Raw genomic sequence first — 144,179 nt, 5'->3', positions numbered from 1 at the left:
AAGCGTGACCATCGAACAATCAAGCGTTTCATTCAAAATAGTCAACAGGGTCGCAAGAAGCGTGTGGAAAAACCAAGGCGCAAAATAACTGCCCATGAACTGAGAAAAGTCAAGCGTGCAGCTGCCAAGATGCCACTTGCCATCAGTTTGGGCATATTTCAGAGCTGCAACATCACTGGAGTGCTCTAAAGCACAAGGTGTGCAATACTCAGAGACATGGCCAAGGTAAGAAAGGCTGAAAACAACCACCACTGAACAAGACACACAAGCTGAAACGTCAAGACTGGGCCAAGAAATATCTCAAGACTGATTTTTCTAAGGTTTTATGGACTGATGAAATGAGAGTGAGTCTTGATGGGCCAGATGGATGGGCCCGTGGCTGGATTGGTAAAGGGCAGAGAGCTCCAGTCCGACTCAGACGCCAGCAAGTTGGAGGTGGAGTACTGGTTTGGGCTGGTATCATCAAAGATGAGCTTGTGGGGCCTTTTCGGGTTGAGGATGGAGTCAAGCTCAACTCCCAGTCCTACTGCCAGTTTCTGGAAGACACCTTCTTCAAGCAGTGGTACAGGAAGAAGTCTGCATCCTTCAAGAAAAACATGATTTTCATGCAGGACAATGCTCCATCACACGCGACCAAGTACTCCACAGCGTGGCTGGCAAGAAAGGGTATAAAAGAAGAAAATCTAATGACATGGCCTCCTTGTTCACCTGATCTGAACCCCATTGAGAACCTGTGGTCCATCATCAAATGTGAGATTTACAAGGAGGGAAAACAGTACACCTCTCTGAACAGTGTCTGGGAGGCTGTGGTTGCTGCTGCACGCAATGTTGATGGTGAACAGATCAAAACACTGACAGAATCCATGGATGGCAGGCTTTTGAGTGTCCTTGCAAAGAAAGGTGGCTATATTGGTCACTGATTTGTTTTTGTTTTGTTTTTGAATGTCAGAAATGTATATTTGTGAATGTTGAGATGTTATATTGGTTTCACTGATAAAAATAAACAATTGACATGGGTATATATTTGTTTTTTGTTAAGTTGCCTAATAATTATGCACAGTAATAGTCACCTGCACACACAGATATCCCCCTAAAATAGCTATAACTAAAAACAAACTAAAAACTACTTCCAAAACTATTCAGCTGAGTTTTTTGGGTTCATTGAGAACATGGTTGTTGTTCAATAATAAAATTAATCCTCAAAAATACAACTTGCCTAATAATTCTGCACTCCCTGTAGATACCAACAGAATAATGATCATAGACAGAGACCAGAGAGAAACTCAAGATTAGAAAGAGAATACAAACAATATAACTATACCAATAATGAAAGATACTACCCGAGTAGATCCAACAATAACTATTTGAAGAGAAGGGAAGAGAAAAACTGGAGAGTCCTTTTAAGGAACAGATTGCAACCACTAGCAACAGGCAGAAGTTTAGACTCCGCAAGAATTAATGAGACCCATAGCCAAGATATAACACATGCTAATTTTTTAGGAGAAACCCCCATTGCAGAAACATCTAAGGGAAACATCACAGACAGGGTACATCTGGCGCCTCTAATGAATTTAAGAAAAAGAACATTGGAGGAAAGAGAGGAGAAAGGAACAGAAAACCCAAGAAAATTGAGGGAAAGGAGGGACCAGAGATAAATATGAACGACAATGGGGTATTTAATATCAGTAGCCAACCACTTTCAGAGGAAGAAAAGAGAGTATTAAGTTTAGGACTATCTTTCGCACCTACTTCAAGATTGAACAAATTTGAGACTCATATTCATATACATACAAAAAGTGGAGGTGATAGAGTCACTTCCACAAAAGAATGCGGTTTTAGCACTCACTGTCTTAACCTCATATACGGCGTTTACTTCCAGAGTGTAAAACTTAACTTTTATTTATTTGACTAAAATAATTGGAGAAGGGGGAAAAAAGGGGGAAAAACATAAACGATTAAAAGCCTAGGATAAAGTAGTCTTGTATAGACTGTATTATATGCAATAATCTGTGTAAATAGGCCTTTGGGGTATGATAGCCCAGATAATTATATTACAGTATAATCTATACAGAAATCTATGCGGTACACCGGTTCAATTAAATAAGGCTTAGTTAATATAGTGTAGATTATTGTAGCAATACCCTGTATGGAGTTGCTTAAGCTCAGATTAGTAGTGCGGATGTCTTGTACAATAAGTAATCAGTTAAATACTGATACAATATGTTTATGTATACATATTGTTATCATCCATCCTCTGAGACTTTTATTTATTTTGGGTGATCTGTTACATATAGGGTAATCTACACATAAATTACTGGATTTCTATTGGTTGTCTTAATAGGAGGAACACTAATTGTTTTGGAATACAGGGATATTTCTAGGGTATCTGAGATAAGATAGTTGCCAGTATTGTCCTTCAGTTCTTTATTGTTGTATCAGTATAAGCCACTTAACAATGGCTGTGTTGTGGCTGCTACTGTCTTTGCTTGCACTCTCTTTTGTGTTTACTTATCGTAGGGTTATAGTCAAGTAACTTAGTTTGATTGCATTATAATATCCCACAACCTCTTATCTAATTGCGTTTGACCCTCTGGTCTATGACGGTTTTGTATTAAGAATAAACTAGAATGTGTCATGAATTCTCCGTTCATCGCCGTGTCACCGCGGCTCCCGGAGCTTCTCAGTGTGGATGACGTCACGTCGCTTAGCAACGTGACGCATCCTCTGACACACCCCTCTGTATTCGTCACCGCTCCTGCCTTTAAACTCCGGCGGGAGATCGTACTCGGGGCCTGTTTGTTTGATTCCCCGGCATCTGTGAGTACTTGAATATATTGCTTCTCTTGTGTACCGACTTCTGCCTGCCTGACCTAGCTCTTGTCTAATCCCTTCTACTGTTGTTTGAATACCGACTCCTGCCTGCCTGACCAAGCTTTTGCCTTACCCTATTACTGTTATTTGGATATCGACTACTGCCTGCCTGACCTAGCTTTTGCCTGATCTCTGCTTCTGATTTTTGGATACCAACTTCTGCCTGCCTGACCTTGCTTATGCCTTATCCTTAAACCTTCTCTTGGATTTATGTTACAAGCCTGCTTAAAGGGACATTTACTTTTACAAGCTGCAAAAGAGAACTTTGTCTTTTTGTTTGTTACAAGCCTGCTTAAAGGGACATTTACTTTTACAAGCTGCAAAAGAGAACTTTGTCTTTTTGTTTGTTACAAGCCTGCTTAAAGGGACATTTACTTTTACAAGCTGCAAAAGAGAACTTTGTCTTTTGTTTGTTACAAACCTGCTTAAAGGGACATTTACTTTTACAAGCTGCAAAAGAGAACTTTGTCTTTTTGTTTGTTACAAGCCTACTTAAAGGAACAATTATTATTTCTTGAAACCTATCTTGTCTGTTTCCTGAGTGGGTCACGTCCTGGTTATTTCTCAGTGTGCTAGCGTGTGTTTTTCTATTCACACTAGCAGTTGGGTTACACCCCGGACTGATTCCTATACGGCTGACATTACAAACAGGCCTAAAAATGGACCCCACTGAATTATCCATGGCCGTGGCCCACCAGGGACAGTTACTAGGATCTCATGCCACTCACTTACAATCCCTGGACACTAAACTTGATCAAATAACTGCTTTATTACAAAATTTGGTTGCTACTACACCTCCCAATCCTAATCCCAATCCTAATCCTAATGAGGCATTACCCCCTTCGATTTCAAACAACCAGTCTCAGGTACAACTGAGTCCCAGGATACCCCTTCCAGATAAATATGATGGGAATCCTGAAGAATGTAGGGGCTTTCTCAATCAATGTCGTCTCCATTTCCGAAATAGCCCTACTCTGTTTGCTACTCCCTCTTCTAGAATAACATTTCTTATATCCTTAATGAAAGGAAAAGCTTTGGCTTGGGTATCACCTTTGCTTGAAAAGAATGACCCTATACTTCTGGATGTTGATACTTTTCTCTCTGTATTTTCAAATGTATTTGATAAACCTGGAAGGTCATCCGCTGCTGAAGCTACTCTCTTGGATTTACGTCAAGGTAGTCAACCAGTTTCTCAATATGCAATTGAGTTCCGCACCCTGGCCTCTGAAACTACCTGGAATCAGGGAGCTCTTAGAGCCGCTTTTCGTAAAGGACTTTCAGAGCGTCTCAAGGATGAATTGGTGTATCGGGAGCTTCCAGAATCCTTGGAAGCCTTAATAAATCTTTGTATCAGTCTCAACGCCAGATTTCGTGAACGCCAACAAGAAAAGGATAGAACACAGAGGTCATCATCTCGAACTCCTTTTCGTTTGGCTCCTCGTTTTTCTAATCCAGTCACTCCTGCCTCTCCTACTCCAGATCAGGCTGAACCCATGGAAGTGGGAAGTATAAAATTAACAGAGACTGAACGCTTGAGAAGACGTTCTCTTGGCTTGTGTTTGTACTGTGGCCTTAAAGGGCATTTATTAAGGGATTGTCCTACCAGGCCAGTAAAAGCCAGGGCTTAACTCTAGTCCAGGGAACTGGGTTAAGCCAAAACAGTAGTCATTCCCTATACAAGAAACTTTTTGTTCCAGTAACCCTTCAAACCGGACATGGTAAGATTCATACCCAAGCTCTTATCGACTCTGGTGCTGGAGGAGTGTTCATTGATTCCACATTCGTCTCTACTCACTCTATACCTTTACTAAAGAAAGAGTATTCAATTTCAGTTTCTACGGTCAGTGGAGATCCATTGGGTTCCGGATACATTCAGTTTGCTACTCAACCTTTACTTCTCACTGTAGGAATACTTCATTCCGAGACAATCTGTTTCGATGTCATTCCCACTCCTCAATTTCCCATTATCTTGGGACTACCCTGGCTCCAAGTGCATAATCCTACTTTTTCTTGGACTTGTGGCGAACTCACCTCCTGGGGATCTACATGCCTGACTAAATGTCTTCAAAAGATCACCAAGTTACCACTCACTATTGCTCTCACAATCGAAACTCCCGATTCTCTACCTATGCCTTATCATGACTTTGTGGATGTTTTCTCCAAAAAGGAAGCTGAACGTCTTCCTCCTCACCGCCCTTTTGATTGCCCCATTGATCTCCTTCCTGGGGCTACCTATCCTCGAGGCAAGACATATCCACTTTCTAAACCTGAAAACGTGGCTTTGGAAGAATATATTAAGGACAATCTGGCTAGAGGATTTATTCGACCCTCCTCTTCCCCTGTAGGGGCTGGTTTCTTTTTTGTAGGAAAGAAGGATGGTGGATTACGACCCTGTATTGATTACAGAGGATTAAATCAGATTACCATCAAGAACAGTTATCCTCTACCCCTTATTCCTGAACTTTTTACTTATCTTCAGGGAGCTACTATATTTACTAAACTTGATCTACGTGGTGCATACAATCTTATCCGTATACGACAAGGAGATGAATGGAAGACTGCTTTTAACACTCGATTTGGGCATTACGAGTATTTGGTCATGCCTTTTGGGCTATGCAATGCTCCAGCGGTTTTTCAACATTTTGTGAACGAGATCTTTCGTGATTTTTTGAATATTTTTGTCATCATATACCTTGACGATATCTTGATTTTTTCTCAAAGTCACCAAGATCATGTGCACCACGTCAGGAAAGTACTTCAACGTTTAAGAGATTACCATCTGTTTGCTAAACTGGAGAAATGTTCTTTCCATCAAAGATCCATACCCTTTCTGGGTTATGTAATATCGGCATCTGGATTTGAAATGGATCCTACTAAACTTTCTGCCATCTTGGAGTGGTCTAGACCTGATTCTCTGAAGGCTTTGCAACGTTTTCTGGGCTTCGCCAACTATTACAGGAAGTTCATCAAGAATTTTGCTACTATTACTTCTCCCCTTACTTCTCTCACTAGAAAGGGGCAAAATTGCAAAAAGTGGCCTCCTGAGGCTATAGAGGCTTTTGAGTCTCTCAAAGAAGCTTTTTCTTCTGCACCTATTCTCCGTCACCCAAATCCAGATTTTCAGTTTATCCTGGAAGTTGATGCTTCTTCTGTTGCTGCTGGAGCTGTTCTCTCTCAACGAATACCAGAGACTGGAATGATTCATCCTGTTGGATTTTTCTCTAAAAAATTCACTCCTTCTGAATTTAACTATGACGTAGGCAATAAAGAGTTGCTTGCCATTAAAATGGCCTTGGACGAATGGAGGCATTGGCTGGAGGGTACTTCTTTGCCGTTTACCATACTCACTGATCATAAAAACCTTCTTTATCTCCAAACGGCCAAACGATTGAATTCCAGGCAAGCACGCTGGTCGTTATTTTTCTCCCGGTTTCTCTATAATTTGTCTTACATACCTGGTTCAAAAAATATTAAGGCAGACGCCCTTTCCAGACAATTTCAAGATACCCCAATTCCTGAATCTGGTACCATTCTCCAACCTCATGAAGTCATAGCCCAGCTAACAACTTCTTGGTTACAAGAATTACAGTCCGCTCAAAGGAATCTTCCTTTGTCCTGTAAACCTCCTGATGGTTTACTCTTTGTTCCTGAACGCCTTCGTTCCAAGCTTCTATTTTGGGCTCATGATAGTCCCCTTTCTGGACATCCTGGTATCAGTATCACCATTCGAAATCTCAAACAGCATGTCTGGTGGCCTACTCTCTCTCAAGATGTTAAAGATTACGTCTCAGTATGCACACAATGTGCCATAAATAAGACTCCTCACCAACTTCCTTCTGGGTTGCTCCAACCGTTGCCCATACCTCATCAGCCTTGGACGCATATATCCATGGACTTCATTACCGACCTTCCTTTGTCATCTGGAAACAACACTATTTGGGTAGTGGTCGACAGGTTCACTAAGACTGCTCATTTTGTTCCCTTACCAGGATTACCGTCTGCTAAAAGACTTTCTGAACTTTTTATTTTGCATATTGTAAGAATCCATGGATTTCCTCTGGATATTGTTTCAGATAGAGGGGTACAGTTCGTTTCCCGATTTTGGAGGTCACTTTGTAAACATTTTGGAACTTCAATTTCCCTGTCTACTTCTCATCATCCACAATCTAACGGCCAGACTGAAAGGGTAAATCAGTGTCTTGAAACATATCTCAGACATTATGTGGATCATTTTCACTCTAACTGGACTTTTTACCTTCCTTTGGCTGAATTGGCTCATAACGCCCGGTATAATTTCTCCCTTCAGACATCTCCTTTTCAGGCGGCTTACGGATTTCAGCCCAGAACATTTCCTTTGCATACTTCTTCCACAGAAAATCCTGCTTCTGATCTTTCTGCCCGAAGATTAACCCGACATTGGCGAAGAATACATCGTATCCTCTCTGTAACTTCTAAACGTTACAAGTTCTTTTCAGATCTTCGACGGAAGAAGGCTCCCAAGTATCGTCCTGGCGATAAAGTTTGGATTTCCTCTCGTTTTCTTCGCCTGAAACAACCTTCTACCAAACTGGGACCACGATACGTGGGTCCTTTCCGAATACTGGGTCAAGTGTGTTCCACTGCTTACCGAGTGGCTTTACCTAAGACTCTCAAAGTCCATCCGGTATTCCACGTTTCTCTTCTAAAACCCATGATGTCCAACAGGTATTCTAAACCCCTTTCTAAACCTCCACCTCTGTTTGTCCATGGACATCCTGAGTTTGAGATCAGTCATATTCTGGATTCCAAACTCCGTGGCAAGAAATTGTATTATCTCATTCATTGGAGAGGTTATCCAGTCACGGAACGTTCCTGGGAGCCAGCTCATCAAGTAAATGCTCCTGCTTTAATAAAGGCCTTCCACAAGTCTCATCCTGCTAAACCTGGTCCTATTCCCCGGAGGGGTTCTTGAGGAGGGGGGTGCTGTCATGAATTCTCCGTTCATCGCCGTGTCACCGCGGCTCCCGGAGCTTCTCAGTGTGGATGACGTCACGTCGCTTAGCAACGTGACGCATCCTCTGACACACCCCTCTGTATTCGTCACCACTCCTGCCTTTAAACTCCGGCGGGAGATCGTACTCGGGGCCTGTTTGTTTGATTCCCCGGCATCTGTGAGTACTTGAATATATTGCTTCTCTTGTGTACCGACTTCTGCCTGCCTGACCTAGCTCTTGTCTAATCCCTTCTACTGTTGTTTGAATACCGACTCCTGCCTGCCTGACCAAGCTTTTGCCTTACCCTATTACTGTTATTTGGATATCGACTACTGCCTGCCTGACCTAGCTTTTGCCTGATCTCTGCTTCTGATTTTTGGATACCAACTTCTGCCTGCCTGACCTTGCTTATGCCTTATCCTTAAACCTTCTCTTGGATTTATGTTACAAGCCTGCTTAAAGGGACATTTACTTTTACAAGCTGCAAAAGAGAACTTTGTCTTTTTGTTTGTTACAAGCCTGCTTAAAGGGACATTTACTTTTACAAGCTGCAAAAGAGAACTTTGTCTTTTTGTTTGTTACAAGCCTGCTTAAAGGGACATTTACTTTTACAAGCTGCAAAAGAGAACTTTGTCTTTTGTTTGTTACAAACCTGCTTAAAGGGACATTTACTTTTACAAGCTGCAAAAGAGAACTTTGTCTTTTTGTTTGTTACAAGCCTGCTTAAAGGAACAATTATTATTTCTTGAAACCTATCTTGTCTGTTTCCTGAGTGGGTCACGTCCTGGTTATTTCTCAGTGTGCTAGCGTGTGTTTTTCTATTCACACTAGCAGTTGGGTTACACCCCGGACTGATTCCTATACGGCTGACAGAATGTAGTGTAATCAAGCTATTTTTCTTTCAAGTTTACATATACCTTATTCAATTCAGTATCATAATCGCTAAGTGTGCATTGAAGAAGCCCTAGCTATTCTGTATTTCCACGTCAAACTAGTAATATGGTCTTAAGCATAAGAGGTAATTTTTATTTTTTTGTGCAGCAGGGGTTTTCGTTGTTATTACTGTGTAGATCCCAGTACACTGTTAAGTGGTGTTGTTGTTTATTGATGTGATTGAATCAGAATATTGTGGTGTAACAATACCACTACACAGTGTGAAATACTTGGGTATTATGTTGTGCATCAGTTGTGATTTTTGAATTTCATTAAGTTTTAATGGTACTACTTGCAATATTATGCAGCAACTGAAGCAATTGTTATAGTAAGTTGTATTTTGCTGAATTCGAATTCCCTGTGCGTAGATAGTATCACTCTAGTGCAATCACTGTTAACATTTCAAATATGAAATTCTATTCCCCAAATGAACCGTAATGTAGTTCATTTAAATTTATTGAGACAGCAATCGTGTGTCTACAGAGAGCTCGCTACATGTAACTTGATACCCTGTTACTCTTTGCCCTTTAGTACACTTCTATAGTATGATAGGTTCTATTGTAACTATCGTTTACTCATACACAAAATGGTATCAGGCTACCAACATGTAGTTTATTCTGTTGGTCTGTTATTGTAAGTCAATCTCTTGATTATTTATCTGAGTTGACAGTACTCTGTGTAATTGCTGGTTATACTGGTAGTCTAAATTAGCCCAGTTACCCATGTGCATATCTCATACAAGTTTTAGCCGTATTGTAACCATTGGTCGTCAACTTATTACTGTTCAGCTCTGAAGCGATTATGAATCTAGGTTACTGATATAAACGGTATTGGTTAATGAGCCTCCCTCACAGGAGTTTCCTAAGTGGTGTACCACGCTGACAACCTATTGATGCCGGTGAGCCACAATAAACATAACCGACTACTATGTCCTAATTTTTAAAAAAAGAGCTTAACATTGCTCTATCTCTACACCTAACGCGTTTCGCCCGTATAGGGCTTTATCAAAGGCGGCGGGCCGCCCGTCTCTGAGAAATTTAAACCCGGTATGGACCGGAAGTTCCGCCTTAGAAATTTTCTGATTCGGCAAATCCGCCTGTCACTCAAAGTCCACATTTTGTCTGGTTGTGGGTCCCGGATGTTGTTAAGGAGGATATTAGTATATCGGCTTAAGGTGGAATGTATTTAATTAAAGTCAATTTGCTGTAAGTTTGTTATTATGTCTTTACACAGAAGTGACAATTCATTCCGATATAGTACCATCCATGGCAAATTTGTTTAATCGTATCTTGCATAATTTCAATTACATGTATTTTTTCGATGTGATAATACATATGTCTATTTGTTTTGAGCTGTATGTAACTTAAGCTGTGATAGGGTCCTCGGATCGTATGTCCCTTTCTGTACTTATAGTCTAATGATGTGGGTACCTATTTAAAGGTCGACTGGTATGGTGGAATCCTTAATCAAATCTTAAGATGACCGTATCTGTATTGATTTTTACATTTTTTATGAATCCACAAAGTTTTTTTGCTAGAAATTTATATTCAGGTAAAGAGATCTTGAGTGGCTAATCAAATAATGATTTTAAATTTGGAATCACTTGTTCTGATATATGATGATCTCGTCCTTACTTCCGATGTTTTGAAAAATTTATATCAGGGAAGTATTTCCTACGATGTAATAAAAGTGAGTAATAAGAGAAATTGTGTTAAAATAAGAGAGTTCATAGTTGGCTATGTTCTTTTTATATATATCTTTTATTCTATATTCATATATAATTTTATCCCATAGTTGTCCTTGTTCTATGAAAACATTTGGCTAGTGATTTTGTGTGAAATGGTTAATAATAAAAATGTGCTGATCTTTTGTGCTATTGGTGACATGGTGTTTTCGTGATTAAATGTGAACAGTGAGCAGTGTGATGTGCCAAGACAAATAAAAATCTCAAAAGCAGAGCCTAGGTCTACTGTAATAGCAAAGGAAACCTACAAAATGTCAGAAATACTAACTAAGTAAATAGTGAGGTAGGTAAAAATGTTCAATAAAAAGATGTTTATTAATACGTGATGGTAGGTGTTGCGTATCTCGACGTGTTGTGGTAAATGTGTATCTCCTGTAGTAAGTGGATGATACAGTGATATAAAGTGATAACTGAATTTTTATGTTCCCGTTTTTGTTTAAAGAAGAGGGAAAGTGGAATTCCTATACTGTGTGTAGCATGGAAAAGATGTGATAGTAATTTAATCTACAAGATATTCCCTGAATGGGGAATCTCAGATACCCTAGAAATATCCCTGTATTCCAAAACAATTAGTGTTCCTCCTATTAAGACAACCAATAGAAATCCAGTAATTTATGTGTAGATTACCCTATATGTAACAGATCACCCAAAATAAATAAAAGTCTCAGAGGATGGATGATAACAATATGTATACATAAACATATTGTATCAGTATTTAACTGATTACTTATTGTACAAGACATCCGCACTACTAATCTGAGCTTAAGCAACTCCATACAGGGTATTGCTACAATAATCTACACTATATTAACTAAGCCTTATTTAATTGAACCGGTGTACCGCATAGATTTCTGTATAGATTATACTGTAATATAATTATCTGGGCTATCATACCCCAAAGGCCTGTTTACACAGATTATTGCATATAATACAGTCTATACAAGACTACTTTATCCTAGGCTTTTAATCGTTTATGTTTTTCCCCCTTTTTTCCCCCTTCTCCAATTATTTTAGTCAAATAAATAAAAGTTAAGTTTTACACTCTGGAAGTAAACGCCGTATATGAGGTTAAGACAGTGAGTGCTAAAACCGCATTCTTTTGTGGAAGTGACTCTATCACCTCCACTTTTTGTATGTATGCTATTGCTGTGCGGTAGCACCCCTCCCCCTAATAGTACAGATTGATTTCACATTAATGAAACACTATTGACCACTATAGAAATACTGGGGAGTGTGTCTGAGTGTAGTGCCATTGCTTAAACTCGTTTCCAATAGTCTTAGCTATCTGGGTTATCCAGAATTCTCGAGTAATAGAGCACACCGACCTCTACAAAAATAGTCACAAATATGGCATTTCCATGGGACCTAGACAGACAAAATAGACAGCAGAAAAGAGCAGCTGATCTAGAAGAAATCTTTGAGGATGGCAACATTTCTAAACCACAGAATACAGTAACCTCGTTAGATGGAGCCCTTAGAGAATTACATAAGACCATGTTTAAACAAGATAAAGTATGGTGGAATCGCCATTTCTTCGAGAAATACATCCAAAAGAAACTCATACCTAGAGGTCTAAGAATCCAGTTATTCCCGGCATACGAATTTAAAAATCAACAACTCAGTATAGAATGGGAGGAAGCACTCTCAGAGTGTTCTACCAAACTTATGAAGATACTCATGAAAAATGACCAATCAGAATATGACCTATTGGAAGCCAAAATAAAAGAACAGAATGAAATATTAAAACAATTTCAAGACAACTCAGAATTTGAAAAATCATACAAAACCTATCAGAAAGAATTGGACAGATATGAACTAGAACTAAAAAATACCAAACAAGGAAAACTAAACAGAGATATTAATGACTTTAGTAACAACAGAGTTTATAAGTGGCGCAATAGATCATTCTACAGACAGCCGAACAAAAACCCAAAGGTAACCATTGTGGAGAGTGACGTATCAGACACAGATGGAGAGGAAGGCAGCTCCGGTACAGCCACTCCCATCCCCAACAAAACATTAACAGTAGCCCCAAGATCATCCAGCCGTAACAAGAGGAAGGATTTTTTAGAATCAGGCGGGGAAGAAGACAGACCAGAAGAGGGGGGAGGAAAAAACAAAAAGCCGGCCAGAGGGAGGACATTCCAACAATCGAACCACCAGAAGAATGGGAATCAATACAAGAGGACCCCCAGCCCGTTCTCCCAAATACGTCTGAATCACTAAGGGTTATCAATCTATCAGACATCCAACTTTCAGAAAGTCACATCTGTCTATTATCAAAGGGACTTTCATTCTGTCCATCACAAACAGTAGATAAATTCGAAGTCATAAAAGACATTCAACTATACATACGTAAACTGCTCCTAAAAAAATTCTTTACAGATAAAGAACCAGAATGGGGCTGGAATTCAGAGGAAATCCAAACAATTCAAGATTTACAAAGTCTATTGGATGAAAACGATCCAAGTATGAACAAAAAATGGAGAAATAAAATCCACAACAAATCTACCTTTGTACCACAAAATGTGAATGCCCCCCAATTGGACATATTCAATGAGATGGTCTGCAATGAAATCACTAGTTTGAATATACCTCCCAAGATCAATAATCTAACCTACAAAGAGAGACAAGCACTACAAGAGATGCAACATTGGGATGAAGTTGTCATTAGAAACTCAGATAAGGGTGGCAACATTGTAATTTGGCCCCTGACATTGTACCTAAAAGAAGTATATAAACAACTGAAAGATACAACCTGCTATGTGAAATTGTTCAATAACCCAACAGCTAACATCCACAAGAAATACAACAAGCTGATCACGGAAGCCGCATATGAAGGGGTTATCAATGAAAAAGAGAAAAAATATCTGAACGTAACAAAACCAAAGACTGCAACATTCTATCTAATACCGAAGATCCACAAGAATCAAGAAACTCCACCAGGAAGACCTATTGTGTCCGGTATAGGCTGCCTCACTGAAAGAGCAAGCGAATACATAGATTTTCGCTTAAGAGACTATGTTGCAGAGCTCCCCTCATACGTTCAAGACACCATGCAGGTGCTTCAGAGACTCAACAACATCTCTTTAAATAAATCAACATGGCTAGTAACAACGGACGTTGAGTCATTGTATACTTCAATTCAACATAAAGATGGTTTACAAGCAGTTCGTTACTTCTTAGAACAAAAATCTGAAGAGGGAAAACCGCATGATGATTTCATCCTTAACTTACTGGAATTTGTACTAACCAACAACACATTCATCTTTGACAACCAACACTATCTACAGGTTCGGGGCACTGCCATGGGCACTGCCTGTGCCCCGACCTATGCTAATCTCTTTTTAGGATGGTGGGAGGCAGAAGAAGTGTTCACTGATACAAACAACCTATATACAGACCTTATACCCATGTGGATAAGGTACATAGATGACATCTTCTTCATCTGGGAAGGAACCCAAGAAGAACTTTTGACATTCTTAAATATACTGAACAGGAACAACTTAAACATCAAACTTACGTATGAAGCGAGCCAAAATGAAATAAATTTCTTAGACCTCACCATTAAAAAAGATCCTGAAGGCAACATCCAAACAGATCTGTATAGAAAACATACAGCAACCAATAGCATCCTACACAGTACAAGTGCGCATGCACCAGGCACCATCCGAGGTCTACCAACGGGTGAATTTCTCAGAACCAGGAGAAACTGCTCGGAAGATACCACATTCCAAATACGAGCTAAACAAATGTCCTCCCGGCTAATAGAAAGGGGCTACAGCAAAAGGAAGATCAAACAGGCCAAATATAGAGCCCAGAGAACAAAAAGACAAGAACTATTACAAAAAAAGACCAAAACTAATGATAATAAACCTAGGTTGGTCCTTACATACAATTCACAAACTTCGCAAATAGTACAAATTATATCAAAACACTGGGATATCTTAATGACTGACCCCACACTGAAAAGATGTTTAGGAAACAAACCAGCTATAAGCTACAGACGAACCAAAAATCTAAAGGATCTACTAACGAGTAGTCACTTCCAACCGAAGAAAACAAAAACTGCATTTAATCCAGGATGTCACAAATGTGGAAACTGCAGCACGTGCAAATACATTAAGAAAACAACGAATATCACAGATCGTTTTGGCACAATACATAAAATCAGGAAATATATCAGCTGCCAGAGCGAAGGGATAATCTATGTACTTCAATGCACATGTGACAAATACTTTGGCCTCGCTTCCATTGAGTCGTAATTCAGTTTGCGTGCACTCGCAAACCGTTAAATATGCTGTCGAAAGCAATAGCGTTTAACGACTGTTTCCAATGGCGCGTTATACCTCAATATCGGCTGCCGGACTTCGGCTGCCGAAAAGATTTTCGCGTCCCATAGAAAGTAATAGAAGCCGTTAATCGATAAATTATACCAGGTTTCCATTGAAAGCGCTAACCGTTAATACACTGTCGGAGGCTGTCGATACATTGAGAAATATTACCCCCAGCTCAACTAGGTGTAAAGGAGGAAAAAAGAGCTTTTTGAGGCCTGTTTCTCATTGAAATAGCAAATCACAAAAAAATTATGAGTGTTTCAATGTACAAATAACATTATATATGCTACATTTATTGGTCCTATGTATAGGAATATTTGCACCCATGTTGTCATAGAAATTTCAATATGTATGTGCATATAAAAATATATGCAAGCACCACAATTATGGAACGACCTCCCGCACACTTTCAAACCTTCCCCATGCCTAATATCCTTTAAGAGATCCCTCTCTACATATCTCAAAACAGAATGCACCTGTCATTGTTGATTATATATTTCCTACCGGTTCTATGTTAAATTTTTGTGCATATATGGTGTATTATTATTTTTTTTTATTTTATTGTACCCATTGTATCAATGCAATGTTTTGTGGACCCAGGACATACTTGAAAACCATAGAAATCTCAATGTATCTTTCCTGGTAAAATATTATAAAAATAAATAAAATATCTACCTATTCAAAATGAAACCTTTGCCCAGGGATGCTATATATAATCTCAATACATATAGAAAAATAATTCAAAGGAAATAAGTTGTTTATCATGAAGATGAGTTTTATTATTACAGATTTACCCTCATTCAAATGTAATTTTCAATGTGAAAATCATATTTATTCAATACAAAACGATGACACATTAAAGTTATAATGTGTCATAGTACTAATATTTATAAAATATATGTAATGTCATGTCTGCTAAAGCAGATAATACATTTGCAATATTTAGACTATTAACCAAAATACATAAGTGCTTAATATTACATACTTCAAGAGATATGAAGTATTGTCTTTAACATGGAGTTATTGAAACATTTTAAAAGTGCATTGTGCATTGGTCCCAGGGAGAGTCTGTGTCTGTTCATATGATGTCAATTAAAATGTATTAATCACCTCTATATCATGGCAATCACATATATGTTGTATATACATCAGTGCATAAATATCCTAAAGATACATTTATCTAATTATTCTAAATATTGAATAATAATCTTGACAAAAAGGAGTGCATTAGTCATGATAGGTATTAGTCATGATAGGTATATATTTCAGATATTACATTCCACATAGGACTATAAGAATGAATGCAAGGTATTTGGCCATATCAACAGGAAGGAGTATTTACTTTTCAACTCTTCTATAACTGTATAACCCTTATTAGCTTCATCTGAAGGAGCAAACAACATATGCTTGTGGAATATAAATCATAACATTTACACATGTCACGTTGACTTATGTTAGATAGCATATACTGTATAAATTTCAGACACGTATCCCCAAGTATTCTTAAACGGCATAATATGATATCCTCAATAAAAGGACACATAAATTTATCAACAATGTACACCTGCATATTAATTGATATCATGTGAAATAAAAATGAATAAAGCTGTTCATTTTTAGCAGATAAACAGCTATTAGAATAATATTAAGATATATGTTCAAATTTGGATTAGAAAAATGGATGCATATTTATGAGATGAAAATCGCACTTAAAAAAGTGCTTTAGTGCAAAAATTAGATATGATATATCTTGGGTTGAAAAAAAAGAATATTAATTAATTCTTGCGGCGGGATTTTGCCTTTGGAGGAGAGGTACTTAGGGGGGCAGTGTGGCGTCTTGTGCGACGCCCACCAGCTGAATGTGAGGCTAATAACCGCGATTCAGGGTCCTGCAGGGAGATGACAGAGGATGCAAGGGAGGATGGAGTTTGGGGCCTATCCGCGAGCCTCTCCACTGCCTCTGCCAGGCGGACGAGTGAGGCATTATGGATGTCCATTTGGCTCTGTATCCTTCTCAAATCCTGCTGCTGCTGGAGCCTGGACAGCCTAAGCTCTCTATGTATGAGCCTCAGTAGATCATCCTGCTGGGACTGTGCCGGACCCTGTTGTACATTTGGTGTCTCAGGAACTAATAATTGGCTGGTTCCAGGGCTGTCTCTCCGTATTGGTGACTGTGAGGTTGTCTGTGATGGCACTGTTGGCAATACATTGGTGGGTGCAGTGGGTGGTGGTGTGGATTCCTGTTGTGCCATAGGAGTGGGAGGCATATAGTACAGATGATGCAGATCTGTATGCTGCTGTGGTGGGTGCATCATCTGCTGCTGAGGATAATGATGTCGTGGTGGGTGCATCATCTGTTGCTGAGGAGGATGTTGTGGTGGGTGCATCATCTGCTGCTGAGGAGGATGTTGTGGGGGGTGCATCATCTGCTGCGGTGGGTGCAGCTGTGGGGGCTGTGCCATTTGTTGCTGCGAAGTATGCATGAACTGCCATTGTTGAGGAGGATGAGTCTGCTGGGGTTCAGAACCCAAAACATGAAATGTTGTCTCCGAAGTAGATGGAGAAGGGCATGATACATCCTCCACCTCATATGCCCTAGGCTGCTGCATATCATCTTCTAAGAGGCTGATATAGGAGGTAGTGTCACCATAGATATCCTCATCCTCCTCAGTGAATGTAGGAACATCCTGCTGTGGTGTTGGTGCAGCTTCATACTCCTCCTGTTCGGAACCTACAAATAAATATACGGTATGTTTACATTATCTATCTAATAGAATATATTACTTTGTAGCATAACAATACAGACTATTATATTCCATATTTATGTGTATATATGTACACACACACACATACACACACACACACACACACACACACACACACACATACACACACATACACACACATACACACACATACACACACACACACATACATACATATAGTGTGTTTGGGATAAAATCAAAGCATATATGACCATAACTGAGGAATCTTTATAGACTGTGTCTTAAAGGAACATTGTTAAAGGGACACTGTACCCAAATATTTTCTTTTGTTCAGATAGAGCATGCAATTTTATTCAACTTTCGGATTTACTCCTATTTTCAAATGTTCTTTATTCTCTTGGTATCTTTATTTGAAATGCAAGAATGTAAGTTTAGATGGTGGCCCATTTTTGGTGAACAACCTAGGTTGTCCTTGCTGATTGGTGGATAAATGCATCCACCAATCAAAAACTGCTGTCCAGAGTTCTGAACCTAGAAAAAAAGCTTACATGTCTTATTTTTCATGTAAAGATAGCAAGAGAATGAAGAGAAATTCATAATAGGAGTAAATTAGAAAGTTGCTTAAAATTGCATGCTGTATCTGAATCACAAAATAAATATTTTGGGTACAGTGTCCCTTTAAGGACAATGACACATGATTTATATGAAATGCTTAATATTCTTGGATATTATATTATCAATATTCTTGCTTGTCGGAGCAGATATACAATACAGAGTGCTTGCTGAACATATTAAATACAACTATGTAAATTTAGATTCATAGCTAAACACAGATGGGTATTTATGATATACAACATATATACATCACATATATGGTTATATTTAATATTGAATATTCACCTTCATACACCTCTTCAGGTGGCACAGAGGTGTCCATTGTCCCCTTACATCCGTAAACAGATTCATCCGAGATGACATTGGACAGCATCTCCTCCCATGACCTTAGGTGTATTCTCTTGCTAGGACCACCACCTGTCCCACGTGCATATTTGGCCTGCTGTGCCAGCTTAGCTTTGGTTTCCCTCCTGCAGTCATGATAGCGGTGTTTAATGCTGGCAGTAGAACGATTACGTCCTAAGCAGCTGACTGCCACTCGAATCTCCTCCCACAGCTTATTCCGGACAGCCGGCCTCAGGTTAGGGTTCTCCAGCTGAGCTGCCCTCTCCAAGTATGCCTCAACAAGAGCCTCCTTTTCCTCCTCAGAGTACCTCTCCTCTCTTAGCCTGCCCTTCACACCTGAAGGGCCAGCAGACACAGACTCTCCCTCCTGTGACTGGGGACCAGCCCTCTCTACCTCCTCTGTCCCTGCAGGCTGTGACAGGCTACCACCAGCCCCACCCCCAGTTGCCACAGTCTGCCCCACTTTCCCTTTTCTTTTTGTGCCTAGCTGAGGCTGACTCCTCCTCACTCCTCCCACCTCCATTCCTCTTCCACCCTCTCTCCTTCCCTCCTCTGCCAGGGTTTGAGGAAGGACAAATCCTCCACCCAAACCTCGGCCCCTATTCCTGCCCATACTACTCCCTACTTCCCCCCTCCCCCTCCCTCTATCCACCCTCACCACTGCCCTCCCCCTAGCCACCCCCTTCCCAACTCCACTAGGCCTATCCATCCCTTTCTCCTTCCTCCCTAACTCTAACCTAACACTAAAGTCCCTAGCTTACCTAACTACACTAATTCACCTAACTAAACCCTAAATTAAATAGCCCCAAAACTAACTACCTAACCTATCTAGACCCTAACTATCTCTATTCTATATCCCTCAAAATAAAAATAAAATGTGGGGGTGAAAATAAACAAAGGGATGTAAATGAAAAAGGAAAAACTAAGGAGGATTAGAACAAAATTATAGAAAAATAATAAGGGATGCAAATTAAGAAAGGGGTGAGCTATATAGTCAAATGAAACAAAAAATATGGGATGTTAAAAAAAAAAAAATAGGATGGGCAAAATGTATATATAAAAAAACAAGTTATATAGTGAGGAAGGGAAGGGTAGTCAAAGGGGGGATGGGAAGTGGAATAAGGGGATTAATGAAAGGAGTAATAAAGGAAGATGGGGATATGGGGGTTAATGAAAAAAAAAATGTGAATGTGTTTGTATCAAATAAAAGTGTGTATGTGTGTGTGTGTGTATTTGTGTGTATAAACTAATGTGTGTTAATTAACTAATGTATGGATGTGTGTGTGTGTGTTCCTAATATTATATTAGGCCTACAATAAGAATATATGAAAATCAAATATCAAACTCTCCACTAACTCTCAAACAACTCTCAAAAACCCAAAACTCCTACCAACGCAACTAGCTCCCGTGTCTTTCTCTCTAGAGGCGATCACAGGTAAAGAGCGCAGGCGCAAACCGTTATTCTTATAGACAGAGGTCGGGTTACCATGGCAATGCACTTGTTATGGCGCGCTTTTCGACAAATCCGACATCGGTTGGCAACGCAAACTTACGTACGGCCGAAAAGAGCGACTGCGCGCAACACGCTAATCTTTTCAATGGAAACCTGGTACTAAAATGGAGCCGTAAATTACTTTTAGCTGTCGTCCGCTTCGGTAGCTTACGGCTCCATTTTTAACGACTCAATGGAAGCGAGGCCTATGTCGGTATGACGACCAGAAAATTAAGAACCAGATTAATGGAACATCTAAGGAACATCAAGAATGCAAGAAAAGACAAACTGGATGGAAAATCTATCACCACTGTAGCAGCACATTTCCTGGAATATCACAACTCAAAACAAGAAGATTTGGCCTGTTGGGGCATAGAAAAAGTGAGCCTAGGGATAAGAGGAGGAGATCTTGAAACTGCTCTACTAAGAGCAGAGAGCAGGTGGATATACCAACTGAACTCAGTATATCCAATAGGCCTTAATGAACAAAATAATTATTTCACATTTTTATAAAATACGAAGAAAAAGACCAATTACTGATTTTGCTGCCCCAAAAAAACTATTTTAGGCAAACACATATTTTGCATCAAAACTCCAATTGAATTAACAATGGGGAAATAACTAGAAAAATCATACTAGGATGATGAGAAATCTTCATTTTTCTAAGACAAGCAATAATTACGTCCAGATGACAAGATACATCAATAAAAATTAATACACTACCAAGAAGTAGACTAAAATGAGAGTTATTATGGTAGTTGGATCAAATAAAGAACCATAGAAAATACCTTATGAGAAAATAATATAAAAAAAATTTCCAAGCATAAAGACAACACACTGAAGCTTGTCACATTGTGCACTAAATCACCACTAACACCCACCGGTCAATTTTTCTATAAGGAACCCCCATTCAGGGAACACCTTGTAGACTAAATTACTATCACAACTAACACCTATTGGTTAATTCTTCTATAAGGAACCCCCATTCAGGGAATATCTTGTAGATTAAATTACTATCACATCTTTTCCATGCTACACACAGTATAGGAATTCCACTTTCCCTCTTCTTTAAACAAAAACGGGAACATAAAAATTCAGTTATCACTTTATATCACTGTATCATCCACTTACTACAGGAGATACACATTTACCACAACACGTCGAGATACGCAACACCTACCATCACGTATTAATAAACATCTTTTTATTGAACATTTTTACCTACCTCACTATTTACTTAGTTAGTATTTCTGACATTTTGTAGGTTTCCTTTGCTATTACAGTAGACCTAGGCTCTGCTTTTGAGATTTTTATTTGTCTTGGCACATCACACTGCTCACTGTTCACATTTAATCACGAAAACACCATGTCACCAATAGCACAAAAGATCAGCACATTTTTATTATTAACCATTTCACACAAAATCACTAGCCAAATGTTTTCATAGAACAAGGACAACTATGGGATAAAATTATATATGAATATAGAATAAAAGATATATATAAAAAGAACATAGCCAACTATGAACTCTCTTATTTTAACACAATTTCTCTTATTACTCACTTTTATTACATCGTAGGAAATACTTCCCTGATATAAATTTTTCAAAACATCGGAAGTAAGGACGAGATCATCATATATCAGAACAAGTGATTCCAAATTTAAAATCATTATTTGATTAGCCACTCAAGATCTCTTTACCTGAATATAAATTTCTAGCAAAAAAACTTTGTGGATTCATAAAAAATGTAAAAATCAATACAGATACGGTCATCTTAAGATTTGATTAAGGATTCCACCATACCAGTCGACCTTTAAATAGGTACCCACATCATTAGACTATAAGTACAGAAAGGGACATACGATCCGAGGACCCTATCACAGCTTAAGTTACATACAGCTCAAAACAAATAGACATATGTATTATCACATCGAAAAAATACATGTAATTGAAATTATGCAAGATACGATTAAACAAATTTGCCATGGATGGTACTATATCGGAATGAATTGTCACTTCTGTGTAAAGACATAATAACAAACTTACAGCAAATTGACTTTAATTAAATACATTCCACCTTAAGCCGATATACTAATATCCTCCTTAACAACATCCGGGACCCACAACCAGACAAAATGTGGACTTTGAGTGACAGGCGGATTTGCCGAATCAGAAAATTTCTAAGGCGGAACTTCCGGTCCATACCGGGTTTAAATTTCTCAGAGACGGGCGGCCCGCCGCCTTTGATAAAGCCCTATACGGGCGAAACGCGTTAGGTGTAGAGATAGAGCAATGTTAAGCTCTTTTTTTAAAAATTAGGACATAGTAGTCGGTTATGTTTATTGTGGCTCACCGGCATCAATAGGTTGTCAGCGTGGTACACCACTTAGGAAACTCCTGTGAGGGAGGCTCATTAACCAATACCGTTTATATCAGTAACCTAGATTCATAATCGCTTCAGAGCTGAACAGTAATAAGTTGACGACCAATGGTTACAATACGGCTAAAACTTGTATGAGATATGCACATGGGTAACTGGGCTAATTTAGACTACCAGTATAACCAGCAATTACACAGAGTACTGTCAACTCAGATAAATAATCAAGAGATTGACTTACAATAACAGACCAACAGAATAAACTACATGTTGGTAGCCTGATACCATTTTGTGTATGAGTAAACGATAGTTACAATAGAACCTATCATACTATAGAAGTGTACTAAAGGGCAAAGAGTAACAGGGTATCAAGTTACATGTAGCGAGCTCTCTGTAGACACACGATTGCTGTCTCAATAAATTTAAATGAACTACATTACGGTTCATTTGGGGAATAGAATTTCATATTTGAAATGTTAACAGTGATTGCACTAGAGTGATACTATCTACGCACAGGGAATTCGAATTCAGCAAAATACAACTTACTATAACAATTGCTTCAGTTGCTGCATAATATTGCAAGTAGTACCATTAAAACTTAATGAAATTCAAAAATCACAACTGATGCACAACATAATACCCAAGTATTTCACACTGTGTAGTGGTATTGTTACACCACAATATTCTGATTCAATCACATCAATAAACAACAACACCACTTAACAGTGTACTGGGATCTACACAGTAATAACAACGAAAACCCCTGCTGCACAAAAAAATAAAAATTACCTCTTATGCTTAAGACCATATTACTAGTTTGACGTGGAAATACAGAATAGCTAGGGCTTCTTCAATGCACACTTAGCGATTATGATACTGAATTGAATAAGGTATATGTAAACTTGAAAGAAAAATAGCTTGATTACACTACATTCTAGTTTATTCTTAATACAAAACCGTCATAGACCAGAGGGTCAAACGCAATTAGATAAGAGGTTGTGGGATATTATAATGCAATCAAACTAAGTTACTTGACTATAACCCTACGATAAGTAAACACAAAAGAGAGTGCAAGCAAAGACAGTAGCAGCCACAACACAGCCATTGTTAAGTGGCTTATACTGATACAACAATAAAGAACTGAAGGACAATACTGGCAACTATCTTATCTCAGATACCCTAGAAATATCCCTGTATTCCAAAACAATTAGTGTTCCTCCTATTAAGACAACCAATAGAAATCCAGTAATTTATGTGTAGATTACCCTATATGTAACAGATCACCCAAAATAAATAAAAGTCTCAGAGGATGGATGATAACAATATGTATACATAAACATATTGTATCAGTATTTAACTGATTACTTATTGTACAAGACATCCGCACTACTAATCTGAGCTTAAGCAACTCCATACAGGGTATTGCTACAATAATCTACACTATATTAACTAAGCCTTATTTAATTGAACCGGTGTACCGCATAGATTTCTGTATAGATTATACTGTAATATAATTATCTGGGCTATCATACCCCAAAGGCCTATTTACACAGATTATTGCATATAATACAGTCTATACAAGACTACTTTATCCTAGGCTTTTAATCGTTTATGTTTTTCCCCCTTTTTTCCCCCTTCTCCAATTATTTTAGTCAAATAAATAAAAGTTAAGTTTTACACTCTGGAAGTAAACGCCGTATATGAGGTTAAGACAGTGAGTGCTAAAACCGCATTCTTTTGTGGAAGTGACTCTATCACCTCCACTTTTTGTATGTATGCTATTGCTGTGCGGTAGCACCCCTCCCCCTAATAGTACAGATTGATTTCACATTAATGAAACACTATTGACCACTATAGAAATACTGGGGAGTGTGTCTGAGTGTAGTGCCATTGCTTAAACTCGTTTCCAATAATCATATTCATATACAGCAATTTGTTAGGAAACTGACTTTAAAAAGATACTTTCTAAAAAACCCAATTGAGTGGGATAGGAATCCACCACCAAAAGACAAATTTATACACACAGATTTAAAAAATAAATCTAAGTTCTATCCGACAAATGACAAGGGTAAGAATATTGAAATCTTCAAAAAATCAGTACTAAAAGATTTAGAGAAATTAGAACAAAAAATCATTGCCAAAAAATCTTAATAGACTAGAGAACGAAGCTCTCAGAAAATTAAAAGATAACCCAGACATTATTATAAAACCAGCGGACAAGGGAAGAGGAGTAGTAGTTATGGATAGAACTTACTACTTAAGTGGGAGTCGATAGGAGCCCCCAGATTGCAAAAAAGGTGGTTGAGTGCTAGCAACGGCTCTGAGTCGTCGTTAGCACTCAAAATTAAAGCACTTTTTTTTCATTGTTGCATCTGAAACAGGCTATTTTATTACAATATATTGCCGGTTTTATTTCCAAGATGAAAACCACCCCTGTGTATTTGCTCATAGACCCTTGTTGCTGTCCACAAGGTAGTTTTTTTGTTTTTTTGTAATTGATCCTTTAGTATCAGATGTCTGCAAAACATTCATTTGATGCTAAATATTTTGATTTAGCAAAAGAGGTATAAAAATGGAATTTTAAAATATCCAGCAGATCATATTCAAATTCAGTTTAAAATAGTTCTTGATGGAAAGATAAAATAAAAATTAGTAAGTCAGGTGACACCAACGTCACCAGAGTACTAATAAGAGGCGCCTAGGGCAGATGTACCACGATGGAAAATCTTAAATATAGTACAATTTAAACAAAAGTTACCATAGATGCTGTAAATGGTAAAATGCTGTACAAAGATGGATAAAGCTACAATACAAAGTGATAAAAACAGGAATCTCAATCCTAACAGTTCGATGCAAAATACAAAGGACAATTCCAAAGATAGAAAAAGACCAGAAAATGATGGTTATGTGGATATATATGAACTATATTAGTCCAATATAAATGGTTAGTTGGTCAAGTCCAGCAAAGTCTGATTATTAATACCAAAAGGATATATATAGTAGGTAATATTTCAGGACAAAGTAGGCTGCTCCTCCAGAGTGTTATGCCAGGAACACAGGTAGAAAATATAGAAGAAAATAGATAGAGGGCGCCACATGGTGCAGATCATATGAGATAAAAAACAAAGCAGCAGTATGATCAAAGGAATCCTACTCACAAATTGTAGTGCACATAAGAGTGCAATAATCGCAGTCCGGAACCGCACGTCGTCCGGTAGACCACAATGGATAGATTTCACCGATGGAGGTCCTCGTCTCACCAGGGAGAGTCCAGGGATACCCCAGAGTTGAAGTAGGTGTGGATCAGGACACCACAGGTCCAACAGGAGGTCTGACAAGATGCTTGAAAAGGTGCCAAATGGATATATCAGACCAAAACTCCAAAAAGAATAAGTGTAGTCGGCAGCAGATAGAGAGTTAAAAATGTTTAAAAGTTTAATAACAATAAAAACAACAGCAACGCGTTTCTCAGTGCTACACACTGTTTCATCAGGCTTATTCTTTTTGGAGTTTTGGTCTGATATATCCATTTGGCACCTTTTCAAGCATCTTGTCAGACCTCCTGTTGGACCTGTGGAGTCCTGATCCACACCTACTTCAACTCTGGGGTATCCCTGGACTCTCCCTGGTGAGACGAGGACCTCCATCGGTGAAACCTATCCATTGTGGTCTACCGGATGACGTGCGGTTCCGGACTGCGATTATTGCACTCTTATGTGCGCTACAATTTGTGAGTAGGATTCCTTTGATCATACTGCTGCTTTGTTTTTTATCTCATATGATCTGCACCATGTGGCGCCCTCTATCTATTTTCTTCTAAAATAGTTCTTAGTTGTTTAATTTTGCAAAAATCATCCCTGCTTTAGCGATAACTTTTCATGTGCACATGAGTCTCCGAGCATGCATGGCAGGTCATGTGCACATACACCAGACACCTGCGCATGCTGCAGGTGTTGGTGATGTCCTTTTCATATGCATGTTTGCTAAAATAACACTCGATAATTATCTAACAGATATTATAGACAAAGGTCAGGATGATTTTCTTTGTGCTGGTGCTGTTTGGACTATGGGCTGATATTGAGAGATATCATGCAAAATATTTGGTAATTTTTTAGACCTTGTATTGTAATGTAGGAGTCTCTGTTTCTGTGTGGAACTCAGAATGCAGGAACAGATACACAAAACAATGAAAGTTTTTTAAAAAGCTTTACTAATTGATAAGCAAAAGAACAGTTGGTATTTTAGATGGAAGATCAGAGTAACAGCAAGTTTGAACTATTGGTGAGACTGACTTTGGATACCAGATAGGTACAGCATCAGAAACAAGGTGAGCATAGAAAGGTATCAGGCAAGTTTGCTCAGCTTTCAGGAACCAGGAGAACATGTGCAAATGCAAGGTAAGTATGCACAAGTATCAGGTAAGTATGCCTGGTCTCTGGAACAAGGTGAGCATACACAGGTTTCAGGTAAGTATGCGTGGTCTCTGGAACAAGGTGAGCATACACAGGTATAAGGTGAGTATGCGTGGTCTCTGGAACAAAGTGAGCATACACAGGTATCAGGTGAGTATGCATGGTCTCTGGAACAATGTGAGCATACACAGGTGTCAGGTAAGTATGCGTGGTCTCTGGAACAAGGTGAGTATACACAGGTTTCAGGTAAGTATGCGTGGCCTCTGGAACAAGGTGAGTATATACAGGTATAAGGTGAGTATGCGTGGTCTCTGGAACAAAGTGAGCATACACAGGTATCAGGTGGTTATGCATGGTCTCTGGAACAATTTGAGCATACACAGGTATCAGGTAAGTATGCGTGGTCTCTGGAACAATGTGAGCATACACAGGTTTCAGGTAATTATGCCTGGTCTCTGGAACAAGGTGAGTATACACAGGTATAAGGTGAGTATGCGTGGTCTCTGGAACAAAGTGAGCATACACAGGTATCAGGTGAGTATGCATGGTCTCTGGAACAATTTTAGCATACACAGGTATCAGGTAAGTATGCGTGGTCTCTGGAACAATGTGAGCATACACAGGTTTCAGGTAAGTATGCCTGGTCTCTGGAACAAGGTGAGTATACACAAGTATAAGGTGAGTATGCATGGTCTCTGGAACAAAGTGAGCATACACAGGTATCAGGTGAGTATGCATGGTCTCTGGAACGATTTGAGCATACACAGGTATCAGGTAAGTATGCGTGGTCTCTGGAACAAGGTGAGCATACACAAGTAGCTGGTAAGTATGCTTGGTCGCTTGGACAAGGTGAGCATACACAGGTACAAGTTAAGTATGAGTGAGTTTCTGGAACAAGGTCAGTATACACAAGTAGCAGGTAAGTATGCTTGGTCTCTAGAACAAGGTGAGCATACACAGGTACAAGGTAAGTATGCAAGAGTTTCTGGAACAAGGTGAGCATACACAAGTAGCAGGTAAGTATGCTTGGTCTCTAGAACAAGGTGAGCATACACAGGTAAAAGGTAAGTATGCAAGAGTTTCTGGAACAAGGTGAATATACACAGGTAGCAGGTAAGTATGCTTTAGCTTAACAGGAAAGGATAATTAAGGTTGAAAGACAATAACTCAGTCCAGAGTGAAGGGCAGAGTGAGCTTTTATAGGAACTCCCACACCTCTAGGTGGGAGTTCCGGTAATTAGGACATGGCCCATTTAAATTCCGGGAGTGTGCAGCTGGCCCACCTAGGGGAGCTGCAGGCAGGAGCAGGAGGAGATGGGTCTTGGCATCCCTCCACGTGGGACACAGAGGCTGCCGCAGTTACTCTCAACGTTCACTGTGACTGGAGGGACCAGACCAGAGCTCCCCGGGTAGGTCCCTGACAGTTTCACATAAAGAATACTACATAGCAACATAAAAAATTTTCAAGATAACATTTGTGTTTCTAAATTGTTTAAAGGACCTCGCCATACCAACTAGACTTCTTAGAATATCTCTCCTGAGCTGTGAGGTTTTGAGTAGCAGGCCCTATGTGTTAAAAGAACTAATGGGAGATAACAGGGGCAGTTTCTGTGTGTTTGCTCGTGAGGTGATGAGATTTAGTCTGAGTGAGTGCAGGTCATTGATCATCTGCTGCAGGAACAGATATGCTCCAACTATCTTGATTTGGGCTTTTGTTTCATTAAAGGGACATGAAAGTCAGAATTATACTTTCTCGATTATACTTTTATTATAAAATGTACTTTGTTCATTTGGTATTCTTTGTTAAAAAAACATGTGTACATATCCTCAGCAGCAGCAACACACTACTGAAAGCTAGCTGGTGATTGGTGGTAACATACACATGTATCTTGTTATTGGCTGACCAGATGTATTTGTATAGATCCCAGTATTGTATTGCTGCTATGGACTGACTTTAACTATATGTTTAAACCCTTTGCAGTTATATGCATTATAGCACTCTTTTTCAAACCTGTCCTCGGGCCTCTCCAACAGGATTTCCTTGGATTAGAGCAGGTAAAATAACCGTTTAATAATTAGCTGATTGTTTCACATGTGCTCCAGTTCAGATATCCTTAAAATATGGCCTGTTAGGGAGACCTAAGGACACGTTTGAAAACCAGTACATAAGAACATTTTTTCTTGCACTTTTATGTCCCTTTAAACTTAGTATAAAGGTTGTTATCCATATTGTTCTTATTGTGACTTGTATCCCAAAACCATTGTTTATGTTTAAGGTTTGGATTATTATAAACTTTTATGAAAGTCACTCTTTTCCCCTATGCACCTGATTAATCTGTGAGCAACATAGAAGAGGATGCTGTGATATCTACTTACTTGTAATATGTTAAGGGTGTTGGCTTATATTCACAAACAAACCAGTGCAAGTAAACTATGGGTTAGACAAAGCTCTGCAAGGGTCATGTGAGGGTTAAGTTTTTTTCTTTTGTTTCATTTTACAGAAAGAGATACACAAACAGTCTGTGTCTTGATGATTTTAATAAAATATTTTACTTAGCTTACCACAAACTTTCCAAATAAGTAAACCAGAATAAAGGGACACTAAACTCATTTTTTTTTCTTTCATGATTCAGATAGAGCATGCAATTTTGAGCAACTTTCTAATTTACTCCTATTATCAATTTTTTCTTTGTTCTCTTGCTATCTTTATCATATACAAACGGCATTCAGGTGGTTTAGCAGTGGTGAGGATGGAATCAGATTGCAATAGGCTTCTTTTGAACTCATAACTATGCGACCCCTATTTATTCCCTTTGCAACCGGGAATTTCACTCTGAACAGAAATAGACCCTTTTTTGAGGGGGGCAAGGTGGCGCATAAAAAGAGCTTTCAGTGGTTGACAGTTTTCTTCTTTAGCTAAGACCAAACGTATATATTTTTCATTGTTTTTATTATTTTAACCTGTAGCTATATCTAAAATGATGCAATAGGGTAATTCTCATTTGCTATAGCAGAACTGCCCAAATTCTCAAAATTGACCCCCAAAACTATATATATATATATATATATATATATATATATATATATATATATATATATATATATATATATATATATATATATATATATATATATATATATATATATATATATAAAATGCACAAATTTCCCAAGGAGGAAGAAGCAGAGACTGGAGTCCCAAAACTTGGTATAGTAGTATTTATTCATTCAGCAATGTTGCCAGGTATACGGTGAATCACCAAAATGACACCTGACGCATTTCGCGCATGCGCACATGCGCTTCATCAGAGGCTGAAAACTAAGAGTGTAGCTATACCTTTATACAGACACACTGCCAATCAGGTGATATTGAAGATCATATCGAGGCCACAAAGGAATATCATGTCAAAAATATGGGCTCAAATTAAGACGGCTTGTGGGTCTATACAAAGATTAGTGTTTCATAAATTCAAACGAATTGCACTCAAAAGTATAAAAAACATAAAAATACAAAAATATGTAAAAAACACAAATACAGAAAAAGAAGCAACTCATCAAGTGTGTAAGACCTAAACAATTCTTTTTTTATATATATATATATATATATATATATATATATATATATATATATATATATATATATATATATATATATATATATATATATATATATATAGATGTTAAATCAAAAAAGGATTTAAATACATACTATATAAATGAATAATGATCTCTAAATAAGTAACAAGTTGGGGACCAATACTATAAAAATAGAAATAAGTCCTAAAACACTAAATAGAGGTCATAATCTCATAAAAAATAATAAATAAAAATTATATGATATAGAGTTTTTGTAATCATACTATAAGGAGAAAAATCAATAATAAATTAAATCAGCGCTGCGGAATCTGTTGGCGCTCTACAAATAACCGATAATAATAATAATAATAATAAATCAATAAATAAATAAATGGCTAATTAATAAGGAAAAGGTTAGATAAGGTAATAATGAAAGTGTGCACGTAATATGACCTATGTATATTTACTTAGTATGTAATTTATTATTCAGTGAATAGGTCTACATCCATTCTTTTATTAATACCTTCAGGAGTCCTAGTATGTAATTTGACAATCCAAAATATTTCCTTCCTTCGGAGGTTTTCTCCCTATCACCCCCTCTTGGATGCTTTCTTATAATGTCAATTCCTATACATGAAAAATATTTGGAGCCTATACCATGGTGTCTAAAATGTTTTGCTACCAGAGTTTTTTGCTGTTTATCGTCTAAAGATCATAAGTGTTCGCAAATCCTATCTTTGAGGGGGCGAGTCGTGATCCCAACATATTGTTGGAAACAATAAAGACAATTTACCAGATAAATAACATATTGGGAAGTACAATCTATTCTATCCCTAATCTGAAAGACTTGTTTAGTCACATTAGAAGTAAACGTGTCTGTAACAGTGATGCAAGTACAAGCTTTACAGGGGATATGGCCACATTTAAAACAGCCTACTCTTGGGCTAAGCCAGTTTGTGTTATCATTACTTGTTGTATGTTTACCAGCTACATTTTTTTTAGTGATACCTGCTAGTTTAGGTGCCTTCCTAGCTACACACTTTACTCCCTTAGATAGTATTTCAAGGAGTCATCACCTTTCAAAATGGTCAAATTTTTTTTCACTATATTGCAGATTTGTTGATTTTGTCTGCTAAACTGAGTTATAAACAGGGTATTCTGATTTGGAGTGTCAGTACTACATCTATTAGATACAGTTAAATTATTCTTTCTTGATGTAAATAGTTCTTGTCTATCCATTTGAGCAACCTGTAATTCCATTTTCTTTAATGAGGCTCTATGATAACCCCTCTCAGCTAGTCTAGAGGTCAATTCTTGAGCTTGTACATGATATTTAGTAACATCAGAACAATTTCTACGTAAACGTAAGTATTGTGCTTTAGGTATGCCTCTCTTAAGATGAGAAATATGGCATGAATCTGCACGTAGTATGGTATTGCGTGCCAAAGGTTTACAAAAAGTGGACGTAATGATTTTACCTAGTCTAAATTCAATTCGCAAGTCCAAAAAATTAATACTTGTAGTGCTGGACTCGGCTGTAAACGTTAGATTCTATTCATTATCATTCATGAAACTCACAAAGGAATCAACCATATGACCTTCTTGTGTATCCCAAATAATGATAATGTCGTCAATAAAACGCCCATATAAAATGACATTGTTTGCATATGGGAAAGTATCTGCAAAGATGCGGTTCAGTTCAAGCCAACCCATGTAGATGTTTGCATAGGCGGGGGAAAATTTAGCCCCCATTGCCGTACTTCATATCTGCCGTTAGTAGTCCCCCTGAAACATAAAAAAGTTGTGCTGTAACAAGAATTCAGTTACCTGGACAATAAATGAGATAAATTGGTCCCCATAATTTGAATGTCTGTGTAACATATAATCAATGGCTTGGAGACCCAATGTATGGGGTATATTAGAGTACAAAGCCGTCACATCTATGGTGACCCAAGTGTATGTATCCTGCTAAGTGATATCTTTTAATTGCATAATTAAATGTGCACTATCTCTAATATAACCTGGTAGGGCCAGCATTATCGGCTGTAATATATGATCAAGCCAACTCCCTAACCTTTTGCATAGTGACCCATTTCTGACGACTATGGGCCGGCCCAGTGGTTTTTCCAACCGTTTATGTATCTTGGGTGCTATGTGAAAGTAAGGGGTGCTTGGTTCTTGAACAAGAATATAAGAATCTAATTCTTTACCCATAAAATTATGCTCAACCGCATGATCTAATAAATGGGAAAGTTTGTTCTTAAAGGAGTGGGTAGGGTTGAAGGTCAATTTAGTATACAAGCAAATGTCACTCAATTGTGAGTTAACCTCTGAAACATAATATGTTTTATTTAACACTAAAACTGCACCCCCCTTATCTGCCTGAGTGATGATTACATCATCATTCTTTTGTAATTTGGATAATGCCTGTCTTTGTTGTTTGGTGATATTATCATGTATTATGAATGGAAAATTACTTTCAACTGACCTAAATAGGTCAGTAATTTCTTTTTCTACAACTCTCTGATATAATTCTAACAAATGATGTCTCGAATGTACTGGATAAAAGTGTGAGGTATTTTTGAAAGAAAAAGAAGTGCAAGTATCCAAAAGTGAATCAGTATGTCTGATTGTTTCTTGTAAAGAAATCAAATTTGTGAGATGTGTTAAATCAGTGTATTTTAAGCCCACTGACTGACTGTGGGTCAAGATTAGTGCGTCTTCAGTGGGTTGCGTGTCCTGTTGGTGCAAAAAATGTTTTTTCAAAACTAACTTACGGACAAATTTATTAATATCAATCAAAGTGTTTACTAAATCAAAATTATGTGCAGGTGCATATGACAAACCTTTGTTAAGAAGATTAGATTCTACATTAGACAATTCATATTCAGAGAGATTAATAACAGCTATTTCTTTACTGTTTTTCTGACCCTGCTGGGGTATCGAAATATGGTTTCAATTTTCTTAGGCGTACTAGTTTGAGTGGGCTGTTTGACTAGTGCCTTAAGTTCCTTGGTGCTGGGATCTAAACTCCCTTGATGTAACTCAGGGGTATCTGTCACTTGTTCACCCTCTGTGTTAGATCCACTAGTGTCCTGGTAATCAGTATCAATACTAGAAAAGGTCACATGTCTGCTAGTACTGTTCTTGGTCTTATTGCCTTTTTTGTTGTTTTTAGATTTGTTTCTCACATTAGCTGGCCTATTCTGTCTATTAGACTTATGTTGTTGCCAGGAGTAGACTATATCAAGTTCATATCTCTATGATATCATAAGTTCACATCTCTATGATATTTTTGTACTTTACGATTAGACAGAGTAGTATCCAAATTATCAATAGTTTCATTAAGTTTTTTGGTATAGTCTAAATATTTCTGTGTGAGTTCAAAAGGTTGGAAATTCACAATAATCTTATTTATATCAATCAATATCAAGTCCCTTTCCTCTTTTTTATGTTTTAGTAACTGTTTCATTAATATAATGGAACAGCTAGTTAAGCTCTCATTCCATTCCTCCATGAATTTCTGATTGTTAAGTGCAAATGAAGGAAATTTTTTCATACGCAAACCCCTTGGAACCCTATTTTCAGAAATATAGAGTTCCAAAAATGCAATATCCCACCATAAATTGGTTTCTTTGAATCTAAACTGTTCCTAATGGCAAGTGCATCCTTTTCTCCACTACCTATATATAAATATATATATATATATATATATATATATATATATATATATATATTTAAACAACCCAATATATTGATCTAAGCCCATTTTATTATATGCCATGCCACCATTTGACCGCCAAATGCCATCATGTAAAATAATAGTTAACATTTTCACAAACTTTAGGTTTCAAAATAAAAAAATTACACACAACTAGTGCAGTCATAAAACAAAATGGCTGGCATGCATGGCTTTGTAATAGATTTACACATTCCATAAAAACATGTTTTCTAACTGTACATTTTTTTTCTCAGAAAATTGGCATCCTCTTCTTCAGCTAAGACCAAACGTACATATTTTTCATTGTTTTTATTATTTTAAACGACACTGAACCCATTTTTTTTTTCTTTCATGATTCAGATAGAGCATGACATTTTAAGCAACTTTCTAATTTACTCCTATTATCAATTTTTCTTTGTTCTCTTGCTATCTTTATTTTCATAGCAGGAATGTAAATCTTAGCAGCCAGCCCATTTTAGGTTCAGCACCATGGAAAGTGCTTGCTTATTGGAGGCGTACATTTACCCACCAATAAGCAAGCATAACCCAGGTTCTCAAACAAAAATGTGTCGGCTCCTATGCATCACATGTCTGCTTTTAAATAAAGATAGCAAGAGAACGAAGAAAAATTGATAATAGGAGTAAATTAGATGAAAGTTGCTTAAAATTCCATGCTCTATCTGAATCATGAAGGGAAAAAAATTGGGTTTAGTGTCCCTTTAAGGTCTTAACCTGCAGCTATGTCTAAAATGATGCAATGGGGTAATTCTCATTTGCTATAGCAGGACTGCCCAAATTCTCAAAATTGACCCCCAAAACATAAGAATGACCTTGGACAAGCATTGGGACATAGTGAAAAGTGATCCTACCCTTCCGTTTGGACAGATGAAAGGACTGCAAATAGGATATAGAAGAGCAAGATCACTGCATGATATGTTAATGAAAACGGATCCTAGGTCCAGCAACTAGAAGAAGACCTGGCTGGACACTATGAAACCTGGCTGCTTTAGGTGCCTTGGATGCACCACCTGCAGTGCTCTGCAAACGGGTCAATATTTCACATATCCAACCAAGAAAATGAGGTACAAACACGAGTACAGACTTGCATAAATAAAAAGAGAGAAGTGTTCAACCTGAGAATGAACAATAGCATAATAGCTTGTTCTATGGCTAGTTACCACCCAAGAAGCAGCCTCTTTTTGCTCAACATGTGCCTTTCACAGAGAAGAACTTTCCTGAAGCATATCAGTCTGATCCTGGCTGCACAGTACAGTCCAGCCCCGAAATACCAGACAATCCCTCTCTGAACGAGAGAAACAGCAAAACCCCAGACGTACGTTTCGGCCTATTGTGGGCCTCGCCAGTGAGGTGCAGCCATATCCCTCTAGGCACACTGAGCAATGGGTCCATGTCTGGATTCCCGCATCACACTTAGGGAGACTTCTCTAAGTGTCATAACTTGCATAAATAAAAAGAGAGAAGTGCTCAACCTGAGAACGAACAATAGCATAATAGCTTGTTCTATGGCTAGTTACCACCCAAGAAGCAGACTCTTTTTGCTCAACATGTGCCTTTCACAGATAAGAACTTTCCTGTAGCATATCAGTCTGATCCTGACTTCACAGTACAGTCCAGCCCCAAAATACCAGGCAATCCCTCTCTGAACGAGAGAAAGAGCAAAACCCCAGATGTATGTTTTGGCCTATTGTGGGCCTCGTCAGTGAGGTGCAGCCATATCCCTCTAGGCACACTCAGCAACGGGTCCACATCTGGATTCCTGCATCACACTTAGGGAGACTTCCCTAAGTGTCATCCAGGAAACAGCCTCTTTTTGCTCAACATGTGCCTTTCACAGAGAAGAACTTTCCTGAAGCATTTCAGTCTGATCCTGACTTCACAGTACAGTCCAGCCCCGAAATACCAGACAATCCCTCTCTGAACGAGAGAAACAGCAAAACCCCAGACGTACGTTTCAGCCTATTGTGGGCCTCATCAGTGAGGTGCAGCCAAATCCCTCTAGGCACATTGAGCAATGGGTCAGACTTACAGACTTACCTGCACTACCACACATGTGGTTTATCTCCTACATTTTCCATGTGACCTCTTCTACATAGGGAAAACCACAGATGATTTGAGGGCTAGAATGGCCAATCATAAATTGGCCATAAGATTGGCAATACAGAAAGGGACCTCAGACCAACCGGTGGCCAGACATTTTGTCCAGAAAGGACATACGGTGGTTAACCTTAAGTATACCATTACTGACCATGTCCTGCCCCTACCACGAGGGGGGATAGGGGCAAGGTCCTGCTTCAGAAGGAAGCCAGTTAGACGTACAGGGTGGGAACTATGACCCTGAATGGCATGAATTCACACCTGGATTGGCATTGCTTCCTGTGAGGACATATTTTGAATTGTGCCCGTGAGTGGATACTCCACTATATAGGGCCTCCTGCTGCGGTGGTTGATGTGGGATTTTTATGTGTGTATTTATTTTTATGATTTTTGTCTTTTTGCTTTATTTTGGTATTTGCATTTTTAGTTTTTGATCCTGCTTTTGTTTTTCGGTTTTCCCCTTTTTTCCTCTCTTTGTGTAACCTTATGCTAGTGGTCAGTTGGTTTATGGACATAGGGTTTGGCATGATGTCCCTGTGTCTGCATCTGTATTCTGCAGGTTAACCCACTTGTGGATTTTGTGCACATTTTTTATGGTAATTTTGTATGAATTTTGATTGTATTTTTAAGTGCTGCTATGCTTAGCACAATATTTCTGTATACTCATTGACCTTCTGTTATGATTTTGGAGCCTCGTTCTGTTTGGTATTTTTATCATTTTATTGTTACATTTGTATTTATGTGTTTTATTTTTATTTATGTGTATTTATGTGTTTCCTGCTTTTGTAGCTTTAACTATATTTGTATGTTTTTGATGCCCTTATGTTTCTTGCCTTAGCTTGGAGATCTTTTTGCATCTGAGGATTGGGCCTGATTAGGATGTGATTGGCTGTTCCTGCCACTACCCCGTGCTTATGATCCTGGGGGTTGTTTATATGAGGGTTGCCATGACAACCAGACTGTCAGCTATATTATGCTGTCTTGGCAGGTGGAGTCAATCACCCTTATCTGGTAACAATCCAATGTGGGGCTATCCTCAGTTTGTTTCATGTTTGTTCCATGCCTGTTTTGGTTGTATGATCCTTAGAGTACTTTAAAAAATTGTTAGTTCACATATGTTATGTTATTTAATTGACACTAGGGAGTCTGGTTACCGGGTCGCCTTCTGATGTCAGCCGTTGGGAGTGGCACCTCTGATTGGGGCTCGGTTCTGGCGCACTTGTGAGGGTTTATAAGGCACGGTGGGGACAAGTAGATGGTTGCTATTTTTTTGGTGTCTGACGAAGGGGGTAACACATAGAAACATAGATATTGACGGCAGATAAGAGCCATAGGCCCAGCAAGTCTGCCCGACCTTACCTAACAGTATAAACTTATCTAGTTCGTAGGATAGCCTTATGCTTGTCCCATGCATTTTTAAAGTCCCCCACAGTGTTTGTTGCTACTACCTCTTGAGGAAGTTTATTCCATAAATCAATCACTCTTTCTGTAAAGAAGTGCTTCCTCAAATTACTCCTGAATCTACTACCCTTTAGCTTGAGCTCATGACCCCTTGTTCTTGAATTTTCCATTTTATGTAAAATACCCACAGCCTCAGTTTTACTAAACCCTTTAATGTACTTGAAAGTTGCTATCATATCACCTCTTTCCCTTCGCTCCTCTAAGCTATACATATTTAGGTCATTGAGCCTATCCTGGTAAGTTTTATTTTTTAGACCATGTACCATTTTGGTAGCCCTCCTTTGCACAGATTCAAGTTTGTTAATATCCTTCTGAAGATATGGCCTCCAGAACTGCACACAATACTCAAGATGAGGCCTAACTAATGATCTATAAAGTGGCATAAGAACCTTATTATTTCTGCTGCAAATACCTCTACCAATACATCCAAGCATTCTGCTAGCCTTATTCGCTGCATTACTACATTGTTTACTAAGGTTTAAATCATCTGAAATAATAATTCCCAAGTCCTGTTCCTCATCTGTAACAGTCAGTAAAGTGTCATTTAGTCTGTAATTAACATTTGGATTTTTCTTCCCTAAATGCATTGTTTTACACTTTGCTGTGTTAAACTTTAGATCCCAGTCGTTTGTCCAATCCTCCAATTGTTGTATATCACTTCTCATTTTGTCTACCCCCCCTGGAACATCCACTCTGTTACAAATTTTTGTATCATCTGCAAAGAGACCTACTTTCCCCTGTAGCCCTTTGCTGATATCTCAGATAAATATGTTAAACAAAACAGGCCCCAGAACTGACCCCTGAGGAACACCACTAGTAACAGCCCAAAACGTTACAAGAAATAAAGGTAACGATTTGAATATCCTGGCAAGTGCATCCTTTTCTCCACTACCTATATATATATATATATATATATATATATATATATATATATATATATATATATATATATATATATATATATATATATATATATAAACACAACGTAAGACATTGATCTAAGCCCATTTTAGTATATGCCATGCCACCATTTGACCGCCAAATGCCATCATGTAAAATAATAGTTAACTTTTTCTTGAACTTTGGGTTTCAAAATAAAATTATTTACACACAACTAGTGCAGTCATAAGACAGAATGGCTGGCATGCTTGGCTTTGTAATAGATTTTTGGTAATTAGAAGGCTGGTAATTACAGCTGTGCACCACACCTCTGAAATTTATGGCAGTGAAGGCGTTCATTAGTTACCTGTTATGGGTAAAATGTATTTTAGTTCAGTGATTTCCCTGACACCTACCACCGCCCTGATCCCAGCCAAACATCTCTCTTCCATCCCTCCCTCCCACTGGTCATCAGCATCTTCCACCATCTTAAGTTGTGGCAGCCAGTCTACCAGTATGCAGTTAGGGTTGTTGTTGTTTTTTTTTTTTAATTATTTATTTTCTGTAGTGTAGGGATCCCCCCTCACCCTCCCACCTCCCTGATCACTCAGAAATAGCTCTATCATCTCTCCCACCCTACTGCACCTCCATAATTGTTACGAGCAATATGCCAGTGTGCCGTTTGGGGGGATAAGTCCATTTTACTTTTCTGTAGTGTAGTGATTTCCCCTCAGCCATGCCACCTCCCCCTTCAAGCGATAATCTTTAGGGCACCACTGCCCCTCGGATTCCCCTTTTCCATAGTGTAGAAACCCATCCCTCTCCCCTTCCAAAAATATTTCCGTAGTGTAGGAAACCCTCCCCTCCCACTGGTGATGGACCGCCCACTTGCCTCCCTCACAAAACTCCCTCTGCACCCGATATTGATTTGAAATGATCTTCATATAGTATGGCAGCACAATCAGCACTCCCTTACTATATGAGGGCAGACATTAACAAAAAGAGATGGCTCCATGCCATTTCTAGCTGTTGGGGTTCTGATCTCACTTTTTATGCAGATCACTGTAGAAGTGCAGGATTCCCCATACTCAACACACATACATATGTAAATGTATGCCCTGGCTACTGCAGACGGCCTATACAATAATGAGGAATAGAGCTTTAATGAATCAATACCATGTATGCCAATACATAGACAAACCTCTACTCTTTATTTTTCAAGACTCATTATCCTCAGGCATAGTACCCCAGGATTGGCGTAAAGTTGATGTGGTGCTACTCTTCAAAAAGGGAAACAGGGATGATCCAGGAAGCTATAGACCAGTTAGTCTGACATCAATAGTGGGAAAGATATTTAAAGGGATTAGAAGGGACTATATTGATAAGCATATTCGTATAAACAAGATTATGAGTTCAAATCAGCATGGTTTTATGAGCAATAGCTCAAGTCAAACTAATCTAATTAGATTCTACGAGGAACTAAGTAAAAATATAGATACAGGGGAATCAGTTGATGTGATATACTTAGATTTTGCAAAAGACATTTGATACAGTGCCACATGACAGATTACTGCACAAAATTAAGGGACTGGGACTATCTGAAAATGTTAGCTCATGGATAAATAACTGGATAAAAGATAGGGAGCAACGAGTAGTAGTAAATGGATAATACTCAGATTGGACAAAGGAAATCAGTGGAGTCCCCCAGGGATCAGTGCTGGGTCCTGTTCTTTTTAATATTTTTATTAATGACTTGGTAAGGATTAAATAGCGACATCTCTATTTTTGCAGATGATACTAAGTTAAGTAAGGTCATTAGGTCAGAGCAGGATGAACTTTTGTTACAAAGGGATCTACAAAAATTAGAAGTATGGGCAGGTAAATGGAAAATGAGATTTAATACGGGAAAATGCAAGGGTCTACATTTTGGAAGTAAAAATAAGCAGGCAATGTGTTATTTAAATTGGACAAGACTTAACCAAACAGAGGAGGAAAGGGATTTGGGAGTAGTAATAAATAACAAGCTAAAGATGGATGCACAATGCAGGACAGCGGCTTCTAAGGCTAATAAGATACTAGCATGTATTATGACAGGCATTGATTCAAGGGAGGAAAGCATAATTCTGTCACTATATAAATCCCTAGTAAGACCTCACCTTGAGTATGGATTGTAATTCTGAGGATCCGATTGCAAAAAAAGATATTGCAGAACTAGAAAAAGTTCAGAGAAGGGCCACAAAGCTAATAAGACGAATGGAGAAGATTATATGAGGAGAGGATAGCCAAATTATATCTGTTTTCTCTAGAAAAAAGGGGCTTGAGAGGTGACATGATTATTTTATATAAATATATTCAAGGCCCGTATACAGAGATGGCAAAAGTTCTGTTTATTCCAAGAAAATTGTTTGTGACAAGAGGTCACAATTTAAGGTTGGAGGAATTAATCTCCTGCAACGGAAACATTTTTTCACTGTGAGAGCAATACAATTGTGGAACTCATTACCAAAGGAGGTAGTGAATGCCAATACCCTAGATACATTTAAAAATTGTTTGGATACATTTCTGGCTAGAAACAAAATTCATGGATATGATTTCTTGAATTAAATGGGTCACCATTTAGTGGGATTAATTTAAGCGCAACTGGAGCTCTTGAAATTATTAAATTGCTTCTTGTCGTCATTTTTTTATTTTTTTATTATTATACAACATGCGTGGTCTGCAAATCTACCTTCCCAAAGAGGTATCTGGCAAGAGGAAAAAATAACTATTAAATCTGCACTTCCAATATATGTCCAAATACGATACAGCTTTTAACACTGAAGTCCTCATTTAATCACTTAGAAATATCACATTTAGAGATTGGATTAGATCATTGATGGACAACCAGTATAATTTAAAGGTACTTCTCAAATTCTATATTCCAAAAAAGTTACTCTTCTACAGGATTGAGTAAAAGTATTCAAATCCATGGTTTGTGATCAAAGTAAATACTGAAGATATTTGTTTTCTAGAGGTAAACACAGGACATTTATTCTCACTCCAGAGGAAAGCATGGAGGATCCAGGAACAACTCATGTAAATACAAGTAACTCTCCTCCTCTCCAAACAAACAAACATTCACTACAACTGAAGTCAGTGTTTTTAATTTCCAGCTTACAGTGCACTTAGGAACCCACATGTTTAGCACAAGTCATGTAGGACAGGGGTCAGCAACCTTGGACCCCCAAATGTTTTGGAATTACATTTCCACTGATGCCCCGACAGCCTAAAGAGTGTCTGAGCATCATGGGAAATGTAGTTCCAAAACTTCTGGGGGCCCAAGGTTGCTGACCCCTGATGTAGGAAACTCCTCTTGTGTAAGCAATCCTGTTGTCCAGCATGCACTTTAGCTTCCTTGGTGCATTTTGCTACACAGGTATAACCTTTTATTTCACTAGTTCAGCCAACGGACTTTAGCACACATACTATCAGCTTATTTTGTTACCTTTAAATAAATGAGAGATTACTTCTATGATTCAACACAGGCACAAAACTCGAAATTGGTTAAGTGTTTCATCATATTTGTTAGGCAGAATTCTAGCCACATTAATCCTAATAAAATGTTACATAAATTCTCGTTAGTGTATGAAAACTTGATTGGCTCATTCAATAACATTCAAATTTAGATTCAGACTATAAAGTCCACTGTAGTCAATATTTAACTGCTAGTTTACAAGATCTAAGGACACATGACACAACTAGTGTGCAGAATAAATAATTACTTTACAACTGCATAGTTTGATAAAATCAGACACGGGAATAAACAATCATTTAAAAAAAAATCTATAAAATTATCAAATTATTTCATAACACTAATAAATTACATAAAATTGGCACTTTAAAGAGGGAGGCCCTGTTTCTATTGATTACAATCAAAATATTTGATTATTATTATGTACATTTTTTTTGTTTATTTTCTTAAGTATTTTTACTTTAAACCCTTAAGGACCGGGCATTTCAGGCAAAAACTTCCCTAAAAAACAGAGCATTTTTAGCATTTTTGCCATCACTACATTTAAACAGATATAAAGCCTTTTTTTATATTTACCTATCAAAACTATATATTTTTTTTAGTAGACAACCCAAAGTATTGATCTAGGCCCATTTTGGTAAATTACATGACACCATTTCACCGCCAAATGCAATCAAATTAAAAAAAAGTCAACTTTTTCACACAATTATTTACATTTCATTATTAATTGTTAAATTATTATTTAACAGCTTGTGCAATTATGGCACAGATGGTTGTAAAAACTTCTCTGGGATACCCTTTGTTCAGAAATAGCAGACATATGATTTGGCATTGCTTTTTGGTAATTAGAAGGCCGCCAAATGCCGCGGTGCACCACACTTGTATTATGCCCAGCAGTGAAGGAGTTAATTAGGTAGCTTGTAGGATTAATTTTAGCTTTAGTGTAGAGATCAACCTCCCACCTTACACATCCTACCCGCTGATTCCTCCTTGACCCCCCTCAAACAGTCCTATTCCCTCCCCCACCACATAATTGTCACCACCATCTTAGTACTGGCAGAAAGCCCTCTGGCAGAAAGCCCTCTCTGCATCGGCAACTCTGCAAATCTATTTCTGCAGTGCCCCACTCGTGGGGCATTCAGAAATAGCGCAATCTCACTATTCTGAGCGAGATAGCTGAAGAGAGAAGCCAAGGACTGCAGCGGTGTACAGGGTACGTCGCTGGTCCTTACATAACTATCAGTGTCATTAAGGGGTTAAATTGCAAAGAATAGTTGATAAAGTCACAGGTAGCACATTACCAGCTACTACCTGCTTAAAGGGACATTAAAGTCAAAATTAAACTTCAATAGATTGGATACAGCATGAAATATTAAACAAATTTCCAATTTACTTCTCTTATCAATTTTGCTTTGTTCTCTTAGTATTCTCTGTTAAAGAGTAATCTTAGGTGACCATAGAAGCGTGCACATGTCTCTATCTGGCAGCAGTGTTTGCAACAATGTTTATAGCAATGTTATGCACAGATACAAACACAGCTGCCCTAGACTGCTAAAGACACATGCGCGCTCTTGAGCTCCTATAAGCCTACCTAGCGTTACTTTGCAACAAGGATATCAAGAGAACAAGGCAAATGTTATAATAGAACTACATTGGAAAGTTGTTTCAAATCACATGTTCTACCTGGATCATAAAAGTTTAATTTTGACTTTATTGTCCCTTAAATTAAAAAGTATAAAAATGACTTAATTTAAAAGTATAACAAACACTTTTACACTTATAAAAAGTAGCAATAACACAACATACATGTCCAGTGTAGCCATAATGCCTCTGTTCTAATCCCAGAGAGACACATATACACATATTTCTATGTTTTATAACACAACCAGTTAATTGCTCCTACAGGGAGTGCAGAATTATTAGGCAAGTGAGTATTTTGACCACATCATCCTCTTTATGCATGTTTTACTCCAAGCTGTATAGGCTCGAAAGCCTACTACCAATTAAGCATATTAGGTGATGTGCATCTCTGTAATGAGAAGGGGTGTGGTATAATCACATCAACACCCTATATCAGGTGTGCATAATTATTAGGCAACTTGCTTTCCTTTGGCAAAATGGGTCAAAAGAAGGACTTGACAGGCTCAGAAATGTCAAAAATAGTGAGATATCTTGCAGAGGGATGCAGCACTCTTAAAATTGCAAAGCTTCTGAAGCGTGATCATCGAACAATCAAGCGTTTCATTCAAAATAGTCAACAGGGTCGCAAGAAGCGTGTGGAAAAACCAAGGCGCAAAATAACTGCCCATGAACTGAGAAAAGTCAAGCGTGCAGCTGCCAAGATGCCACTTGCCACCAGTTTGGCCATATTTCAGAGCTGCAACATCACTGGAGTGCCAAAAAAGCACAAGGTGTGCAATACTCAGAGACATGGCCAAGGTAAGAAAGGCTGAAAGACGACCACCACTGAACAAGACACACAAGCTGAAACGTCAAGACTGGGCCAAGAAATATCTCAAGACTGATTTTTCTAAGGTTTTATGGACTGATGAAATGAGAGTGAGTCTTGATGGGCCAGATGGATGGGCCCGTGGCTGGATTGGTAAAGGGCAGAGAGCTCCAGTCCGACTCAGACGCCAGCAAGGTGGAGGTGGAGTACTGGTTTGGGCTGGTATCATCAAAGATGAGCTTGTGGGGCCTTTTCGCGTTGAGGATGGAGTCAAGCTCAACTCCCAGTCCTACTACCAGTTTCTGGAAGACACCTTCTTCAAGCAGTGGTACAGGAAGAAGTCTGCATCCTTCAAGAAAAACATGATTTTCATGCAGGACAATGCTACATCACACGCGTCCAAGTACTCCACAGCGTGGCTGGCAAGAAAGGGTATAAAAGAAGAAAATCTAATGACATGGCCTCCTTGTTCACCTGATCTGAACCCCATTGAGAACCTGTGGCCCATCATCAAATGTGAGATTTACAAGGAGGGAAAACAGTACACCTCTCTGAACAGTGTCTGGGAGGCTGTGGTTGCTGCTGCACGCAATGTTGATGGTGAACAGATCAAAACACTGACAGAATCCATGGATGGCAGGCTTTTGAGTGTCCTTGCAAAGAAAGGTGGCTATATTGGTCACTGATTTGTTTTTGTTTTGTTTTTGAATGTCAGAAATGTATATTTGTGAATGTTGAGATGTTATATTGGTTTCACTGGTAAAAATAAACAATTGAAATGGGTATATATTTGTTTTTTGTTAAGTTGCCTAATAATTATGCACAGTAATAGTCACCTGCACACACAGATATCCCCCTAAAATAGCTATAACTAAAAACAAACTAAAAACTACTTCCAAAACTATTCCGCTTTGATATTGAGTTTTTTGGGTTCATTGAGAACATGGTTGTTGTTCAATAATAAAATTAATCCTCAAAAATCCAACTTGCCTAATAATTCTGCACTCGCTGTATGTACATCACTACACTATAAAAAGGATTATCTCTACTGATATTTATAAAACAATTTATAGAGAAAATAACTCATAGTGTAAACCATTTACAAATCTAGACAAGTCAGAAGACTTGCTTTTCCCACAGAAACTCTCCGATTACACTGTTTCCAATGCAGCAAGGGATTCTGGGTAAGACATGCAAATGAGTTTCACAATGACTCACCTTTTTACTTTTAGCCTGCTTTTTAAGGCAGACTTCCCTTTACGCCATAGCATCGCCGCATTACACAGCTTTTACGCTTAGCTAGGGTTAGTACAGTGATTCAGACCAATCCCAGGACAGCCGTTTCGTGGTTATTACCACTCATCAGCTGGGAGTAGGTTGAATCACTGCTTGGAAAAGTTCATTTCTGGGGGAAATACAACAACAATTAAAATTATGGGGAGGCGAAAAGTGAGCTGAACACATTAGTAAGTCAATGATAAGAGGCATAAATGTGCAGCCACCAAGCAGCAGCTCACACCCTGCTCCTGAGCAAATTCGATACTGGAAGTACATTTAAAAGTTGTTTAAAGTTGTATGCTATATCTGAATTGTCAAAGAAAAAAATTTGGATTTCATGTCCGTTTAAATCCAATTTTCAGTAAGACAGTAAAGTCAAATAATAAGTGAATAGGTGTGATATGTTAATTTTAGTTATAAAATGGAAGTTTAAGAAGGTAAAATTCTGTTCTTCTTGAAATTCTGTGACATCTTATAGTAAACTAGTCAAACCCAGTTATTAAATGCACATTAAAACACTAAGGGGCGGTCACAATCTTGTTGCTAAATTGTTTTACAGCAACAGCTTTTACGCTTAGCTAGGGTTAGTACAGTGATTCAGACCAATCCCAGGACAGCTGTTTTGTGGTTATTGCCACTCATCAGCTGGGAGTAGGTTGAAACAATGCTTGGAAAATTTCATTTCTGGGGGAAATACAACAACAATTAAAATTATGGGGAGGCGAAAAGTGAGTTTAAAATCCTCCACTAAATACAAAATGTAGAGAAAATAACTCATTGTGTAAACCATTTACAAATCTAGACAAGTCAGAAGACTTGCTTTACCCACAGAAACTCTCCGATTCTGGGGTGAGTCATTGTGAACCTCATTTGCATGTCCTACCCAGAATCCCTTGCTGCATTGGAAACAGCGTAATCAGAGAGTTTCTGTGGGTAAAGCAAGTCTTCTGACTTGTTTAGATTTGTAAATGGTTTACACAATGAGTTATTTTCTCTACATTTTGTATTTAGTGGAGGATTTTAAACTCACTTTTCGCCTCCCCATAATTTTAATTGTTGTTGTATTTCCCCCAGAAATGAAATTTTCCAAGCATTGTTTCAACCTACTCCCAGCTGATGAGTGGCAATAACCACAAAACAGCTGTCCTGGGATTGGTCTGAATCACTGTACTAACCCTAGCTAAGCGTAAAAGCTGTTGCTGTAAAACAATTTAGCAACAAGATTGTGACCGCCCCTTAGTGTTTTAATGTGCATTTAATAACTGGGTTTGACTAGTTTACTATAAGATGTCACAGAATTTCAAGAAGAACAGAATTTTACCTTCTTAAACTTCCATTTTATAACTAAAATTAACATATCACACCTATTCACTTATTATTTGACTTTACTGTCTTACTGAAAATTGGATTTAAACGGACATGAAATCCAAATTTTTTTCTTTGACAATTCAGATATAGCATACAACTTTAAACAACTTTTAAATGTACTTCCAGTATCGAATTTGCTCAGGAGCAGGGTGTGAGCTGCTGCTTGGTGGCTGCACATTTATGCCTCTTATCATTGACTTACTAATGTGTTCAGCTAGCTCCCAGTAGTGCATTGCTGCTCCTTCAATAAAGGATACCAAGAGAATGAAGCAACATTGATAATGGATGTAAAATTGGAAAGTTGTTTAAAAAGGTATGATCTATCTGGATCATGAAAGATCTGTCCTACTAATCAGCATAACTGGAAGCAACTGGGCCCAAGGGTATAGCTGTCATTCATGGTACCCCCAATATTTTGACCATCTTTGTGGCATTTATGGTTTTATAACTGAATCCAGTGCTTTTATATTTCAGGAAGCCAATATAAGTGTAAGAAACCAAACGGTATTCTCAAGCTTTGGTCCAACTAGTATCTCTTGTAGTCTTGTATTCTACCTCATTTGAATAGATATTTATTGTAGTGAAAAAACACAGCACAATTCAAATCTTTGTAAAGTTATTATTTGTTAGTATTATGAAAAAAAAAAAATCACACTCTTTTAAGTCATTGCCTTTCTATTGAACCAAAAATGATTGCACAAAATATTACCATACTGAGAGAACAGATTTATTTATTTCCATTTTTATCACATTAATTATCTTTACTGCAGGTAAAATAGTTCAAAAAAATAGTGTGTGATATACCAAGGCCTCTTCGCACAGGATTAAGGGACGCATAGGGCTACAATGATTATACACAAAATTATATTTGTAATAAAATAAGTAGAATGTGAATTTAAAGCACGGTTGCTATTTTCAGATACATTTAAAGATGAGCTGGAACAAGTTCAGTTTTGCCATTTTCTGTAATAACCTGAACCAGACTACCAGACTTCGGCCTACTCTTCCCAGTGGTCCAATTAAAAAATGTTCTATAAGAAACAAAATAAAAAAATACAATTAAAGAAATAGTACAAGAAAATTTAACAGACATGTGGCAGAAAGTAATAAACTTAAAGGACCACGTAATACAGTAGAATTGCATAATTAACAAGTTCAATTTCAAATAAGCAGATTTTTTTTTTCTGACAAATGTATTTTTCCCCCAATTAGCTGGCCCCCTGTAATATGTGACAGCAATCAACCAATCACAGACTAGTAACCTATACACTGAACTTGTGCACATGCTCAGTATGAGCTGGTGCCTCAGAAAGTGTGTATAAAAATACTGTGCAAAATTTGATAAAAGTGAATTAGAAAGTCTCTTAAAACTGCATGTTCTATCTCAATCATGAAAGTTTAATTATAACTTTAGTGTCCCTTTAAAGGACATTCCAGCCCAGATTGGAATGCACGTGGATGCATTTCCGTTTTGAATAGAGGCATTTTTTTAATGTACAGGTATTAGCAAAATGCTTCTTATAAAAGTTATAGCCGTTTCATAAGTGTATTTAAGTATGCACCGTGCACCAGCCTTTTAAACAACACTTGCTCAGAGAGCCTGCTTGTATCATCTGGTAATGACTCAATTTGTTAACTTCTTTTATGATCCAAGCCACACTGACACTGAGCAGCTGCAGTATTTAAAATGCTGGTGCATTGAAAATATTTAACTATGCTTCACATGCACGTGCAGAGAAAAATGTTAACACTAAAATAGTGAAACATTTTAGTGGAAGCATTTTTGCCAATACGTGTATATTGTAAACATGTTTCTAATCAAAGATGCAATTCATCTATGTGTATTTAAATTTTGACCGGAATGTTCCTTTAATATTAAAAGAAAATCTCTATTTATGGGAAAAAGTTGAAAGAAAACAAAATGTATGCTTACCAGATAAATTCCTTTCTTTACTGGCAGGAAGAGTCCACAACTTAATTCCTTACTGTTGGGAAATACAACACCTGGCCACCAGGAGGAGGCAAAGACACCCCAGCTAAAGGCTTAAATATCCCTCCCACATCCCACATCATTTAGCCGAGGGAATGAGGAAAAGTAGGAGAAACATCAGGGTATAAAGGTGCCAAAAGAAAACAAAAAGGGAGCCGCCCAAATAAATTCTTACGTGCGGGGTCGTGGACTCTCCCTGCCAGGAAAGAAAGGAATTTATCTGGTAAGCATACATTTTGTTTTCTTTCAAAAGGCAGGGAGAGTCCATGACTTCATTCCTTACTGTTTGGAAAGAATACCCAAGCTCCAGAGGACACTGAAGGAATAACAGGAGGGAACAAGAAAAGGTCTGAGGGCACCACAGCCTGTAAAACCTTTCTCCCAAAGGCTGCTTCAGCCAAAGCAAACACATCAAATTTGTAAAATTTAGAAAGAGTATGCAAGGACGACCAGGTAGCCGCCATTCAAATGTGATCCATAGAGGCCAATTGCCTCCATGCACTGAGCCACCAAAAGGTCTTAAGGAGGCCTGGAGGGCAAGACACGCTGTTGTCATCTTGCAACGTCTCTGATCTGAAGAAAGATCTTCATGGACATCGAGTCTATGACTGTCCAGGAAATTAACCCCGGTACTTGGTGTAAGAGAATTATTTTCCAAGTTTATCTTCCATCCATGTGACCGAAGAAGACTTAGAAGAAATTCAGAGTGATCCCTTGCCAGACAAAAATATGGCGCCTGTACCAAGATATCGTCCAGGTAAGGTGCTACTGCAATAACTTCGGTTCTGGTCACCGCCAGAAGAGCACCCAGAACCTTTGTAAATATCCTTGGAGCAGTAGCTAAGCCAAACGGAAGTGCTATGAACTGAAAGTGCTCATCCAGAAAGGCAAACTCCAGGATTCTTTTGGATCGGAACATTCAGGTATGCATTCTTCAGATCGATGGTAGTCATAAATTGTCCTTCCTGAACCAGGGGAAGGATCAATCTGATTGTCTCCAACTTGAAGGAGGGGACACTTAGAAACTTGTTTAGGCACTTCAAGTCCAGAATTGGACGAAAAGCTCCCTTCTTTTTGGGAACCACAAAGAGGTTTGAATAGAACCCCAGACCTCTTTCTGATGTAGGTACCGGGATTGTTACTCCTAAGGAGGCTAGATCCTGTACGCAATCTAAAAAGGCTGTCCTCTTCTCTGGTCTTGTAGACAGTCTAGAGAGGAGGAATCTGCCCGTGGGCGGATGAGATTTGAATCCTATCCTGTATCCTTGAGATAAGTGTTCCCTCTAAGGCTAGTTTTGTGAGCGGCCCAGCAGTGAACGAAGTCTGGATTTAGAAACCATATCCGTGGACCAAGACTTCAACCAGAGAGCCCTGCGAGCTAGGACTGCAAAGCCTGAAGCCTTTGCGTTTGGGTGTACAATCTGCATATTCGCATCACAGATAAAGGAGTTAAGTCATTAATCCTCTCCTGAATATCCTCAAGGGGAGATTCAACCTCGATAAGATCTGACAGAGTCACACCAGTAGGTGGCTGCCCCAGCCACAACGGCTACTGCTGCAAGCGGTTGGAATAACAACATTCTTCTTAGGTAACTTTCCAACTTCTTGTCCATTAGTTCCCTAAAGGAAGAGCTATCTTCCAGAGGGATAGTGGTACACTTAGCTAGTGTCAAAATGGTGCCATCCACCTTAGGGATGGAACCCCACAATTCCAGCTGAGAATCAGGGACCGGGAACAACTTCTTAAAAGTTGACGAAGGGAAAAAGTGAGTTCCAACTCTTTCCCATTCACTACTGATAATATTCGCCATGCGAACTGGGACAGGGAAAGTTTGAGGGGCCTTTCTGTCCTCATAAACCCTGTCTAACTGAGGAATCTTAGGTTCCTCAGGAAGTTTTGCTTTCGGAACCTCTAAAGTAGAAAAAACGCAGATGTTCAATCTTAAATCTGAAGGAGGGCTCCTCGGAAGGAGGGGGTTTAGTAAATGAAGTCTCAGACTCCAAGAGTTCACCCTCTGACGCTTCAGAGGTTAACTCATCCAAGGACAGTTGAGATATACTGGCTAAATCCAAATGGAAATTACTAGCTAAATCTAATTCAGTAGAACTATGTTTAACCTTTCTCTTTCATTTCCCAGAGATAGGTAAAGCACCAAGGGCCGCAGACACAGCAGATTCTAACTGCGTGGTAAAGTCCGCATGGAAAAAGCCCCTTCCAGCCGGAGTATAAGTCGTGCCACAGGGAACTGCATGTGAAGCGGTTTGAGGGGATAGGGTAGGCATCTCCCGGACCACAGAGTCCTGAGAGGTTGACGGCTCAGAGGGACTAATTATGCTAGGGGGTTAGCAGATTTAGCTCCCTTCTTAGACTTTACAACAGTACCCAGGCAATTGGAACAAAAATTGAGCAGATAGACAAACCACCGCCTCCTCACAATATACACAGGTATTATTATTTAGTATAGAAGGTGCAGAACCTTCTAATGTATTGTCAGAGTCCTCCATTGCTGGTGATGCAATCCCACAGTAATAACAGATTTAAATAACTGTTTATTATTAAAAAGAGGCATCTTTATAACCAATGGCTGGGGCACTCACCACTTCCAAGACCCAGACAGGTTACAGGAAAACGCTCTCCGTAGGATTGCCAGAGGTCCTGCAGTAGGATCGCAAGGAAAACTAATGAGCCGCACCCAATTATGTGGTGCGCAAGAAGGGACCTTCCCTGGTATGAGAAAAAGCATGCAAAGCTATTAGGAGCTGCGCAACTCACAAAAACTTAAGTGAAATCTGTCTGTTCCATTGCCAAAAGTATGTAGTCTATTTGAGCCCAAACCTTCACAAGTGTTCCCTAGAGAACAAAGCAGTAAATATATTCACCAAACTGTTCCAAAATAAATGCTAAATTACATGAGATATTAACCCCTGATCCTATTGAGGTTATGAGGAGTCACACTGTGACCCTATAATAGGAGTCGTAAATTAAGCGGACTTACCCTCCAGGATCTATGCTGTGGAACAGAAACAGTCTCTTAAGTGTGACAGCCTTGCCGCAATGTTCTGACAGGGACATGAGTGTGGAAAGGTAAGCAGTGTAATTCATTAACACTGATTGCCTATGAGCTGTTAGATAGACAGTCAGAGGTTTATATGATTACTTAAAACTCCAATCCTCTCTTGAAGGGAAAATACCCATTTAAGGACTATCCAAATCTAACACTTCTCTGCCATCCTCCTCTAGTGACGAAAGGCAAAGAATGACTGGGGATGGGGGAAGTGGGAGGGATATTTAAGCCTTTGGCTGGGGTGTCTTTGCCTCCTCCTGGTGGCCAGGTGTTGTATTTCCCAACAGTAAGGAATGAAGTCGTGGACTCTCCCTGCCTTTGGAAAAAAATATTTGGTTTTGCATATCAAAATGTGAAAGTAGCATCATAAAATTTTAGCCTTATTTTTGGAAATTGTATTTCAGCAGCCTTGACCGACTACAAACCCTTTTTGGTCTGCTTTGCATGGCAAAAAAAAACATTCACATTAAAAAGGACATAGAGCTCAAAAACATAAATTATGCGTACCAGATAATTTAATTTCCTTCTGTATAAGTAAGAGTCCACAGCTTTATTCCTTACTGTTGGGAAATACTGAATCTGGCCACCAGGAGGAGGCAAAGACACCCCAGTCAATGGCTTAAATACCTCTCCCACTTCCGCATCCCCCAGTCATTCTGCCAAGGGAACAAGGAACAGTAGGAGAAATATCAGGGTATAAAAGGTGCTAGAAGAAAAATATAAAATTTAGGGGGCCGCCCATCGGAGAACACGGGCGGGGGCTGTGGACTCTACTTTTACAGAAGGAAATGAAATTATCTGGTAAGCATAATAAAAAAATTTCTTCACTGCTTCATTCCTTAATGTTGGGAAACTTATACCCAAGTTTAACGGGAGGGACCAAAAGAGAGGCGGAACCTAATCTGAGGGCATCACAGCCTGCAAAACCTTTCTCCCGAAGGCTGCTTCAGCTGAAGCAAAAACATCAAACTTGTAAAATTTAGAAAAAGTATGTGGTAGCCGCCTTACAAATCTGATCCATAGAGGCCTCGTTCTTAAAGGCCCAAGAGGAAGCCACTGCTCTAGTAGAATGAGCCATATTTCTCTGAGGAGGCTAAGCGGATAACACTCCTTAAAGGACCAGTCAATACAGCAGATTTGCATAATCAACAAATGCATGATAAGAAGACAATGCAATAGCACTTAGTCTGAACTTCAAATGAGTAGTATATTTGTTTTAAATAAATTGCAAAGTTATGTCTATTTCCACTCCCCCAGTATCATGTGACAGCCATCAGCCAATCACAAATGCATATACGTATATGCTGTGAATTCTTGCACATGCTCAGTAGGAGCTGATGACTCAAAAAGTGTAAATATTAAAAGACTGTGCATATTTTGTTAATGGAAGTAAATTGGAAAGTTGTTTAAAATTACATGCTTTATCTGAATCATGAAGTTTAATTCTGACTTGAGTGTCCCTTTAACCAAAAAGACAAGGAAGACCTTCTGCACCTTACGCTTCTCCCAGAATAGGCAACAAACAAGGAAGGAGTTTGTCTAAAATCCTTAGTAGCCTGAAGATAGAACTTCAAGGCTCGAAGCACGTCCAAATTATAAAGCAAACGTTTCTTCAAAGAAGAAGGATTAGGACACAAGGAAGGAACCACAATCTCTTGATTGATGTTGCGGTCTGACACAACCTTAGGTAGAAACCCTAACTTAGTACATAGGACAGCCTTATCACAATGGAACACCAGAAAAGGAGGCTCACATTGCAAGGCGGCAATCTTAGATACTCTGCGTGCAAAATCAATAGCCAGTAGAAAAAGAACCTTCCAGGATAACAACTTAATGTCAATTTCATGCATAGGCTCAAACTGAGCCCACTGCAAAACTTTAAGAACAAGATTCAGACTCCAAGGAGGAGTCTTAGATCTGAACACGGGTCTGATCCTAATCAGAGCCTTAACAAAAGACTGTACATCTGGAAGCTACGAGAGCCTCTTGTGCAGTAAAACAGAGAGGGCCGAAATCTGACCCCTCTGGGAACTAGCAGAAAGACCCTTCTCCAGTCCATCCTGGAGAAACAATAGGATCCTTGCAACCTTAACCTTATGCCAGGGAAATCCACAATCTTCACACCTGAATAAATATGTTCTCAACACCTTATGATAGATGCAACGAGTAACCGGCTTACGAGCTTGAATGAGAGTATCAATAACTCTCAGAAAAACCTGTCTTGGCTAGGACTAAGCGCAGTCAGCCTCAGAGAATCTAGATTTTGATGAACAAAAAGGACCTTGTTCCAGCAGATCCCTGCAAAAAGGTAATTTCCATGGAGATGAAGATGACATCCCCACCAGATCCGCGAACCACATCCTTCACGGCCATGATGGAGCAATCAGTATCACTGACGCAGGCCACTACACGAGGAAGGAGTGGTAATGGCAGGAAAAGGTAGATTAGACTGAACCTCCAAGGCACCGCTAATGCATCTATTAGCTCCACCTGAGGATTCCTGGACCTCGACCCATATCTGGGTAGCTTGGTATTGAGACGAGATGCCATGAGATCTATCTCCAGTGTCCCCCACCTGCTGCATATCTTTGCAAACACTTCGGGATGGAGAGACCATTCCCCCAGATGAAAGAATGGTCTGCTGAGAAAATCCACTTCCCAGTTGTCCACACCCGGAATGTGGATCGCTGACAGCGAACAGCTGTGGGCCTCTGCCCACTAAAGAATCCGAGATACTTCTCTCATTGCTAGGGAGCTTCTCGTTCCCCACTGATGGTTGATGTAAGTCACTGAGGTTATATTGTCAGATTGGAATCAGATAAACCGGGACTAACCAAGAAGAGGCCAAGCTTTCAGAGCATTGAAGATTGCTCGAAGTTCCAGAATGTTGATCAGGAGGGAGCATTCCTCCTGAGACCACAGGCCCTGTGCCTTCTTGGCACCCCATCCTGATAGACTCGCGTCCATAGTCACAATCTCCCAGGATGATCTTAGAAAGGATGTCCCTCGGGACAGATGATCTGGACAGAGCCACCAAGAGAGCGATTCTCATGACCGGTTGTCCAGGGAAATCTGTTGAGACAGATCTAAATGATCGCCGTTCCACTGCCTCAGCATGCACAGTTTTAACAGTCTGAGACTGAACCTGGCAAGGGAATTATGTCCATGCTGGACACCATGAGACCAATTACCTCCATACAATGAGCCACATATGGCCTTAAGGAGGTCCGGAAGGAAAGACATGCCGAAGCTAGCTTGCAATGTCTGTGGTCTGTTAGAAATATCCTCATGGATATGGAGTCTATTATAGTACCCAGGAATTCTACCCTGGTGCTTGGAATCAGAGGACTATTTTCTAAGTTTATCTCCCATCCATGAGATCGAAGAAGAGAGAGAAGAGATACCGAATGGTCCTCCGCCAGACGAAAAGATGGTGCTTGTACCAGAATATAGTCCAAGTAGGGAGCTACTGCTATACCCCGGCTTCTGGCAACGGCCAGAAGAGCCCTAGAACCTTTGTAAAAATTCTTGGAGCAGTAGCTAGACCAAACGGAAGTGCAATAAACTGGAAGTGTTGGTCCAGGAATGCAAACCTTGTGGGTTGGAACATGAAGGTAAGCATCATTCAGATCTATTGTCAAAGGTTAAGGAACAAAAACAAAAAATTTAATATTATATATTTTGTCTTTAATTTCTCATAAAGTGCCTTGTCAGAAAGTATATATTTATTTATAGGTACCCTTAAGAAACAGTGCTTAAGCATAAAAGTAATTGCTACTAAATAGGCATAAATCACTGGTGTGTGAGTTATGTCAGAAAGGTATGCTTCTCTGCACCGATTTTAATTAATCAGTCGCAATGTGATGCTATTAACAGAAAAAATAAAAAACAGAATTTATGTTTACCTGATAAATTGCTTTCTCCAACGGTGTGTCCGGTCCACGGCGTCATCCTTACTTGTGGGATATTCTCTTCCCCAACAGGAAATGGCAAAGAGCCCAGCAAAGCTGGTCACATGATCCCTCCTAGGCTCCGCCTACCCCAGTCATTCGACCGACGTTAAGGAGGAATATTTGCATAGGAGAAACCATATGTTACCGTGGTGACTGTAGTTAAAGAAAATAAATTATCAGACCTGATTAAAAAAACCAGGGCGGGCCGTGGACCGGACACACCGTTGGAGAAAGCAATTTATCAGGTAAACATAAATTCTGTTTTCTCCAACATAGGTGTGTCCGGTCCACGGCGTCATCCTTACTTGTGGGAACCAATACCAAAGCTTTAGGACACGGATGAAGGGAGGGAGCAAATCAGGTCACCTAAATGGAAGGCACCACGGCTTGCAAAACCTTTCTCCCAAAAATAGCCTCAGAAGAAGCAAAAGTATCAAATTTGTAAAATTTAGAAAAAGTGTGCAGTGAAGACCAAGTCGCTGCCTTACATATCTGATCAACAGAAGCCTCGTTCTTGAAGGCCCATGAGGAAGCCACAGCCCTAGTGGAGTGAGCTGTGATTCTTTCAGGAGGCTGCCGTCCGGCAGTCTCATAAGTCAATCGGATAATGCTTTTAATCCAGAAGGAGAGAGAGGTAGAAGTTGCTTTTTGACCTCTCCGTTTACCAGAATAAACAACAAACAAAGACAAAGTTTGTCTGAAATCCTTAGTAGCTGCTAAGTAAAATTTGAGAGCACAAACTACATCCAAGTTGTGCAACAAACGTTCCTTCTTTGAAACTGGATTAGGACACAAAGAAGACACAACTATCTCCTGGTTAATGTTTTTGTTAGAAACAACTTTTGGAAAAAAACCAGGTTTAGTACGCAAAACCACCTTATCTGCATGGAACACCAGATAAGGAGAAGAACACTGCAGAGCAGATAATTCTGAAACTCTTCTAGCAGAAGAAATTGCAACCAAAAACAAAACTTTCCAAGATAATAACTTAATATCAACGGAATGTAAGGGTTCAAACGGAACCCCCTGAAGAACTGAAAGAACTAGGTTGAGACTCCAAGGAGGAGTCAAAATTTTGTAAACAGGCTTGATTCTAACCAGAGCCTGAACAAAGGCTAGAACATCTGGCACAGCTGCCAGCTTTTTGTGAAGTAACACAGACAAGGCAGAAATCTGTCCCATCAAGGAACTTGCAGATAATCCTTTTTCCAATCCTTCTCGAAGGAAGGATAGACTCTTAGGAATCTTAACCTTGTCCCAAGGGAATCCTGCAGATTCACACCAACAGATATACCAAATTATGTGGTAACTTTTCTGGTTACAGGCTTTCAGGCCTGAACAAGAGTATTAATAACAGAATCTGAGAACCCTCGCTTTGATAAGATCAAGCGTTCAATCTCCAAGCAGTCAGCTGGAGTGGGTCGAACGGACCTAGAACAAGAAGGTCTCTCAAAGGTAGCTTCCATGGTGGAGCCGATGACATATTTCACCAGATCTGCATACCAAGTCCTGCGTGGCCACGCAGGAGCTATCAAAATCACCGACGCCCTCTCCTGATTGATCCTGGCTACCAGCCTGGGGATGAGAGGAAACGGCGGGAACACATAAGCTAGTTTGAAGGTCCAAGGTGCTACTAGTGCATCCACTAGAGCCGCCTTGGGATCCCTGGATCTGTACCCGTAGTAAGGAACTCTGAAGTTCTGACGAGAGGCCATCAGATCCATGTCTGGAATGCCCCACGGTTGAGTGACTTGGGCAAAGATTTCCGGATGGAGTTCCCACTCCCCCGGATGCAATGTCTGACGACTCAGAAAATCCGCTTCCCAATTTTCCACTCCTGGGATGTGGATAGCAGACAGGTGGCAGGAGTGAGACTCCGCCCATAGAATGATTTTGGTCACTTCTTCCATCGCTAGGGAACTCCTTGTTCCCCCCTGATGGTTGATGTATGAACTTGGCCCTCGCTAGCTGAGGCCAAGCTTTGAGAGCATTGAATATCGCTCTCAGTTCCAGAATATTTATCGGTAGAAGAGATTCTACCCGAGACCAAAGACCCTGAGCTTTCAGGGATCCCCAGACCGCGCCCCAGCCCATCAGACTGGCGTCGGTCGTGACAATGACCCACTCTGGTCCGCGGAAGGTCATCCCTTGTGACAGGTTGTCCAGGGACAGCCACCAACGGAATGAGTCTCTGGTCCTCTGATTTACTTGTATCTTCGGAGACAAGTCTGAATAGTCCCCATTCCACTGACTGAGCATGAACAGTTGTAATGGTCTTAGATGAATGCGCACAAAAGGAACTATGTCCATTGCCGCTACCATCAAACCTATCACTTCCATGCACTGCGCTATGGAAGGAAGAGGAACGGAATGAAGTATCCGACAAGAGTCTAGAAGTTTTGTTTTTCTGGCTTCTGTCAGAAAAATCCTCATTTCAAAGGAGTCTATTATAGTTCCCAAGAAGGGAACCCTCGTTGACGGAGATAGAGAACTCTTTTCCACGTTCACTTTCCATCCGTGAGATCTGAGAAAGGCCAGGACAATGTCCGTGTGAGCCTTTACTTGAGGAAGGGACGACGCTCGAATCAGAATGTCGTCCAAGTAAGGTACTACAGCAATGCCCCTTGGTCTTAGCACCGCCAAAAGGGACCCTAGTACCTATGAGAAAATCCTAGGAGCAGTGGCTAATCCGAAAGAAAACGCCACGAACTGGAAATGCTTGTCCAGGAATGCAATCCTTAGGAACCGATGATGTTCCTTGTGGATAGGAATATGTAGATACGCATCCTTGAAATCCACCTTGGTCATGAATTGACCTTCCTGGATGGAAGGAAGAAGTGTTCGAATGGTTTCCATCTTGAACGATGGAACCTAGAGAAACTTGTTCAAGATCTTGAGATCTAAGATTGGTCTGAACGTTCCCTCCTTTTTTGGGAACTATGAACAGATTGGAGTAGAACCCCATCCCTTGTTCTCCTAATGGAACAGGATGAATCGCTCCCATTTTTAGCAGGTCTTCTACCCAATGTAAGAATGCCTGTCTTCTTATGTGGTCTGAAGACAACTGAGACCTGTGGAACCTCCCCCTTGGAGGAAGCCCCTTGAACTCCAGAGAATAACCTTGGGAGACTATTTCTAGCGCCCAAGGATCCAGAACATCTCTTGCCCAAGCCTGAGCGAAGAGAGAGAGTCTGCCCCCCACCAGATCCGGTCCCGGATCGGGGGCCCGCATTTCATGCTGTCTTGGTAGCAGTGGCAGGTTTCCTGGCCTGCTTTCCTTTGTTCCAGCCTTGCATAGGTCTCCAGGCTGGATTGGCTTGAGAAGTATTACCTTCCTGCTTAGAGGACGTAGCCCTTGGGGCTGATCCGTTTCTGCGAAAGGGACGAAACTTAGGTTTATTTTTGGTCTTGAAAAGACCTATCCTGAGGAAGGGCGTGGCCCTTGCCCCCAGTGATATCAGAGATAATCTCTTTCAAGTCAGGGCCAAAGAGTGTTTTCCCCTTGAAAGGAATGTCAAGCAATTTGTTCTTGGAAGACGCATCCGCTGCCCAAGATTTTAACCAAAGCGCTCTGCGCCACAATAGCCAACCCAGAATTTTTTCGCCGCTAACCTAGCCAATTGCAAGGTGGCGTCTAGGGTGAAAGAATTAGCCAATTTAAGAGCACGAATTCTGTCCATAATCTCCTCATAAGAAGAAGAATTACTAATAATCGCCTTTCCTAGCTCATCAAACTAGAAACACGCGGCTGCAGTGACAGGGACAATGCATGCAATTGGTTGTAGAAGGGAACCTTGCTGAACAAACATCTTTAGCAGACCTTCTAATTTTTTATCCATAGGATCTTGGAAAGCACAACTATCTTCTATGGGTATAGTGGCGCGCTTGTGTAGAGTAGAAACCGCCCCCTCGACCTTGGGGACTGTCTGCCATCAGTCCTTTCTGGGGTCGACTATAGGAAAACAATTTTATAAATATGGGGGGAGGTACTAAAGGTATACCGGGCCTGTCCCATTCTTTACTAACAACGTACGCCACCCGCTTGGATATAGGAAAAGCTTCGGGGGGCCCCGGGGCCTCTAAGAACTTTTCCATTTTACATAGTGGTTCTGGAATGACCAGATAATCACAATCATCCAAATTGGATAACACCTCCTTAAGCAGAGCGCGGAGATGTTCCAACTTAAATTTAAAAGTAATCACATCAGGTTCAGCTTGTTGAGAAATGTTTCCTGAATCTGAAATTTCTCCCTCAGACAAAACCACCCTGGCCCCCTCAGACTGGTGTAGGGGCCCTTCAGAAATAATATCATCAGCGTTCTCATGCTCTACAGAATTTTCTAAAACAGAGCAGTCGCGCTTTCGCTGATAAGTGGGCATATTGGCTAAAATGTCTTTGATAGAATTATCCATTACAGCCGTTAAATGTTGCATAGTAAGGAGTATTGGCGCACTAGATGTACTAGGGGCCTCCTGTATGGGCAAGACTGGTGTAGACGAAGGAGGGGATGATGCAGTACCATGCTTACTCCCCTCGCTTGAGGAATCATCTTGGGCATCATTTTTACTAAATTTTTTTATGACATAAAATACATATAGTTAAATGAGAAGGAACCTTGGTTTCCCCACAGTCAGAACACAATCTATCTGGTAGTTCAGACATGTTAAACAGGCATAAACTTGATAACAAAGCACAAAAAACGTTTTAAAATAAAACCGTTACTGTCACTTTAAATTTTAAACTAAACACACTTTATTACTGCAATTGCGAAAAAGTATGAAGGAATTGTTCAAAATTCACCAAAATTTCACCACAGTGTCTTAAAGCCTTAAAAGTATTGCACACCAAATTTGGAAGCTTTAACCCTTAAAATAACGGAACCGGAGCCGTTTTTATATTTAACCCCTTTACAGTCCCTGGAATCTGCTTTGCTGAGACCCAACCAAGCCCAAAGGGGAATACGATACCAAATGATGCCTTCAGAAAGACTTTTCTATGTATCAGAGCTCCACACACATGCAGCTGCATGCCATGCTGTCCTCAAAAACAAGTGCGCCATACCGGCGCGAAAATGAGGCTCTGACTATGATTAGGGAAAGCCCCTAAAGAATAAGGTGTCTAAAACAGTGCCTGCCGATATTATTATATCAAAATACCCAGAATAAATGATTCCTCAAGGCTAAATAAGTGTTAATATCAATCGATTTAGCCCCAAAAAAAGGTCTACAGTCTAAATAAGCCCTTGTGAAGCCCTTATTTACAATCGTAATAAACATGGCTTACCGGATCCCATAGGGAAAATGACAGCTTCCAGCATTACATCGTCTTGTTAGAATGTGTCATACCTCAAGCAGCAAAGGACTGCAAACTGTTCCCCCAACTGAAGTTAATAGCTCTCAACAGTCCTGTGTGGAACAGCCATGGATTTTAGTTACGGTTGCTAAAATCATTTTCCTCATACAAACAGAATTCTTCATCTCTTTTCTGTTTCTGAGTAAATAGTACGTACCAGCACTATTTGAAAATAACAAACTCTTGATTGAATAATGAAAAACTACAGTTAAACACTAAAAAACTCTAAGCCATCTCCGTGGAGATGTTGCCTGTACAACGGCAAAGAGAATGACTGGGGTAGGCGGAGCCTAGGAGGGATCATGTGACCAGCTTTGCTGGGCTCTTTGCCATTTCCTGTTGGGGAAGAGAATATCCCACAAGTAAGGATGACGCCGTGGACCGGACACACCTATGTTGGAGAAAATAACTTTTATTAATAATTTATTTAAGAGACAGCTTGTATTATCTGGTGTTCTGCTGTCCTCACAAAAATTAAAAACACTTCTCCTTTAGGTTGATTTTAATTTTTAAATGAACTTATGGTGGTATCAAGATAAGATCTATAAATTTGCTTTCTTGTATTTGCTTGTATGTTGAGGTTGTACTTATTCAATGTTTATCTTGGCCTTATTTATGGCTTGTTTTAAAAAGTACAAAATAGTTATTGATATCTGCGATATGTTAGGGTTGTACCATGCTTTATAGACCTCTATACTTCTATATTTCCTTATAGTATGCCAGTGGCAAACTAAGTATATTATTGTTGTGGCTGGTTTAGCAGTTCTATTGTGGGTTGAATTTTACTGTTTTACTTATACAACTGCTAAAGGTGTTCAGGTTAAATTATAAATAGGTAATGTCAGTATTGGACTTATATATTTCTTTTCTCACTTTGCTATTCTCTAGCAGATTTACTTCAATGTGATTTGAATATCTTCAGAGCAAGTTAGTATATATATATTGTTGAAAAAGGGGGTAACAACATAGGCAGTAAGCTGTTCCGTTGTTTATATCTCTTAAGGTTCGTAGCTCGTGGTTTGATTGGTCCGGCAGGAGCGGAAGGGGCGGAGTCACGCACGGTGTTAGCGTGGAGGTATTCTGAGCGGGAAGGAGTACAGCCGCTCCCCAACACACCGGCAAGCTATCCTTGGGGCCGTGGTTTTCTTTAGACGGCCGGCGGATACTGCTCTGGCAGAGAGCAGCTTGCATCCCGGACCAATTGCAGGGGTATGAGGCCTTCTCCCCAGGCCTATGCTGACCGATGTCGGGCCCGATGCTAAAACATCACTGAGGAGGTCATAAGGTGACACAGCGCTACAGGGCAAACAACAGTGAGGCCAAAGGCTTGGAAACAACAGGCACGTGAGTGGTGGAAATTGTCTGAATGGCAACGCTAACAGCATGACAAGATTGGAGCCCTACCGTGATAAAGAAGTATCCCAACCGCGACCTGGTGGACTCTGGTAAGGTAACCGGAGGGGGGTACGTTATAAGATAAGAAAGCTGCAACTTGCCAAAGACACTGCAGAACTAAGTAGCCCATCCGCAATTGATGGACATTAGCAAGAGAGCTGGTGAAGGGCGAAAAGCTGCAGAGAAGTGAGACACTTACACAACGTTTACAGAGAAAGGCTTAAAAGCAATAATTAGCCTTGGTGGTGGTTCAGAAAGGAATATTTGGGGGAACAGAGTACTGTCATTCTGGGGAACTTACAGGGAACTTGCAGCAATATTAATCTTAGATGCAGGAACTGCTTAACTGTTAAAATCCCGGCTAAAAATACAAAAGGATTTTCTCCAGCAATACCAATCCTAGACCCTGGAACTGTTTAACGGTCAAAACTCTGGCTAAAAACTCAAAAGGTTTTTCCCCACGGAACAATCTGCTGCATCAATTAAGGGAAACACACTGCCTTGATCTGACAGCTACATACACAGACAGGGACAAATATGTCTTAAGAAGATCTCATGTGTGCATGATGAACTTTAACCTTGGCAGTCTTACCTAAATAAGGCTACATCCTAAGCTGAACAATTATTTGTGTATTGTTGCCAAAAAGATTAATCTAAAAAAAATTTTTTCAATGCTTTTTTATTTACTTTTTTTCTTTTTTTGAATGATTATGACTGGTTAAATGCAAAGCAACAAAAGGGTCTCCTAAAATTTAGTTACATGCTGTACACACCCGGCATACCCTGCACTTCTAACCAGAGATAGTAACCCCAGAAGGGAAAAAAAAAAAAAGAAGGGGGGGGGAAATATTCCTCTCTCTCTTTTTGTGCGGGGTCCACCTTATTGCAACTAGATTTACTAGCACAAATTTTCTTTTTATTGTATATAACTTGCTAAAGGTCCCTCATAGGCTATTCTCATTTATTCACTGTACCAAAAGAGAAGGCCTGAGAGATTGAAACCTAGGTTTACTAAGATTGAAATTAAATTTAGAATTAAGATATAATACCTAGAGAGTATTTGTAGCAGGTACTGCGGGGTTAACATCTGTATGGGATCATTTTATTGATTCTTATGGTATGCATATAATATCTTCTTTTTTGCATATATTTCTCTAAAGGTTCTCTATAAGTTATTTATATTTTCTTGCACAGAACAAAAAGGCCTGAGAAGAGTAAAACCTAGGCTTACTAGGGCTGGAAATAGCTATAGATTTGAGATAAATTGCTCTGATAAATATATATAAAGACAACTGATCTGCATGTGTAAAAGGGAATGTATAGGCATGTATAGTTATCTACAAACACACATATAAGATATAGGCCAATACATGTACTCACAATCTCTTATTGTTTAAAGTTGCCATTTAAGCACTTATTTGCACTGTTTTTTCGCCTTCTTTCCCCTATTTTTCTTTCTTTAAAGTAATATCATACTGCATTAAATTTTTAGCATATGGAGAGATTTATAACTAACTACAAGACACAATCTCCAAATATGCCAGTTAAAGCTAGAGATAAAAAAAACAGAACCAGCATTGATAATGCAGGGAATCTGCCTCTAATATCTCCTACAGTAGATCCTGCTAGCACAGAGCCGCAGGACATAGTCAAACAGATTGCGGAGCTTATGCTACCACAATTTGAGCAAATCAAAACAGATATAAATAATCTGACAACAGAAATTAAACAATTTACATTAAGACTTAATGAAGCGGAACAACGTATATCCGATTTAGAAGACGCTAAGATAATGCAAGAGTATATAATGAAGGAACAGAACACACAGATAGAAAGCCTACAATATAAATTAACTGATTTAGAAGATCGCTCGCGTCGTAACAATGTAAGAATTTTGGGTATACCCGAAGCGAGCGAACCCCAAGACTTAATACACCTGGTCTCACTGTTAATACCCCAGAGACTTGGAATAACACCTAATTTACTACCATTAATAGTGAAAAGAGCCCATCGCCTAGGGCCAATTAGGACCTCACCAGACGGAACAGTTAAAGCAAGACCAATTATAGCCAGATTCTTAAACTTTCAGGATAAGGTAAAATGTATGCAATGTTACAGACAAAAAGCGCCATTAATCTTTGAAGGTAAATCTATCTTAATGTTTCAGGATTACTCATCTGAGACATCACAAAAACGGAAAGAAGTAACTCCAATATGTACGAAATTAATTCAGGCAGGGATTAAAGCCACAGTCATATACCCAGCAAAGATTAAGATTTTAACAGAGGGAGAAAATAAGATATTTAACACTCCAGAGGAAGCTAAAGAATTTGCTAAATTGAAAAATATTACACTTTAAACCAACTAGGAATAAATAGATTGATATCTAATCATTTAAGAATATGTTAATATGGAATGTTTAATTACAATACCTTTTGCACTGAATTCGGCTAAGGAGACCGATACGGTCCAGTATTATTGTTTTTTTCATTGTATTGTGTTTGGTTGTTTTTCTTTTTTCCCCCTTTTTTTTTTTTCTTTTTTTTCTTCTTCTCTCCTTTCTTTCCTTTCCTCTCTCCTCCTCCCCGCCCCTCTTCCCCCACTAGTCCCCCTCCTCTCGTGGAAAGGCTACATTATCAGATAATATATCTATGTAAAAATGAACAATAAGCTTAATCTCGCCTCCTGGAATGTGGGGGGGATAACTTAAAAAGATTTAAAGTAGATATTGCTTTTCTTCAAGAAACGCATTTGAATGAAATTGAGCTAGGCAAACTTAAAACTGACTGGGTAGGCAAAGTAGTGGGGACACCTTGTTCGAATAGAAAAAAGGGGGTCGCTTTTCTGTTTCATAAAAAAATCCAATTTAAAATACTTAACACGGAGATAGACCAAGATGAGAGATATCTCATCATGCTACTTGAAATAGCTGGGACGAAATTTACATTTTGCAATATCTACGGCCCTAATAAAACAGATAATGCCTTCTGGGGAAAGTTACAAAGAAAATTACTACCCTACTTCTCAGAAAACTTAATTGTGGCAGGCGACTTAAATATAGTTAAATACCCCACATTAGACAGATTGAAGCCATCACTAAATAAAAATAGTAAACAAGAAGCTAAAATATTTAAGAACTTCTCTAACTTACTTCACCTTAACGATATTTGGCGGATTCAAAATCCAGACTTGAAAAATTTTTCCTGTGAGTCACACGCACATCGTACATTGTCTAGGTTAGATTATTTCTTAGTAAGTGACAAAATGCTGCGACTAGATTTGAAACCCGAAATACAAGAAATACTCATTTCAGACCATGCTATTATCACATTACATATTAGAATACGCAACCCACAAGAAATGAATTTGGGCAGGTTGTTCTTTCCTAGACATCTTGTGTCAAATGTACAATTTAAGGCATGGCTAAGACTAAAATGGATAGAATTCAAACAGACTAATGAAACAAGTGAAATTAAAACAGAATTACTTTGGGAGACCTTTAAGGCCGTGATTAGGGGCGAAATAAAAGCATATCTGGTAGTACAAAAGAGAAAGCAAATGGCTAGGGATCTGGAGCTTGCCTCACAGTTACGTAACGTGTTTAATTCTTACATTAGTGATCCATCTGAGGTACTTTGGCTATCATATCAAAAAGTTAAAAAAGAAAGGGAATTATTTCTGACACAAAAGGTGGCACAAGATGATCTTAGGAAGAGGTTTTTTTTTTATAGACATGGGGGTAAAGCAGGCAAAGCCCTAGCTAATTTAACTAGAGCCAAAAAGAAAAAAGAGCCAATTACAGCCATTAAGACTACAGAAAGCCGTATTATAAATAACTCAGCAATTCAAAGTTATATATGTAAATATTTTAAGGAAGTCTATTCCGAGACAGTAGTCGATACACAAGCTAAAAATGAGTTCTGGGGTAAAATCGGGGTCCCAAGACTAGAAAAATCAAGTCTGGACGAATTAAACCTTCCTATCACCTTACTTGAAGTAACTAATGCAATTAAAAAACTGGCATCTAATAAAGCCGCTGGACCAGACCAACTCCCTGCAGAACTCTACAAATTGTTAGCGGAGGACATTGCACCTTTACTAGTCTCCTTATTTAATCAATTATTTATCAAAAATAATTTACGTTCAAAATATTTTGCGGCATCACTTATTACTTTGATTCTTAAAAAAAACAAAAACCCAGAGGAAATAGGCTCATATAGGCCGATCTCACTATTAAATAGTGATTATAAGCTTCTAATGTCTATAATTGCACAAAGATTTAAACACGTTATTGGATCCCTTATACACAAAGATCAGGTGGGCTTCATGCCAGGCAGAAACTCATCACGCAATTTACGTAAACTACAGCTAGTACTCAATATATATCATAAACAAGTAAAAACGGAGTTATATACCACAGATTTAGATGCAGCAATAGTATCAATTGATGCAGAGAAGGCCTTCGACTCCATAACTTGGGACCATCTATTTACTGCATTAAAAAAATATGGAGTCGAGGGCCCTTTCTTTCAATTTATACAAGCAATATACCAGCTATCGTCTGCTGCAGTTATTATCAATGACACTATTACAGATTATTTTCCTCTATATAAGGGCTCAAGGCAGGGTTGCCCATTGTCTCCCTATTTATTCAATCTAGCGCTCGAGCCTCTGGCTATTCAGCTCAGGAAAGAATTGGAAGGGATCAAAATAGGTAAAAGAAAGATAACAACATTGTTATATGCGGATGACCTATTGGTGTTGTTATCCAATACAAAAAAAAATATTCCTACTTTAAACCAAATACTACGTGATTTCGGGGTATTTTCGGGTTATAAAGTAAACCTTACAAAAACAGAAATTTATTGGCTCAAAAAAAACAAGGACTCACTACAAATTTCCCCTTTTAGAGAAACAAAAGACCACTTCACGTATTTGGGCATCAAACTGTCAATTCATTTTGAAGATTGGTATGACCTTAACTACCCACCAATCTTTCTTAAAATAAAATACTATATGGAAAAGTGGGCAAAATTTAAGCTTACGTTAACAGGCAAAGTTAATTTAATTAAAATGCTCCTATTCCCCAAACTGTTGTACCTAATGCAAAATTTACCAATAATAATTAAAAAAAGGACCTTATTAGGTTTAAACAGGAGTGTATACAATTTCTCTGGGGGGAAAAAAGGAAGGCAATCTCGTATAAAAAACTTATGTTGTTCAGAACAGAAGGAGGGTTAGGGTTACCTGATATAGAAACGTACAACTTAGTCTGTATTGGTAAGATCGCCTTAGATTGGCTGACAGAAACTGACTATTATGCAGCCCTTCCATTAGAAAGAGTCCTAGTATACCCATTTTCCCTCAATGCTCTTCTGCATATCCCCAGAGATAAAAGACCTCATAAAATTAGGGACCTACCCGTCATACAGATGGTAATTACTGCATGGCAAAAAATATTACACACCTTAGATATTGACAGCTCTTTTTCTAACTATTTACCTATAGTGGGAAACCCTAACTTTGTACCAGCATTGGATACAAGTATATTTAAGAACTGGGCTCAAAAAGGGATTACCAATGTATTTCAACTTATAGATAAAGATACATGGACCTGTAAGACCTTTGCTAAAATAAAGGAAGATTATGAGATAAAAAACAAAGAATTCTATGCCTTCCTACAAATTAGGCATTATCTACAAGAAATACTACAAAATAACCTGGCAATAGACGCCTGGGACCCTATAGAACCCATATTAAAGCTCTTCAAGGCAGGTAGGCATAGTATTTCAACAATATATAGACTGATTATCTCTAATAACGGTACCAGTAATCTACAAAAACTAGCAGAAATTTGGCTGACGCCACCAGAAAGAATCCAAGAAAGTTTTAGACTTATAGATAGAGCAACAGTCTCCTCCTCATGGAGGGAGACACATACCAAATTTATAAACAGAGCCTATATTACCCCACAAGTAAAGGCCAAATGGGACAAATCTATGACACCATGCCAGAAGTGTAAGAGTAATAGCGCGGATCTACAGCATTGTTTCTGGCATTGTTATAAAATTAAAAGATTTTGGTACAAGATAGGTGACTGGATTACTAAAATTAACCAATGTAATTTTCAAATAACAGATAAGAATGTCTTCCTTTTTATCAATCAAGAAGAGACAGTTCTTAAAAACATCCGCCAATTGAACAATATAATTATCACGGGAAGGCTTTTAATTTTAAAATACTGGAAATCTAAAAAGGCCCCAAGCTTGAAAGAATTCATGCAAAAGCTTCAAAACCAAATTATTTTAGAACAAATTGACACGTCTGTAAACTCAGAAGCCCAAGTTAAGAAGTTTTTTTACAAATGGAAAAGTGTAATTACTAGCCTACCAGAAAATATGCAGAGACAGTTAATTGCACCCTTCAGAGGTACAATATACATGGAACAAGCCATAGCGAATAAGGAATACCCTATGTAGTTAACCATTGGAGGTTGGTGGGGGGGTGGGGGGCGAGGGGACCGGGAGGATAAATTCCCTTTTTTTTTTTTTTTTTCTCTCTTCTTTTCTCTTCTCTTCTCGTCTCATTTCTTTTCTTCTCTCCTCTCTCTCCCTTCCCTTTTCTCTTTACTTTTTATTTTTATGATATAAGAAAATCCCAATTTCATCATGCAAATAAGGCCTTAGTAACAATTATTGACTTCATAGAAATACTTTTCTTTTATTTTCTGTTAATATATTTAGATACATATATCTAAATGTTTGGAGCAAGGTGTTTTTAAATGTATGCATAATAATATGATGATATGACATTATGACTAAGTGTATCGTTTGTATTACATCTTCAGGGATACCTGAGGTACTCGTGTTGTAGAATAATTTCCTTTTTGGCCCAATACGTAGTATCTGAACCAATGTATGTATGACTATGTAATATATTGTGGTACTGTTAATAATTGTGTTGATTGTAGTGCACTTATAAGGAACCCTGAGGTTTCTCCTCGGTAATCCTTACCTGTCTTTGTTTAATGAAATGTTATGTTGAATTGGATAATAAAGATATATTCAAAAAAAAAAAAAAAAAAGGTTCGTAGCTAAGAGTTATCCTTCAGATCTATAGTGGTCATGAACTGTTGTTCCTGAACTAGAGGAAGCATGGACCTTATTGTCTCCAGGGGACATTTAGAAAATTGTTTAAGCACTTTAGGTCCAGAATCGGGCGGAAAGTTCCCTCCTTCTTTGGGACCACAAACCGGGTTGGATGGTATCCAAAACCTCTTTCGGCGATAGGAACCGGGACAATGACCCCTACGGAGGACAGATCCTGCATGTACCCCAGAAACGCTTCCCTCTTTTCTAGCTTTGAAGACAGGCTTGAAAGGAGAAATCTGCCCTTGGGTGGATGAGACTTGAAACCTATCTTGTATCCCTGAGCTATAACCTCCAGGACCCAGGAATCCTGCACGTCCCTGAACCAAGCGTCTGAAAACAGCAACAGTCTGCCCCCTACATGATCCAGCGCCAGATCAGGGGCCGCCCCTTCATGCCGACTTGGTCTCGGCAGGCTTCTTGCTCTGCTTGGATTTATTCCAGGATTGAGCCGGCTTCTAAGTACTCTTGGCTTGCTCTGGCTTAGAGGAGGACTGTTGTTGTTAGGATTTCTCAGAACGAAAATTAGAGCCTTGTCCCTTAGACTTGTTCTTTTTATCCTGCGGTAGGAAGGCACCCTTGCCCCCTGTAACCGTGGAGATAATGGAGTCCAGGCCTGGGCCAAATAAAATATTTCCCTTAAAAGGAAGGGAAAGGAGTCTAGACTTAAAAGTCATATCAGCAGACCGGGGTTTCAGCCAGAGCGCCCGACGGTTCTGCACTGAAAAAACAGAAACCTTAGCATTTAGGCGAATGATCTGCATGTTTGCATCACAGATAAAAGAATCAGCAAATCTCAATGCCTTAATTATTTCTTGGATAACGTCGAGGGGACCCTCCACCTCAATTAATTCCAATAAAGAGTCACATTAGTAGGTCGCAGCTCCAGCAACCGAGGCAACAGCCGCTGAAACAAGTATCCCGTATGCTAAAACATTTTTCTGAGAAAAGTTTCCAGCTTCTTATCCATCGGCTCTCTGAAAGACAAGCTATCCTCAAGTGGGATAGTAGTACGCTTGAACCTCCTTTAGAAGAAAACGTAAGTGTTCAATCTTAAATCTAAAGGCTGATTCCCCTGCAGCAGGAGGCCTAGAGGTAGCAGACTCTGATCCAGAAAGTTCACCCTCTGAAGACTCAGAGTGTGACCCATCCTTGGATAATTAAAAAACATAATTTATGCTTACCTGATAAATTCCTTTCTTCTGTTGTGTGATCAGTCCACGGGTCATCATTACTTCTGGGATATTATCTGCTCCCCTACAGGAAGTGCAAGAGGATTCACCCAGCAGAGTTGCTATATAGCTCCTCCCCTCTACGTCACCTCCAGTCATTCGACCAAAGACCAACGAGAAAGGAGAAGCCCAGGGTGTAGTGGTGACTGGATTATAATTTAAAAAATATTTACCTGCCTTAAAAACAGGGCGGGCCGTGGACTGATCACACAACAGAAGAAAGGAATTTATCAGGTAAGCATAAATTATGTTTTCTTCTGTTATGTGTGATCAGTCCACGGGTCATCATTACTTCTGGGATACCAATACCAAAGCAAAAGTACACGGATGACGGGAGGGATAGGCAGGCTCATTATACAGAAGGAACCACTGCCTGAAGAACCTTTCTCCCAAAAATAGCCTCCGAAGAAGCAAAAGTGTCAAATTTGTAAAATTTGGAAAAAGTATGAAGCGAAGACCAAGTTGCAGCCTTGCAAATCTGTTCAACAGAGGCCTCATTCTTAAAGGCCCAAGTGGAAGCCACAGCTCTAGTAGAATGAGCTGTAATTCTTTCAGGAGGCTGCTGTCCAGCAGTCTCATAGGCTAAACGAATTATGCTACGAAGCCAGAAGGAGAGAGAGGTAGCCGAAGCCTTATGACCTCTCCTCTGACCAGAGTACACGACAAACAGAGAAGACGTTTGTCGAAAATCCTTAGTTGCCTGCAAGTAGAACTTGAGGGCACGAACTACATCCAGATTGTGTAGAAGACGTTCCTTCTTTGAAGAAGGATTTGGACACAAGGATGGAACAACAATCTCTTGATTGATATTCCTGTTAGTGACTACCTTAGGTAAGAACCCAGGTTTAGTACGCAGAACTACCTTGTCTGAGTGAAAGATCAGATAAGGAGAATCACAATGTAAGGCTGATAATTCAGAGACTCTTCGAGCCGAGGAAATAGCCATTAAAAATAGAACTTTCCAAGATAATAATTTTATATCAATGGAATGAAGGGGTTCAAACGGAACACCCTGTAAAACGTTAAGAACTAAGTTTAAACTCCATGGCGGAGCAACAGTTTTAAACACAGGCTTGATCCTAGCTAAAGCCTGACAAAATGCCTGGACGTCTGGATTTTCTGACAGACGCTTGTGTAACAAGATGGACAGAGCTGAGATCTGTCCCTTTAATGAGCTAGCCGATAAACCCTTTTCTAAACCTTCTTGTAGAAAGGACAATATCCTAGGAATCCTAACCTTACTCCAGGAGTAATCTTTGGATTCACACCAGTATAGGTATTTACGCCATATTTTATGGTAAATCTTTCTGGTAACAGGCTTCCTAGCCTGTAACAGGGTATCAATAACCGACTCAGAAAAACCACGTTTTGATAAAATCAAGCGTTCAATTTCCAAGCAGTCAGCTTCAGAGAAGTTAGATTTTGATGTTTGAATGGACCCTGTATCAGAAGGTCCTGTCTTAGAGGTAGAGACCAAGGCGGACAGGATGACATGTCCACTAGATCTGCATACCAAGTCCTGCGTGGCCATGCAGGTGCTATTAGAATCACTGATGCTCTCTCCTGTTTGATTTTGGCAATCAATCGAGGAAGCAGCGGGAAGGGTGGAAACACATAAGCCATCCTGAAGTTCCAAGGTGCTGTCAAAGCATCTATCAGAACCGCTTCCGGATCCCTGGATCTGGATCCGTAGCGAGGAAGTTTGGCGTTCTGGCGAGACGCCATGAGATCTATCTCTGGTTTGCCCCAACGTCGAAGTATTTGGGCAAAGACCTCCGGATGAAGTTCCCACTCCCCCGGATGAAAAGTCTGGCGACTCAAGAAATCCGCCTCCCAGTTCTCCACTCCCGGGATGTGGATTGCTGACAGGTGGCAAGAGTGAGACTCTGCCCAGCGAAATATCTTTGATACTTCCATCATTGCTAGGGAGCTTCTTGTCCCTCCCTGATGGTTGATGTAAGCTACAGTCGTGATGTTGTCCGACTGAAACCTGATGAACCCCCGAGTTTTTAACTGGTGCCAAGCTAGAAGGGCATTGAGAACTGCTCTCAATTCCAGAATGTTTATTGGCAGGAGACTTTCCTCCTGACTCCATTGTCCCTGAGCCTTCAGAGAATTCCAGACAGCGCCCCAACCTAGTAGGCTGGCGTCTGTTGTTACAATTGTCCAGTCCGGCCTGCTGAATGGCATCCCCCTGGACAGATGTGGCCGAGAAAGCCACCATAGAAGAGAGTTTCTGGTCTCTTGATCCAGATTCAGAGTGGGGGACAAATCTGAGTAATCCCCATTCCACTGACTCAGCATGCACAATTGCAGCGGTCTGAGATGTAGGCGTGCAAAGGGTACTATGTCCATTGCTGCTACCATTAAGCCGATCACCTCCATGCATTGAGCTACTGACGGGAGTTGAATGGAATGAAGGATACGGCATGCATTTAGAAGCTTTGTTAATCTGTCTTCTGTCAGATAAATCTTCATTTCTACAGAATCTATAAGAGTCCCCAAGAATGGAACTCTTGTGAGAGGAAAGAGAGAACTCTTCTTTTCGTTCACTTTCCATCCATGCGACCTTAGAAATGCCAGAACTAACTCTGTATGAGACTTGGCAGTTTGAAAGCTTGAAGCTTGTATCAGAATGTCGTCTAGGTACGGAGCTACCGAAATTCCTCGCGGTCTTAGTACCGCCAGAAGGGCACCCAGAACCTTTGTGAAGATTCTTGGAGCCGTAGCCAATCCGAATGGAAGGGCTACAAACTGGTAATGCCTGTTTAAGAAGGCAAACCTTAGATACCGGTAATGATCTTTGTGAATCGGTATGTGAAGGTAAGCATCCTTTAAATCCACTGTGGTCATGTACTGACCCTTTTGGATCATGGGTAAGATTGTCCGAATAGTTTCCATTTTGAACGATGGAATTCTTAGGAATTTGTTTAGGATCTTTAAATCCAAGATTGGCCTGAAAGTTCCCTCTTTTTTGGGAACCACAAACAGGTTTGAGTAAAACCCTTGTCCTTGTTCCGACCGCGGAACCGGATGGATCACTCCCATTAATAATAGATCTTGTACACAGCGTAGAAACGCGTCTTTCTTTATTTGGTTTGTTGACAACCTTGACAGATGAAATCTCCCTCTTGGGGGAGAGAATTTGAAGTCTAGAAGGTATCCCTGAGATATGATCTCTAGCGCCCAGGGATCCTGGACATCTCTTGCCCAAGCCTGGGCGAAGAGAGAGAGTCTGCCCCCCACTAGATCCGGTCCCGGATCGGGGGCCCTCGGTTCATGCTGTCTTAGGGGCAGCAGCAGGTTTCCTGGCCTGCTTGCCCTTATTCCAGGACTGGTTAGGTTTCCAGCCTTGTCTGTAACGAGCAACAGCTCCTTCCTGTTTTGGTGCAGTGGAAGTTGATGCTGTTCCTGTTTTGAAATTCCGAAAGGGACGAAAATTAGACTGTCTAGCCTTAGCTTTGGCTTTGTCTTGAGGTAGAGCGTGGCCCTTACCTCCTGTAATGTCAGCAATAATTTCTTTCAAACCGGGCCCAAATAAGGTTTGCCCCTTGAAAGGTATATTAAGTAATTTGGACTTAGAAGTTACATCAGCCGACCAGGATTTTAGCCACAGCGCCCTACGTGCCTGAATGGCGAATCCTGAATTCTTAGCCGTAAGTTTGGTTAAATGTACTACGGCCTCCGAAATAAATGAATTAGCTAGTTTAAGGACTCTAAGCCTGTCCGTAATGTCGTCCAGCGTAGCTGAACTAAGGTTCTCTTCCAGAGACTCAATCCAAAATGCTGCCGCAGCCGTAATCGGCGCGATGCATGCAAGGGGTTGCAATATAAAACCTTGTTGAACAAACATTTTCTTAAGGTAACCCTCTAATTTTTTATCCATAAAATCTGAAAAAGCACAGCTATCCTCCACCGGGATAGTGGTGCGCTTGGCTAAAGTAGAAACAGCTCCCTCCACCTTAGGGACCGTTTGCCATAAGTCCCGTGTGGTGGCGTCTATTGGAAACATCTTTCTAAATATTGGAGGGGGTGAGAACGGCACACCGGGTCTATCCCACTCCTTAGTAACAATTTCAGTTAATCTCTTAGGTATAGGAAAAACGTCAGTACTCGCCGGTACCGCAAAGTATTTATCCAACCTACACATTTTCTCTGGTATTGCAACGGTGTTACAATCGTTAAGAGCCGCTAAGACCTCCCCTAGTAATACACGGAGGTTTTCCAATTTAAATTTAAAATTTGAAATATCTGAATCCAATCTGCTTGGATCAGAACCGTCACCTACAGAATGAAGCTCTCCGTCCTCATGCTCTGCAAGCTGTGACGCAGTATCAGACATGGCCCTAGAATTATCAGCGCACTCTGTTCTCACCCCAGAGTGATCACGCTTGCCTCTTAGTTCTGGTAATTTAGCCAAAACTTCAGTCATAACAGTAGCCATATCTTGTAATGTTATCTGTAATGGCTGCCCAGATGTACTAGGCGCCATAATATCACGCACCTCCCGGGCGGGAGATGCAGGTACTGACACGTGAGGCGAGTTAGTCGGCATAACTCTCCCCTCGCTGTTTGGTGAAATTTGTTCAATTTGTACAGATTGGCTTTTATTTAAAGTAGCATCAATACAGTTAGTACATAAATTTCTATTGGGCTCCACCTTGGCATTGGAACAAATGACACAGGTATCTTCCTCTGAATCAGACATGTTTAACACACTAGCAATAAACATGCAACTCGGTTACAATCTTATTTAACAAAAACGTACTGTGCCTCAAGAAGCACTAAACGATTAAATGACAGTTGAAATAATGAACTGAAAAAACAGTTATAGCATCACTCTTTAAAAACAACACAACTTTTTAGCAAAGGTTTGTTCCCATTAGTAAAATAACACTAAATAAATTTTAAACATAAAAATTACAGAAACGTTTTAAATCACAGTCACTATATAAGTCTCACAGCTCTGCTGAGAGAATCTACCTCCCTTCAAAGAAGTTTGAAGACCCCTGAGTTCTGTTAGAGATGAACCGGATCATGCAGAAAATACAAGAGTAACTGACTGGAAATTTTTGATGCGTAGCAAAGAGCACCAAAAACGGCCCCTCCCTCTCACACACAGCAGTGAGAGAGAAACGAAACTGTCATAATTAAAACAAGCAAACTGCCAAGTGGAAAAATAATGCCCAAATATTTATTCACTCAGTACCTCATTAATGCAAACGATTCTACATTCCAGCAAAAACGTTTAACATGAAAAATACCTATTAAAAGGTTTAATGTACTTTTACAGAGTAATTCCGGTGAAATACCATCCCCAGAATACTAAAGTGTAGAGTATACATACATGTTCATTATAACGGTATGGCAGGATTTTCTCATCAATTCCATTCAGAAAATAAAAACTGCTACATACCTCAATGCAGATTCCACTGCCCGCTGTCCCCTGATCTGAAGTTTTTACCTCCCTCAGATGGCCGAGAAACAGCAATATGATCTTAACTACTCCGGTTAAAATCATAAGAAAAACTCTGGTAGATTCTTCTTCAAACTCTGCCAGAGAGGTAATAACACGCTCCGGTGCTATTGTAAAACAACAAACTTTTGATTGAAGTTCTAAAAACTAAGTATAATCACCATAGTCCTCTCACACCTCCTATCTAGTCTTTGGGTGCAAGAGAATGACTGGAGGTGACGTAGAGGGGAGGAGCTATATAGCAACTCTGCTGGGTGAATCCTCTTGCACTTCCTGTAGGGGAGCAGATAATATCCCAGAAGTAATGATGACCCGTGGACTGATCACACATAACAGAAGAAAAATAAATCCAATAAATCACTTGATGACCCCTGGACAGGAAAGCTATGTTTAACCTTTCGCTTGCGCTTGGCAGGGCGAGGTAACGCCTTAAGGGCCTCAGACACTGTCGTCTTTAACTGCGCGGTAAAGTCTGATGGTAAAAGGCTCCCTCCAGATGGAGGATTAGGCATGCTACAGGAAGCTGCATGTGATGAGGGAGATGACTGGTGGGTATGCACCGCCCGGCATGCGAGTCCTCAGAGGTGGACGGCTCAGTGGTACTAAAGGGGTTCACCTTCTTAGACCTAATAACTTTGTCGAGGCATGTGGAACATAGTTGAGAGAGCGGGCAAACCAAGGCCTCCTCACAATATAAACAGGTATTAATATTTGGAGTACCCTCAAGAATATCAGAATCCTCCATAGTTTACGCTAATAACAGTAGGACACAGAATAAAACTTTTTATTTCTCACAAAAACCGCACCTTTATACTCCCAATGGCTGGGGCACTCACCATCTCCTAGACCCAGACAAAAGAGAAAAAATGTTTTCTCCGACAGCTAGCTCGGTCAGGAAAGAGGAAATGAAAGTGCGACCACTCCCAGTCACGTGGTGCGCAAGGCAGGACCGCCCCTGCTATGAGAAAAAGCGCGCCAAGCTACAAGCTGTGCAACGTTCAAAGTGAAAGTAAAAACCTGTGTGTTCCAGCCACATAACAGTCTATGAGCCCAATGAAATCTCACACATAAAGCAGCATAAAATCATTTGACTAATCCCCACTGTTCAATAATCTCCCTCAGGAGATATTAACCCATGATTCTATTAAGATAAAAAGGAGTCACACTGTGACCCTGTCTTCTAGCGTTTTCAACATATGTAAAAATTGAAACGCTCTTGCCAGAATCCATGCTGTGGAACAGAAACACAGCCTCTCAAGTGTGACAGTCTTGTAGCATCGCTCCTGACATGGACTTGAGTGAAGAAAACAAGCAGGCAGTGAAACTTGTCAACACTGATTGCTTAAGGAGCTGTTAGCAGGCAGTCTGAATGGGTTTGCAGAAAGACTCTCCCTGCATCTCCAGACTCTAACTTTCGTCAATTCTCTCACTGAGAGGCTGACTAGACTACTTAAAACTCCAGTCCCATATTGAAGGGCAGATACCCCTCCTAAGGAACTACTCCGAAATCTTCTGACACTTCTCTGCCATCCTCCTGTGATGAAAGGAAAAGAATGACTGGGAGATGTGGGAAGTGGAAGAGGTATTTAAGCCTTTGGCTGGGGTGTCTTTGCCTCCTCCTGGTGGCTAGGTTCAGTATTTCCAAACAGTAAGGAATGAAGCCGTGGACTTTCCTTATATCAAGAAGGAAATTAAACTTTTATAATTTCAACAGAGCATACAATTTTAAAAACTTCCCAATATACTTCTATAATACCATTTACTTCTTTCGCTTAGTAACTTTGCTCCTCTGAACAAAAATATATCTAGATATTCTCAGGAGTGTGCATCTGTCTTAAAGGGACACTAAAGTCAACAATTACACTTATATTATTCAGATAGCACATACATTTTTAAGAGACTTTCCAATTTGCACTCATTCTTTTTTTTTTTTTTATATATATATACACACATATGCACACTGTATGAGGCCCCAACTGCTAATGGGCATGTGCAAGAGTTCACAGTACATACATACAGGTGTTTGAAATTGGCTTATGACTATCTCATGATACAAAGGACAGAGAAATGGAATTAACCTTTGAAGCAATAATTTCTTCAGAAAAAAAAAATCTACAGATAATTTGTTATTGTACGGCCTTTTGATTTGAGTGTTTGTGGATTATGCAATTCTACTGAATTTAATGGGGGTTTTTTTTTTTAAGAACTTTACAGCAGAAGTGTTTGAAACAGTTATATGTATTGTTAACAAAGGATACCAAAAGACAGTATTATTTGATCAAAATTCAGTTGTAAAATGTTTCTTTTAATTTTACATATGAAAGTTTAATTTTGACTTTCATACCACATTAAACTTGACATGCATGCTCATTTCAACACAACCATGGCCATTCATTAATCATCAGGATATTCCACAAGCTGTTTCCTCTATAGCACTGGTTTTCAAACCTATTCTCAGGCCTCCGTAACAGGCCATATTTTGAGGATATCTGAACTAGAGCACAGGTGAAATAATCGGCTGATTAGTAAACAGTTATTTTACCTGCTCTCAACCAAGGTAATTGTGAAAATCTGGCCTGTTAGGGGGGGGGGGGGGGGCTGAGGACAGGTTTGAAAACCAGTGCTCTACAGCATACTACCCTGGGGGTTCTCAGTCATTATCAGGTCAGAGGATAAAATATTAAATTTTTCTTTGAGTTTATTGCCAATATTCATATAGACCATATTATAGATTGTTACAAAGGCCATGCTTATAAACTCTGCTTTTGATGCTTACACAGTCAAGCACATAGTCTCTTCTTCTGATCTTACTATACTTGTGAATCTACATTTGTTGTTTATGTAATTAATTAAATGCCCATGTGCAAAAATGTACATAGGTGAAATGACACAAGAAATAAGGGAACGCCTAAATCAACAGAAGTCTAATATTAGGAAGGGTGACAAGAAGGCCCCTGTGGCATGTTATTTTATTCAATTTGGGCACCAAGTAAGCCAATTACGTTGGCAAGTAATAGATCATGTTAATGTCCCTAGAGTTGGGGGTAATAGAGAACTGTACCAAACAGAGAGAGGCATTTTGGATCCATAGACTAGTTTCTATGTACCCAAAGGTCCTCAATAGTACTCTGTATTTTTCTGAAGAAATAGTTAATGTAAAATACTACAGAAAATAAGTTGTCCTTTTGTAAGGAATACTTTGGGTCTTTATTGATCTCTTTTTATTTACAAGATTATTTTTTTAAAATGATAATAAAAATAATTTGTAAATGTAATGTTTTTAAATATCACTAAGTGATGGTATGTTAGTATAATGTATACATACATTTTTTTTTATTAATGAGTTAATGATTGGTGTTTACTTGTCTATATGCTTGAATAAAGGACTATTGGATATTATTAAGTGCTGTGGACATTGCACTTTTTGAAGTTATAAACTCTGCTTTTGGTATGGTGTGGATTAGGTAAGGAGGATCATGACTCAGTATGCAGAACTGAGTTACTATAAATTGGCTTTTGATAGAGAATAGTGGCTAATTTGTGACCAGTTTTGTAAATCCGTAGGTTTAGAAGGAAGATTCACAGTTGCCACGAAAGATCAAAAGCTGGTCATCAGTGTACCTTTTGTAAAGTCATCTCATGCTACTTGAAATAGCTGGGACGAAATTTACATTTTGCAATATCTACGGCCCTAATAAAACAGATAATGCCTTCTGGGGAAAGTTACAAAGAAAATTACTACCCTACTTCTCAGAAAACTTAATTGTGGCAGGCGACTTAAATATAGTTAAATACCCCACATTAGACAGATTGAAGCCATCACTAAATAAAAATAGTAAACAAGAAGCTAAAATATTTAAGAACTTCTCTAACTTACTTCACCTTAACGATATTTGGCGGATTCAAAATCCAGACTTGAAAAATTTTTCCTGTGAGTCACACGCACATCGTACATTGTCTAGGTTAGATTATTTCTTAGTAAGTGACAAAATGCTGCGACTAGATTTGAAACCCGAAATACAAGAAATACTCATTTCAGACCATGCTATTATCACATTACATATTAAAATACGCAACCCACAAGAAATGAATTTGGGCAGGTTGTTCTTTCCTAGACATCTTGTGTCAAATGTACAATTTAAGGCATGGCTAAGACTAAAATGGATAGAATTCAAACAGACTAATGAAACAAGTGAAATTAAAACAGAATTACTTTGGGAGACCTTTAAGGCCGTGATTAGGGGCGAAATAAAAGCATATCTGGTAGTACAAAAGAGAAAGCAAATGGCTAGGGATCTGGAGCTTGCCTCACAGTTACGTAACGTGTTTAATTCTTACATTAGTGATCCATCTGAGGTACTTTGGCTATCATATCAAAAAGTTAAAAAAGAAAGGGAATTATTTCTGACACAAAAGGTGGCACAAGATGATCTTAGGAAGAGGTTTTTTTTCATAGACATGGGGGTAAAGCAGGCAAAGCCCTAGCTAATTTAACTAGAGCCAAAAAGAAAAAAGAGCCAATTACAGCCATTAAGACTACAGAAAGCCGTATTATAAATAACTCAGCAATTCAAAGTTATATATGTAAATATTTTAAGGAAGTCTATTCCGAGACAGTAGTCGATACACAAGCTAAAAATTAGTTCTGGGGTAAAATCGGGGTCCCAAGACTAGAAAAATCAAGTCTGGACGAATTAAACCTTCCTATCACCTTACTTGAAGTAACTAATGCAATTAAAAAACTGGCATCTAATAAAGCCGCTGGACCAGACCAACTCCCTGCAGAACTCTACAAATTGTTAGCGGAGGACATTGCACCTTTACTAGTCTCCTTATTTAATCAATTATTTATCAAAAATAATTTACGTTCAAAATATTTTGCGGCATCACTTATTACTTTGATTCTTAAAAAAAACAAAAACCCAGAGGAAATAGGCTCATATAGGCCGATCTCACTATTAAATAGTGATTATAAGCTTCTAATGTCTATAATTGCACAAAGATTTAAACACGTTATTGGATCCCTTATACACAAAGATCAGGTGGGCTTCATGCCAGGCAGAAACTCATCACGCAATTTACGTAAACTACAGCTAGTACTCAATATATATCATAAACAAGTAAAAACAGAGTTATATACCACAGATTTAGATGCAGCAATAGTATCAATTGATGCAGAGAAGGCCTTCGACTCCATAACTTGGGACCATCTATTTACTGCATTAAAAAAATATGGAGTCGAGGGCCCTTTCTTTCAATTTATACAAGCAATATACCAGCTATCGTCTGCTGCAGTTATTATCAATGACACTATTACAGATTATTTTCCTCTATATAAGGGCTCAAGGCAGGGTTGCCCATTGTCTCCCTATTTATTCAATCTAGCGCTCGAGCCTCTGGCTATTCAGCTCAGGAAAGAATTGGAAGGGATCAAAATAGGTAAAAGAAAGATAACAACATTGTTATATGCGGATGACCTATTGGTGTTGTTATCCAATACAAAAAAAAATATTCCTACTTTAAACCAAATACTACGTGATTTCGGGGTATTTTCGGGTTATAAAGTAAACCTTACAAAAACAGAAATTTATTGGCTCAAAAAAAACAAGGACTCACTACAAATTTCCCCTTTTAGAGAAACAAAAGACCACTTCACGTATTTGGGCATCAAACTGTCAATTCATTTTGAAGATTGGTATGACCTTAACTACCCACCAATCTTTCTTAAAATAAAATACTATATGGAAAAGTGGGCAAAATTTAAGCTTACGTTAACAGGCAAAGTTAATTTAATTAAAATGCTCCTATTCCCCAAACTGTTGTACCTAATGCAAAATTTACCAATAATAATAAAAAAAAAGGACCTTATTAGGTTTAAACAGGAGTGTATACAATTTCTCTGGGGGGAAAAAAGGAAGGCAATCTCGTATAAAAAACTTATGTTGTTCAGAACAGAAGGAGGGTTAGGGTTACCTGATATAGAAACGTACAACTTAGTCTATATTGGTAAGATCGCCTTAGATTGGCTGACAGAAACTGACTATTATGCAGCCCTTCCATTAGAAAGAGTCCTAGTATACCCATTTTCCCTCAATGCTCTTCTGCATATCCCCAGAGATAAAAGACCTCATAAAATTAGGGACCTACCCGTCATACAGATGGTAATTACTGCATGGCAAAAAATATTACACACCTTAGATATTGACAGCTCTTTTTCTAACTATTTACCTATAGTGGGAAACCCTAACTTTGTACCAGCATTGGATACAAGTATATTTAAGAACTGGGCTCAAAAAGGGATTACCAATGTATTTCAACTTATAGATAAAGATACATGGACCTGTAAGACCTTTGCTAAAATAAAGGAAGATTATGAGATAAAAAACAAAGAATTCTATGCCTTCCTACAAATTAGGCATTATCTACAAGAAATACTACAAAATAACCTGGCAATAGACGCCTGGGACCCTATAGAACCCATCTTAAAGCTCTTCAAGGCAGGTAGGCATAGTATTTCAACAATATATAGACTGATTATCTCTAATAACGGTACCAGTAATCTACAAAAACTAGCAGAAATTTGGCTGATGCCACCAGAAAGAATCCAAGAAAGTTTTAGACTTATAGATAGAGCAACAGTCTCCTCCTCATGGAGGGAGACACATACCAAATTTATAAACAGAGCCTATATTACCCCACAAGTAAAGGCCAAATGGGACAAATCTATGACACCATGCCAGAAGTGTAAGAGTAATAGCGCGGATCTACAGCATTGTTTCTGGCATTGTTATAAAATTAAAAGATTTTGGTACAAGATAGGTGACTGGATTACTAAAATTAACCAATGTAATTTTCAAATAACAGATAAGAATGTCTTCCTTTTTATCAATCAAGAAGAGACAGTTCTTAAAAACATCCGCCAATTGAACAATATAATTATCACGGGAAGGCTTTTAATTTTAAAATACTGGAAATCTAAAAAGGCCCCAAGCTTGAAAGAATTCAAGCAAAAGCTTCAAAACCAAATTATTTTAGAACAAATTGACACGTCTGTAAACTCAGAAGCCCAAGTTAAGAAGTTTTTTTACAAATGGAAAAGTGTAATTACTAGCCTACCAGAAAATATGCAGAGACAGTTAATTGCACCCTTCAGAGGTACAATATACATGGAACAAGCCATAGCGAATAAGGAATACCCTATGTAGTTAACCATTGGAGGTTGGTGGGGGGGTGGGGGGCGAGGGGACCGGGAGGATAAATTCCCTTTTTTTTTTTTTTTTTTCTCTCTTCTTTTCTCTTCTCTTCTCGTCTCATTTCTTTTCTTCTCTCCTCTCTCTCCCTTCCCTTTTCTCTTTACTTTTTATTTTTATGATATAAGAAAATCCCAATTTCATCATGCAAATAAGGCCTTAGTAACAATTATTGACTTCATAGAAATACTTTTCTTTTATTTTCTGTTAATATATTTAGATACATATATCTAAATGTTTGGAACAAGGTGTTTTTAAATTTATGCATAATAATATGATGATATGACATTATGACTAAGTGTATCGTTTGTATTACATCTTCAGGGATACCTGAGGTACTCGTGTTGTAGAATAATTTCCTTTTTGGCCCAATACGTAGTATCTGAACCAATGTATGTATGACTATGTAATATATTGTGGTACTGTTAATAATTGTGTTGATTGTAATGCACTTATAAGGAACCCTGAGGTTTCTCCTCGGTAATCCTTACCTGTCTTTGTTTAATGAAATGTTATGTTGAATTGGATAATAAAGATATATTCAAAAAAAAAAAAAAAAAAAAGGTTCGTAGCTAAGAGTTATCCTTCAGATCTATAGTGGTCATGAACTGTTGTTCCTGAACTAGAGGAAGCATGGACCTTATTGTCTCCAGGGGACATTTAGAAAATTGTTTAAGCACTTTAGGTCCAGAATCGGGCGGAAAGTTCCCTCCTTCTTTGGGACCACAAACCGGGTTGGATGGTATCCAAAACCTCTTTCGGCGATAGGAACCGGGACAATGACCCCTACGGAGGACAGATCCTGCATGTACCCCAGAAACGCTTCCCTCTTTTCTAGCTTTGAAGACAGGCTTGAAAGGAGAAATCTGCCCTTGGGTGGATGAGACTTGAAACCTATCTTGTATCCCTGAGCTATGACCTCCAGGACCCAGGAATCCTGCACGTCCCTGAACCAAGCGTCTGAAAACAGCAACAGTCTGCCCCCTACATGATCCAGCGCCAGATCAGGGGCCGCCCCTTCATGCCGACTTGGTCTCGGCAGGCTTCTTGCTCTGCTTGGATTTATTCCAGGATTGAGCCGGCTTCTAAGTACTCTTGGCTTGCTCTGGCTTAGAGGAGGACTGTTGTTGTTAGGATTTCTCAGAACGAAAATTAGAGCCTTGTCCCTTAGACTTGTTCTTTTTATCCTGCGGTAGGAAGGCACCCTTGCCCCCTGTAACCGTGGAGATAATGGAGTCCAGGCCTGGGCCAAATAAAATCTTTCCCTTAAAAGGAAGGGAAAGGAGTCTAGACTTAAAAGTCATATCAGCAGACCGGGGTTTCAGCCAGAGCGCCCGACGGTTCTGCACTGAAAAAACAGAAACCTTAGCATTTAGGCGAATGATCTGCATGTTTGCATCACAGATAAAAGAATCAGCAAATCTCAATGCCTTAATTATTTCTTGGATAACGTCGAGGGGACCCTCCACCTCAATTAATTCCAATAAAGAGTCACATTAGTAGGTCGCAGCTCCAGCAACCGAGGCAACAGCCGCTGAAAAGTATCCCGTATGCTAAAACATTTTTCTGAGAAAAGTTTCCAGCTTCTTATCCATCGGCTCTCTGAAAGACAAGCTATCCTCAAGTGGGATAGTAGTACGCTTGAACCTCCTTTAGAAGAAAACGTAAGTGTTCAATCTTAAATCTAAAGGCTGATTCCCCTGCAGCAGGAGGCCTAGAGGTAGCAGACTCTGATCCAGAAAGTTCACCCTCTGAAGACTCAGAGTGTGACCCATCCTTGGATAATTAAAAAAATAAATCCAATAAATCACTTGATGACCCCTGGACAGGAAAGCTATGTTTAACCTTTCGCTTGCGCTTGGCAGGGCGAGGTAACGCCTTAAGGGCCTCAGACACTGTCGTCTTTAACTGCGCGGTAAAGTCTGATGGTAAAAGGCTCCCTCCAGATGGAGGATTAGGCATGCTACAGGAAGCTGCATGTGATGAGGGAGATGACTGGTGGGTATGCACCGCCCGGCATGCGAGTCCTCAGAGGTGGACGGCTCAGTGGTACTAAAGGGGTTCACCTTCTTAGACCTAATAACTTTGTCGAGGCATGTGGAACATAGTTGAGAGAGCAGGCAAACCAAGGCCTCCTCACAATATAAACAGGTATTAATATTTGGAGTACCCTCAAGAATATCAGAATCCTCCATAGTTTACGCTAATAACAGTAGGACACAGAATAAAACTTTTTATTTCTCACAAAAACCGCACCTTTATACTCCCAATGGCTGGGGCACTCACCATCTCCTAGACCCAGACAAAAGAGAAAAAATGTTTTCTCCGACAGCTAGCTCGGTCAGGAAAGAGGAAATGAAAGTGCGACCACTCCCAGTCACGTGGTGCGCAAGGCAGGACCCGCCCCTGCTATGAGAAAAAGCGCGCCAAGCTACAAGCTGTGCAACGTTCAAAGTGAAAGTAAAAACCTGTGTGTTCCAGCCACATAACAGTCTATGAGCCCAATGAAATCTCACACATAAAGCAGCATAAAATCATTTGACTAATCCCCACTGTTCAATAATCTCCCTCAGGAGATATTAACCCATGATTCTATTAAGATAAAAAGGAGTCACACTGTGACCCTGTCTTCTAGCGTTTTCAACATATGTAAAAATTGAAACGCTCTTGCCAGAATCCATGCTGTGGAACAGAAACACAGCCTCTCAAGTGTGACAGTCTTGTAGCATCGCTCCTGACATGGACTTGAGTGAAGAAAACAAGCAGGCAGTGAAACTTGTCAACACTGATTGCTTAAGGAGCTGTTAGCAGGCAGTCTGAATGGGTTTGCAGAAAGACTCTCCCTGCATCTCCAGACTCTAACTTTCGTCAATTCTCTCACTGAGAGGCTGACTAGACTACTTAAAACTCCAGTCCCATATTGAAGGGCAGATACCCCTCCTAAGGAACTACTCCGAAATCTTCTGACACTTCTCTGCCATCCTCCTGTGATGAAAGGAAAAGAATGACTGGGGGATGTGGGAAGTGGAAGAGGTATTTAAGCCTTTGGCTGGGGTGTCTTTGCCTCCTCCTGGTGGCTAGGTTCAGTATTTCCAAACAGTAAGGAATGAAGCCGTGGACTTTCCTTATATCAAGAAGGAAATTAAACTTTTATAATTTCAACAGAGCATACAATTTTAAAAACTTCCCAATATACTTCTATAATACCATTTACTTCTTTCGCTTAGTAACTTTGCTCCTCTGAACAAAAATATATCTAGATATTCTCAGGAGTGTGCATCTGTCTTAAAGGGACACTAAAGTCAACAATTACACTTTTATTATTCAGATAGCACATACATTTTTAAGAGACTTTCCAATTTGCACTCATTCTTTTTTTTTTTTTTTATATATATATACACATATGCACACTGTATGAGGCCCCAACTGCTAATGGCATGTGCAAGAGTTCACAGTACATACATACAGGTGTTTGAAATTGGCTTATGACTATCTCATGATACAAAGGACAGAGAAATGGAATTAACCTTTGAAGCAATAATTTCTTCAGAAAAAAAAAATCTACAGATAATTTGTTATTGTACGGCCTTTTGATTTGAGTGTTTGTGGATTATGCAATTCTACTGAATTTAATGGGGGGGGTTTTTTTAAGAACTTTACAGCAGAAGTGTTTGAAACAGTTATATGTATTGTTAACAAAGGATACCAAAAGACAGTATTATTTGATCAAAATTCAGTTGTAAAATGTTTCTTTTAATTTTACATATGAAAGTTTAATTTTGACTTTCATACCACATTAAACTTGACATGCATGCTCATTTCAACACAACCATGGCCATTCATTAATCATCAGGATATTCCACAAGCTGTTTCCTCTATAGCACTGGTTTTCAAACCTATTCTCAGGCCTCCCTAACAGGCCATATTTTGAGGATATCTGAACTAGAGCACAGGTGAAATAATCGGCTGATTAGTAAACCGTTATTTTACCTGCTCTCAACCAAGGTAATTGTGAAAATCTGGCCTGTTAGGGGGGGGGGGGGCTGAGGACAGGTTTGAAAACCAGTGCTCTACAGCATACTACCCTGGGGGTTCTCAGTCATTATCAGGTCAGAGGATAAAATATTAAATTTTTCTTTGAGTTTATTGCCAATATTCATATAGACCATATTATAGATTGTTACAAAGGCCATGCTTATAAACTCTGCTTTTGATGCTTACACAGTCAAGCACATAGTCTCTTCTTCTGATCTTACTATACTTGTGAATCTACATTTGTTGTTTATGTAATTAATTAAATGCCCATGTGCAAAAATGTACATAGGTGAAATGACACAAGAAATAAGGGAACGCCTAAATCAACAGAACTTTAATATTAGGAAGGGTGACAAGCAGGCCCCTGTGGCATGTTATTTTCTTGAATTTGGGCACCAAGTAAGCCAATTACGTTGGCAAATAATAGATCATGTTGATGTCCCTAGAGCTGGGGTAATAGAGAACTGTACCAAACAGAGAGAGGCATTTTGGATCCATAGACTAGTTTCTATGTACCCAAAGGTCCTCAATAGTACTCTGTATTTTTCTGAAGAAATAGTTAATGTAAAATACTACAGAAAATAAGTTGTCCTTTTGTAAGGAATACTTTGGGTCTTTATTGATCTCTTTTTATTTACAAGATTATTTTTTTAAAATGATAATAAAAATAACACAAATATTATATTATAATGCAGCCTCCTTGTACATGGTGTAATTTGCAAAAGCAATTTTTTAAAGGTGATTTGTAAATGTAATGTTTTTAAATATCACTAAGTGATGGTATGTTAGTATAATGTATACATACATTTTTTTTATTAATGAGTTAATGGTTGGTGTTTACCTGTCTATATGCTTGAATAAAGGACTATTGGATATTATTAAGTGCTGTGGACATTGCACTTTTTGAAGTTATAAACTCTGCTTTTGGTATGGTGTGGATTAGGTAAGGAGGATCATGACTCAGTATGCAGAACTGAGTTACTATAAATTGGCTTTTGATAGAGAATAGTGGCTAATTTGTGACCAGTTTTGTAAATCCGTAGGTTTAGAAGGAAGATTCACAGTTGCCACGAAAGATCAAAAGCAGTTCATCAGTGTACCTTTTGTAAAGTCATCTCATTTCTATGTGATATAATATGAATGAATTCAATGTAATGAATGTTGTTCAGTCATCATATTTAACTCTATCTGTATTATGTTATGAATGTATAACTACTACTCTACATCTGCTCTCACACACATATATACACACACACACATATACACACACACATATATATATATATATATTTTTTTTTTTATTATTTTTTTTTATATATAGATATTAAAAAAGAAGGCATCTAAGCTAAGGAGCCAGCCAATTTTTGGTTCAGCCCACTAGACAGCACTTGTTTAATGGTGGGTGCATTTAGCCACCAATCAGCAAACACAACCCAGGTTGTGAACCAAAAATGGGACGGCTTCTAAACTTACATTCTTGCTTTTCAAATGAAGATAGCAAGAGAATGAAGAAAAATTGAGAATAGGAGAAAATTAGAAAGTTGCTTAAAATTGCATGCTCTATCTGAATCATGAAAGAAAAAATTTGGGTTCAGTGTCCCTTTAAGTATAAAGAATATTCCTATGGATGTTGGGCTATCCTAAAGTTAATAATCTTCCATAATCTATACAAACTAAGCATTTTCCTTTGTCTTAATAGAAGCTCAATGTAAGAGTTAAATCTGCATGCAACCTACTTGAAATTAAAGGGATAGTCTACCATAGAATTGTTATTGTTTTAAAAGATAGATAATCCCTTTATTACCCATTCCCCAGTTTTGCACAACCAACACAGTTATATTAATATACTTTTTATCTCTGTGATTACCTTGTATCTAGGAACCTTCTTCCAGCCCCCTGATCACATGACTGTGACTGTTTATTATCTATTGTCTTAAATTTAGCATTGTTTTGTGCTAAATCTAAATTAACCCCCTGTGCCTGAACACAGTGTTATCTATATGGCCCATGTGTACTTTCTGTCTCTTTGTGTTGAAAAGAGATTTAAAAAGTATGTGATAAGAGGCAGCCCTCAAAGGCTTAGAAATTAGCATATGAGCCTACCTATGTTTAGTTTAAACTAAGAATACCAAGAGAAAAAAGCAAATTTGATGATAAAGGTAAATTGGAAAATTGATTAAATTTAAAAGTCCTATCTGAATAATGAAAGTTTAATTTATACTAGACTGTCCCTTTAATAGTTTTGTACTAAGCTTAGGGATAAACATGTTAAGTAGTGTAAAGCGTTCAGCACTGCACCACTGTGATATGATAAACAGATAGTGTGTACTCACTCAGCGATAAAATCTAATGGTGTCCAGGAAGTGAAGTCTGCATCAGGCATAGACGCTCTGTTGGCTGGCGTATCCAAGGTAACGCTACAAATAAAAATTGATAAGCTTAAACAAAACACTGCGCACATACAAAACAGGAGTTTTGTATCCATATTATGGTATGAGGATGCTCTACAGTATCTTAGAAACTGGATGCTGAGCGATCTTGATTGAGAATATTGTGATTATATTTGGTTAAATGTTGCACAGGTGTATTACATTTTTCCTGTGACTTCACTCATGATTTATTTTTTTTAAATCATTTTTTTTAGTGGGTAATTTTAAAAGGGTATTAGATTCACAACACTATCCCCCATATGTTTATAATACATAATTAGCTTTTGCAATGTGACTTCATAATATATATTTTCACCCATTTTTCCTGCAATTTATCTTTGAGTGTTAAACTAGTCTCAAAGGGACTGAAGTGCATAGTTGTTGTTTTTTTACACCAAAGCTTCTCAGGACGTTTGTCCTTGGACTGCAAACAAATGGAAATCCTGGCATCTAAAAATTTGTCAAGCACTGCTTGAATATATGTGTGTGAGAGAGAAAGTAAGTGTGTGTTGGCTGAAGGAGTGGGGGGAAACCAAAAAGGTACATAGTATACTTAAATAGAAAAACTAAATACTGGTAGAAAAGCCTTTATCCAAACTGATCGAGACTGGAAAAGGTTTTCAAAATATTTTGGATTTTGAAATATTTGTAAATTTGCATCTGTAAAATAAGACAAGTGTAAAAATCTTATGTCATTTAGGCAATATTTACATGTCATTATACAGTTTATAATGCAACCTAAAGTGTTATATAATTTGTATTACTTTTGTATACATAGTACCATCATAGTGATAGAACAGTACTGTAATCGGAAAGGGAACTGTTGTTGCATTCAATAAATATAGATCAGCATTTGCATTTTAGAACACAAAAAAAACAAAGATTCAGGCAGAGAAGTTTGTGATTTACTTGTGGGGAATTATGTTAGTTTTAAATCATTTAAAAAAAAAAAAAAAGTTTGGATTTTGGAATCATTCTGGATTTGGGGATCTGTACCTGTAACAATGATTTATAAAACAAAAAAATCTCTAGAAAATCTTATATTCCATATTTTCACAGCAATTTTCCTGTAGAAGGTGAACATTTTTATACTACCATTACCTCCCATAAGCACATTTACCAACGTAAGCCACACACTCTCTCTCTTAAAATCACAGTGATTTTAAAGCCTAACTCTTTACTCTGTAATACTTACGGCAGTATGGCCACAGCAGAAGAATTAACAGGCAAACCACTCTTCTCGCTTCCAAGACTCTGACATAGCTGATGAACAGCTGCTTTTGCCATGCCATAGGCAACCATTCCTAAAGCAGATAAAACAATATACTATTAACAGAACTATTATGTACCATATCAGTAATGGGTATTATACAACACTTCATGTTGATAGCTTCTACCTTTAGATGTTCACATACAATAATATTTATACTAACTGATAAACCGATAGCATAACATTCAGGTACTGCCTATTGACTTCTTGGATTAGATAGAACTTTAAGAAATATTTGGGCAATTTCAACGCTTCCTTCCATAGCCCATTTTCCTTTTGTTAGCTTAATTTTACATATCCCTCAAAAAGACCCTATTCAGAATGAATGTAAAAGAGCATTAAAATGTCTGGGTGGCTTCTCATGACACCAATTCTACATTGTAGAAAATTATTTAGCTTTAGATATTATCCTTATTTTTTCTTACACTCTAATGTCGATGTAGTATTCAGGTAATCTGATCAATACCCATAATGCCCATATGATTGACAGGGTGGGGCAGTCTGCAAGACCTTTCTTCCAAAAGCTGACAGTGAAAGAAGCAGATATATTGAACTAATAAAATAATGGTGAGCCAGTGGATAGACCAAGCTCTTACAGAGTACACATTTGCCTTGAAAGAAGGAGATTTATTCATTTACTCCGTCTTCAAGAGGACAGCAAACTGAATCCAGACAAAGAAAATAAAGGGATTATAAAACAGTGCTAAATTACTCATAAATAAGACATATTTTGATTAATAAAAATAAGAATAAAACAAACATATTTTTAGCCGAAAACAAAGCTTAGTTTTATTTTTAACCCCTTCCCACCATTAGGACATTCCATGCCGTCCTAACTGCACTGGGCTTTAGCGCCGTTAGGACAGCATGGAACGTCCTAGCCATTTGGCTGTCCTGAAGCCATAGGGGCTTGCTAAATGGGATTGTGGGCTGGAGGGCGTGCCTAGCGTCATAGGCACTCCCCCCAGACCCAATCCCATCATTTAAATCACGCGATCGCATGAAAGATCACGCAATTTCAATTTTTACTTATTTGTTTACATCGGAACTTTGTCCGGTCAGGAAGGGGTTAAAATAACTTTTTTTTACCACTTGGATGTCACCAACGACAGTTTAAACTGTATATAAGGGGGATACTGCACTCTAATATATTTTAAAACAGTCTAAGGTCATTCATATATTTATTTAAAGGGACAGTATACACCAATTTTCATGTAACTGCATGTAATAGACATTACTATAAAGAATAATATGCACAGATACTGATCTAAAAATTCAGTATAACACCTTTTAAAAACTTACTTCGAAGCTCCAAGTTTAGCGCTGTTGATTAGGTTACAGGAACACCCATGTAAAGTGGCTAAATTGAAAACACTACCCCTCCCCCCACCCCCTTCTTTGCATATGAAAAGACAGATTATAAAAACAGAAGCCAGCAGTAGACTGGAAAAGCGCGTCTACTTCTGACACTGAAGGGCTTGGTTAGGAGTCTGAAAATCTACAGAATGTTATTAAAAAATATAAGTAAAACTAAACATTGTTACAAAACCACTCCCAGATGGGCTATATAAATGGATAATCTACATAACATTTATGCAAAGAAAAATTTGGTGTCTAATGGCCCTTTAAGAAATTGCTTAATAGGGAGACTTTTAGCAATTTTTGTGACTATTTTTACTGAAATTCTGGGAGCTATATTTAATTGTTTAACTATACCTGTTCTATCAAAATGAAACTAAGCTCCTTCTATAGCGGGAGCTGAAATTATCGCTATTCTATCTATCATGATAAGGCAGAATTATTACGAACCAATTCAGAACCTAGGAGTAAGCCAAAAGTTTAAAAAATAGGGAGACTATACTCCCAACATGTGTGCCTATGACACGCATTCAAACATCACGCTTCTTTAGAGGGGTCGCCCCACTTGAACCCCCCAGGCGGAGGCAAAAAAAACATAGTGGACATGGGGGAATTACAGTGCAGCGTATATGTGTGATTAGGAACACCTACTATGGGCTTAGTGTGACTTAGTAACCCCCCAGCAGCAGTTACAGGCAATCAGCGCTCATCGAGATTTGCTGCCTGTAATCTGTGCATGCTGGCGATTAAATGATCACATTCCTTTCAAACATATGGAGTGTGATTACATAATTGTGAGCATGCGCAGGTAGAGGTAGCAAATCTCGTAGGACACCAGCCAGAAATTACTACTGGATTTGAGCATGCGCAATTTGAACGATTTTACCACTTTCTCTCAATAGTGTAGCGCTGTGTGACAGCATTTGCCTCTAATTGTCACAGTATGTGATTAATGATTGTTTATGTTGGGGGTCAGAGAAGCAGTCACGAGTTAAAAACGGAATTTAGGGAACTCAACCTGCTTTACACTTTAGTGACTGATTTCCTCAAGTGCTGAGTTTAGCTCGTGACTATCTTTTTGCAAGCACCAGTTTATAAAGGTATTTTAATATAGTGTTATTTCTTCTTAATCAATGGATACATTTTAGTAATTCAGAATCTAATAATTTATAAATAACCATTATTACATAGAACACAAATGAACATTAATATACAGTAATTTATTAAAATCATATATTTAAAGGGCCATGATACCCAAATGTTGAAACACTTGAAAGTGATGCAGCATAGCTGTAAAAACCTGACTAGAAAATATCACCTGAACATCTCTATGTAAAAAAGAAAGATATTTTACCTCAAAAATTCCTCAGTAGCCACATCCCATTGTAAAGGACTTCTAAGCTTACGTGCACACTCATCTTATTTCCCTATTCAGTTTAAGGAAGTTTTCTATGAAATCTCATGAGAGTAAAGTGAAATCTCATAAGATCACAGTAAAAGAGTTCAGGACCTCAGCACTGTTGATGCTGATTGGCTGCTGTTCATTTCTTCATACTTTTTTTTTTTACCTGCAGCTGGGCAGCAGCTGAAGTATATAATTTTTTTTTTTACACAGAACTTACTCTGCTGAGCTGAGGAAATTGTGAGGTATAATATCTTCCTTTTTTACATAGAGATGCTCAGCTTTTTACAGTTATACTGCATCAGTTTCAAGTGATTTAGCATATGAGTATTATGTCCCTTTAAATTGATTTTTATTTTTAAATTTAAAAACAAAATGTAGATATATGTATATTATGAATGTATACAACTATTATTAAATAGTATGGCTATTTATTGATTTAGAACACTAGATTTGAATTTTTATTTTGATGAATTTAATATTTTAAAATGTTATTTTTTGAAATGTCTAATGTAATTGATTTATCTTATTGGCTAGTTAGTCTAAGGAAATATTTAAGTGTGCCAAAGTTTTCTTGCCTTTATCTATTGTTTCATCAGTATTTCCATTTTTGTTTATTGTTTAAATTACAATATAAAGTTATAATCATCTATATATTGCAATGCCCGTTAAATACTAGGAGCGATTCAGTCTACATGTGGTTCATATTTACTTATAGCAGCACAGCTCTGTGACCCTCTCTGCAATAGATAGAGCTAGTCTGATCCTCTGAGAATGCTGAAGCTGGGACGGAGACGTAAGTGGCTACGTCTGCTAAACTAAGCAAGTGCATCGCTGAGAATAAGCGCCATTCTCCTACCCAGGTAAACTCGCGTGATAGTACTGGTATAATGAGTCCTAAAGGGGGGTTGGAAAATAAAGCAAAGTTTGCACATATATCTAGCAAAAATGTCAAAAATCCAACAAAGTGCAAAAATTTATTTTAGTGTCACTTTTTTCATTATCTTTTTTCAGTGTGTGATAATATTTGTGTGATTTTTTTTATTTTTTTTTTAAATTGTCATTTTCAAAATAAACTTTTTACGTTTTACTTTTAAGCACTCAAATCAAATCATCTTCTTAAAAATTTATAATCCTAAATTCATCAGTAAAAATTGAAAATTAGTATTAGTATATTATATAAGTAATGTGTCATTTTGTATAATCTTTCCTTTATACACAAAGAAAAAAAGGAATAAAGATAAATGTTAGATATTAAGCCTATTTACAACTATTCACAATTATTATTCCAGAGAAGTGTGGCAACTGATTTTACTAGTGTATGCAAACATTTTACCCTTGCAAAAAGAAAAAAAAACTATAAAAAAACAAACAAAAAAAACCAAAACACATGCACAGATAGGGCTGGGTCACATCACTTCGCAGCAAGAATCTTATTGCCACCATGTGCGGTTTCCACACAAATTATGTCAGTAAATAAGTCCCCAACAGCCTCATTGCAACATCCAGAAATGAATAGCAACAGCTATAAAAAAATATGTGGCCTATCACTTAGCCTACACAAACGCCTTTTATTTTGCCAGGTCAAGGCAACTGTAAAGCCCTTATACTTGCTAGGGATGGGCGAATGTGTTTATATTCGAATTTAAATGTTAGAACAAATGTTATTGTAGACATTCAATTTACATAATCGAATGTTGATAAGAACGACTATTCTTAATTATTCTATAATCGAATGCGAATTACAGTTTTCAAATGTCACTTTTGATTTTGAATGTTCATAATTAGATCAAAATGTACACATTTGAAATTTCGAATATAACATAACATTTAATACTAATACAGAAGTTCAATAGTTAATGTGGTAGGGAATTTAGTAAATAGATACAATATATCAATTTGAATGCTTCTATTTTGAATATTGCATAATTTGTATATTGCATTTAAACAAAGCATTAGAAATACTATTACATTAAATGAACGTTAGAATGTTATACAAATATTCAAAACGAAGAACGTGTTAAAATTTGTTTCTTTTTTCGATTGTTTTAAAACAATCACCCATCCTTAAAGGATTACTTTCTGTTATAATTTTTAAGCTAAACAACTAACATATTAAAGTTAATAAACATTAATTAAAACCTACTGACCTATATTTTCTCCAAAACGAAGTTTCATAACGTTCTAAAAGTTATATCTTTTATTCGCCGATGATGTCACGTTATCCTGCCCACTATTTTCAGCACTGAGTGTTCAAAATACTTAAACCACTAACTTTGTGTTTAAAGCGCCATTTTGAAACCTAGGTATTGTAAACGGATTGGTACAGAGCAAAGGATACCCACGGAGTGGGTTTGGAAAACAATTAAATTTGCAGACAAGATTTCTGATATACGGTAGAGATATGTTAATGAAATGCTATTGATAAAAAGCGTATTTGGGGTAGTTAGTTAGTAACAGGCATAGAAAATATTTACTTACAGTAGCCCTTTAATACTAGTTGCAAAGTAGCTTAAAGGGACACTAAACCCAAATTTGTTCTATAGAGCATGCAATTTTTAGCAACTTTCTAATTTACTCCTATTATCATTTTTTCTTCATTCTCTTGCTATCTTTATTTGAAAAGCAAAAATGTAAGTTTAGAAGCCGGACCATTTTTTGGTTAACAACCTGGGTTGTGCTTGCTGATTGTTGGCTAAATGCTGTCCAGATTCTGAACCAAAAATTTGCTGTCTCCTTAGCTTAGGTGCCTTCTTTTTCAAATAAAGATAACAAGAGAACGAAGAATAATTAATAGGAGTAAATTAGAAAGTTGCTTACAATTGCATGCACTATCTGAATCATGAAGAACAAATTTGGGCTTAGTGTCCCTTTAAAGCTTAATACAGGGAATATTAAAAAAAAAAATAAGATGATTCCCCACATTATGTTACCTCTGATACTCATATTATATAGGTACTATTGAATACTATATAGGTACATCTTTGTACCCTATGAATCCCCCCAACCCTACCACCACAACTAACCCTAACTGTAAGGGGTTATTTTGTGAGGGACCAAATCAATCACCCAGATATTATCGTATCAGACAAGGAATAGGACAGTGAGCCTTCCAACTGCAATATAGATCTACACTGCTTGCAAAAATAAAAAGTCAATATAAATAAAAGGGAACTCCAGAGTAGGTCCAGACAAACAGCAAGGAAGAGGATCATGAGGAAAGGAAAGGCTGAAGACAGACAACACTGGAATATGGTTTAATGCAGCAACACATGAGGTTAACTGGTACCTGTAGGATATAGATGCCAGTGGTATTTGCACATAGGGTCAGATGCTCCTTCTCAGGCTGATCATGGTCCCCAGCCATAAGGAGTCATTAGCGACATGTCACACAGCCACTAAATAAATTATTTCAATGTAACAGCAGCTACTAGGACTCATCTGCAGCAGTATTTTTTGTAGCATGGTCACATAGGCTTAAACGGACATTTAACACATTTTTATTTTGTTCATGAATCAGGTACAGCATAACATTTTAAACAAATTTGCAATTTGCTTCCAGTGTTCTCCCCATGACTTTTTTTTAGAAGGTGCATCACCCAGTTGATTTTACTCACCACCCCACTAACATTTTAGCCAATATTCAGCTAAAATTATCCAGAATTAACAATGTTCAATTTTGTTAATGCTCACATTATCATTAAATATAGTTCTATTAAATTATGCAATTAATTTGTGCTTTGGATAGCAGAAAATTACATAATATTAGAAAATATTACACTCAGCTACTTTATAATGCAACCTGTCTGGCAACATTTTCTGCGGAGAACATGGACATCCTATTATTAAAATTTGCTTCATTCTGCTGGTATCCTTTATTGAAGGAGCAGCAATGCACTACTGGGAGCTAGCTAAATACATCATGTGAGCCAAAGAAACGAGGTGTATATGTGCAGACACTTAGCAGCTAGCTACCAGTAGTGCATGAAGGTGCATCACCCAGTTGATTTTACTCACCACCCCACTAACATTTTAGCCAATATTCAGCTAAAATTATCCAGAATTAACAATGTTCCATTTTGTTAATGCTCACATTATCATTAAATATAGTTCTATTAAATTATGCAATTAATTTGTGCTTTGGATAGCAGAAAATTACATAATATTAGAAAATATTACACTCAGCTACTTTATAATGCAACCTGTCTGGCAACATTTTCTGCGGAGAACATGGACATCCTATTATTAAAATTTGCTTCATTCTGCTGGTATCCTTTATTGAAGGAGCAGCAATGCACTACTGGGAGCTAGCTAAATACATCATGTGAGCCAAATAAACGAGGTGTATATGTGCAGACACTTAGCAGCTAGCTACCAGTAGTGCATGACTGCTCCTGATACTACATTAGGTATAATTTTCAACTAAGGATACCAAGAGAAAGAAGCAAATTAGATAACAGAAGTAAATAGGAAGGATATTAATACTGTATACAGTACTCTTAATCTTAAACAAATAAAAAAAATGGGTTCCATGTCCCTTTGAGTTCCAAATCGTTATACCAATAAATTATCTTGAATTGTCCTTCCATAAAATAAAACTTATATTAAGAATACACTTAATTTGTACTTACTCAGAGAAGCCAGGGTCTGTGTGCCCTCGCCATAACAACAAACACAATATGACTAGTGGTTGTTGCCATCTGATCATTATTAATATAGCAAAACATAGGAACAATAAGAATATGAATATACTTATTTAGTTAGTAGGGGATAGGGGTTACTTGAAACTCCAAAACACTGACACATTTGCCTTTGCTAAGACAATTAACTGGCTGAAGGGAATTAGTTTCCTCTTTCAAATGAGGGGGGGTCTCTTGTCCCTCTAGTTCAGGGTTTGTGAACCGTTTAGAGGATGTGTGCCCACACTAGCAATACACTATTATAAAAAATAAATTCCTTAAGTGCCCAGAAAAGCTGATTTTTTATTGAAAAGTACATTGAAGAAAACATTTACCTTTTCCCCCTTACATGTATCAACAATCAGAACCATATTGCTCATATATAACATGGATAGATTAATAAGAAAAATAATTTACAAGGTATTTCAATTGTAGCCAATAAAACTACGCAGTAGTGATACCCCCAGAGGAAGGGTTCCGCCTTGTGCCATAGGTTCACCTTCACCATAAGAGGAGGAAAGGGCTCCATTAGAGACAATAGGGAGACTCCCTTCTTTTAAAGCAAATAACCCAGGAGACAACCTACACAGGGATCTAGATGTTCTGATAGTCTACAACACTTCCACCTAGAGTTAGGGCTGCGCAGGAACTGACACTTAAAGGAATATTCTGGTCAAAATTTAAATGCACATAGATGAATTACATATTTGAATATAAACATATTTGCAATATACATTAAGGGTTAGATTTATTAAAGCGGAGGAGTACAGGGGCACGTATACGCGCCCCTGTACGCCTCAGCTCGATTGTGGCGGGGCAAAATTACCCGCAGGTATTCGCCATTGCACACGAGCGCAATTTTGCGCTCGTGTGCAATCCCGCCCCCTGCCTGAGCACAGCCAATCACGCGCGGGCAGGAGCTGTCAATCTCCTCGGTCTGACTAAACCAAGGAGATTGAATTTCGCCACATTAGAGGTGGCAAAGAGGTTAGGGAAGCGGCGGTCTGGTGACCTCTGCTTGATAAATGACGGCGAGCAAGTTCTTGAGAGAACTTGCAGCCGTAGGGCTTTCATAAATCTAGCCCTAAGTGGCAAAAATGCATCTGGTAAAAGTTATCAGTGCTTTAGTGTTAGCATTTCTCTCTGCACGTGCATGTGAAGCATAGCTAGATATTCTCAGTGCACCAGCATTTTAAATACTGCAGCTGCTCAGAGCACCAGTGGGGCTTGCATCATGTCAGCAATTAACAAATTGAGCTATTACCAGATGGCACAAGCACCTTAGGAACTCAGAGCAAGTGCTGTGTTTAAAATGCTGGTGCACGGTGCATATTTAAATACACATTTGAAACAGCTATAGCTTTTATTAGAAGCATTTTTGCTAATACATTTATATTACAGAAATGCTTATATTCAAAGCTGAACTGCATCCAAGCGGATTCCAATTTTGGCTGGAATGTCCCTTTAAGGAAAACTTGCTTTTATTAGGCTTTTATCCTCCTTGGTATGTATGGATTATGAAAGGAGGAATATTTGCACTAAGTATCAAACTGGCATTATTTGCAAAGAATCGATTAGTGTTGCCAAAGAATATAACATTAAAAGACACTCAATACAATTCACAAACAACAAACATTGCAATGGGAAGATGTGTAGGTAGTGTGCAGCCCACGTGAGTATGTAAAATGGCCCGCGACTCTAATTAGTTTGACACTTCTGTTCTAAACGTTTATAATAAGAGCACCACTCAACACAATAGAATTATCAATAAATGCATAGTAAAAAGAGAATGGTAAAGCACTCTATTTCAAATTAGTAGATTTTTTTTCTGACAAATATCAGTTACATTTTTCTTCCTAAAATATCATGTGACAGCCATCAGTCAATCACACAATGCATATCTGTATATTCTTTGAATTTTGCACATGCTCGGTAAGAGCTGGTGCCTCAGAATGTGTGCATATAAAAAAAACTGTGCATATTTAGATAATGGAAGTGAATTGGAAAGTTGTTTAAAATTGTGTGCTCTATCAGAATCATGAAAGTTTAATTGTGACTTAACTGTCCTTTTAATATCTAGGAGTCAGAATTTACAACAAAAATGACTAATATGTATTAATGGCTGGAGCAATGAGCAGGTATGACTTGATTGACATACAGGGAAAGCTATATCCAGACCACAACACATTCACACCATCTACTGTACATAACACCTGTGTTTTTCCCCTGCCCATTTTGACTATATCCGCAGGTATCCCTCACTCAGCCTAAGCCTCCCAAAAATGTAAGAAGGCAAGAAATAAAGAATTCCAGATTTTAGCTACTCTCTGTCACAGTCTTTTCCAGGGTGCCCAGATCTATCAAGCCCTATAGTAGGGTATTAAGAAAATGGCTGCATTAACCAGATCTAACGTTTTGCAGAGTACAAAAGGGATAATAAATGTATAAACCTGTAATGAGAAGAAGAGGAAGATGCAGGTCTTTCACCATTCCTGGGCAAGTATTTCCATGAATGAACACCATTTTTTGTAACTGTATATTTCTAGAAATATTCACTTTTAGGTAATATATATACATTCATGGGGTTAAATAGGATCTCTGAAATTGTTAACCCCGGAGACTTAAATGATGGCATTTTTCTGTCACAAAATGATATGTTGCCATTTGGCAATTTTTGGTTTGAAGTAGCCATAAGGTTTTAAACAAATGTTTGGAATATACACATTTAGGTGACAAAGCATTCTTATTTATCCATGTTTACCAACAGCTGATTTGCTGTTTGAACTACTCTTGTAAAAATTTAACTTTCGTGATTCAGATAGGGCATGTCATTTTAAACAACTTTCCAATTTACTTTTATCATCAAATTTGCTTTGTTCTCTAGGTATTTTTTGTTGAAAGCTAAACCTTGGTAGGCTCATATGCTAATTTCTAAGCCCTTGAAAGTCGCCTCTTAACGCAGTGCATTTTGACAGCTAAACAGAGCTAGAACATTGTGCTCACTTCTGTGGAGTTATTTATCATCACTGATTGGCTAAACTGAAAGTCTGTCAAAAGAACTGAAATAAGGGGGTGGTCTGCAGAGCCTTAGATACAAGGTAATCACAGGTAAAGAGTGTATTAATATGACAGTGTTGTTTATGCAATAACTATCTTTTTAAACAATACAAATTCTTTCAGTGGGACAATACATTTTTATAAAAATATATTACATTATACACTATTATTGCATTAGAATAAAAAAATAGTTAAAAAAAGGCATTACATGAAAGATTAATTTGTTTGGAAAAAAAAATACACTGTATACAATATATAGTTTTCCTGTTTGTTTACGCTCAGGAATAAAGTCCAAATAGAACCACAGCAAAATTGTGTAAATCTGTCAGCTATCCAGGGGTAGAAAACATTTTTCAGACCCTTGGCAATGAAGTTGAAAAACCATTCCCTTGACCCCTTGGTTGCCAGAGAGGACTGCAACATACAGTCAAGTACTGATAAACTCTCAGGCAGTCATGAATTTTTTTTCAAAAACTTTTTTGTTTTTGTTTTTTTAAACATGCAAATTAAATTGTTTTTGAAAACCTAAAATTAATATCAAATGTTCCTTCTCCACTTCCTGTTTTTCAGGGACTTCAAGTCTCCAGTCGGCATAGTTTCCCCAAATTAAATTAATTTTCATTTAGGTTTCAGTTTTAATGATCTAATTAAAATATGGTCAAGCGTCTGTATAACTACTTTTTGCAACAACTGTGGTCTGCTGAAATAACAATTGTCATATGTTTAAGGAAAAAACTAAAAAACAAACAAAAGAGAAATGTTTCAGATTTCTCCCCATATAGAAAGAGACTTGTGGTTGCCATAATTAAGGCTTGAATACATACAGGAAAATACGCAATTTCGCTTGAATACAAACAAAATTACATAAATTACCAGGCTAGACAACTTTGTCCAGATCTAAAATTTCAGTTAGTTCTTTGTTCTGTTTAAGATCAACTGATGATTAAAAGTCTACATATAGGGGGCGGAGCCTACAGCTGTTGTGGAGGGACATGTTTGTGGGGAGCTCCTGATTCTTGCCGGTATTTTAGGGGGACATGATACCAAATGTTGAAGCATATGAAAGTGATGCAGCATAGCTGTAAAAAACCGACTAGAAAATATTAAAAAAAAAAAAAGATATTTTACCTCAAATTTCCCTACTGTAAATAGACTTTAAGCACCCAGTCAGGATACTTGTCCTAGGACAAGCTAGGGAATGTGCATCTGGCATGTGCAGGCAGTCATGTTATTTTCCTATTCAGTTTAACTAAGTTCTATGAAATCTCATGAGAATTGAGTGAAATATCATGAGATCAAAGCAAAGGCAAAACATTGCTTCAGCACTCCTGGTGCGGATTGGCTTTTTTTATTTGGGGGGGTTAAACTTGCAGCTGGACAATAGCTAAAGTATAACTGTTTACAAAACACTTACTCTGGTGAGCTGAAGAAATTTTGGAGGTAAAATATCTTCCTTTTTTACATAGGGATGCTCAGGTGATATTTTCATATCAGTGTTTTTACAGCTATGCTGCATCACTTTCAAGTGATTTAGCATATATGAGTATTACGTCCCTTTAAGCTTTACTTACTAAAGCTGAGTTTTTGGTTGGGGTACCCTGGGAAGCCCTAGGGGGAGTTTGTGAGTACTTTTCAGTGCTGCACTATTACTTTCCTTAGCAGAAATACATTTTACATTTTCAAGTTACTTCACTGAGCGAGGATATCAAGATGGCAACCATGTGGGACACAGAGGTGTTGCAGGTCTTTGACGCGCATTTTGCTAAATTGGAAAGCTTATTATTTGGAGCATTTCAGTCATTGTTTCCCAGCAGATATGGAAATACATCCTGTATGTTGGATGCCTGAAGGGTGCAATGAGGCAGAGCTCACTGGCCGTGAAGATAAAATGACCAGCTCAGACACCCTGCACACAATTAGAGATATCGTCATACAGAAGGATGCCTCAACTTTCAAGATAAAGGAAGTCCAGCAGGCCGATCTGTGTGAACCTCAGCTTACATCAGTCAGAATCTAAGTGTGTGTTTACATATCGTAACTTGTACTCTACCCTAAGCCCTGCACAGAATATGTCACAGACATTAGAGTTTCAGACCAGCAATAGAGTAAGACGAGCAGAGCATAACATTACAAGATGCTCTGTGTTTAAATATACAGGACCTCTACAAGATGTATACTTAAAGCAAATACAGTTCTTGTCACTTATTTACGTATCCAACCAAATTATGGAGGGGTGTTAGGTAACGGCTCTGTGGTGACACAGATTAGGTGGCTTCCCTTTAACGGTTCTGTTTAGGACAACCTTGTGAGTTTTAAAAGTGTATCACCAGCTTTCTCACTTGTCCCGGTCATACAAGGGAAATGCACTAACATATTTGACCCTTAAGTTTGCCAATTTTGATGGACTATTGTATGTGGTTCTGGGCTCGATCTTGAGTGTGCTAGATACAAGATTCCTCTTTAGGGCCGTCGTCCCTGAATCATAAGATTAAAGGTTTTCATTACTAAACCATGGTTAAATAACCGTCAATTTATAACCATGTTATGTCTTTGATTTGTGTCAGTTTATAACGGTTATGTTATTTATCTGTGCTTAAAATGGCTTAGCAACTTGTTTGCGTCATATCTTTGCTTATAAATTTTAAGGGACATAATCTCTCCTTTTATTTTTATTCACTTTAGCAAATCTGTCATTTCTAAGGGGTCGCTATGCCAAACAGCTGAGCCATTAAACTCTAGTTGTATTACCGTTAGCAACTTTTGCTTCAGGCTTGATCAGTTTCTGCAAACTGGTTACTGAATATGTAGGAATAATTTGGTCAGATCCACATGACTTCCAATATTTTATAATACTGATTTCTTTCATTTTTATATAGCAAAGCCATATATTCCTTATGCATAGTAATAATACTGAGAACATTTATATGAATACTGATGGATTGCAGCATATAATGGTTACCAGCAGTATGTGTTAGTCACAGAGACTATTAGTAAGCACATGTGCAGTTTCCAGTTAATAGACTATGGTTTAATTTCTGTAAAAGATCCCCACTCTAAGATCTGTATTTGTACAGAGCTTAAAGTGGGGATCTTTTAAAGGAATCAATCTGGCTATGAAAATATCCAATGGGAACGAGCAGCTGCTTACTTACACATTTTGATCCTCACAAAGGAAATTAATGCACATCCCTATAAATAATGTGGAGTTCAGTCATATATACATAAGGGTATATATAGTATACATAAGGGTGTATATATAGTATACATAAGGGTATATATAGTATACATAAGGGTGTATATATAGTATACATAAGGGTATATATATAGTATACATAAGGGTGTATATATAGTATACATAAGGGTATATATAGTATACATAAGGGTATATATAGTATACATAAGGGTGTGTATATAGTATACATAAGGGTGTATATAGTATACATAAGGGTGTGTATATAGTATACATAAGGGTGTATATATAGTATACATAAGGGTGTATATATAGTATACATAAGGGTATATATAGTATACATAAGGGTGTGTATATAGTATACATAAGGGTGTATATATAGTATACATAAGGGTATATATAGTATACATAAGGGTGTATATATAGTATACATAAGGGTATATATAGTATACATAAGGGTGTATATATAGTATACATAAGGGTATATATAGTATACATAAGGGTGTGTATATAGTATACATAAGGGTGTATATATAGTATACATAAGGGTATATATAGTATACATAAGGGTGTATATATAGTATACATAAGGGTGGATATATAGTATATATAGTATACATAAGGGTATATAGTATACATAAGGATGAATGTAAGCATGCAGCTAATTTGGTACAAAGCTGCGACATCAGTATACAGAAGAATAATGGCCTTTGTACTGTACCTGGCGTTTCAGACAATCCTGCCTTAGCCCCAGCTAATGTAAGCAGACCTCCCTCCTTCAGATGTTTAGAAGCAAGGTGACTGGAAATAGCGGATGTCCATACACTCTGTTTCCACATCTGATCGCAGCTCTTGTAAAATGCTGTAAGATGAAAATAAATATAGCAAGTAACAGATTTTGCATATGAAGTTATAGATCAGCAAGTCTAAGGTACGTGTAGAATGAACAGACTTAATTTGCACATACTAAGAATACAGATGAACTGTGCAGTTACTGTTAATAAAAATACACATTTTGTGCAGCGTTAAGATTTCAGATGCATGGATGATGCAGATATTATGGTTTTATTTATATCACAGGACATCAATTTCACAAGACCAATACAGGGACTGCTAATTGTCCACAGTTCATTCCAGACTGCCTAGCAACGTCCCCATTCTCAAAGATCCAGCTGATAGGATAGAAACAATGGATTTGTGCTTCTAAGCAGCCTATCAATATCACCATACAGCAGGAGAAGGTCATGGGTTATTTAAAGGGACAGTACACTGTAAAATTGTTTTTCCATAAATGTATTTTAAATGACTTGTTATACCAACTGCAGAGGATAAAATATTTGAGAAATTGCATTTTCGGGTTTATTTGTGTATATGAAGTAGCTGGTTTTGTGCTTTGAAACCACAGCCTATTACAATGGGTTGAGCTTCAGGTAATATCAGATCTCATTATGTTATCACTTTTATGTACACAGACTTGCTTCCTTATCTTATATTTGTCTGGAGCACCATAGCTCAATACATAGAGAGAACAATGGAAAATTATCATTTTATTACTTAACTATCCTGCATCCCACTGGCTGTGTTTACTTAGGCTTGTCAATAGCGTATACGCGAGTATCAAAACTTTCAGTATAGGTTGGGAAACCACAAACTAAATCAGCTATTTCAAATGCTGAAATATGAGTAAAGGAGCTACTTGCAACCAATTTAATACACTCTATCAGGTAAAAAGGATCATTGGGAATAATTTAAAGGGGAGAAAGTTCTTGGGTGAACTGTCCCTTTAATATAATTGTCTATTCCAGCCTCCTACATGTTGCTCATATGTCTCTCCTTTCCCTTCCCGTCTCTCCCGGCAAATCAGAATTGCCTCCTTCTTATAACTACAATTTCAAAAAAATGACCAGCAGAGGTTGCTCTTTCACATACATATGAATCACAGGACTAGTGAAAATACATTTGCAATAAAATACTGGATCTTATAAATGAAAAAAAAGTCGCAAACCCTTCCAGTTCTGCACACGCTGACATTTATATTTTATGCACAAGGTTTTAAATATGATTAACAAAAATGTGAAAGGACTTCAATGGATACAGGCAATGCGAGTCATTGTGTGATTAACCCATACTCAAAGAATTTCATTTAACCCCTTCACTGCTTATCCATTTCTTCATATAGGGCATAGAATTTTAAAATGGCTTCCACTTTATTTATATTATCTAATTTGCTTTGTTCTTTCCTTTGCTTTGGTTGTTTGTGTTGAAGAGCATACATAGGTACAAAAAAGCACTAAATTGCAGCAGTGTTTGCACAAAGTAGAACATTGTTAAAAGCATTCTTGTAAAACTTCTGCCAAAATTAGTGCTCCAGAATGTGAACACTCCTTAGGCTACCTACCTGCTTTTCAACAAAGGATACTAAAAGAACAAAGTAAATAGCAACGTTTTGTAAATTGTACACTATCTTGATCATGAAAGAAAATGTTTGGGTTTCATATTTCCTTTTAAAAAGGTAGAAAATAAGATGTCATTGTTTTTAACACTTTGCATTATATTGCACTTTATGCTTAAAAAGGAATATGGGTAAATATGTAATTATTAGTTTTAAAACTACACTAAATTCTGATTTTAAAGACTGTGGACTTATTTTGTGATAAAGCATAACAGTTTTTACCCATTCTCAAATTCTCCTAGCCCCCAAAAAAAAATTATCCACCCACTACACTCTAACTTCTCCCATACATTAGTATTGCGTTTCTCAACCTTTCTGTATCCAATACCTCTTACATTTTTACCCTAACTACCCCAGCTGTGATACATAAATATTATCGGGCTAAAAGGCAAGCATGCATATACTACAATGTTACAAACTGGTATCAGATATAGTTTTCCTTTTTCCAGAATGTAAATGCAGCACATTTTTAAAAATATTAGAGATGCAAATAAAAAGTCAGATTATAGAGAAAACACATTTAGTTATTCAGCCCCGTTGCCCATGTGGATGTGGACACAACCCATAATACCGCATAATATAGATCTACGTTCATAATGCTGGAAGCCCAAGAAGGTTTAGTTGTCAAGTGACAATCAAGACTTGCTGCTTGTGGATTTCCAGCATATGGTAATGGAGCACAATAAGTGCTGCGTTACAATATGAAGCCAGATTGCAAGTAACACTGTCTGTGTCATTGTCTAATGACCGCCATTGGTGCCGGTGAGAGGTTGGTGGGTGGCCCAGCAGCACAGGTACTCTACAGAAAATACATTTTAAATGAATAGGGAGGGGGGACCCCTACACCACAGAGGAAAAAAAAAACACATTAAAAAATAAATACAATTTTAATTTAAAAAACAAACAAACTGGGTACTGGTAGACAGCTGTTAGTACCTACGATGGCTGCCACAAATGGGAGGAAGGAGGGTTAGAGAGTGGTTTTGGAGGGCTCAGGGAGGTGGGATGGATCCCTATACTGCAGAAAAATAATAATAAAAAAGCCCTAAACTGCTTACTGCCAGTACCACTGTTGGTAATTTAGAGCATGGGTAAAGGGGGAGCTGTTAGGGAGGGATCAGGGAGGTGGGAGGGTAATCCCTACATTACAATACCAGGTAAGTCCAATGTGAACTGGCACCAAGGTAACCCCCACCACTGGGGTTGCAATTTTTTGCAGGTGTGCAAGCTAACAGACCAGCACCACGGTCTGTAAAAATAATATCCAAAAGTAGTATAGCAGCACCACCAATTTAATATAAAAGGATTATTTTATTAAGCCAACATAAAACAAACAACGTTTCAGATTTTCATCCTTAAAGGGACACTAAAACCAAAATTTTTATTTCATGATTCAGGTAGAGAATGCAATTTCAAACAACATTTCAATTTACTTCTGTTATCTAATTTGCTTCATATTTTAGATATCCTTTGTTAAAGAAATAGCAATGCACATAGGTGAGCCAATCACATGAGGCATCTATGTGCAGCCACCAATCAGCAGCTACTTAGCATATCTAGATATGCTTTTCAGCAAAGAATATCAAGAGAATTAAGTAAATTAGATAAAAGAAGTAAATTAGAAAGTTGTTTAAAATTGCATACTCTTTCTAAACCATGAAAGAAAAAAATTAGGTTTCCTGTCCCTTTAATCAAGTCTAATGTGCATACATTTAAAATCAATCTTAATAGGCTGTAACCACGCCTCCACATACACCTCTACTTATCTTAACCCTTACCTATACAAAATCACATCTATATCCAAAGACAATGCCATCTAATGGTCAAGGTATATATTAGTTAAACACATAGTCAAAGTCATTACTTAGATCCAATTTTTGGGGAGTCATTGGTATATTGTATTCATCATAGTCACATTCTATATCTAAATAGATTAATTATCCATTATTATAAGCATACTCCCCAATCCATTTCCCTATTCATCCAATTTGGGATCATAGTCCCTAGTTCATGTATCCAATACAACTCCCTATTATGCAGAATTTCAGTTCTATCCCCCCCTCTTCTGGGCATTCTTACATGCTCCAGTATCTGAAATCTTAACTGGTTTATTTGATGTCCTGCCATGATAAAATGATTGGACACATGGGCATCCAGATTGCCTATTCTGATATTGCTCTTATGCTGATTGATGCGCTCACGCACCTTGACGGTGGTTATGCCCACATACCCCAGCCCACACGGGCACTTAATCAAATAAACCATGTAGTTTGTATTACAGGTAAAGTATGTATTTTTTACCTGTCCGAGGATGTGTGCAAATGGGGCCTTTTATGATGCTGTTGCAATTTTGACAACCAAGACAGGGAAAAAATCCCAGATTTTTATCTCCAATGTATCTTTGGCTGTACTTTTTAAACCAACATCTGCCCTCACTAATGTGTCGTTAAGGTTTTTACCTCTTCTAAATGCAGTCATAGGGGGGACTTATAAATTCTTAACATCTGGGTTTCAAATCTGTAAAACATGCCAATGTTTTCGCAGAACTTTTTGAGTCTGACTACTCCAGGGGGAATATTCATTAACGAAAATCATTCAAAGGGTATCTTTCACCTTCATTTTATCTTTAAGCAGGGTGGCACAAGGGATTTTCAAAACATCTTCTATTCCCTGATCAATACCCTCCGCTGGATATCCCCTCTGTTTGAAGAGTGTACCCATTTCTACAAGCCTATCTTTGATCACATTCTCAGAGACAATCCGTCTCACACGCATGAGTTGGCTTCTGGGTAAACTCCTCACCAGAGCAGCAGGATGTGTACTTTCAAAGTACAACAAATTATTGCAATCCATTTGTTTCTTGTAAAGGTCCACAGCTAATGTACCATCTTTTTTGTACATTGAAGTATCTAAGAAATCAATTCTCTCTTCACTCACATTTAACTTGAACTTAATATGCTGTGTGGCACAAATAAGATCCCTAACAAAATGCTCTAGGGTCCCAATGTCGCCCAACCATATGCCGAAAATATCATCTATATAGCGCCACCATGTGGCGCCATATAGATGAAGCAACTGGTGACTGAACAAAGCATTCTTCAAATGTATTCATAAAAATATTGGCATAGGTTGGAGCGACATTGGAACCCATAGCCATGCCCTGCAATTGCAAATAAAATTGATCCTGGAATAGAAAAAAACTGCATCTAAGAACAATACATAAGAGATACAAAATAAATGTTCTCTGTCTCTCACTTATATCAAGATCTTGAACTAGACACCTATTGACAGCACCCATACCTGCTTCGTGTGTAATCGAGGTGTATAAGCTTGTCACGTCCAGGCTAAAAAGAATACCCTTGTTGTTGTCTAATGTCACATTCTGGACTTTGTTTACAAAGTCCCCTGTATCTCTAATATATGAGGTGGAGCAAACAAATGGCCTAAGTATTTTATCAACATATATGGATGCTTTAGAAGAGTATAGAACCTACTCCTGCCACTATAGGACGGCCAGGAGGCTTTTCCATGTCCTTGTGGACTTTGGGGAGTGTATATAGGACAGGTATAGTGTCTTCGGTTTCTAAAATAAATTTGGCTGTCTTGCTATCTATTAATCCAATTTTTGAGCTCCAACCACACATGTTTCCAGCTCCTTTTTTATTTTAAACATTGGATTGAATGGTAGCAATTGATATACATTTTAACAGCCAATTGTCCCTCAATCTCTTGAATGTAATACTCCTTTTCCAAAATGACAAGTGCACCCCCCTTGTCAGCCTCCTTAAACATAAGTTTGCTATTTTTCTTAAGGCTCTACAAATTGCCCCTATCCAAATGGGATGAATAGGGAAATGGATTGGGGAGTATGCTTATAATGAATGGATAATTAATCTATTTAGATATAGAATGTGAATATAATGAACACAATATACCAATGACTCCCCAAAAATTGGATCTAAGTAATAACTTTGACTATGTGTTTAACTAATATATACCTTGACCACTAGATGGCATTGTCTTTGGATATAGATGTGATTTTATATAGGTAAGGGTTAAGATAAGTAGAGGTGTATGTGGGGCGTGGTTACAGCCTATTTAAGGTTGATTTTAAATGTATGCACATTAGACATGATTAAGGATGAAAATCCGAAACGTTGTCTGTTTTATGTTGGCTTAATAAAATAATCCTTTTATATTAAATTGGTGGTACTGCTATACTACTTTGGATACATTACAATACTATTACCCTTACCAGATAACTAATTAACCCCTTCATTGCCGAAAAAAGTGTTGTGTACAGCTGAAATTAGCGGTATTCTAATTACAAAAAGCAATGGCAAAGCCATGCATGTCTGCCATTTCTGACCAAAAGGATCCCAGAGAAGCTTTTACAACCATTTGTGTTATTGCTGCACAAGTGGTATGTAAATATTTTTTAAGTGAGAAACCCAAAAAGTTTGTGAAAAAGTTAGCAATTTTTTATATGATATATATATATACCTACATTTAAAAAAAATGAATGTTACCACATTTCTGCATGTAACTTCATCACATACACAACCTATCAGGCCCATTTCATTGTGACATACTTAGGTATAGAACACTTTACAAAATGGCCCATTTCATTATCGCTTATTTTCCTTGTGATATTTGATTGTGGCCCTATATCTAGCACAGAGTCATACACATGACGTAGCACTTTCCCTGTGACACACGTTAAATCAGTTTCTCAACTCCAGCCCTCAAATGTCACTCACCTGACAGTTTTCTTTCAGATGAGTCAACAAATTATAAATATTAAAATAGGGGTCTTAAAACCTTTTTAAAGTATACAACCCAAGGTATTGATCACAGCAACAGCTTAATGTTTTCTTACCAAAGATAAAAAAAAAAAGTACTTTCTAGACATGAAATCTATTTCCCAAATGCCAAACATTGATGCAACAGTTCTGTAGGTTTGGTTAATCATGTTTAATTATAGGAGACAAGGGTATCTCTTATAACCCCTAAAAACCCCAAAATACTCAATTTACTTAAAGGGACATGAAACCCTTGACTCAAATAGAGCATGCAATTTTACACAACTTTCTTATTTACTTTTTTTATCAAATTGTCTTTGTTGATAATCAGGGATGTAAGTTGAGTGTGCACTATATGGCAGCAGTTTTGCAAGCATGTTATCCATTAGCAAGAGCACTAGATGATGGCACTACTTCCTGCTATGTAGTGCTCCTGTCACCTACCTAGGTATCTCTTCAACAAAGAATACCATGGGAACAAAGTAAATGTAATAGAAGTAAATTGGAAACGTTTTAAAAATTGTATGCTCTGTCTAAATTACAAAACCACTAAGTGACAATAATGTATTTTATATATAGACACACACATACACACACACACACTAGTACTGTATTGTCCCCATGTCAGGTACAGGGGCTGTTGGAATATATATATATATATATATATATATATATATATATATATATATATATATATATATATATATATAATATATGATATATATTATCCCAGGCAACAATATTTATATATACATATATTATGGATACGATAATTCATCAGAATGATTTATGAATATTTCAATATTTTTGTTTGCTTAGTTACAATTTGTAAAGCTTGTATTATTATTGGGAAATAGAGCAAGATATGTCCAACACTTTATACGCAGTCTACAAGATTTCTAATTTAAACCAGACAGAGCATTACAATCAGCTTGTGATTGATGCCAGACTCACATATGGTGAAAATGGCTGACTCACTGTGAGACTGACTTTGTTAAGCTTAAAATTAAATTTAAAGGGAATGTTGCCGTCTGTAGGCCAGATATTACGGGGGGGGGTGCTTCTAGCTTGCTTTGATCTTAAGCATTTGATTGAGTTCCATAAAATCTAAACAAAACAGTGATTGTCGCTGCAAACCTGTAATGATACGGTACCAATACTATTTAATACAGGAATCACACATGTCTCCCAATTTAAGTAGAATATACAGAAACCACATGCATATGTTTTAACGTTCAGGTAAGGGAGGGAATTTGTGAATAGCTGATCAAAAGAGCAGAGAGACAAAATTGTAAGGGATGTAGCCCATGGCTCTTTGAATGACAAACCCTGATTCTTACTATTTGTTACACGCTTGTACCTGGTTCCACTCAATGTGACTTCATAGACTCATAGGGGCTTTGCAATATGTAAATATAGGATAAGTCTCATAAGCATCAATTTTTTTTCTCTCCTTTTTTTGTCTCTTTTAAAAGTCAGTAGACTCTCATATTTAGAGATTTTTTCACTTTTTTTTTTTTTGCCATTCGCTTATCCCTTCTCTTTACAATTATTATTATCATTTTAAAATGAAGAGTCAAAAATGAGTCAAGGAAAAGATTTATTTATTTACACAAAGTGGAAATTTTACAGTGGCAAATGAAAGTTAGTCAGTGGATGTCTACAAATATTATCCAAAGGGATATTATATATCCATGAAAGGGCAAGGATAAGTTATTCCTCTAGGGCTATAAGGACCCCATTAGTGCTTAGACTGTTACTTCGGAGAGGGTAAACAGGGGCAGACAGAGATTGGAGAGGAAAAGTGGTGAAAAAAAAAGGAGTGAAGAGATTTGAGAGAGAAGAAAGAAAGAGTGTAAAGAGAAGATATAGCCTTAGATGATAGTTATAAAACAAATTTCCAGGTCTGCTATGACCTCACATTAATGTCAACACTCTCTGCTTTCTCTGAGTTCAGCAACTTGCTTTTTCTGTCCAGCTGTTGTCTTCCCCAGAACCCTAGTTGATGTTTCTAACTGCTATGCACTTATTTTTGCTAATTTATTACTGTAAGTAGCATTGTTTAATTTACGGTATAAAACAAAAATACTATTGAAAATTACTGCACAATAAATAAATCACATTGGCTAAACATATGCAAAGGGGGGGGGGGGTTGTGGTTGTGATCAAAAGTAGCGAGAAACATTTTGGGCTGGCTAGTAGCTTAGGGCTTGAAATTTTGAGCTGTATGTATGTATGTGTATATATATATATATATATATATATATATATATATATATATATATATATATATATATATATATATATATATATTTTTTTTTTTTTTTTTTTTTTATTACTATTTTTTTTTTTTTTAACTTGTGTTTGGTTTTATTGTTTAACCTTTTTTTTATATTTTCAGATAAGGGTTACATTCAAAAAAATGTTTAAAGTCCTCAATGGTAATAAAAATGTAATTTATACACACACACACACACCATAATACTTTTGTATGACCAGAAGTTGAGACATTCTCCATCAACTTATGTATCATAAGGGGAAAACACCATTTTAAATGTACGTAATTTGCTCCTGGGAGCTTCAGGTCCCAATGCAGCTAATTATAATAGCCGACACCAAGTGGACATGATTCTTAATTACTAAGAAAATCAAGTGCTATATCCCAACTAATACAATCCCCCAATTAGAATATATTTTTGTATTTAAAAAATCCTCCATCATTTTCAGAAAAAAAGGGAAAAAAAATTACTGGAGGTGCTTATTAATATTCTTCATTCTACTTGTTATCTATATACAGGGCTACTGACATAAGTGCTCAGTCACATGTACACATCAGCACCAGCAATCTGTTTCAATAGAGACTATAGCAACCCGAGTATCCCAAGACACAAAACCCTGGGATGGGGATATGTCAACCACTAACTATTGCTCCACAAAAATAGCTGATCACATCTCCTGTAGAGCAGGCAGTGATTGTCCCTATAAAACAGTTCTGTCCACTCTCAGGGCCACAATTTATTATTTTTTTGTGTCTATTTCTTGTGCTATTATTTAGCATTTTATGCAAGTCTCAACAAGTTGCTTATATGGGACAGATGGTCAATACAATAAAGTATTTGGCCAAAACTGCACTACTCTTCTTCCTCTTGACCACACCTTAACCATAAGGCTGTAAGCTAAAGCTGAGGAAGAGCTTGACCTGTTTTATTGCAACCTAGTCAATCACATCTTCTCTGGAAGGATCCAGTGAATACGCTTCTAGCTATTTGTAGTCATTGTACCATTTATCCTGATAAAGTATTGCATATTACTTCTGTGAATATAGAAGATTTTTATTTATTTTTTTATAATCAAAAATTTTTTTAATATTTTTTCCCAAACCCAGTTAATGGCAACTGACATGCTCAAAAAGCAGACTTGCAGAGTCAGTAGTGCTAAAACTGACAAGCTCAAAAAGCAGACTTGCAGAGTCAGTAGTGCTAAAACCGACAAGCTCAAAAAGCAGACTTGCAGAGTCAGTAGTGCTAAAACCGACAAGCTCAAAAAGCAGAATTGCAGAGTCAGTAGTGCTAAAACCGACAAGCTCAAAAAGCAGAATTGCAGAGTCAGTAGTGCTAAAACCGACAAGCTCAAAAAGCAGAATTGCAGAGTCAGTAGTGCTAAAACCGACAAGCTCAAAAAGCAGACTTGCAGAGTCAGTAGTGCTAAAACCGACAAGCTCAAAAAGCAGACTTGCAGAGTCAGTAGTGCTAAAACTGACAAGCTCAAAAAGCAGACTTGCAGAGTCAGTAGTGCTAAAACTGACAAGCTCAAAAAGCAGAATTGCAGAGTCAGTAGTGCTAAAACTGACAAGCTCAAAAAGCAGACTTGCAGAGTCAGTAGTGCTAAAACTGACAAGCTCAAAAAGCGGACTTGCAGAGTCAGTAGTGCTAAAACTGACAAGCTCAAAAAGCAGAATTGCAGAGTCAGTAGTGCTAAAACTGACAAGCTCAAAAAGCAGACTTGCAGAGTCAGTAGTGCTAAAACCGACAAGCTCAAAAAGCAGAATTGCAGAGTCAGTAGTGCTAAAACCGACAAGCTCAAAAAGCAGACTTGCAGAGTCAGTAGTGCTAAAACTGACAAGCTCAAAAAGCAGACTTGCAGAGTCAGTAGTGCTAAAACTGACAAGCTCAAAAAGCAGACTTGCAGAGTCAGTAGTGCTAAAACTGACAAGCTCAAAAAGCAGACTTGCAGAGTCAGTAGTGCTAAAACTGAGATGCTCAAAGAGCAGACTTGCAGAGTCAGTAGTGCTAAAACAGCAGGCTTGCAGAGTCAGTAGTGCTAAAGTCTGCGTTCTCTAATAAATTAGCACATGTCATTTCTGCACTAGAATATCCCCTTATATTGTAACAAATCACTTGGAAATGAAAAGGCTGAGATTTAATAAACAAATAGACAACTGCATAATAATGAAGATTAAAAAAAATATATATTATTATCTTTATTTGTAATACGGCAACAGATTCTGCATAACTAGACAGGAAGTACAGTCAATAAAGGCAAGACGGGTAGAAAAAAAAATAGAAACAATGACTATTACATTTAAATTTGCTTCGTTCTCATGTTAGTCGTTGCTGAAGAGATATCTAGATAGGTAGCGTGCACATGCCTAAAGCACTACATGACAGGAAATAGCGCTGCCATCTAGTGCTCTTGCTAATGTATAACATTGTTGCAAAACTGCTGACATATAGTGCTGCAGACACGTGCACGCTCCTGAACTTATATCCCTGCTTTTAAAAAAAAGGATAACAAGAAAACTAAGAACATTTTATAATAGAAGTAAATTGGAAAGTTGTTAAAAATTGCATGTTCTACCTGAATCATGACAGAACAAGTTTGTGTTGTATGTCCCTTTAACACAAGCTGGCTCGACTACAGATATTGTATCCAATAGTAAAACTGCAGCAATATTACATTTACTAAGGTTATGCTGCAGCAGCATTTTTTACAATGTCAATATGTTTGCCATAGTAACCATTACTTCTCTGGGAATTGTAACAAGACTATTAGTATGCTGCACCAGCACTGCATCTTTAATTTATAAATAAAGAAATAAAGCTACTGTATAAAGAAATGTAAGGAGGCAAAGTATTACATTGTAATGGCAATTTAAGTCAGTTTAGATTGCAAGCTGTCGGGTCAACTTAGGTCTCTTCAAGCATGTTATGAAATAAAAACTAAATAAATTTATTTAAATAAAAAAAATGATTATTATTATGTTTTTATTTATATTCCAGTAATATTAGTAAGTTATCAAAGTGGACAAATAAGTTACCCTTAAGGTATTAGCTAAGAATCCTAAATCATTAACAGCCATTTGCTTTAATAAAACGAATACAACTAAATGATATAAACAAGTACAAGACCCTTTGCAGTGAATTATAAATCATTGTTAAAATGATTTCTAGTCTTACATTTTGCTTTTGCAGATCCACCAGCCCAACCTCCTGCCACGCACAAAATGGCATCAACCTTCTGACCGTCCAAAATCTGTTCAACCCCTACTGAGACCTGAAAACGCAAACATTAGGGTTAAGCAAATAACCAACAATATGATAAAAGCTCTTGAAAGTTACAGACATATTTCAAAGAAGCTATAGGAAGCATAGTAATTTGTTATTTGTTTCAGACATATGTTTCTAATTATATATTTATAAAATCCTGTCATTTGCTCATTCTTTTCCAGACACAGTGCCAAATCTATCACTAGAAGCAGAAAAAGCACCTATCAAGAGATAACAAGACCCTACCATTATTACACAGCTGCATATTGCTACCTGGATATATAAATGCTAAAATAGCTTTTAACATCAATGTATTCAACTCACTCTCAATTTTTATGATTTAAATATTATTGTAGGTTTTAGCAATAGTTATATAACTGCAGTGGGTCTGGGTACATGCTCTAAACTAAATGATATATATTCTAACTTGGAGGATAAAACAATGATAGAAAGGAAGATTATTTGAATTATTCCAAAATAATAACCATTGCTTCTATCATTTAACCATTATATGGCAACTAATATTGGACATTCATTTAAAAATGCCAGCTGCTCCTCTGTCAATAGAAACAGTCCGTGGATATTAAAGTCCAATCATGTATCGAGTAAATGATATGGGGGAATAAAAAGAATGACTCACCTGATCAGATTGCTCAGTGAAAGAGTCTGACAGCTTCACTACCACGTTTGCACTTGCTGATGCATTTTCTGCAATATCTATGGATGCAACCCACTGGCAAAATAAGAATGGCAAGATCTGCATCAGTCAATCAGAAGTTTGAAACAGATTTAACAGCGTTTAAGCAAAGTTGGCAACAACCTGTTGCTGGTCTGATAGTAAATCAGTACCAAATGCTTTATTTTCACTCTTTTATCTTGAATGATATTTATTTGCAGCATTTGTAAAACAAACAACACATGATGTAAATAGATAAACAAAACAGATTAAATTAATACTTTAACAAAATATATAAAGTGATTTGAAGCGTATTTACCCAGTTTTTAGATTTGAAAAAGTCAACACATTTAGAGCCCAGAGCTCCTTTTCCTCCATACACCAGCACTCTGCGAGCCTCACTGACAGCTGCCATGCTGCTACTTCACCAGGGTTAAAGTGCTCACAGATCAGCAGCTTCTCCTCTCCAGTATCTCCCGTGTTGTCTCCTCCCCCAGAGACGTCACTAGCCGCTATCCAGAGAAGGGTCTGGCTGCAGACTGGAGCTCCACTCTAGACAGGAAACATGTGACCTCCACTGAATACTGAAAGCTTTTTTTTTCTTTTTTTTTAAATCAACTTTAATGTAACAAACAATAGACAATTATTCTGAAAACTAAACATGTTGCAGCTTTCTTGTGCTTAGGAACACTAAACTTGAACTTTCATGATTCAAGTAGAGAATACAATTTTAAACATCATTCCAATTTACTTCTATTATCTATTTTGCTTCATGTTTTAGATATCTTTTGTTTAAGAAATAGCAATGCACATGGGAGAGCCAATCACACAAGGCATATATGAGCAGCTACCAATCAGCAGCTTCTCAGCCTATCTAGATATGCTTTTCAGCAAAGGATATCAAGAGAATGAAGCAAAATAGATAATTGAAGTAAATTAGAAAGTTGTTTAAAATTGCATGCTCTTTCTAAATCATGAGAGAGAAAAATTGGGTTTCATGTCCCTTTACTGTTCACTCACAGTGGTTTGCTGATTGTCATTTATAAGGTAACCACTGTGAGTGAACATTAAGTACAACAAAGCTGAAAAATGTACAAGGCTGAAGTTGTCTTCATATTCAGTCAGCTTCTTATAATGCAACTGATTGCAATTTGCAAGATAAAGATTTATAAACAAAATAAAATTATTTTTATTTTAACCTTTTAACGATGTTAGGGCGTTGTATTCCGTCCGAATTTCGTTGGGCTTTAGCGCCGACGGACTGAATACAATATCCTAACCACTTGGCTTTCCTGAAGCCACTGGCGCTTCCCTGATGGGATCGCGGTCTGAAGGGCGTGCCTAGCATCATAGGGACGCCCCCCTGACGTGATCCCATCATTGAAATCTTGTGATCATGTGCACGATCGCGAGATTTCAATTTGTTTACATCGGAACAGTTTTTCCGATGTAGATACGTTAACCCTGGCACAAAAGGGTTAAATAAAATAATACGGGGGCGGAGCTAACCGCTGAGACAGACAGTCACAAGGGTTTTGAGCTCCGTGTATTTCTCCCATATAAATCAAGTTTTTTTCTATATACTGCAATGGTATGTACCCAGCTCCTTGTGTTAACTCAAAGGAGCATACTGAACATCGTTTGGCGACTATAAAGAAATTCAGCAATCACATACAGGGCAATTAGGCCTGAGGAATCAGGCCCTTGGTCGCATCACTTGCACTACCCAAGATGGAGGCGGACTACAAGACCATACAAGAACTCATGCTAGATTTTGAGCTACGGATATGTAGCAGATTTGACCACCTCCTATCATTAATGGAGAGCGCACATTTGCGGACTGATCCTTCTATACCAGCAACGACAAAGGCGCCAGAACCAGCAGCTCAGGGGGGTGGCTTTCGGGTTGCCCTCAAGAGACTATGGAGGCCTGTACTGGTCCCGGAATGGAGAGATGAGACCAGCTTGCTGGGGGCGGCTGATGGCGGCTTCCGTGATCGCAGGGAGAGCTCTGCAGCGGCGACGATGGGGCAGGCGGGCGCTGTGCCTGAGAGCCGCATCGAAGAGGTCCTTATGTGTCGGGCTGACTTAAACAGGGGTAGGAACTTCTTTCACTTACCTTTGAGGCGGCCTGATCGCCAGATTCTGGATGCACCGGGCTGTGTGCCACCACTCCCCTTGGGCTGTCCGGGCTGCTTGGCCCCGTGTGGAGGCTGATGGGTTTGCCCGCATGCAGGTCGGGTAAGCAGTTCCCACAAGCAGGAGCTACGAGCGTCTGAGCAGTAATACTGCCACTGTGAGAGACGATGCACTTGCGCTTCTTCTTCTCAGAGGCTCCCTCTTTACCATGGATTAAAGCCCATAGTATTCATGAAGACAGAATGTCGGATCCCTAATTGAGGACTTCCTTGAACTCCTATATACCTTCTGGCTGTCTGTAAAACTTACACTCCTGTACACCGCCTATTTCTTTGTTTCAGGCTGCCATCCCATGTGGGTTGGTTATCAGTACTTGTACTTAGCTGAAATAATGTATGGATCACTGTATGTTTACCACAATAAGTACTCCCAGCCTCAGGCTATTTGTATGCAAGCTTATGTTCAGCTTAGGTCTATGGAATTTATATATTTATGTGCCCTGCCTTGTATTTAAGCGGCTATCATGAACAATATGTCAGAGTGTTATCTAATGATATATACTTAGACCTCTGGGTGACAAGCCCCTTATTTAGCCTGTGTCACATTCAACTAATACCCTAGGAAATTACAACACATAAATAGGCATAAACTAGATTATATGTCCCTAACGTCTTCCTTGTGAGAATCTCTGGAACCCCTGGCCATTTATAATTTGCACTGAAAATGTTCCCCTAGCATTATAGTTGTCCCCAACGAGCAGGGAGCATTATTTGGTGGTAATGAGTATGTACAGCATGAATACATTAAGGTGTCCACTTGGCTTAATGAGGGAATACCATTGTCAGCTCTGGTCTGCCCACTCCCCCCCCCCCCCCATATGTGGGGCAGGGGATAGACATCGTATCCTTAATACGCCCTTATGGCAGAGTTTAGTAGCCTCTGCCCTGTCCGTAGAGCCTTTGCCACAGCTTGTACTGATAACAGTGTAAAAATGGCTCTCCGGATCCTAACAATGATAGTTCTATTATGATTTTCCTTAAGTGTTTTACTGTCTGCAACTGCTTCAACTCATATTCTGGCTATGAATTTTAACATACCTGTATATTTATTGTGGTTTTAGAATTGATGTTGAGATGTTTGAGGTTTACAGAAATTTAGATGCGGCAACTATGCAAACCTCCCAATCACATTAGAGAGTCATCCCCTGGGGTGGGACCGAACTAGTGCGGTACCCGCCCTCGGGTGACTCCTACCTCTAGCATTCCTGACTGCTCTTTATCTCTTCTTAGAATATAAACCTCAGCACAACCTGTATGATATAAAGAAGAATTATACTCATTGTTCTGTGCTTCAACGTTTGCAACCTGTATTTCCCTACAATTTAGATAGAGATACTAGCCCATGCATGTGTTTAACGTATAAGATTGAACAATTAATGGGATACTTAAAAGGTTGAGGGTCTATGGAAATTATTATAAATGTTGCTTATACTTCCCACAAGCATGGGATCCTGTCGAAGCGAATGATAACAAATAGAGGCCCTGTCTAGCTTTAACTATAAACCGGTTACATATGTCTACTAATTGGCGACATATCCGCTTCTCCAACAACATAACGCAACTAGACCCCCTCTGCGATTAGTCGTATCCCTTTACCTACTAATTTTCTGGTTTAATGGTGAAGCAGTGTCTGCAGCTTTCTTTCTTTGTTATAATGATTAGTGTATGTACACCTAATATTGTTATGTTTAAGTGCAATACCTCCTCAACTTAGTAGTTGCATCCCGGACCTACTCATGGTCCTAGCTGACATCTGAAGGAGATTATAGTGTGCAGGCATTAACTGGGCCTGTACTATCTAAATACCCTCAGAATAGTAACTGAATCTATTGGGGTCCAAAAGTGGCCTCAACTGCCTTTGAGGGGAAAAGAGGGTGTTTTTAGGTTTGCTCTGCAACCCCTGTTCATTTGAGCCACGACCCAACTTGGGAACGCTATGTAACTGATGTGATATGCGATCTATCTCTGAATATGTTCTTATGTTTACTTGTCCATGATATTTCATTATGCATTCACTGTAACCCAAGAGTTTGATTGAGCAAACTGTTTGTTGATTGTAAATTTTTTCCCTCAATAAAAAAACTTTAAAAAAAATAAATAAAAATAATACACTTTCCAAAAGCCTAAACAAACTTACATTTTATTTTAAAAATCATCTTATATTGCAATAAACAGATAGCAAACATGGTATAATTTTGAGTAACTGATATTTTAAATGGATTAAAATCCTTTGGGTCACTCATTTATATGTGGATATATACAGGGCATGAAACCCTATCATACAACAGACATGTTAACAGCCTGGCCAAATGCTCTTTATGGCAAACAAATTGGTGACAACCTTGTCACTTCATATATTTTGTAATCCCCCAAAAAAAGAAAACCACTATTTGGCACACACTTAAAAGGGATACTAACCCCAAATGTTTTCTTTCATGATTCAGATAGAGCATGCAATTTTAAGCAACTTTCTAATTTACTCCTATTATCAATTTTTCTTTGTTCTCTTGTTATCTTGAATTGAAAAAGCAGTAATAAAAGGTTAGGAGCCGGCCCATTTTTAGTTCAGCACCTCGGTAGCACTTTCTGATTGGTTTGCTACATTTAGCCACAAATCAGCAAGTGCTACCCAAGTGCTGAACAAAAAAAGGTCCGGCTCTAAAGCTTACAGTACTGCTTTTTCAAATCAAGATAACATGAGAACAATGAAAAATTGATAATAGGAGTAAATTAGAAAGGTACTTAAAATCTCATGCTCTATCTGAATCATGAGAGAGAAAAAAAATTGGGTTTAGTATTCCTTTAAACACATAGGTAGATCCGTAGAAAGGGAGCCAAAAAATTAAAACAACTTTTACTGCCAAATATTAAAATGTGTTTAAGTGTGTGCCAAATAGTGGTTTTCTTTTTTGGGGGGATTACACTGTATACCTACCACTTAGGCACCCCCCACACTCCCCTAAGGAATATGAGTGTATGGGTTATAGATGGAACCATAATTTGATGAATAAGGCAGTTCTATACCTATCTCATTGATATACACTTCATATATTTTACCTTTTCTGAATAAGTAACTGGTATTTTAAAAGGGTTAAAATCCTATTGCAATATAAGATGATATTTTTTTATAAAATGTAAGTTTGTTTAGGTTTTTAGAAAGTGTATTATTTTATTTAAAATAACAATAAATGTAGATATTTTGTTTATAAATCTTTATTTTCCAAATTGTAATCAGTTGCATTATAAATAGCTGACTGAATAGGAAGACAGCTTCAGCCTTGTACATTTTGCAGCTTTCTTGTACTTAATTCACAGTGGTTTCCTTATAAATGATAATCAGCATAAACCACTGTGAGTGAACATTAAGAACAAGAAAGCTGCAAAATGTTTAGTTTTCAGAATGATTGTCTATTGTTTGTTACATTAAAGTTGATTAAAAATAAATAAAACTTTGAGTGGAGGTCACATGTTTTCTGTCTAGAGTGGAGCTCCAGTCTGCAACCAAACTCCTTTGGGTATCCAAGGTTCGTTTTTACGTTATTGCAATGCGAGAAGTCTTCTGATTGGATGCTGAGGGCAGCAGTTCTGTTGCAGCGCGTTGATTGGAGGACATTCTTTCGCCCATTTGACAATAAGACTGTAATTTTTTTACTGTGTTTTATGTGAACAAGATCTTTAAAATGTGATTAGTAGCATCAGTTAAAATGAGCGATTATTTAAGCAAAATAATACCGTACTCCAATCTATATATAGACACTTAAATAGCATAAGCTGCAATATTCTATAAAGGAGTACTGCACATACATAGGAAAATGTAACTTTCACTGAATTTACAGGCAGCATAAAAATAATAATAATGCTACATTTTTTTTTTACCAATGGAGTTGTTAAAAGGGACAGTAAAGTCGAAATTAAACTGTGGTGATTCGAATAGAGCATTCCATTTCAAACAACTTTCCAATTAACTTCTGTTATCAAATTTGCTTCCTTCTCTTGGTATCTTTTACGGAAGTTAGAATAAAACTAGGTAGGCTCATTAGAGCTCAGGAGTGTGCACGTGTTTTAGTTCTCTATGGCAGCAGTGTTTTGCAACATTGTATAATAAAGCTATAAATAATGTTGCAAAACACTTCTGCCATAGAGTACTAAAGACATCAAAGTCGTAAATCTATGCTACGATTTACAATTGGAACAAATAAAGGGGACTTTCAGTCATGAAGTATAAAATACTTCATGCTGAAAGCTCCTTAATTTGTTGGAAGCGTTCGCCGCACTGAGCACCTCCGGCAGCCCACAGCAGAATGCTATTTTGCTGTGAGGTGACGTTTCCGCCTCTTAGCAAATAGCCGTACGCTCCAACTGGCGCCAAGCCAGATAGCCCACATGGCTATTGGCTAATTCATATGTGCCATATATATAACATTTTGCTCTCTCCCATGGAGTTGTGCATGCCACATCACTATTTGGCTAAAATACAAGTCAATAGATAATAAATAAATAAATAAATAAATAAATAAATAAATAGCCATGTGATAGGGGGGCTGTCAGAAGACGTTTAGATACAAGGTAATCACAGAGGTAATATAACCATGTTGGCTGTGCAAAACTGGGGAATGGGTAATAAAGGGACTATCTTTTTAAACAAAAATGTTGGAGTAGACCTTTAATTGGCAATACTGGCTTGGGCACTATGGCTTCTTATTGGCTATAACAACCGCAGCCTATTTTTGAAAGTACAAGCTAAATCATACAAAATCTTTGTAATATTTTTAGACTTTATATTGTAATGTAATTGTCTCTCCTTCACATTCAAAACATTGCATAATGTGATAAACTGCAACTTTGCTTTTCTAAAATTATCTGAGGGACCTTGCAGTGATGATGAGACTTCTTTCATCATCTCCCTGAGCAGAGCTATAGGATATCTGGCACAGCAGCTTGGAGTATTTCATAAGGATCACTGCAGGATATCAGGTCTTGCTAAGAAAGGAAAGAAAGAAGAGAAAAGAAGGAAGGAAAGGAAAGAAAAGAAAGAGAAAGCGAGAGAAAGAAAGAAAGAACAAACTATCATCTTTTTGCCTTTGTTTAGTATTTGCTTTTTTTGCTTAAAAGGAAAAGGGTCTCTTAATGACATCTGGAAGCAGTTTCACACATCTGATTGGTTACATCTGACTTTGTTTACTATTTCAGACATTGATGTCCTTGAAGTATTTTCTTTTTTTTTTTACAGGAAGTATCACTTTAGAAAACTGTTCTGAATTAGGTTTCTTCTCATTTTTATGTTTGTCTGCATTAAACAAATGTTAGGGAAATGTATAGTATATAATTATGTGTGCAGATGTGTGTTTAAACCTTGTTAAAGTCAGCTCCACCGCAGCAGTGCACTACTGGGAGCTAGCTGGCCTCATCTGGAGTGTCAATGACAAGAGGAATGTGTACAAAGCCAAAATTTATCAGCTAGCACCCAGTAGAGAATTGCAGCTCCAGAGCATATCTAAATATGTTCAACAAAGTAAACAATTTAATTATAGAAGTAACTTTAAAGGGACAGTCTACTCCAGAATTGTTATTGTTTAAAAAGATAGATAATCCCGGTATAACCCATTCCCCAGTTTTGCATAACCAACACAGTTATAGAAATACACTTTTTACCTCTGTGATTATCTTGTATCTAAGCCTCTGCAGACTGCCCCCTTATCTGAGTTCTTTTTACAGACATGCATTTTAGCCAATCAGTGCTGACTCTTAAAGGGTCAGTAAACATAGAAAATAATGTTATATAATTCTGCACATAGTGCAGAATTATATGACATTATATTAGTGCTAGAGTTATGTAACCTAATATTGCCTGCAAACTTTTATTAAAAAAACATAATTTATGTAAGAACTTACCTGATAAATTCATTTCTTTCATATTAGCAAGAGTCCATGAGCTAGTGACGTATGGGTTATACATTCCTACCAGGAGGCGCAAAGTTTCCCAAACCTCAAAATGCCTATAAATACACCCCTCACCACACCCACAAATCAGTTTAACGCATAGCCAAGAAGTGGGGTGATAAGAAAAAAGTGCGAAAGCATAAAAAATAAGGAATTGGAATAATTGTGCTTTATACAAAAAAATCATAACCACCACAAAAAGGGTGGGCCTCATGGACTCTTGCTAATATGAAAGAAATGAATTTATCAGGTAAGTTCTTACATAAATTATGTTTTCTTTCATGTAATTAGCAAGAGTCCATGAGCTAGTGACGTATGGGATAATGACTACCCAAGATGTGGATCTTCCACGCAAGAGTCACTAGAGAGGGAGGGATAAAATAAGGACAGCCAATTCCGCTGAAAATAATCCACACCCAAAACAAAGTTTAAATCTTATAATGAAAAAAACTGAAATTATAAGCAGAAGAATCAAACTGAAACAGCTGCCTGAAGTACTTTTCTACCAAAAACTGCTTCAGAAGAAAACACATCAAAATGGTAGAATTTAGTAAAAGTATGCAAAGAAGACCAAGTTGCTGCTTTGCAAATCTGATCAACCGAAGCTTCATTCCTAAACGCCCAGGAAGTAGAAACTGACCTAGTAGAATGAGCTGTAATCCTTTGAGGCAGAGTTTTACCCGACTCGACATAAGCATGATGAATTAAAGATTTCAACCAAGATGCTAAAGAAATGGCAGAAGCCTTCTGACCTTTTCTAGAACCGGAAAAGATAACAAATAGACTAGAAGTCTTTCGGAAATTCTTAGTAGCTTCAACATAATATTTCAAAGCTCTAACTACATCCAAAGAATGCAATGATTTCTCCTTAGAATTCTTAGGATTAGGACATAATGAAGGAACCACAATTTCTCTACTAATGTTGTTAGAATTCACAACCTTAGGTAAAAATTTAAAAGAAGTTCGAAACACCGCCTTATCCTGATGAAAAATCAGAAAAGGAGACTCACAAGAAAGAGCAGATAATTCAGAAACTCTTCTGGCAGAAGAGATGGCCAAAAGGAACAAAACTTTCCAAGAAAGTAATTTAATGTCCAAAGAATGCATAGGTTCAAACGGAGGAGCTTGAAGAGCCCCCAGAACCAAATTCAAACTCCAAGGAGGAGAAATTGACTTAATGACAGGTTTTATATGAACCAAAGCTTGTACAAAACAATGAATATCAGGAAGATTAGCAATCTTTCTGTGAAAAAGAACAGAAAGAGCAGAGATTTGTCCCTTCAAGGAACTTGCAGACAAACCTTTATCCAAACCATCCTGAAGAAACTGTAAAATTCTCGGAATTCTAAAAGAATGCCAGGAAAAATGATGAGAAAGACACCAAGAAATATAAGTCTTCCAGACTCTATAATATATCTCCCTAGATACGGATTTACGAGCCTGTAACATAGTATTAATCACAGAGTCAGAGAAACCTCTTTGACTAAGAATCAAGCGTTCAATCTCCATACTTTTAAATTTAAGGATTTGAGATCCTGATGTAAAAAAGGACCTTGAGACAGAAGGTCTGGTCTTAACGGAAGAGTCCACGGTTGGCAAGAGGCCATCCGGACAAGATCCGCATACCAAAACCTGTGAGGCCATGCTGGAGCCACCAGCAGAACAAACGAGCATTCCTTCAGAATCTTGGAGATTACTCTTGGAAGAAGAACTAGAGGTGGAAAGATATAGGCAGGATGATACTTCCAAGGAAGTGACAACGCATCCACTGCTTCCGCTTGAGGATCCCTGGATCTGGACAGATACCTGGGAAGTTTCTTGTTTAGATGAGAAGCCATCAGATCTATTTCTGGAAGACCCCACATTTGAACAATCTGAAGAAAAACCTCTGGGTGAAGAGACCATTCGCCCGGATGTAACGTTTGGCGACTGAGATAATCCGCTTCCCAATTGTCTATACCTGGGATATGAACCGCAGAAACTAGACAGGAGCTGGATTCCGCCCATACCAGAATTCAAGATACTTCTTTCATGGCCAGAGGACTGTGAGTCCCTCCTTGATGATTGATGTATGCCACAGTTGTGACATTGTCTGTCTGAAAACAAATGAACGATTCTCTCTTTAGAAGAGGCCAAGACTGAAGAGCTCTGAAAATTGCACGGAGTTCCAAAATATTGATCGGTAATCTCACCTCCTGAGATTCCCAAACCCCTTGTGCTGTCAGAGACCCCCAAACAGCTCCCCCACCTGTCAGACTTGCATCTGTTGAAATTACAGTCCAGGTCGGAAGAACAAAAGAAGCCCCCTGAACTAAACGATGGTGATCTGTCCACCACGTCAGAGAGTGTCGTACAATTGGTTTTAAAGATATTAATTGAGATATCTTTGTGTAATCCCTGCACCACTGGTTCAGCATACAGAGCTGAAGAGGTCGCATGTGAAAACGAGCAAAGGGGATCGCATCCGATGCAGCAGTCATAAGACCTAGAATTTCCATGCATAAGGCTACCGAAGGGAATAATTGTGATTGAAGGATTCGACAAGCTGAGATCAATTTTAGACGTCTCTTGTCTGTCAGAGACAGAGTCATGGACACTGAATCTATCTGGAAACCTAAAAAGGTAACCCTTGTTTGAGGAATCAATGAACTTTTCGGTAAATTGATCCTCCAACCATGATCTTGAAGAAACAACACAAGTCGATTTGTATGAGATTCTGCTAAATGTGAAGACTGAGCAAGTACCAAGATATCGTCCAAATAAGGAAATACCACAATACCCTGTTCTCTGATTACAGACAGAAGGGCACCGAGAACCTTTGTAAAAATCCTTGGAGCTGTTGCTAGGCCAAACGGCAGAGCCACAAACTGGTAATGCTTGTCTAGGAAAGAGAATCTCAGAAACTGATAGTGATCTGGATGAATCGGAATATGCAGATATGCATCCTGTAAATCTATTGTGGACATATAATGCCCTTGCTGAACAAAAGGCAGAATAGTCCTTATAGTTACCATTTTGAATGTTGGTATCCTTACATAACGATTCAATATTTTTAGATCCAGAACTGGTCTGAAGGAATTCTCCTTCTTTGGTACAATGAAGAGATTTGAATAAAACCCCAGCCCCTGTTCCAGAACTGGAACTGGCATAATTACTCCAGCCAACTTTAGATCTGAAACACATTTCAGAAATGCTTGAGCCTTTGCTGGATTTACTGGGACACGGGAAAGAAAAAATCTCTTTGCAGGAGGCCTTATCTTGAAGCCAATTCTGTACCCTTCTGAAACAATGTTTTGAATCCAAAGATTGTGAATTGAATTGATCCAAATTTGTTTGAAAAAATAACGTAATCTGCCCCCTACCAGCTGAGCTGGAATGAGGGCCGCACCTTCATGTGGACTTGGTAGCTGGTTTTGGTTTTCTAAAAGGTTTGGACTTATTCCAGACTGGAGATGGTTTCCAAACTGATACCGCTCCTGAGGGCGAAGGAACAGGCTTTTGTTCCTTATTGTGACGAAAGGAACGAAAATGATTATTAGACCTAAATTTACCTTTAGATTTTTTATCCTGTGGTAAAAAAGTTCCTTTCCCTCCAGTAACAGTTGAGATAATAGAATCCAACTGAGAACCAAATAATTTATTACCCTGGAAAGAAAGGGAAAGCAAAGTTGACTTAGAAGACATATCAGCATTCTAAGTTTTAAGCCATAAAGCTCTTCTAGCTAAAATAGCTAGAGACATATACCTGACATCAACTCTAATGATATCAAAGATGGCATCACAAATAAAGTTATTAGCATGTTGAAGAAGATTAACAATGCTATGAGAGTTATGATCTGTTACTTGTTGCGCTAAAGCTTCTAACCAAAAAGTTGAAGCTGCAGCAACATCCGCTAAAGATATAGCAGGTCTAAGAAGATTACCTGAACATAAGTAAGCTTTTCTTAGAAAGGATTCAATCTTCCTATCTAAAGGATCCTTAAAGGAAGTACTATCTGCCGTAGGAATAGTAGTACGTTTAGCAAGAGTAGAGACAGCCCCATCAACCTTAGGGATTTTGTCCCAAAATTCTAATCTGTCTGATGGCACAGGATATAATTGCTTAAAACGTTTAGAAGGAGTAAATGAATTACCCAAATTATTCCATTCCCTGGAGATTACTTCAGAAATAGCATCAGGGACAGGAAAAACTTCTGGAATAACTACAGGAGATTTAAAAACCTTATTTAAACATTTAGATTTAGTATCAAGAGGACCAGAATCCTCTATTTCTAAAGCAATTAAAACCTCTTTAAGTAAAGAACGAATAAATTCCATTTTGAATAAATATGAAGATTTATCAGCATCAACCTCTGAGACAGAATCCTCTGAACCAGAGGAACCACTATCAGAATCAGAATGATGATGTTCATTTAAAAATTCATCTGAAAAATGAGAAGTTTTAAAAGACCTTTTACGTTTACTAGAAGGGGGAATAACAGACATAGCCTTCTTAATAGATTTAGAAACAAAATCTCTTATATTAACAGGAACACTCTGAGTATTAGATGTTGATGGAACCACAACAGGTAATGTAACATTACTAAAGGAAATATTATCTGCATTAACAAGTTTGTCATGACATTCATTACAAACAACAGCTGGAGGAACAGATACCATAAGTTTACAACAGATACACTTAACTTTGGTAGATCCAGCACCAGGCAGCGTTTTTCCAGAAGTATTTTCTAACTCAGTGTCAATCTGGGACATCTTGCAATATGTAATAGAAAAAACAACATATAAAGCAAAATTGATCAAATTCCTTAAATGACAGTTTCAGGAATGGGAAAAAATGCCAGTGAACAAGCTTCTAGCAACCAGAAGCAATAAATAATGAGACTTAAATAATGTGGAGACAAAAGTGACGCCCATATTTTTTAGCGCCAAAAAAGACGCCCACATTATTTGGCGCCTAAATGCTTTTGGCGCCAAAAATGATGCCACATCCGGAACGCCGACACTTTTGGCGCAAAAAAACGTCAAAAATTACGCAACTTCCGGCGACACGTATGACGCCGGAAACAGAAAAAACTTTTTGCACCAAAAAGTCCGCGCCAAGAATGACGCAATAAAATGAAGCATTTTCAGCCCCCGCGAGCCTAACAGCCCACAGGAAAAAAGTCAAATTTTAAGGTAAGAAAAAAATTGATTTATTCAAATGCATTATCCCAAATATGAAACTGACTGTCTGAAATAAGGAACGTTGAACATCCTGAGTTAAGGCAAATAAATGTTTGAATACATATATTTAGAACTTTATATAAAAGTGCCCAACCATAGCTTAGAGTGTCACAGAAAATAAGACTTACTTACCCCAGGACACTCATCTACCTGTAGTAGAAAGCCAAACCAGTACTGAAACGAGAATCAGTAGAGGTAATGGTATATAAGAGTATATCGTCGATCTGAAAAGGGAGGTAAGAGATGAATCTCTACGACCGATAACAGAGAACCTATGAAATAGACCCCGTAGAAGGAGATCATTGAATTCAAATAGGCAATACTCTCCTCACATCCCTCTGACATTCACTGCACGCTGAGAGGAAAACTGGGCTCCAACCTGCTGCGGAGCGCATATCAACGTAGAATCTAGCACAAACTTACTTCACCACCTCCATGGGAGGCAAAGTTTGTAAAACTGATTTGTGGGTGTGGTGAGGGGTGTATTTATAGGCATTTTGAGGTTTGGGAAACTTTGCCCCTCCTGGTAGGAATGTATATCCCATACGTCACTAGCTCATGGACTCTTGCTAATTACATGAAAGAAATAGTGTTTTTCAGACCTGCTCTCTGTGCTCTTCTGAGCGGGTCTGGTTTTTACACTCAGCGCATCTGGCCAGCTGTATAGTCACAGCCCGGCCCGACCGCGCCATTACACTCAGTGCAGCTCGCTCCTGCTCTGTCTGACAGCGGGAGCGAGCTGCACTGAGTGTAATGGTGCGGTCGGGCCGGGCTGTAACTAGACAGCTGGCCCGATGCGCTCTGTGTAAAAACCAGACCCGCTCAGAAGAGCACAGAGAGCGGGTCTGGAAAACAATATTTTTTAATAAAACTTTGCAGGCAATATTAGGTTACATAACTCTAGCACTAATATAATGTTATATAATTCTGCACTATGTGCAGAATTATATAACATTATTTTCTATGTTTACTGTCCCTTTAAATAACTCCACATGAGTGAGCACGTTATCTATATGACATACAAGAACTAGCAGTGTCTAACTCAAATGCCCTGAGATAAGAGGCAGTTCAACGGCTTAGAAATTAGCATATGAGCCTACCTAGGTTTAGCTTTCCACAAAGAATACCAAGGGAGCAAAGCAAATTTGATGATAAAAGTAAATTGGAAAGATGTTTAAAATGCCATGCCCTATTGGAATCATGAAAGTTTAATTTTTACTAGACTGTCCCTTTAAACAGTTGCAGTGCAGTCTCAACTTTACTGGTGTGCTGTTAAAGAGAGAGAGAGAGGTGTGCTGTGATGTTTCACACTTTGCGTTACAATCATACACGCACATGCAATTGTTAGTCAGCCTGCCAAGTGCATCTAACCACCAGTGAAAACATTGCTGTATAGTACTAAGCAGCTTTTTGAAAGTATAATGAGTTTGAGAAAAGATAAATAGATAGAATTATCTGCAACCTGCACTAATAAAAGGCTCCACTTAAACCCTGGTGCCACTGCACCTTCTGCACCTATGGTATTACTGCCCCTGCACAGTGAGTAAAGTTGCCCGCTTTATTTTTTATTGAATTGAACATGAGACATTGTACATGTATGGTCAGAAAGGAAAAAAACAAGAAAAAAAGAAACATTTCACAAAGTTACAATCAAACATAAATATATGTCTTTGTCTCACGATTGCAGAACCATACATAGACAAGTTTACACTTCACAGTCAGATTAATATGGTGAATCAATCATAAGAAATATTAAACCATCTCATGTTTCGTTTTACCAGCTCTGCTCTGTACAAATCCCAAACACCCTACGGTCACACAATATCCCCCCCAAAGCTCAATTTTAGACCCCATGCTTGATTTTAAAATGTATTTTTTTCTTCCACAACTGAGCAGTCATTTCATTCCTTTGGTTGTCTGTAACACACATACATAATAGTGATTTGAACCACTTGACTGCAATGAGCACAGCAATGTTTTAAAACCCCCTTAATATTTGTAACACATATAATAGAAAATGCACAGTGTTACTTCTTTTGGCCCATATTTTAATGCATAGACTCATATTGAAGCCCATTACATTTAGCTGACACTCAGGGTACTTTAAAAATACTGGACATTTAAAGGGACAGTAAACCTTAAAAATAATGTTATATAATTCTGCACATAGTGCAGAATTATATAACATTATTTAGGTGCTATAGCCATAAAAGCATTTTTTACCGTTTAATTTGCTAAAATACGGCGCTTTTACAGACCCGCTCTCTGCTCTCTGCTGAGCGGGTCTGTAATTTTTAGTCAGCGCATCGGGCCAGCTGTATAGTCACTAAGTGCAGCTCGCTCCTGTCACGTGCCTCTGTATATCCCATACGATACTGCTCTATGTTTGGCTCCTCTCCTTTTTGTCTTTATCGTTTGTAGGAGTCCACCCTGGATCATCTTTTTTGGGAGTGCAGCCTGAATTATTTGGATCTGTCTGAACTGTAATCGTTGCACACACCTCTTTGGGGATTATCGATCCTTGTATGTTTGTTTCAAAAATGTATTTAAGTATGCATTGTGCACCAGCATTTTAAACACAGCACTTGCTTAGAGACTCTAATGTGGTTGTACCATCTGGTAATGACTCCATTTGTTATCTGAAGTCATGAAACAAGCCCCACTGGTGCTCTGAGCAAATGCAGTATTTAAAATGCTGGTGTACTGAGAAAATTTAGCTATACTTCACATGCACGTGCAGAGAAAAATTCTAACACTAAAACAGTGATAACTTCTACTAGAAACATTTTTGCCAATACATGTATATTGTAAATTGTTTCTATTCAAATATCTTATTCATCTATGTGCATTTAAATTTGGAATATCCCTTAAGTACTTGTTATTGGGATAGAAACTGGGAAGCCCCCAAAACTGACAGATACAATAGCCCTGTCACACCCCTAAATGTTACAGTAAAGGGCTTTTGAACTAACCACTATGTTCAGAGTCTAAATAAAATATTCATTTGCATGTGTGAATTTAATGTAATCAAACTCCATCCACACCACTGTTAAACCATGTGAATGCAATTTATATATTGGCATGATGGACATATTGGGCATGATTGCTGGATCACTATATTTTTTACAAGTATTGTTTTATTTACAATATTTACATGTATTAAGCACAGTTTTCCAGTCTGGTGTGATCTTAAATCAACATAAAGACTACAGGTTTCTTTTACATAGACTTATGATATCTTTATATACAGGCTTTTAACAGTACTGAAACTGTAAGATGTGAACCTGCTCCATTGCAGCATTGTATCTGCATAGAAGATATTCAAACCAGATTGCACCATTGTGACTGGATTTTATAGGGAATCAGTGGCCGCTCCAGGGAGGGGGGGCAGCCAGGACCAGAACTGATCTAATGAGAATAGCAGGAGCCAGGAGCGTGCAAACTTAGAGCATGCAGGCGTTGCAATAGTGCGCTCCCCACCCCACAGAGAAAATCTACTATTCTTAGCCTGCCGGGAGCGAGTAGCGCTGCTTAAAGGGATATGAAACCCAAGCATTTTCTTGTGTGATTCAGACAAAACATACAATTTAAAATAAGTTTCCAATTTACTTCTATTATCAAATTTGCTTAATTCCCATGGTATTCTATGTTAAAGAGATACCTAGGTAGGCATCTGGAGCACACGATGGCAGGAAATAGTTATGTCATCTAGTGCTCTTGCAAATGGATAACATTGTTGCAAAACTGCTGTCATATAGTGCTCCAGAAATGGGCCGGCTTCTAAGCTTTTCAACGAAAAATACAAAGAGAATGAAGAAAAATTGATGATAGAAGTAAATTAGAAAGTTGTTTAAAATCACATGCTCTATCTGAGCTCACAAGAGCTGCTGGTGCAACGCCGTCCCCTGCTGACTCGCGGCCAATCGGCCGCCAGCAGGGAGCTGTCAATCAACCCGATCGTATTCGATCGGGTTGATTTCCGGCGATTCCTGTCCGCCTGCTCAGAGCAGGCGGAGAGGGTTATGAAGCAGCGGTCTTTAGACCGCTGCTTCATAAGTTGTGTTTCTGGCGAGTCTGAAGACTCGCCAGAAACACGGCCCTTCAAGCTCCGTACAGAGCTTGATAAATGGGCCTGCATGAATTTAGGTAGCAAATTAAAGGACCATCTCTCGTTAAGATGTCTGTGTGTATATAAGAGAGTATATGTGAGACTGAAATGATTCATGGATCGCATAAGTTGTCTAAGAATAAAAAAATTTTAGTTGATTAAGTGAAACTTCTTCGAAAACAACTCTGAGAACACTGGCGAATAAGGAATATCTAATAATAAGTGACTGGATGTGAGAGTAATGCAGTACGTTCCAAAAAGGAATCTAGTCTCTTACTAATACAAATATGTATAAGAAAACAAATGAGTGACATATAACGTGGAAGTATGAGACTACATGTGAGATTTTCAAAACAATTCACAAGTCTGAGTGTTTTTGTTCTCTGAGAGAGCAAATTGTTGTAACTGCAATATATAAGTATATATTTGATATTATTCAGTGTATCTCATTAAGATCATTTGGGAATTAGTGTTTTGAAAATAGACACAAGGAATGATTTGAATGTGAGGAAATAGAATAGGGTGTGGGAATTTAACATTGGCTAAAGACAAAGCCATGGAGGTAGAACATTGTGAAATGAAAAAAAAAATATGTTAATTGTTAAATTCATTCTCAGCAGGAGTGGAGACTGTAACTGCAGCAGACACTGATTAAAGGAATTTATCTGCTCCTTTTTACTACACATGTCATTTAGACAGCTTTCATGCTTCTTAATGGGAAAATGATGTCCCAGAGTTTTCCTACCCCTATAGCTTTGCATGGCTAAATTATTTTATTACTGCTGTTGCCAGGGGTCTTCCTACTGCTTATAGTGGTGGTCACTATGCAACTGGATCCTTTCAATCCCTAGCTAAGTTTGTCACCAAGAGTGGTTTATTAACTCACTAGCTGCCAAGCTAGAGGAGTTACAGTAAACGGTCACGTAATAATGAAACAAAATAGATAGATTTATATATATATATATATATATATATATATATATATATATATATATATATATATATATATATATATATATATAATACTGATATATATTATTGTATCAGATTTGTGTATCCATCTTACAGACCTCCGACGCGGAACATCCTGCTGGCCCGACGGACTACCGACGAATGAAGGCTCCTTTAAGGGACGTCATCCAAGATGGCGTCCCACGAATTCCGATTGGCTGATAGGATTCTATCAGCCAATCAGAATTAAGGTAGGAAAATTCTGATTGGCTGATGGAATTAGCCAATCAGAATCAAGTTCAATCCGATTGGCCGATCCGATCAGCCAATCAGATTGAGCTTGCATTCTATTGGCTGATCGGAACAGCCAATAGAATGCGAGCTCAATCTGATTGGCTGATCGGATCAGCCAATCGGATTGAACTTGATTCTGATTGGCTGATTCCATCAGCCAATCAGAATTTTCCTACCTTAATTCCTATTGGCTGATAGAATCCTATCAGCCAATCGGAATTCGAGGGACACCCTCATCTTGGATGATGTCCCTTAAAGGAGCCTTCATTCGTCGGTAGTCCGTCGGGCCAGCAGGATGTTCCGCGTCGGAGGTCTGCAAGATGGATCCGGAAGAAAGAAGATTGAAGATGCCGTTGATAGAAGACTTCAGCCGGATCATGGACCTCTTCAGCTCTCGCTTGGATGATGACTTCAGCCGGATCATGGGCCTCTTCAGCTCCCGCTTGGATGATGACTTCAGCCGGATCATGGACCTCTTCAGCCCCATGCTTGGGCTTGGATCAGGACATCGGAGGAGCTCTTCTGGATCGATCGGTGAACCTGGTATGGTGAAGATAAGGTAGGAAGATCTTCAGGGGCTTAGTGTTAGGTTTATTTAAGGGGGGTTTGGGTTAGATTAGGGGTATGTGGGTGGTGGGTTGTAATGTTGGGGGGGTATTGTATGTGTTTTTTTTACAGGCAAAAGAGCTGAATTCTTTGGGGCATGCCCCGCAAAGGGCCCTGTTCAGGGCTGGTAAGGCAAAAGAGCTTTGAACTTTAGTAATTTAGAATAGGGTAGTGCATTTTTTTATTTTGGGGGTCTTTGTTATTTTATTAGGGGGCTTAGAGTAGGTGTAATTAGTTTAAAATTGTTGTAATATTTTTCTGATGTTTGTAAATATTTTTTTATTTTTTGTAACTTAGTTCTTTTTTATTTTTTGTACTTTAGTTAGTTTATTTCATTGTATTTATTTGTAGATATTGTATTTAATTAATGTATTGATAGTGTAGTGTTAGGTTTAATTGTAGGTAATTGTAGGCATTTTATTTAATTAATTTATTGATAGTGTAGTGTTAGGTTTAATTGTAACTTAGGTTAGGATTTATTTTACAGGTAATTTTGTAATTATTTTAACTATTTTAGCTATTGTACCTGGTTAAAATAAATACAAAGTTACCTGTAAAATAAATATAAATCCTAAAATAGCTATAATATAAATATAATTTATATTGTAGCTATATTAGGATTTATTTTACAGGTAAGTATTTAGCTTTAAATAGGAATAATTTATTTAATAAGAGTTAATTTATTTTGTTAGATTTAAATTATATTTAATTTAGGGGGGTGTTAGTGTTAGACTTAGCTTTAGGGGTTAATAAATTTATTAGAATAGCGGTGAGCTCCAGTCGGCAGATTAGGGGTTAATGTTTGAAGTTAGGTGTCGGCGATGTTAGGGAGGGCAGATTAGGGGATAATACTATTTATTATAGGGTTAGTGAGGCGGATTAGGGGTTAATAACTTTATTATAATAGCGGTGCAGTCAGCTCGGCAGATTAGGGGTTAATAAGTGTAGGCAGGTGGAGGCGACGTTGTGGGGGGCAGGTTAGGGGTTAATAAATATAATACAGGGGTCGGCGGTGTTAGGGGCAGCAGATTAGGGGTACATAAGGATAACGTAGGTGGCGGTCCGCAGATTAGGGGTTAAAACTATTTAATCGAGTGGCGGCGATGTGGGGGGACCTCGGTTTAGGGGTACATAGGTAGTTTATGGGTGTTAGTGTACTTTAGAGCACAGTAGTTAAGAGCTTTATAAACCGGCGTTAGCCCAGAAAGCTCTTAACTACTGACTTTTTTCTGCGGCTGGAGTTTTGTCGTTAGATTTCTAACGCTCACTTCAGCCACGACTCTAAATACCGGAGTTAGGAAGATCCCATTGAAAAGATAGGATACGCAATTGACGTAAGGGGATCTGTGGTATGGAAAAGTCGCGGCTGAAAAGTGAGCGTTAGACCCTTTCCTGACTGACTCCAAATACCAGCGGTAGCCTAAAAGCAGCGTTAGGAGCCTCTAACGCTGGTTTTCACGGCTACCGCCAAACTCCAAATCTAGGCCTAAATTTGTTCCAAAGACAGTTTGTATGCTGTTTTTGCTGTGTAACATGTTTTGTTGTTTATATCCCTGGATGTTGGGATGTGTTGAAATTAAAATAAGGAGAGTACCCATTTACAGTTATCTGTTCACTACTGACAGCATTACCTGATGGGTGACCTGGAACATCTGGATTAACCCCATTGCTTCTAGGAAGAACTGCAACACTGTCCTTTTATTGGCCATGTTGTAATAAGATAATTTGTCACATTGCTCCTCACGATATTGAGCTCTGGATCCACCCCTGCAGGTAATGCGCCTTCATGCACATTAAGTTTAAACATGTTTATGACAGTGCGTTTTACAGTGTATGCGCCTACATTATTGAACTCACATTCATGAAGGAGCAATCTGTTTACAAGTTCTCTAAAATAAAAGCACAAAAGTAGAGTGCAGGACTACCTCCTGCAACTGAGGTATATTTATAAACTGCAAGATCATGGTTAAATGGCACTTTTTTTTATACACATGATAGAAATGATTTGCATGAACTTCTCTTTTAATGAGAAAAAGCTGCTGGCATCTTTGGATGTATTATAATTCTCTCTGTTCTGTTCATCAGCTGTAAATGAAAAGGGACATGAAACCCAACATTTTTCTTTCGAAATTCAGACTGAACATGTCATTTTAAACAACTTTCCAATGTACTTCTGCTATCTAATTTCCTTAATTCTCTCATTATCCTTAGTTGAAAAGCATACCTAGGTAGGATCAGGCTAGGTAGGATCAGGAGCAGCAATGCATTACTGGGAGCTAGCTGCTGATTGGTGGACATAAATACCTTTTTTTTCATTGGTTCACCAGATGTGGTCAGCTAGCTCCCAGTAGTGAATCATTCAACAAAGGATACCAGGAGAATGAAGCAAGTTTGATAATAATTTAAAATATGTTGAAAATCACATACTCTGTCTGAATCATTAAATATTTTTTGGGGGTTTCATATTCCTTTAAATACTGATGGAAACAACTAAATTACCATTCAACTATATGAAGGTTTTTTTTCTTACTACCAGTTTTTAAAGAGGCAGTAAAGTTAAATTATTACAACTTACTCTTTTAATGCCCATGCATTGAAGATTTCCCTAATAGTACTCCTTATTTTCAAAGAATCCTTTAAATACTCTCTAATTATTCTTATGGCTCCAGCTGCCCCTCCACCGAGACAGTTTTTTTAGAATTTGGTAAATAATACAAAAATAAGGTGCCCGCCTACTCTGCTGATTTACCAATGTGCACATTCCTGGTTACCCATAGGGCAAGATTTATCACTGCCATTCTCCTATATTTGCACCTAAAAATGTGAACACAAATAAATGCCCCTATTTATCATTTACAAACACGCCTAAAATTGTTCACTTTCGACTGTAAAATTCTCCTACTCTGTTCCTGTTCTCCTCATTAATTTGACTTGTTACAAATTTATAATTTCTTTTCTCCTACAGCGGAATGACAGTTCTCCTGCAAATGCGTGCATTAAAGTTCTCCATAACTACTGTGGAGAACAGCTTTAGAAATCTATTCTAAACTAGTTATAAAAGCACTGTTAGAAAAAAAGGGCTCATCAAGGTGCAAAAATAATATAAAAAAGGTCACAAAAATAATAACTATAGGGGCGCAAAAATAATTAAAATAAAGAAGCGCAAATATAGAATCGCAAAATAATGAAAACAGATCTATTTTCTTCCAATTTTTGAAGAGAGGCATTAAAGCTATTAGTGGGGCTGTATAAATATTACTATTGGTTCATATACCACTTACATGGAGAATAGTTGTTTATTTTCATTCATAAATAAGGAGCAGATACCAATTCTACTGGATAAATTATTTTTATATCTCGTCAGCTCGCCCATACATAAGTGCAAGAAAACTAATTTTTTAAATAAATTTGAGCGCACAGATGTGCAAACTGAGGAAAACCCATAGGAGAATTACTCGGAGAATTCTTCTTGCGCTTGATAAATCAGATCCAAGAGGAAGGAGATATCTGGAGAGAATAGTAGTCACACTGAAAATAAAATCTGTATGCACTACAATAATTGTATATATAGAGCTAAGCATTGTATTTCATTATGGTTCATAACTTTTTATTAAATATAGAGATTCCAACCATCCTGTTTTTGCTCTTCTCAGTTTGTGAGCTCTGTTCCTACACTATTTATGTGTGAAACAAGGGGCAATCTTAAAGAGACATAACAGTGCAAACCAAAAATGCTCTAATGAGTTAGAGCATTTCATTATTGCACTATTGCCTGCATATAACTATGCATTAAATCTCTGCAATGGGGTTAAATACATCAGCTCTAGAGCAGCAGTGCACCACTGAGCCATGTGAACACATCTAGTGAGTCAGGATCAGGAAGCATATGTGTGTAGCCACTAATTACCAGCTAGCTCCCAGTAGTACAATGTTGCTCGAGCCTCTCTAGATATGCTTTTAAACAAATGATACCAAGAGAACACAATACATCTAATAATGCAAGTAAGTTGAAAAGTCTATTAAAATTGTATGTTCCATCTGAATCCTGAAAGTTTAATTTTGATTATCATGATGTCCCTTTAACCCATGCACAACCATGGTCCCCAAACCCTCTGACTCCATCACAGACTGCCCAACAAATTCTTCAGCTGCACTGACGTAACCCCTACGCCACACAGTTATCACCCCAGACTGATCCAACCCATCCCAATGCTGCCCTGACCCTGCTGGTTGTGGAATATATATATATATATATATATATATATATATATATATATATATATATATATATATATATATATATACACACACCATTTGTTAATATGTTTATGTTTGTAAAACTGTTACGGCTAGATCACGAGTTTGGCGTTAGGGTAAAAAAGCAGCGTTAAGGGGTCCTAACGCTGCTTTTTAACGCCCGCTGGTATTACGAGTCTGGAAGGTACAGGTGTACCGCTCACTTTTTTTACGCGACTCGAAGCTACTGCAAATCCCCTTACGTCAATTGCGTATCCTATCTTTTTAATGGGATTTGCCTAACGCCGGTATTACGAATCTTGGAAGAAGTGTGCGGTAGACCCTCTCCTGTCCAGACTCCTACCGCATTTAAAAGTCAGTAGTTAAAGGGACATGCCACCCACATTTTTTATTTTATGATTTAGAAAGAGAATGTAATTTTAAACATCTTTCTAATTTACTTATATTATCTCATTTGTTTTATTCTCTTGATATTCTTTGATGAAAAGCATATCTAGATATGCTCACTAGCTGCTGATTGGTTGCTGCACATAGAAGCATCATGTGATTGGCTCACCATGTGCATTGCTTTTTCTTCAAATAAGGATATTTAAAAAATGAAGCAAAATAAATTATGGAAGTAAATTGTAATGTTGTTTAAATTTCTATTCTCTATCTGAATCATGAAAGAAAGATTTTGGGTTTAGTGGCCCTTTAAGAGTTTTATGGGCTAACGCCGGAACATAAAGCTCTTAACTAAAGTGATAAAAAGTACACTAACACCCATAAACTACCTATTAACCCCTAAACCGAGGCCCCCCACATCGCAAATACTAAAATACATTTTTTTAACCCCTAATCTGCCGACTGGACATCGCCGCCACCTACATTATACCTATGAACTCCTAATCTGCTGCCCCTAACATCGCCGACACCTACATTATATTTATTAACCCCTAATCTGCCCCCCCCCAACGTCGCCAACACCTATCTACATTTATTAACCCCTAATCTTCCGACCCCAACGTTGCCGCTACTATAATAAATTTATTAACCCCTAAATCTAAGTCTAACCCTAACCCCCCCAGCTTAAATATAATTTAAATTAAACAAAATTAATTTTACATAATTAAATAAATTAATCCTATTTAAAACTAAATACTTACCAATACAATAAACCCTAAGCTAGCTACAATATAACTAATAGTTACATTTGTAGCTAGCTTAGGGTTTATATTTATTTTACAGGCAAGTTTGTATTTATTTTAACTAGGTACAATAGTTATTAAATAGTTATTAACTATTTAATAACTACCTAGCTAAAATAAGTACAAAATTACCTGTAAAATAAATCCTAACCTAAGTTACAATTACACCTAACACTACACTATCATTAAACTAATTACCTAAACTACCTACAATTAATTACAATGAAATTAAATAAACTAAATTATGAAAAAAAAAACACTAAATTACAGGGAAAAAAAAGAATTACAAGAATTTTAAACTAATTACACCTAATCTAATCCCCCTAATAAAATAAAAAAGCCCCCCAAAATAATAAAATTTCCCTAATTTATACTAAATTACAAATAGCCCTTAAAAGGGCCTTTTGCGGGGCATTGCCCCAAAGTAATCAGCTCTTTTACCTGTAAAAAAAAGTACAATACCCACCCCCAA

At 38.1% G+C, this 144,179-nt stretch overlaps 1 protein-coding gene across 1 annotated transcript; it reads right to left on the bottom strand.

Moving 5' to 3' along the window:
- Nucleotides 1-47,889: 47,889 nt before the first annotated feature.
- On the bottom strand, nt 47,890-119,419 carry QDPR (quinoid dihydropteridine reductase). Its single transcript, XM_053704112.1, has 7 exons — nt 119,263-119,419; nt 118,908-119,000; nt 118,178-118,274; nt 106,189-106,329; nt 91,706-91,814; nt 90,415-90,498; nt 47,890-48,215 (listed from the first exon to the last, which is right to left on the bottom strand). Exons 1-7 carry the CDS (start codon nt 119,356-119,358, stop codon nt 48,110-48,112), a joined length of 726 nt encoding a protein of 241 aa, XP_053560087.1. The 5' UTR covers nt 119,359-119,419; the 3' UTR covers nt 47,890-48,109.
- Between the last annotated feature and the right edge of the window lie 24,760 nt (nt 119,420-144,179).

This window comes from Bombina bombina, chromosome 2 (assembly GCF_027579735.1).
Source record: "Bombina bombina isolate aBomBom1 chromosome 2, aBomBom1.pri, whole genome shotgun sequence".
NCBI classification, from domain to species: domain Eukaryota; kingdom Metazoa; phylum Chordata; class Amphibia; order Anura; family Bombinatoridae; genus Bombina; species Bombina bombina.
Note: the sequence above shows the minus strand (reverse complement) of the source record. Positions and strands in the feature narration are given on the sequence as shown.

Excerpts from the sequence above, each read along its gene's own strand:
- QDPR (XM_053704112.1), bottom strand. The coding sequence starts at position 119,358 with ATGGCAGCTGTCAGTGAGGCTCGCAGAGTGCTGGTGTATGGAGGAAAA. Across the intron at positions 119,001-119,262 it reads TTTTCAAATCTAAAAACTGG|TGGGTTGCATCCATAGATAT; the intron begins GTAAATACGCTT and ends TTATTTTGCCAG. Across the intron at positions 118,275-118,907 it reads TCACTGAGCAATCTGATCAG|GTCTCAGTAGGGGTTGAACA; the intron begins GTGAGTCATTCT and ends TTGCGTTTTCAG.